The 144,179-nt window shown below is 41.5% G+C and overlaps 1 protein-coding gene across 2 annotated transcripts; it reads left to right on the forward strand.

Annotated features, from left to right (window-relative positions):
* The first annotated feature begins 7,319 nt into the window (after positions 1-7,319).
* Positions 7,320-108,778, forward strand: LOC111159929 (ubiquitin specific peptidase 12). 2 transcript variants are annotated; one of them, XM_022522615.1, is made up of 9 exons: positions 7,320-7,516; positions 60,575-60,655; positions 73,236-73,449; positions 81,988-82,217; positions 87,676-87,752; positions 87,870-87,953; positions 101,409-101,606; positions 104,139-104,217; positions 105,579-108,778. In XM_022522615.1, the coding sequence occupies exons 1-9, from the start codon at positions 7,469-7,471 to the stop codon at positions 105,678-105,680; spliced, it is 1,113 nt and encodes a 370-aa protein (XP_022378323.1). In that variant the 5' UTR covers positions 7,320-7,468; the 3' UTR covers positions 105,681-108,778. The 2 variants fall into 2 exon arrangements, with proteins under 2 accessions (XP_022378323.1, XP_022378324.1); XM_022522616.1 differs by lacking the exons at positions 7,320-7,516; positions 73,236-73,449 and having other exon boundaries at positions 60,597-60,655.
* The last annotated feature ends 35,401 nt before the right edge of the window (positions 108,779-144,179 follow it).

A 144,179-nucleotide genomic window follows, 5' to 3' on the forward strand; every position in this document is an offset into this window, starting at 1 on the left:
AAAGGGGTGGCTGGTCAAAGCCTTTGAAACAGTATCCTCTTTTCAAGTTAAGCTCAGCAACTTCTGACTTTTTCCAAACAACTGAGATAATTGCTTCATCCTTCCCAGCCTCTGGGCAGTCAGGCCCTGCTTAATGAGGAGCTAAGTATATGAAGAAAATATTCTGTCTTACCTCTGTGCTCACCAGAACTCAAGGTTTTTTCCGCCAGTTGTAAACCTGGGAGCTTGATGTCTCCTTGACATTCTCCACCACGTTTGGTGTCAACAAACTGCAGGACTGGGAATCCAAATTGATAGGATGACAAACCAGGAACAAGGAACCTTTTAAGGTTCGCTGATTCTACCACTTAGTATTGACGGATTCGACAGCAGAGACAGTAGACTCTAACCTTTGCTGATGTCACTACGGGTCAGATCGTCCCCTTGGCGTTCCTCACTCATTTTCGCAAATTCCCTGCAACACGCCTCATGCTGAAGCCTCAGACACGAGCTGTGCTCTTTCAAGTTTGGTGCATGAGACGCTCCCTCTGCCTGGGAGACCACTGCCTTACCCTCCCCCACTGTTGTTCATCCTATTCTTCTGGATCATGATGCCATCCTCAGCTTGTCTCCCCTGTGCGCAGAGCTCTTCTCACCCACTCTGGGAGCTGCCAGCACTTTGTTCTCTATTTTCTCAGTGCATTTTCCAGAAATGCAGTCATCTCTCTACCCCAATGGCCTCGGTGCTTCCTGAGGGTGCAGAATTCTCTTCTTCATCAGTAGGTGACCAATACATATTCGTGTTAATGGATGCACTCACATTTCAGTTTTAAATAGATTATAACAGGACTGTACCCTTTTAAAACCTAGATTTAAATGGCGAAGTTTTAGCTACATTAGCTATATGCCATCCTGCCCAGCAAATCAACATCTTATATCTTTGGCGCAGATGACTCAGCTTTACTCATCGGAATTAGAAGTCAGCATCGAAAAGTAAGTCACTGATATGTTGATTCGACCAACAAAGAACATCACTGTTTTCATTAACATCTACCTCTGAGTAACGGGAAGATGTTAATGCCGCCAGTAAAGTCGATTCACTGGACTGCCAATGGGCAGAGTAAAGAAGGAGAAGGATGGTGGGATTTCAAGTCCAAGTGTGTAGTGCGGCTCCTGACTTTGACTGGTTAAACAGCGCCATGGTGAAAGTGGTAAAATGAGCACAAAATGATCCCACTCTAAGGGCACTGGGGGGCTTACATTAGAAAATGTACCTGGGGTGCCTGGGTGGCCTCAGTTAGTTAAGCATCTGCCTTCGGCTCAGGTTATGATCCCAGGGTCCTGGGATGGAGCCCCATGTCAGGCTCCTTGCTCAGTTCTCCCTCCACCTGCCGCTCCCCCCTCCCCCCCTTTGTGCTGGCTCTCCTCTGTCTCTCTCTCTCTCTCTGTGTCAAATAAATAAATAAAATCTTAAAACAAAAAACAAACAACAACAACAACAACAACAAAAAACAAGAGAAAATGTACCTAGAGTGCTAATTAGGTGTCTGGCACATAGCAGAGGCTCACTAAATCTGGGGGAGTAAATTGGCAGGCTAAGGGCTGTATGTGCCTGCCCTTATTTTAAAAATACTGACTTTCGAGTGGTCATTCAAAGCTCTTCAGTTCGTTGTTGAGTGCCAGGCACTGTTCTAGACCCGTCCCCACATTTTCTCCTTGCTGCACCCCTCTGAGGTAGACATAATTATTACCCTTATTTTCCAGAGGGGGAAACTGAGAAAAAGAAATACCTTTTTGAATATATTTTGTAACTCAAACCTACGTGTGGGTCCGAAAGGAGTCAAGTGCCTCAACCTACCTCTTCCTCCTCAAATCAAAACAAGGCACTTCTATAAGAGCTGGTATAGCAGAGTACATACAAATGTGGCTCTGCGGTCTGGCTCAAATTCCTGGTTCCACTGCTTACTAGTTGTGCCATCTAGGAAAGTTATCTCTGTGTCTCAGTGGCCCTACCTGGAAAACAGGGATTAATAATCGCACTTACCTCACTGGGTTGGGATGAGGATGTGATAAATTGTTTGGTGTGTAGAAAAGTCCTCAGTAAGCATTACCTGTCACTATGGTTGTCTTATACCCCAGCCCAGCTCTAACTCCCTCTCCCCACATCCTTCCCCACCCCACCACAGGCAACATTTCATTCATTTGTGCTAGTTGGTATAAACGCAAATGCCTTCAGGGAGAAGAGAAACAGCAAGAAGTACTCAAGCCTACCTCATTTTATTACTCTTCGCCTGTACTGTGCCTCACAGACATTGTGGTTTTTTCCATGGAAGAGCTGTGGCAATCGTGTGTCCAGCCATTCTTCCAAAATCACGTGCTCACTTCGTGTGTCTGTGTCCCATTTTGCTCGTTCTTGCAACATTTCAAATTTTTTTCATTATTGTTGTATCTGTTACAGTGATCTGTGATCAGTGATCTTGCAATTACTTTGTAATTGTTTTGGGATGCCATAAACTGCTCCCATATGAGACAACAAGCTTATCCAGTATGTGTGTTCCGACTGTCTCAGGTTGTTCTCCCTCCTCTCTCCCTCTCCTCTGGCCTCCCTGTTCCCTGAGACATAACAACATGGAAATGAGGCCAGTTGGTAACCCTACAGTGGCCTCCAAGTGCTCAAGTGAAAGGAAGGGTCACTGTCTCTCATTTTAAATCAAAACTAGAAGTGATTAAGCTTAGCTTCGACATGTTGAAAGCCGAAACAGGCCCAAAGCTAGGCCTCTTGCATCAAATATTAGCCAAACTGGGAATGCAAAGGAAACAATCTTGAAGGGAATTATGAGTGCTATGCTACAGATGATATGTAAATGAGGCAGGCTTACCGCTGATACAGAGAAAGTTCGAGTGGTCTGGAGAGAAGAGCAAACCAGCCCCAGCATTCCCTTAAGCCAAAGCCTGACCCCGAGCAAGGCCCTAGGTCTCTGTGATTCTGGGAGGGCTGAGAGAGGTGAGGAAGCTGCAGAGGAAAGTCTGAAGCTGCAGAGGCCGGTCCATGAGGTTGAAGGAAAGAACCAGCTCCATAATAGAAAGTACAACGTGAAGCAGCGAGGGCTGGGGGAGAAGCTGCGGCGAGTTCTCCAGAAGGTCCAGCTACCACAGTGATGAAAGTGGCTACACACCACAGCAGGTTTCCAGTGTAGACAAGACAGCCTTCTACTGGAAGAAGATGCCATCGAGGACCCTCAGACCTAGACAAGAGAAGTCAATGCCTGGCTTAGCAGCTTCATAGGACAGGCTGACTCTCATTAGAGACTAAAGCAGCTGGTGACTTGAAGTTGAAGCCAAAGGTCACTGACCATTCTGAAAATCCTAGAGTTTTTAAAAATTATGCTCTATCTACTCTGCCTGTGCTCTATAAATGACACAAGGTATGGATGACAGTCTGTCTGTTTACAACATGGTTTACTGAATATATGAAGTGCACTGTTGAGACCTACTGCTGAGAAAAACGATTCCTATCAGAATGCGACTGCTCACTGACAACGCAGCAGGTCATCCAGGAGCTCTGACAGAGACGTCAAAGATGAACGTCGTTGTCATGCCCGCTGACACAACAGCCATCCTGCAGCCCCTGGATCACGGAGTCATTTTGACTTTCAAGTCTTATTTTTTTCTTTTATTATTGTTAATATTATTTTTAATATTTTTTTCTTGTATTGAGGGCTGACCTGTAATAGATTGTAGTGAGGGAGCTGTTCTGCTACACACAAAACTCGGAAGGTCTTATATTTCAATAAATACAATTTTGTAAGGTTATAGCTGTCATAGATAGCGATTCCTCTGATAGATCTGGGCTAAGCAAATAAAACCCTTCTGGCACGGATTCACCATTCCAGATGCTTTTAAAATATTCATGGGAAGAGGTCAAAATATCCACATTCACCAGAGTTTGGGATAGATTGGTTCCCACCCTCCCGGAGGACTTGGAGGGTTCAGGGCATCCGCGGAGGCAGTCACCGCAGAGGTGGTGGAAACAGCAAGAGAACTGGAGTTAGAAGTGGTGTGAAGATGGGACCGCGCGGCTGCCGTCTCATGATCCAGTCCATGTGGTAAACTGTATTGTATTCTTTTAAGAAATTGCCACAGCCACCCCAGTCTTTAATGGCCACCGTCCTGATGAGTCAGCAGCTCAACATCATCAATATCGAGGCAAGACCCTCTACCAGCAAAAAGATTATGACTTGCTGAAGGTCTGGATGAGAGTTCACATTTTGTAGTAAGAAAGTATTCTTTTTTTTTGTTTTTTAAGATTTTATTCATTTATTTGTCAGAGAGAACGAGCACAGGCAGACAGAGTGGCAGGCAGAGGCAGAGAGAGAAGCAGGCTCCCTAATGAGCAAGGAGCCTGATGTGGGACTGGATCCCAGGACGCTGGGATCATGACCTGAGCCGAAAGCAGCCGCTCAACCAACTGAGCCACCCAGGCATCCCAAGAAAGTATTCTTTAAGTTGAGGTACATACATTGTTTTCTTAGATGTAATGCTATTTGCACACTTAAAAGACTATAGTATAGTATAAATATAACTTTTGCTTGTGCTGGGAAACCCCAACATTGATTTGACTTGCTTTATGGCAATATTTGCTTTATTGTGGTGGTCCAGAACCATACCCACGACATCTCCATGGTATGCCTGTACGAGGTGACACGTGGTTAACTGGAGACAAGACAGGCAACAGAAAACATGAAGGGCTTGCAAGGAACTAGACATGACAGGATTGTGTACAAGTATTCAAATGACAAAAATTAAAATACTGTGTGACCAAGTAGATTATGCTTGGTCCTTGAAGTTATGTGGGTATATTTTGTAGCTCACACACTCAGGCAGGCCCCAAAGAAGTCAGTTGTACACATACCCATCTTTCTCTAGGTACAGTGAAGGTCATGGTAAAGCTGATAAAGCTACAGGTAAAAACTGGGTTCTAAACCTAGATAACCCCTTCTAAGTTCTGGGTACAAAGGGGTTGTGTTTCCGTCAAATCTTTTTTTTTTTTTTTAAAGATTTATGTATGTATGTATGTATGTATGTATGTGTGTGAGAGAGAGAGAGAGAGAACACAGAGGGAGAAGGAGAGGGAGAAGCAGACTCCTCACTGATGCCCCGCTTGATCCCAGGACTCTGGGATCATGACCTGACCTGAAGGCAGACGCTTAACCAACTAAGCCACCCCAGATGCCCCTCAATCAAATCTTAACTGTATGACACATTGTTACAAAATATTCCATTGCAGCACTTTGAAGAATCTCTTTATATCTGTGCCTCTCCAGTGAACTTGAGGCTGGGGAGACAAGGCATCGTGAGGTTCTGCAATTAGGATCTATGACCCCCTTGTGAATTTAGACGGTTATGACATCACCTATACATAACTCTTGATAATTCTACCAGGAATCCATTTTTTAAAAGGCCCGTTCTTATGTAAAATTAAGTGTAAAGCTGGCAGGCTCTGTTCCTGTGACATTTTAGGATTTGTGGATGAAGACGAATGTTGGTGGGCAGTGTAGATGGAGGCAGGGCTCAAATTCTGGCACATTAGATCCGTTTCCTGGAACAGAATAGTAGAAGGGGAGGGCGGGATTACAATAGGAGTTTACCCAAATAGGCAAGACAGGGTCTGGGAGCATGGTGACACTGGTAGGCCCTGGGGTCTAAGCAGAATAGAACACAGAAAGAATTCAGGTGGGTGATATTTCCTAATCTTTGGCAGGGAGAGGGAGGCACTAAGCACTCCAAGTACCTGACTGTGTGGTGGTGAAAAGCAGGGTCCTAGCTGCTGGCTTGGGTATCAGGGCAAAGAGGGAGGGCCCCAGCTTCCATGGAGGTAGGTCCCTGGAGAATCAAGCCAGCAACTATGGGACTTGGCTATATTCTATTTGCAATTTTTTCCCCCTAGCAAGCTTATAATGGAAATCACTATGGAAACAGCATTCATGTACCAGAACTCTGTTTTGCACCTAAATTTTGTTTGCTTTGTTTTGTGTTTCAAATGCTTTGAACCTATTAGGCAAGGCATATCTGATTTTTGGAGGTTTATCTGAATTCACATCCTCAGCCACACTGAAATAGGGGAACCCAAAATCACCCCATCACTGCAGCTCACCAAATGGGAAATGTTACAGGCTTTCCAATATAATAAAGTTGTTCTACTAATTTGAACTACTTTCTCAAATAGGAAGAAATAAAGCTGAGTTTCCTGACATAAAGAACAGGATGCATTGATGTATTTTATAAAAGTAGAAAAGAGGAACCGTACCCTAGCTGACCCAGCTTAAGTATTTCTCACAGGACATGTTTTCTCACTCAGGAGACTTTTTGTCTATGGTAACATCATCATCTGTGTTGGGTTGAGATTTTCCCTGTTTTGCAACTCAACTTTCAGAACAAATATATTTAGGTACTATATTTATAAACATATTCTAAATTTATGGCCAGCAGGGAGGCGGGAAGGCAGCTTGGCCCCCTTTCCCCATTACTTGTCTTTCTTCCTAATTCAAGGAGCTAAATATATAGTTTCATTTTTAATTATCTTTTGTTAAGTTATGGTGTTTTGACCAGGTGATTCACCCACTGTATGTCAAAGAGATAGACCACCTGACATTTTGTTAAGTGCTTGGGATGTTGGACTACCCGGTTGAAATAACCGTACGAAGGTTTCCTCCCACTCCGCCCAGAATTACCCAGATCACCTCCGTTTTCTTTCTGGGGAGTGGGGACCAGCTGTCCCCTCACTCTTAGCGGAGGTTGCGGGTCAGTCCTCTCCCGGACTTACCCAAGTCGCCGCAGCCCGTGCAGCGAAAGGACGAGCCCCCCGCCTCTTCTCCCGCGTTCCCTGTTCCCCCCGCTCTCCTCGCAGCCAAGGATCTGGTGGCGCTCGGGCTCTAGGACCGCGAGGGACGCGGGCGGGAGGCGGGGTCGGGCCGAGCGCGGGGTGGGGCCGCGCCTGAGTTTCCCCGCTCGCGCGCTCCGGGGCCGACGAGCTGTGCGCTGAGGAGTGGGCGGGGCCGCGCGGGGCGGTCGGGGCGCGCGGCGGGTGGGCGGGGCGCGCGGCGGGTGGGCGGGGTGCGCAGCTGGGCCAAGCAGCTGCCGGGCAGGCCGGGCATTAGGGCCTCGGCGGAGCCCGCTCCCCAGCGCGCAGGGCGGGGTGTACCGGCGGGCGGCTTCGCGGGCAGGCGCGGGCCCCGAGGCAGCGGCTGCGCCCTGCGCCGGGGAGGAGCCAGGGGCGGGCGGGCGAGCGGCAGGCGGGGACTGGGGCCCGAGGCGGGGAGTGCCGGAGCGCCGGCGGCGACGACGGCAGCGGCAGCAGAGCAGGCTCGGTGCGTGGGTCCGTGGCGGCTCGGGGTCCGCCCGCGGTCTGCGGTGCGAGCGGGCGTCCTGGCTCCTCTCCTCCCCCGCCCGCCGCCGCCGCTGTGATTGGGTGGAAGATGGCGTTGGGCGGATGGAAATCCTAATGACAGTCTCCAAATTCGCCTCCATCTGTACCATGGTAGGTGCGGCGGGAGGGCGGCGGGGGCGGCCCCGGGACCCCCGCAGGCGGGCGGGCGGGCGGCGGCGGCTCGGCCCTTGTTCCCGCCCCTTACCCTGGCGGCCCGCGGGGCCTAGCGTGGGGCCCCTCGCGGCCCAGGCGGGGGCGGTTGGACGGCGGCGGGCGGGGAGCGCGGGGGCTCCGCTGTCCCCGGAAAGCGGGGAGGTACCCGGCGAGCCCGGGCGGCGCGGGGGCGACCGTGGCGGACGCGGCGGGGCGCGGGCAACGATCGTCAGCGCCCGCGGGCTCAACTGTCCGAGTCTTCCCGCAGCGCCGGGGTGGAGCGGCGAGGCGCACCCTGAGCTGTGGGCGCACGGCCCCCGGCTGGGGTCGGAGGTGGAAGGACGCGGGGCAGCGCCTCTCCATTTCCGTCCGGCGGTGCGCGGAGCGGGGAGGCGGCCCTGGACGGGGGTGGGGGGTCCGCGGGCAGGAAGGCAGGGTCTCATTCCTGCCGGGAGAGGACGGAAGTCAAATGCAGATATCCTCCGCGCGCCTCTGGCGACGCCGAGGCCCCCACCCGGTGCTTAGGGGAAGGGGGTGTGTGTGAAGGTGGAAACTTTAAATAAGTGGTGTTGAAAATTTTCCCATTTTCGGCTCTTCCTGAGCAACGAGCTCTCCGTTTTCCAGCCATGTGTCCAGGTGGCAGTCTCGGCTTTGCGAATGCGCGTTAATCTTGAAAACAGCTTAAGCTTCCCGGTCGATTGTTTACTTTAATACATCAGACACATCTGTGTGTGGCTGGAAGTACTTCTGTACGGGGACGGATTGTAAGGGTTGTTGTTCGCGTTTTCGTTGGGGCATTTAAATAGACTTTGACGGAAAAGTGTTGCTGCCTGTTGCAAAGTCCCGAATTAATTACAGCAAAACGTGGGTGCGTTTAAATCTTGGTGTTTTCGTGATTGGCCAGAAGGGCCCCAGTTTTTCCACACGATGGGGCAAATTCGTTTCATTAGGTACTTCTGAGCTTACAACGAGGAATCTTAGTTGTGAACCCTCACAGAAAAAAAGTTATTCTTTGCAGTGTGGGCCTAGCGATTATGTTATTAAAGACACCTGAAATCTTTCCTTCTGCTCTATCTTACTGGCCCTTTTTGTGCGTCCGATTGCACAAGGAGATCCCCAGCAATCTTCGATTTAAGGGTAGTACATTTTATATGGCTTTCTTTAAGGAGTGATGAATTAGATTGGAAAGGTGCTTTAGAGGCAGATTCTATACTGCACACTGAGGAACAGTACAAAAAAATGGCTGAAGTCAGGTGGAATTAAAATCTACAGTATTAAATCATGTTGAAGAGCGAATCACTGAAGAATCCATTTCCCCAAATGAATGTTTGTTCTTTTTCACAATTTACATTTTAGGAAATCATTGATATTAAAGGGACTATATTAACAACGATTCCCCAGGATCATGTGGATTAATTATTTTTAGATATGCCAATTATTATCGTATTCTGTTTCAGAAGGAATGTGATAATTAATTCTTTGAAAGTGATAATCTTGCCAGATTGCTGAGCTACACGGATTATCTGGTCATAGTTCATTGTCAAAGTCTATTGCTTAGGGAGTGACGTGTTGTTACTCTCTACTCACCATTCATTCATTCATTTATTACTTGCTAAGGGAGAGAGACTGGCCTCAGCCAGTGGGGAAACAGTAGTGATCAGGGCAGTCCCTGCTTTCATGGTGTTTATGATCTAGTTGAGGGACACAAACAGTATTCAGGTAGATATATTAAATATATATGCTCTGATTAGATTAGGAAGATGGGGAGAGATTTGCCAAGTCAAAGGCTGAGTAAAGGATTCTGATCTGAAGAATGTCAGACTCAAGCTCTTTCTAGGGCTTTCACTCAAGTATGTTGATTGGTTGCATGCGGTGTGTGTGTATTGTTGGTGAATATGGAAATGTCAGTGCCTGGTCAAATAAGATGGTTCCAAAACTAGTGTTAGAATTGGGTGTGTCACGGGGCGCCTGGGTGGCTCATCGGGTTAAAACCTCTGCCTTCAGCTCAGGTCATGATCCCAGGGTCATGGGATCGAGCCCCGCATCAGGCTCTCTGCTCAGCGGGGAGCCTGCTTTCCCCTCTCTCTTTCTCTGCCTGCCTCTCTGCCTACTTGTGATCTCTGCCTGTCAAATAAATAAATAAAAAATCTTAAAAAAAAAAAAAAAGAATTGGGTGTGTCTGTAGTTCATATTTGAATAAATTCTGATGCACTCCCAAAATAATGCTGAATGTCTCAAAGTAATCAGTTATCTTACTCTTTAAAGAAGACTGCAACCTGTCTTAGAAAATTGATGGTCAAGAAAAGTAAAGGTATTTACCTTTGTGCCTTTGTAGATGCTCTTTGTGTAGGCTTTGAACACTCCCTCTTTGCTTCTGGTCTGGTGAGTTCTTCCCTCTCAAGCTGATAGCCTTACTTAGATAATCCTACTCCTGTCCGTCCCCACCTCTATCCCCCTCATAATTTCATGGAGTTTTGGTAACCTCAGTAGCATTTATTACACTTGCTGTGTTGTGAATTTTTCTCTTGTCTCCTTATTAGACCGAAGACCTTAAGGGAAGGACTATTGTTTATTTCTGCAGTTTGGTGGATAACTTCTGCAAACTAGAGAACAGTTTCCCAGAGGCCTCCATTTCTCCTACCTGAGTCTGGGGGAAGTGAGTTTGTTTAGCATGGATGAGGTTGGGGGTGGTGGTGGGTGTGTGTGTGTTGGTGGTAAAGAGGAGGTGTTGGACCTAAGAAGAATGATACTTCTACTCAGAGGGTCAACATCTGTGAAAATATGATGAATTGGAATTTTATTTTAGAAATAGTAAAGTTTAGGGGCACCTGGGTGGCTCAGTGGGTTAAAGCCTCTGCCTTTTGTCATGATCTCAGGGTTCTGGAATGGAGCCCTGCGTGGGGCTCTGTGCTCAGCAAGGAGCCTGCTTCCCCCTCCTCCTCTGCCTGCCTCTCTGCCTACTTGTGATCTCTCTCTCTCTGTAAAATCAATAAATAAAAATCTTAAAAAAAAATAGTAAAGTTTACCTGATTTTTTTTTCATTTGTCAGCTTAAGGTATCTGGGCAGATGGATCGAGTAGCTGTTAAGAAAAAATCTCTTCAGATATGTCTTATTCTAGGTCACTGTTGTTCTGCTAATATGGGAAAAATCAGTTTTTCTGAAGTTAGTGTTATAGCCTGACCCAAATGAGTGATTCTTTTTAGATGGGAGTGAATAAACTTGCAAAGCTACGTCTAGAAATGCCTCTTGTTATTTGTCCACGAAATAATATATTTTCAGTGTCACATGGTGGTGTTTGTTTTGCCTCTGAAGTAGCTAGCTTTAGAGTTTACATAGTAGTTACCTGATATTAAATAGTCTCCTTAATAATTATGAAATGATGGGAAAAGTAGCCAGATACATATAAGAGAGGCCTAGGTTTGGAAACCAAAGCTGCAGAGCAGTTTTGGGTGGCCTGGGATTGGAAAGTGGTAATACATGGGTCTTGGGCTGTTCCTCGAAGGCATCAGCTGCGCCAGCTGGGATCATTACGTCCCTTCCTGTGTGGGTTGGAGAAGTCATGTTTGGGAAGAGATTGTTGAGGAGGGGGATTGGGTAAAGGAGAAGTTTTAAAGGGTAGTCAGTGTTAGATCCTGGGATGGCACTGGCCTGGCTGCTTGCCCACTCCCAGTCACAGCACGGGGAGGTAGAGCCATCAGAACGTGGGAGGCCAAGGCCCCAAGTCAGCTCTGTGCAGGTCCGACAGGTTTACTTCTTAAAAGCTTGTCCCTAAAATAGCACCCTACACACGGTGACCTTTGAACTCCTTATTGAAGGAAAGTCACAGGTGAAGGTGGCTATTTGTCTTTTCTCATTGTTTTGAGTCTCACTGGGGTCACTCAGAGTTAAGAGTTAAGTTAAGCCTCTGCCCTGTTGATTGTCAACCCCCCTGGGGGGGGGGTGGGGGGGCGAGTGTGTGTGCGTGCATGCCTGCGCTCGGGCTGCTCTCCTCTTCATGCAGTCCGAATATTGTATTAAATAATAAAATGCTTTGTTCCTTCTCAGGAAATAGGGTAGATGTAATTCTTTTATTAGTAAAATAATTTTTATTTATATTTTATTAGTAGAATAGTACTTCTATAAAAGGAAAATTCAAAGTGAGTTGCCATTGTTTTACTCATTTTTGCTGTTTTTACTATAAACATTAATTTTAGGCAGGAAAATTTCAAAAAGAAGGATTTTTTTCTCATCGTGTAAATGGTTAAGTACTGATAACGAATGTTTGAACATGTGTTTGAGGAGGCTTAGTGGAGAGAGCATTTAGAGTAAGTGTTATAAAAGGTTTATTTAAGTTTGCTAATCTGATTTTGGCTACAATAACTTTTGGTTATTAAAATGATGTGTTCTCATTAGAGAAAATTTGGAAAATATTTTGTAAAAAGCATTTGAAAACTCTTACGCAAAAAGAAAATAACTGCTTTACCTCCCAGAGCATATTTTGTCTTAAAAAAACAACAAAAAAAAAAAAACAAAAAAAAACTTGGGCGCCTGGGTGGCTCAGTCGTTTGGGCGACTGCCTTTGGCTCAGGTCACGATCCTGGAGTCCCGCATCGGGCTCCCAGCTCCACGGGGCGTCTGCTTCTCCTTCTGACCTTCTCGCCTCTCACTGTCTCTCTCTCAAATAAATAAATAAAATCTTTAAAAAACAAATAAACAAACAAAATAACTTAAACTTATAGATAAAATTTTCCGTTTCAGTTTTCCCCATGAATGATTGTCTTGCTAGCTTTTAAATTTGTATAATTGCAGGATAAGCATGGAGAGTTTAATGTTTAAAATGATAATATGGCAAGTTTGTTAATGCAGAAAGGTATAGTGATAGGCTACTACGTTGTATATAGTTAGTAGAAATGGAATTTTGTAAATGATGATGGGTTTATTCTAATCTTAGGTACTTAATAGTTATCACAAAGGTAAGACCATTGGGATTTGAAACTTTTAATATGCTTAAAAAGTATAGTTTTTAAACACCATATTCAAGTGTGTGGAATGTGTCTAAAGACTGATTTTATATCATGTGGTTTTGCTTACCTTCTGCTTCTAGCTAATCTTTTTATACTAGATCTCAGAGCATTTTATTTACCCTATCACGATCCACGTGGCTAGTTTTAGCCAGGCTTGATCACAACACGTCTTGTTTTATTTGATTCCCAGCTTTTGACCAGGTCCCGCAGAGATGGAAAACCTCCATTTTGTTAGTTGGAAGTTTCTTCCTTCCTGCCTTTGAAATAATTTTTATTCTAGTTCTCCTGAAACTTTGCTATCTCAGGAAAGATTATTTAAGCACTTGTTCACTTAGTAGCATTAATCCTTTCCAGAAACCTTCATTTTCCAGATTTAGATGGTCTGATTTAAATCAGATAGTCTAACCTAAAATCTAATTTAGATTTTCTTTTAGTAGCTTAATAAACTGAATGTTTAATATTTTATTATGTATCCTACAGCATGGTATAGTAAAAAGAGCAGTTAACCCAGAAGATAAATTTAAGTTTTCTTGAACGTTTGTTTCCTTCCAGATCTAAAACTGAATACTTTGATTCCTTCAGAGTTTATAAATTATTACTGATATCACCCCCGTATTTTGGAAGCTTTAATCATGTTTTATCTATTAATTTTTTTCTTCTTACTTTTTGACTACCTTCACCCCTTGCACCTCTCTAGCCATCAAACTGTTCTCTGTGTCTATGAGTTTGGTGGGTTTGTTTTGTTTGTTTGTTTGTTTATGATCACATGTGAGTGATCATAGGTATTTGCCTTTCTCTTTCTGATTTACGTCACTTAGCATAATGCTTTCTAGGTCCATCCATGGTGTTGCCTATGGCAAGATTTCATTCTTTTTCTGGCTGAGTATTATTCCACTCTGTGTATATACAATAATTTCTTTTATCCATGCATCCATTGGTAGACACTTGGTTTCTTCTGGGTCTTGGCTATTGTAAATAATGCTGCAGTGAACACAAGGGTGCAGATACCTCTTCAAGTTAGTGTTTTCATTCTCTTCAGATAATTGCAGTGTTACGGTAGTTCTATTTTTAATTTTTTTGAGGAACGTCCTTACTGTTTACCATAGTGGTTATGCCAGCTTACATTCCCACCAAAAGTGCATTCCCACCAATAAAGATTCCCTTTTTTTCATATCCTCACCAATACTTATTTTTTTTTTCTTTTTGATAATACAGTCTAAAAGGTATGAGGTCGGACCTCATTGTAGTTTTGATTTGCATTTCTTTGAGGATTGATGATGTGCATCTTTTCATATATCTGTTGGCTAGCTGGAAAAATGTCTGTTCAGATCTTTTGCCCATTTAAAAAAGTCAGATTTTTTTTTTTTTTGCTATTGAGCTGTTTGAGTGAGTTCTTTATGTATGTATCTTGGATATTAGTCCCTTACCAGATACATGATTTGCAAATATTTCTCCCATTTAGTAGGTTGTATTCAGTCATGTTTTAGATTATATAAGGAGCATGGAATTCGATACAGTTAAATATGAATTATGTCTAGTTCCCCAGTTTTGTTCATGGAAAATTACAGTCCAAAGTAAATACATATTTCTTCCTTTAAAAGCATTTTGTGGAGGTTAGGGATATTGCCATTTTATTCATTAACAGGCTATTACTATGTAACTATTTACTCATGCTTGAACATTTTTTCTTTTCCAGTACCATTAAAACCCAATTTTGAATTGGTGCCCTTTTTTGAGAGTCTACATTTGTTTCCTTAGGTGTGAGTGCAATCTTGGACAACTTAATTTTCTGTGCTGTGGTTTCCTTATCTGTAAAATGGGGGTAAATGATACTTGGGTTCATAGTAATCACTTTGTAATGGTGGTGGTTCTTTATTACCCCTCTAAAGTGATTTGTGCCCTCGGTGTGGAAAGGACTCTTTGATGCTACTGATTCATGTTAGCTCAACAAATATTAGTAAGCAAAATTGAAATTTGTTTCATGAAATGCAATTATTGCAGTTCATTTTCATCACAGGAAACAGCTCATTAGTAATATGTGCCTCTGAAAACACAGATTTATTTTGAAGTGCATTAGATTATGATATCGTAAACTAAGAATGGAGATGATCTTTCTCTGTTTTAAATAGTTTGTAGAAAGATTTTATTCTTTTTGTCTGGGAATAGATGTGGTCTAATTTGTGACATTCTCGAAAATTTTTGAGACGTTTAGGTAAGTTGGGAATACTACTTTTAGAAGAAAAATCTTGCCTTATTTTTTATACTAAAAAAAAGGCACCCCAACTTTTTGTCATTGTTAGAATGACTTGTGTGTATCAAAGTCAGCTTCAGGCCTTATTTCCTTTTGTATTTTCCGATTGTTCCTGCCTCTGTCCTTTCCTGGAATAACATCTCTCGTTGGCCTGCCGTGTAGTTACCCAGTCTGCTTTCCTATCTTGTCGAAAACCTATTATTCTCTCCTTGTCTCATGGGTTGGAAAAGGATTAAATATCTGTAAAGTGCTTTAAGGTGTTGTAAGAAAAGGGTAAATGTTAGTTGTTATGAACAGTTATGTATGGGTTGCTGGGTTGAAAACTCGCAACCAGAGAGACAGTGTTATTGTGAATACCTGAAATTAGAGTTTGATCATTTAAAATCTTATGGTTAGAATTTGTATTAGAAGGAGATGAAGGACACGGTTTATAGACATAATTTGTTTTGGAAGAAAACTATTAAGTCTTCACTTTCACAAAGTTCCCAGAGAAGAATTTTGTGATAGTGTCAAGTACAAGATATTTAATAGGAAACATAATTGTGTGAGGTGTTGAGACTTTGCATAGTCTGCTGTGTTCACTGCCTTATGCTTTTCTGTTGCTTCTTTGTAAGAAAGATCATTAACTTTTTCTAAAAATTGTGTCTACAGAGTGTATAAGCTTTCCTAGACTCCCCATCTGTAGTAATCCACATGTCGAAGGCTGCATGCCAGTAAAAATTTATTTCCAACTTAAAACAAGAAGTGGATGTTTATTTCAGTGATAGCTGACAGATGTTCTTATTGAAATGCTTCATAGGTGCAGGAATCATCCATGCATTTCCTACTTGTGAATACTGGTTTAAATCACAGAATCTTTTAGCTGAGTTATTGACTGTTGCCTTTGATTTTATTTTGGTGTTTTAGTGACCTAATGTCTTCTGCCTGATAGTGTTTTTCATGGGAGGATGGGGAGAATTTATAAGCCAATAGTGACATGCTTTGTTTTTTTTTGTTTTTTTTTTTTTTTGGTAGAGAGTGCCTTTTCTTCAGTAAGTACTTTTAGGAAGTATTATTGGAGAATTACATTACGTTAGTGTTGTGGGGGGGTGGTACTGAGACTACAAAGATGACAATGGTAAGCCCTGGTCTTTACAAAGCTTCCCATTTAGTGTGTCCTGAATGGGTTCTGGTTGTGCTGAGAAAGTAATCGTGGCCTCTGGGCAGCCGAGAGGCATTTGGATTGACCAGATCCCTTGACTAGTCTCATCCAGTTGAGAATAGTCTTATCTGTATATTTTTGGGGGCTCTATAGTTACTACTCTCTATGTATGCCATGATGAGAAAAAGTTTGGGAAAGAGGGTAGATATATAGAAAAAATGAGTGTAAGGAGACAGTTTTTCTGTAAGTAGTGAATGATACATGAGAAAGAGAAAGTGGTTCTCTCTCTCTTAAGAGAGACGAGGACTTCAAGGGAAAGGCTTCACAGAAGAGATTTGAACTTTGTGAAATGAAGTCATTTATTGTGTAGACAAGGAGGGGTAGGATTCCAGATCTGAGCAAAGGTATAGAGTCATGGGATAATGTGCTATTTTTAGAATCTGTAGTTCAGTTTGGCATGGAAGGAGTCCTGGGAGAATTTTAGGCTGGAGAGGAGGAAGGGGCAGATGAAGAAGTACCAAGAGAGTTTACCAATCACTGACTCTCATTAAAATATCATTAAAATATGTATTTAGCCTGAGAAAATATAAGTTCAGAGGAAAGTTGTTGGGATAATGAAACAATGGAATTGATAAAAATGTCAGTACATTGCATGGATTGTTAAAAGTTACTTGTATTATTTTTTTAAAAATGATGGTAACAAGATTGGGTATAATCACCACTATTCAGTGGGTGGTTAAAACTTGGTTTTAGGTTTGCTCCTCTGAAAAACCCCAGTATTAGAAATTTTAAAGTTATATAGGCATGTTAAAAATGAAGGATAAATAAATATACACCCACCCAAAAGATGAATTTTCTTGCGTCCTAACCAACAGGAAATTAAACTGTATCACTCAGACTCTGAGAGCAGGAAAATAGAAAAATCAAGAAGCAAAATTAAAAAAAAAAAATCAACAGAAAACCAAAATAAAGTGGAACAAGCCCTAGTTCATTAATTACAATAAACCTAAATGGATTAAATTTATCTGTATTATAGTGAAAGGACTATAAATTACATAAAAAACCAATATGTTGCTAAAAGAAACCTGCCTAAAACAAAAAGACAACATATATAACCATATATTCATGTTATTATACCTAAGAAAACCAACTATATAGATTGATTTTGAGATATTTCAAAATCATTTCAAAGTTATTTAGTCCTTTTTCTCTTAGCTCCATACTTTCTCATAACTGTTGCCTTTAAGATCCATTTGGGGCTAGGAAAGCTCAAGTAATAACCCCGTTTTCACAGATTGGAGAAACAGGTTTTAGGTCATTCTCACATTCACTAGGGATGAGGTCTGAATTTCTTGACCCCCAAATCCATAATGATATCTATAAACCAATATGCTGAAACTTTAATGGTTGGAACAAAATTGTTTTTCCTTCCTTTTTAAAGAAGAATTTGGAATTTTTGTCTCTTGACTTCCAAGTTTTCTGTGTGTGGGGGAGTACCTTTGAGTCCCACTTCGTTAATTATTGTTACTTGGATTTCAGCTTTGAAATGGAATAGTCATTCTCATTAGATCACATGAGGGGATGCATGTGAAATGAGACAATTCATGTAGACATCCTTTGTGCTATAAAATAGAACCTAAAATCAGTATATGACCATTATTGATAGGACTCCTTGTCCTCCTAAGGAAAGGATGGAAGGCACATTAAGGTGCCATAGTCCTGGAGTTACAACAGGCCTCACAAGTTCGCTTTCACAAAGTGTAGTCATGTCAGAGTTTGAAAATGAGTGTTTTGAAGATCCTGGTCTTAGGATACTCAGGTGATTGATGAAGCAAATTTTTAAGTGGTTGTTGTTCTTCTTCTTCTAAAGATCATTTTAATGGTTCATAAGTTTATGGTTAATAGAGTTTTCATTTGTTTGTTTGTTTGTTTTTCCTGATAAGCTATCTGTGGGTTTGGCTCTCCTATTTGCATACAATTATTTGCTGAATTATTTGTGCTGTGAGGGTGCAGTTAACTTCTGATATCAGCAAACTTCCTGTAATTAACTTCTAGTAGCAGTTTTTTAAAGTTCTAAAATTATGGAGAGTAAATTTGTTAATTTCTACAGTATTGGTCCACCTGGATTTTTCAGGGATCCTTGACAAGAGAATTTTTGTAATTCTTTTAAAGTAGAATCTTACAAAGAACCCATCTCAGCACAAATAAAGCAAGCAGTAAAGGGGCAAGGAGAGACTAAAATAAAAGCCTTCTGTTCTTTGGAATGATAAATATGTTTGTAATATGAGATTCTGTAGACAAAAACATTTATTCTGATTTGTCTGTGATTATCTCAGGCATTATAACTGAAGAAGTTACTATCTTTTTTCCTAGAATGTTGTTCCACAGTTTTTTGCTGATGTCAGACAGATTCCCTGGTGTTTAATTTGCTTTATGAAGATACTCATGCAGGATGATTACAGTGGTACCTTGGGGGTAGCAATTGGTACTTTGAACTTTGCACGAGGAAAATGTGTTTTTGAAAGAGTAAGAGAAGAAGGGTGTTCTTGTTTCTGCCAAACAGGATATAATATTTAGAAGGTTTCCAGCTTACAGCCTTGAATGATGAAGCTTTGGTTCATCTAGGAACAAGTGATGAATAGAAATGGAGTGTTTAATCTTTCATTATTTGATGGATTTAGAGTATAACACTCTGATCGCCTCAGACCGATGGTTGTCAGGGTTCTTTCTTTAAAGGTGAACAAAAGTTGAACAATTTTGAAATGTGAGAGGCTCAAAACTAGATAAAATTGATGAAAAACAAAACCAGAAATACTGTGCTTTGATTCTGCTATGCAAATTTATTATTCTTGTTGTTATTTGTATATGTTTCTTTAAAAGACCTTTCACTCTTTTTTTCTTACTAGTTTCTTTAGTTTACTAGTTAGTTTCATTTGTTTTTACCACAATTTTTGAATTTGAAGAGGTTTACATATCCCTCACAGGGAGCCCAGTTCAACAAAGACCTGACATGTTCCCATGCCTGGTAAAGTAGCTGCCTGGACTTTGACTCTCATCTTTACAAAGAGAAAGTTGAAGGAAGCAATCTTACCTTCTGATTGATTTTTTTTTCCCCCTGTGAAGATCAAGCCTTAGCCTAGTAACCCCACTTGTGTATTGGCAACATTGTCATCTTGTTTGAAGACATGCTAGATCGCCCATTTAAACTAACAAGTAATATCTGTCACCTGTTTTGTTCTGTCTGTAATTTTACTGTTTTCGTTCCTTAAAGACTACACGGCTGCTTGTGCTGAGGTCACTGGCTTTCCCAGTACTCTACGGTCCTGCTGTGCCAGTCTATTTGCTTTAATTCTCTCCTGTCACTTTGGGAGCTGGACCATTTCAGCCCTGACAGTCTGGCTTTGTTGTAATGTTCTTGCCATTTTATATTAGTGATGACTTTGATCATCTTAGCAGACTTTGGAAAGTTGAATGTGACTTCAGTAATTTTCAGCTTTCACAGAGAATTTAGATGTAGATTTCTTGGTGAGAATTTTTTGCATCCATGTTCATCACAGATATTGGTCTGTAATTCTCCTTTTCAGTGGGGTCTTTGTCTGGTTTTGGGATCAAGGTAATACTGGCCTCATAGAGTGAGTTTGGAAATTTTCCTTACGTTTTTATTTTTTTGAAACAGCTTCAGAAGAATAGGTATTAATTCTTTTTAAATGTTTGGTAGAATTCTCCTGGGAAGCCCTCTGGTCCTAGACTCCTTTGTTGGGAGATTTTTTGATAACTGCTTCAATTTCTTTTCTGATTACGCGTCCGTTCCGGTTTTCTATTTCTTCCCGTTTCAGTTTTGGTAGTTTATTTGTTTCTAGGAATACATCCATTTCTTCCAGATTGCCTAATTTGTTGACATATAGTTGTTCATAATATATTCTTATGATTGTTCGTATTTCTTTGGTGTTGGTTGTGATCTCTCCTCTTTCAGTTATGATTTTATGTATTTGGGTCCTTTTCTTTTCCTTTTCATAAGTCTGGCTGAGGGTTTATTGATCTTACTAATTCTTTCAAAGAACCAGCTTCTAGTTTTGTTGGTCTGGTTTACTGTTCTTTTGATTTCTGTTTCACTGCTTTCTGCCCTAATCATTATTTCTCTTCTCTTGCTGGATTTAGGCTTTTTTGCTGTTCTTTCTCTTTCTCCTTTTAGGTGTAAGGTTAGGTTGTATATTTGAGATTCTCTTATTTCTTGAGAAAGGCTTGTATTGCTGTATCCTAGATGTCGCTAAACATTCTAATGTTTATTGAGTGGCTACTTTCTGGTGATATTGCTAAGTAACCTCACAAATTGAGATCGTATAAATAAAGGTGAAAAAAAGGCTTGGATTTAGGTAAATTTATGGATGATAAATCTGGAATGAATTATTCAAGAAAGGATTTTTGGGTATATTTTTGGTTGGCATCAAAGCTAACAAGGCTCTCTTAAAATGCTACTCTAACAGGGAGAAGGCTGGACTGAATAGGTGTGGCACAGTTTAGAAATGAAATTAAATGATGGAACATTTGTAAAACCTCCAGGATTATATGCCTGGTAAACGTGGAGTGGTTGGTAAATGTTGCCTTATTTTCCTTCTGTCATTTTTACAAACAAAGTATATTTAATACTGACTCTGAAATATGATGATGAGGTCAGTTTTAGAAATGGAAGGTAAATATGCCTTTGTAGATTAGTAACTAATGAATTCTTTTGAACTATCAAAATGAGGAATTTAAAAGTGAATAAATCATTCAGGTTTAACCGTGTATATTGTTAAAGAATATGACATGTGATTACCTTGGAAACAATAGTCTGAATTCTATGTTTCTAAAAAGTTAAAGAGTCACTTACTGTTTTAAAAAGTACGAAGCTGTATGAATTTAAAAAAAATCATCTTCTGCAAAGAGAAGGAGATGCAGTCTTTCCCAACAGTTAACTGCTTGTGAGAGTCTGAATGGTTAGACGTTACCTGTTCACATACAAACATGATGTCGTGTGTTTGTGTCACTTCCCCACCCCCAACAAAATCTGCAGATTTGCAGCTTGCTGTTTTTACTTCCATGTATAATGGCTGTTTTTCTTTGTCATTTGGTTACTTCCTTCTAGGTCAAAACTGTGCTCATTTTATTCTCCGTTATTTTCAGTATCTCCCATGTTAGACTTTACACAGTACTATTGCACATTTTCATTTTCTTAAACCCCAACTGTAACAGTTTCTTAGAGCTGCCCGAACAAAACGCCAAAATCTATGTGGCTTAAAAATCACAAAAGTGTATTGTCTCCCAGTTCTGGAGGCCAGAAGTCCAAAATCAAGGAGTCAGCAGAGTTGGTTCCTTCAGAGGGCTGTCAAAAGAGTCCGCTCTGCCTTTCTTGAAGCTTCTGGTGTTTGCAGGCAGTCTTTGGTGTGTAGACGCATCCTGCCTTCATCTTTTTTTTTTTTTCCCCCTAAGATTTTACTTATTTATTTGAAAGAGCACAAGCAGAGGGAGAGGGAGAAGCAGGCTCCCCGCTGAGCCGGGAACTGGATGAGGGGCTTGATCCCAGGACCCTGAGGTCATGACTTGTGTTGAGGGCAGATGTTTAACCTACTGAGCCACCCAGATGACTCCCCCTCCCCCACCTTCAACTTTACTTGCTATTTTCCCTCTTGTCTCTCCCATCGCTTTTCCTCTGCATGTCTGTCTCTGTCCATGTTTCCCCTTTTCATAATGACACCAGGTGTTGGATTAGGGCCCACTCTAATGACCTGTAACTTGATGACCTCTGTAAAGACCCTCTATCCAAATAAGGTCATATTCTGAGGTCCTGGGGGTTAGGACTTCAGATGCTTTTATTGTGGGGTGCCATTCATCCCATAACGGCGGTGGAGCAGTCGGGCCCATTTCTGCAGTCTGAATCTGAATGGTCAGGCTGTGTCCTGGACATTATGGATGCATGGCTGTTTACCTCTTTACCAGTCTGTGTTCTCAGAGGGCTTGCAGTCTAGTTGGGAAGACCAGACCACACATGGCAGGGTAAGCAGTGACACAGACCTCAGACTTGTTGCTTAAAGGGAAGACAGGCCGAGTTGGGAGTGAACAGAGCCTGGACCATCTGGAGGCTTTCCGGGAGTGGTGGAGAGGGGAGCTTGCTGGGATTCCAAAGGTGATAGGAAGGACAATGAGGGTGGGGAAAGGGCTTTGGAGAGGAGGCAAGAATGTATGCATGAATGAGAACAGCTAACAAATAAGCGTTTAGTGATTAAAATGACATAAGTAGTTTAATGTTTCAGTAATTTGTCCTCAGATTTGTTAAATGGATTCCGATGTATTGGTTTAGGCAAAAACCTCCTCTGAAAGTTGTCTGGCAGTTTAAAAAAAAACATGTTTATGTGATTAATAATCACATGTGCAGCCTACAGGACTCATTTTTTGCTCCAGTGAGTTAATGAGAAGAAGTACTTTTGATGAAGTGGGTAAAGGAAAGTGGGAGACATCATAAATAGGATACTCACTCCTTTCCTCCCCAAAGTAGTGACAGAGAAAGAAATCTAAAAACCTTTGATCCTTTTCAGCTGTGGCATTATTCCTGTGGGTTTTTTTTTCTTATTACATGTAAAACTTAAACAAAAAAGAGATCAGAGGAAGTGGTTTCATAGAAAATTTATCTTAAAATGTCAACAAAACCTGGTTACTGTGGGTCAGTCATTAGTAAAAATAACAATGCAGAATATATTTTCATGGCAGATACTTGCTGTGAAGAAGCCTCACCAATATAATTTTCATTTTAGACCACTTTATTATTATTTTTTCTGAAGAGTAACTGTAAAATCTGTGAAATGGGCCAGTAACAGATAGTATTTTGTTTCACAAATGAGAAAATGGATGAATAGCTTACTACAGACTACAGTTACATGATCAGTGATTTGGGATTAGGAATCTGCCTGGGATCTCTCCAAATACCATCTAGTGCTTTTGCCACTGGACCGTACTGCTAGTAATGTAAGTGTGGAGTTCCCCCCATCCCCAGTACAATCACAGAATCATTTACTGCCCATACCCCCATTTCCCAATTTCTTAATATCCTCAATCCAATTGTTGAAATTGCCTGATTATCTCAAATGGTTTTACATAGCTGGGTCTGCACATTGCATTTGGATGTTCTGTCTCTTAAGTATGGATCTCTCACTCTTTTATAAATAATAGCTTATCTATTGAAATTCAGTTTTCCCATAGCTTTTCTCATATTCTGCATTTTGCTGATTATATTCTTTTAGTGGTGTGTAGAATATCCCTCCATCCTCTGTATTTCTGTAAACTGGTAGATCTGTAGGCTTGATCCAGAATCTGTGTTTTCTGTTGTAGTTTTGGGTTTTTTGTTTGTTTTACGTTGTCCCCCCCCCCCCCCCGCCCCGCGCCCCAGCAAGGATGGAATGACTGAGTAGGTGGGTGGTAGTGAGAAGAGTGTATGGTAATTGATGTGTACCTGTAGTTCCGACACAGCAGGAGGTACACGTGTCTTCTCTTTCTGTGATGGTGAAGTTGACGGTGGGTTCAGGTGTTGTCAGCATGATTCCTATTATGCGCTCCCCAGCAGCTTTTCACCTAATGATTTTAGCAACTGTTGGGTAAAAATCACCTAGGTCAGCATTTCATTAGAGCTTAAGAATAACGTTTTAAATGCTTTTATCAGTTTTTGTATTTGTAGGAAATATTATAGAAAACATTTAGAGAGACTGTAGATCTATTTTTCATATATGTAGATGTAAATCTCTTAACATATACAGAATATTTTCATAATTGCACTCCCAAATAGGCTGAGTTTTAAAATAAAATTTAACTTTTTTCATACCTAAACATAATTTTTGATACTACAGGTGGGTAAGTACCTGGGATCCTAATAAAATTCTTGCATCTGAACTATAATAAGACTTGGCTGTGATTGTACACTAATGCTAGACAAAGTAGTTTTTCTTTTATTTCCCCCTTTTTAATATGCACTTGTTAGAATAACTCTTGTTTTTAAAGCAACTTTAAATTTTTAAGCATATGATTGAGATTACTAGATGAACTAACCAGGTACAGTCACTTTTAGGATAGCAGAGTGCATTGATTTCTGTTCGTAAGGTTTGAAATGGACCAGAAATTTTTGTGTATGTAATAAATTACCACCAATTTAGTGGCTGAAAAAAACATAAACTTCTTATTCTGTTGTTCTGGAGGCCAGAAGTTTTAAATGGATCTCCTTGGGCTAAAATAGAGGTGTCAGTAGAGCTTTGGTCCCTTCTGGAGGCTCTAGGGGTGAGACTCTTTCCTTGCCTTTCCCTGCTTCTGGAGGCTGCTCTCTTTCCAGGCCTGGGAAGCCAGTCAGTCTTTCTCACATCATGTCGTCCTGACCCTGACTCTCCTGCCAGCCTCTTTCACTAACGGGAACCCTAGTGATTGCATGGGGCCCACTTGCGGAATGCACGATAACCTCCCGTCTTAAGGTTAGTTGAGTAGCAACCTTAATTCCCCCCCCCCCCCATCATGTAACCTAACATCGTCTCAGGTTCTGAGGATTAATGATGTGGACATCTGTGGGTTGGGGGGTGTGGTGCTGTTATTTTTTTGTGAGCATAGTGTATATACATATTTTAACTTTAAAAAATAAAGCCTGCATTATATTTAATGTCAAAAATTTGTTCCTGGTAATCTTTGTAATGAAGTTTGGGCTGTGGTGAAGTATTAGAGAGGAGTTTGAGTGGATTAGTAAACGTAGGCCTTTTGTGCTAAGTGGGTGTTAAGTCATCAGCTGTTGCAACTATAGGAGTAGAAACTGTTGGCACGTCACCCATCTCAGCAGAAGAAATGGAAAGATCCAACAGGGTGTTTAAAGTGCTCCATTCAGTGGGTTTTGTGTATTGTCAGTTGTACAACTCTGACCAGCATCAGTTTGCAACATTTCCATTGCCTCTACTACAGAGTGAATGTTGCGTCTCCCTAGAATTCATCCGTTGAAAATGGTGGCTGTTTAGGAGGGCTCTTGTTACTATGAGCGCTGGGTGTTGTATGTAAGTGACCAATCACTGAATTCTGCTCTTGAAGCCAGTATTATACTCTATGTTAACCAACTAGGATTTAAAGAAAAATTTGGGAAAAAATGGTGGAGGTGATAGAGTCAAAGGTGTGGCCTGTGCGCGGTAAGGGATGAATTCCTGAGGGTGGAGCCGTCACAAATGGGCTTACTGTCCTTTGAAAAGAGACCCCAGGGTCTGCTCCCTTTCTGCTTCAGAAGTTAGCAGTGTGCCATTTGGAACAGGGCCCTCACCAGGACTTAGCTGTGCTGCCATGATCTGGGTGGGACTTCAGCCTCGCAACTGTGAGAAACAAGGCGAAGTTTAAGCCACCCAGTCTGTGGTGATTTGTTAGAGCAGCCCGAGCAGACTAAGGCACCAACCTTAAAATATCTCTGTTAATCTACTTGAGTCCAGTTAACCAACGTTTTACAAATTTTTTCCCTGACTCATGTCTTTTTTTTCCCTCCTGTATTTCCCTTTACTGCTTTCTTTTGCATAGAGTGAATATTTTCTAAGGTAGCATTTTTATTTTCATTATCAATGTTTTACTCTGTGTGTGTGTGTGTGTGTGTGTATTTAGTGGTTGCTTTAGATTTTACCATATACCTTTTATTTATTTATTTATTTATTTATGATAGATTTATTTATTTATTTATTTATTTGCCAGACAGAGATTACAAGTAGGCAGCGAAGCAGAGAGAGAGAGAGGAGGAGGAAGCAGGTTCCCTGCCGAGCAGAGACCCCGATTCGGGGCTTGATTCCCGGACCCTGGGATCATGACGTGAGCCAAAGACAGAGGCTTTAACCCACTGAGCCACCCTACCATATACATTTTAAATGATCAGAATCAATGTCAGGTTTATTCTGACTTAATTCTAGTGAAATAGAGGAATTACTCCTTTTGTGCCTGTTTTCTTTCTCCCCTTTTGTGGCATCATTCTTGTACATATTTCACCTGTTAATGTTATAAACGCATCAGTACATGGTTATAATTAGTACTTCACCATTTCTGTTTCTTAAGTCCATTGCCCATTATTGATACATATGATACATGTGTATTACATTAATATACATTATAGTTCCAGCAGTATTTTATATACACATTATCTTTTGTAATTGCTTCTTAAGTCAGTTAAGAGAGAAAAGGAAGAAAACAATGTGTTTATAGTGGCCTTTGTAGTGAAACAGTTACCATTACAGGTCCTCTTTTTTTTTTTTTTTTTTTTTTTTGGTTCATGTAGGCTTGAATTCCTGTCTGAGGTCATTTAATTTCAGCCTAAACAACCTCCTTTAGTTTTTCTTATACGTATGGCTGCTCGAAAAAATTGTCAGGTTTTCTTCTTTTCTCTCTTTCTTCTTTTCTTTTCATCTAAGAAGGTCTTTGTTTCACGGTTTGAAAGATTTGTTAGATTTAGTATTTTTTTTTTTTTTTAAAGATTTTATTTATTTACTTGACAGAGAGATCACAAGCAGGCAGAGAGGCAGGCAGAGAGAGAGAGGAGGAAGCAGGCTCCCCTAGAGAGCAGAGAGCCCGATGCGGGGCTCGATCCCAGGACTCCAAGATCATGACCTGAGCCGAAGGCAGCGGCTTAACCCACTGAGCCACCCAGGCGCCCCTAGATTTAGTATTCTTGGTTGATAGTCTTTTAGAGCACTTTGTGTATGTTACCCCACTGCCTTCTCCTTGCCATTATTTCTGCTGAGAAGTCAGCTGTTAATCCTGTTGGTGGGCCAGTGTGACAGCTCCTTTTTCTCTTGCTTCTTTCAAGATTTTCTCCTTGTCTTTGACTTTCAGTGTTTGTTTGTGGGTCTCTTTGTGTTTATGACCTATATATTCTTCAATTCTGGCTTATGTTGAGTGCCTCTGCCTTTCAGTGGAAAGTATTGCTTTTTTTATTTTGACATTTCAGTTATACTGTGTCAACTTTGCAACTCAGAATGATTAGATTAATTCAGGATTGTTTTGTCTCAGCTGAGAATATATTATTATAGTTAAATATTACAAACATTCTAACAGAAGGCATTTAGGAGAAAATTCGATGCAAACTAAAATGAAATGATAATGTGAATTCTTTTCATGAGTTGTATATTGTGCCTGTAGGTTAGTTTCACTGTATTCTGCAAATAAATTTGTTCCATGTTAGCTCTTTAAAAAGGCTGTGGACGTGAGAGTGTCTAGCTGTGTGGAGTTTATAAGATGCGGTATTCGTTGCATAGGTCTTTGTAACAAGTACCAGAGACAGTGCTTGCAACAAGGAAAATGTATTGTCTTACAGTTCTGAGGGCCAGAAGTTGGATCAGGGTGTCAGCAGGGTTATACCTCCACTGAACATGCTAGAGAAGACTCTGCTACAGGTCTCTCTCCTAGCTTCTGACAGCGTCAGATGTTCCTTAGTTTATAGATGGCTCTCTTCTCTGTGTCCCTTCCAATTGTTTTCCCTCTGCATGTGTCCGTGTTTACATTTCTCCTTTTTGAAAGGACACCGGTCATATTGGATTAGGGTTTACCTTAATAACTTCATTTTAACTTGATGACTTCTGCAAAGACTCTATTTCTAAATTAGGTCACAGCCTGGGCTACTGGGAGGTCAGACTTTAATGACTTTTTGGGGAACACAGTTCCACCCATAACAGATGGGTTCAAGGGGTGTTGCCATCTGAAGTCCTTTCAGAAACAAGGTAGGGACTTAAAGAACTGTACTTTTTAAAGGGGAATAGCAATTGCCCTGTTTAGGTATCCTTCAAAGTAACTAGTTTAAGTACCTCTAAGTTTACTTACAAGCAAGCATTGGAGCTCTACAGCTCCAATTTTGCATTAATCTCATAATTGGCAACATCTTCTGGAAGTGGTTAACCAACTGCTTGATATTCCCCCTCTCTTTGCAACTGCTCAGTCCCCTACTTCCCACCCCCTCAGTCTTTCGCAGCTATGCATTATTTTCACTAATTACGTGGAGACTTAATAAGAACTTTTATTGTTTTACTGATTATGAAGGATATGTTTGTGGTGAACAGGAATGTGTAAAGAAACTAAAAGTACCTATAATCCATTAATTAATTACTAGGAATTGATAACGTGTTTTTGTGTGTTCTCCTGGCCTTTTCCATACATAGCGAATACGATTTTTCAAACAAATTTTTATGATTGCATAGCCTTTTAACTGGGTTGTGGATAATTGGATTAATTATTATTGCTAGTGCTTTCAAATTAGACATTTTTAAATTCATTGCTCCTGTATTCTCTTCTGTTACCTCTTGGAGCCCAAGATAGACATATTTTTATTGTTTCTCGTCTTCTCTACTGACAACAGATTTTGTTTTTTTTTTAGAGTTTTGGAGTTAAAAGGGACCTTAGGACAACTACCCCTTTATGGCTACAAGTACTGCAGGGGAACTAAATCTGGGATCCTGATATTCACAGTGATGAGCAGATTCTAAATGAACTCCTTCAACATAGTAATTTAGATTGAAGCTATGTGGGAGCTAGTTTACATTATTATTAATTTGCCCTTCCTTCTGAAAAGCTACCAAACCGGAATAACAAACATGGGTGGGGCGGGGGGGTGGTGGTGGGATGGTTATGCAGGAAGTCTTCAGCTAACAGATTGGTTTCCAAAGATTCTTTTTTGAAGTCATTTGATTGGAGTTCCTTATTCATTTTCTCAGAAACAGTGTGTCAGTTCAGTTCCTTAGCCAAATGGACAGGGTGTGTTTTAGTGCCATTTATTATCATAGTTCACAACATTATGGCATAGAGTTCATTCACAGGGGCTGCTGTTGCTGCATGGAGAAAAGTACGCCTGAGAATTGCATGTCTTTTGCTGCCTTTCATTCTTCAGGAAGGAAAATCATGGGAAGATATCTTATGCTGTTACAGTTATCTGAGGAGAACCTGACAATTGGAGGGGAAGGGAAGTAGGTATAATGAGTGGGATCTCTGCGTTTGACATAGACTTGTGTTCAGGTTTCCCCTCTCCCATTTTGGTTACAGCCATGGGCCCATGATCTTAAACTCTTGAGTTCATCTAGAAAATGGGCCAAAAATAATATGTATAACCATTAGTTACCTCACTTCAAGCTTGACATTATCCTAAGACCTGTACACATATTAACTCATTTAATCCCCACAGCAGCTCTGACGTTGGCACTGTTGCTGTCTTTGTAAGGATCATACTGAGCTGCTTGTCTCCAAACACTGCTTTCAGGGTTATTGGGAGGAGTAAATAAGATCATTTATGTTAGGTGGCCACTTCAGTAAGTGTTAGTTCCTTTCAGCTCTTTAGGTGTGTGCTAGGTACCCTGCATTTTCCTGGCGGTCTCTGCTTATAATCACAAATTATGAGTTCCCTGTATTAGCAAAAGCAAGTTTTAATAATGTGGTACCTCTCTTGACTTGTCTACACATTACCTTCTTACTGCAGGTGAAAATCCCCACTCACAGTTGAGGGCCGTTTCAAGGTGAGTGGAAAGGGGAAGGGAAAACACTGGGGAAAGTCCAATCAGCACAGTGGCAATGTGACTTGATGTCAGGGCTAATAAGTGACTGGGAACCCTTGACACAGCAGAGTACCTTCCCCTCCCTGCAGACTGAGAGCCTTTTCTTTGTAGTCTTGAATTGAACTTACTTTAGTACTTAGATAGACTCTAATGAAAAAATTTAACCTTTAGATTAAAAATTATAGACCTTGGGGCGCCTGGATGGCTCAGTTGGTTAAGCAACTGCTTTCAGTTCAGGTTATGATCCTGGGAGTCCTGGGACTGAGTCCCACATTGGGCTTCCTGCTCAGCAGGGAGTCTGCTTCTCCCTCTGACTCTCTCTCCTCTCATGCTCTCTCTCAAGTAAATAAATAAAATCTTTAAAAAAAAAAGTATAGGCCTTTTTGATGAAGGGATTGAATTCTAAGGAGTGATTCAGTAGGCAGACCCTGATGACATATTTCTACCTGACAACTCCCATTTTCTCACCCAAGAAAAGTAATGGCAATTTTCCAATATTGCCTAATATTTAGACCATGTTCTAGTCATCCCAGTTGTTTAAAAAATGTCTTCTGTGGTCTTTTGTGGGTTTTTTGAACAATAGTCCAGTCAAGGTTCATGCACTGCCTTTGTCTCCACAGTCTTTTTAAACCTAGAACAGTCCCTTAAATTCTTTCTTTTTTTTTTTTTCCCCCTCAGTAACACTGAATTTTCCAACCAACAGGACAGATTGTCTCATTTAATACCCTGTCTGAATTTGTCTGAACATTCCTTTGTGATATCTCTTAATTTATTCTTCTTGTATTTTATTTTTCTTGTAATTTATTCTCTTGTATTTCTATAAAGTTCAAATTAGGTCACAAGGCTTGATTAGACTGAGGTTAAACATTCTTTGACAAGGATGCTTCATGAGTAATGTTATGTACCTCATGTTGCGGCATGTAATGTGGAACAGTATCTGTAAGTGATGCTGAATTTGATACTGTGATTAAAGTAGAAACCGTCAGATCTCTTCATTGTAAGTGAAATATTTCACTTTGCAGTTACCAAGTAATCTGAGGTATTTGTCACTTTGGTGATACCCTGTGCATCCACTGATGATGAGGGCAATTTGAAACATTTCTTTGGGTTTTGCAAAATGGTGTTTTTCTTTATCTCCTTCCATGCTTATTAGCAGGCATTCCTCTATAAAGAATTTTCTTTCGTTATCTGGAGTTGAAGTATACCTCTTCCTATAAAGGCAGAATAAATGTTTATGTCTTCGGTGATCAGTATTTAAGATAAGGAATTAGTTTGTCACTCCCCACCAGTGCTACAAATGAGTTTTCTCATTTCTCATTCTTTTACTCTCTTTCGAGTATCATGATGGATTTTTGCATGTTTTATAATCAGTTACAGTTGGTTTAATGTTTATAGTTATTCTTTCTGATGCTTAAATTATCCTGGATTTGGCCAGAGAGTGAGAGCCCCTCACTCGCTGCTGCCGTGACTTGTTGATATACAGAAGAGTTGCAGGAGTAGTACAAGGAATTCTCAAATAGCCTTTACTCAGGGTCACTGATTGTTTACCTTTTGCTGAATTTGCTTGGCATACATACACGATTTTATCTGAAGCATTTAAGGATAAACTGGAGAATTGTGTCACTTTACTCTTAAGTTCTTCAGCATGCATTTCTGAAGAACAGGGATGTTCTCGTTCATAAACACGGTATAATTTAGAAAATTAATACTTTTATCTATAGTGCATTTTTAAATTTAGACAGTTGACCCAATAATGTTTAATATCAAATTAAAGATTATCATAGTGTATTTACTTAGCTTCTTCTTCTTCTTCTTTTTTTTTTTTAAAGTGTCCTTTAATAACTGTTCCACAGCCGTTTTTGGTCTTAATTGACCTTGACACTTTGAGCAGTATCGGCCAAATAGTTTGTATACTGTTCCTTACTCTGGGTTTGGCTGATGATTCTTTGTGATTAGATTCGGTTTCTGCATTTTTAACAGGAATACCACAGACATGATATGTCCTGTTGAGGAGGCCTATGATCTTGATTTGTTTGAACATTGGTGATGGTAGCTTTAATCATTTGGTTGTGGTTTCCCCTTCATCGTCAAGTTACTCTGTTTATTTTGTAATTAATTTGGGGGGAGATACTTTTGATACTAAGTATGCATACTGCTTCTCATCATCACATTTCACTGGCTAGTTTTAGGATGGTCATTTTTTCTTTAGGTATAATTTGGTATTCTGCCACAAAGAGACTTCCTTCCTTCTCTGTATTTATTCATGTGTTTATTTATAGCACTCTGGACTTTTATTTTGTTCAATACATTGTGATCTGTTGTTAATTTTGATGCATGAATTGCCCCCAACGTGGCCAGTGGACATTAAACCGGCCTTTCTTTCCCTTTGTCATGTTTTTTTATCATTCTTTGAACACTTACTAATTTCCTGGCATAAAATATTCTAGGTTCATCTCGTACTTTCCTTTCTCTAGCCCTGCAAACAGACTTTTCTAAGTGTCTCGATTCCTTTTAATGGAGAATGGTATTTAGAAATGAAGATACAGATTCTAGGCGTGCTCATTGGTATGTCGTGTCATGCTTTTGAGGTTCTTTTGTTTTAGTGGACCTATAGCAAGGAAAGTTTTTTCCAGTTCACATTGATATTTTCAAATCAAATTTAACATTAGAGTGCCCTTTTTCCTTGAATTTTCATTTCTGCAATTTTAATTGGAATAGCTACAGAAGGTTTTAGAGATATTCTTGTATGGTGTTTCTGAAGTTCATTAGTAATCTAGTTTTAGCGTGTTGTTTTGGCTGTATAGTCACTGTCAGTGGATGGAAATAGTTGTGAAACCTGCTGATCTCGTTAGAACAGATAAATGTTTCACAATTAAAAAATTTTTAAATTTCATGTTACGAACTTTTAAGATGAGACCTATTATATCTAGATATTGTTTTCTTTACACATGAAGAAAAAGTATCATTAATCAAATTTCCAGTCTTTTAAGGATTCAAAGTGCTAACTTCAATTTTCTTATCTATAAAATTAGGATAATATCTAAAAGGGTTGTTCTGAAGATAAAACAGATAATATATATAAAGTACCTAGCATAGTCTTTGGCCTTTCACAGATACTTAATAAATGGTATCTATTATTATTATGCTAATGTTTTCATCTCGAATATTGCCTATAGGGGCATAGTGGGCACTACAAATTACTCTGAAAACTACTCATTTGATTAACAACATTCCTTGTTGATGTGGATCTAAGATTTTGCATTCTAAAACTATTGACTTTCTGTGTTTTCATAATTATATGGATTTGTTTAATGTATAAGCCTAAGCCTCAATGAAGTTTCAGACTAGATATACCCACGTAATCAGCACCAGTATTAAGAAACATTTTCAACACTTCTGAAGTCACCCTCCTTCCTGTTCTCTTCCAGTGACTACCTACCATTCTCTTTCTCCAGGGACTTTTTCTACTTTTTCTCCATGACTTTTTCTACTTCTTCTCTCTTGTGCTGTACCCAAAACATAATGGGTATATTAAAGAAACTTTTTAAGATTAGAATTGTATTAGATGAGAACCTTTATTTATATTTTCTTTTCAAAATTAATTTTTTAGATTTTATTTATTTGAGAGAGAGAGAGCATGTGTGCCTGAGAGAGAGAGAGAAAAGAGAGAGAGAAAGAGAGCATGATTGGGGGGATGTGAGGGTGAGGGGCGGAAGAGAGGGAGAAGCAGGCTTCCTGCAGAGCAGGGAGCCTAATGTGGGGCTTTATCCCAGGACCTCAGGGTCATGACCTGAGCCAAAGGCAGATGCTTAGCCAACTGAGGCACGTAGGTGCCCCTCTTTCAAATTTTTATTTAAATTCTGGTTAATATACAGTATATTATATACCAATATACATTTAATATATTGGTTTCAGGAGTAGAATTCAGTGGTTCATCACTTACATAGGATACCCAGTGCTCATCATAACAAGTGTCCTCTTTAATACTCATCCCCCTGTCTAGCCCATCCCCCACCCAGATCCGTCCAGCAATCCTCAGTTTGAAACTCTATCATTAAAAGTCTCTTTTAATGGGGTTGGTTTCACCCTCCCCCCCCCATATGTTCACATCTGTTTCTGTGTATGAGTAAAATCATGGTATTTGTCTTCTCTGACTTACTTTGCTTAGCATTATATACTCTAGCTATATCCATGTCATTGCAAATGACAAGACTTCATTCTTTTCCATGGCTGAGTAATATTCTATTGTGTATATGTATCACTTCTTCTTTATCGATTCATCAGTTGTTGGACATTTGGGCTCTTTCCGTAGTTTGACTGTTGTTGGTAATACTGCTATAAACATTGGGGTGCATGTGCCCCTTCGAATCTGTATTTTTGTATTCTTTGGGTAAATACCTAGTAGTGCAATTGTTACGTCGTAAGGTAGCTCTATTTTTAACTTTTTGAGGAACCTCCATACTGTTTTCCAGAGTGGCTGCTCCAGTTTGCATTCCCACTGACAGTGCAGGAGGGTTCCCCATTCTCTGTATTCTCACTAACCCCTGTTCTTTCTTGTGTTGTTAATTTTAGCCATTCTGCAGGTACGAGGTGATATCTCATCATGGTTTTGATTTGTATTTCTCTGATGACGAGTGATGTTGAGCATCTTCTTATGTGTCTGTTAGCCATGTGGATGTCTTTGGAAAAGACACTTTGGAAAAGTGTCTATTCATGTCTTCTGCCCATTGATGAGTTCTTTATAAGTTTTGGATACTAAGCGTGTATTATATATGTCACTTGCAAATATCTTCTTCCATTCCGTAGGCTGCCTTTTAGTTTTGTTGATTGTTTTCTTCACTGTGCAGAAGCTTTTTCTCTTGAAGTTCCAATAGTTCATTTTTGCTTTAGTTTCTCTTTTCTGTGATGATGTTTCTAGTTAAGAAGTTCCTATGGCCGAGCTCAGAGAATTGCTGCCTGTGTTCTCCTCTAGGATTTTGATGGTTTCCTGTCTCACATTAAGGTCTTTCATCCATTTAGAATTTATTTTTGTGTATGGTGTAAGGAAGTGGTCGAGTTGCATTCTTCTGCATGTGGCTGTCCAGTTTTCCCAGCACCACTTGCTGAAGAAACTGTCTTTTTTCTATTGGATAATCTTTCCTGCTTTGTCAAAGATTAGTTGACCTAGATGAGAGACTTTAAATGGGCTTTGTGAGTAGCTTTTTGCCTAAGTTTCATATTATAATTTTTAATTAATTAATTAATTTTTAATAAACATATAGTGTATTTTTATCCCCGGGGGCACAGGTCTGTGAATTGCCAGGTTTACACATTTCACAGCACTCATCATAGCACATACCCTCCCCAATGTCCATATCCCCACCACCCTCTCACGTCCCCCCTCCCCTTAGCAACCCTCAGTCTGTTTTTTGAGATTGAGTCTTTTATGGTTTGTCTCCCTCCCAATCCCACCTTCTTTCATTTTTTCTTTTCCTACCCTCCAATCCCCCCACATTTCATCTCTACTTCCTCATATCAGGGAGATCCATATTATAATTTTTAATGTTAATACACTAGTGACATATTTTACATGTAGGAAATAAACTTTAATTTGTATTTTACTTTATTTACTTTATTAAAGGATAATAAAAGGAACCTCTTTGAGATTCAGGAAGTTAGAATGTTTTTTCAGTATCACTCATTTATTATTTATTGTCTGTGAACAACAGAAGTGGAACCTCAGTTTGCTTTTCTGTAGGGATAAAGCGACTTCGTATCTCCTGCACATAGTAAGTACCTAGTGCACGTAAGTCGTATAAAAAAATATTTTAACGTAAATATATGAATGAGTATAGGCAGTGCCTTATGTATGACTTCACCTGCATTTATTTATATTCTGCCTATATAAGATCATTTAAGTTGGGACTTGGATGTGTGAACTTGCTGTGGGACAGCTCTGTCTTTCTAAAGAAATTTTAGGTATTACTAATTTATATAAGAGTGACTTTTAGAAGACATTTTATTCAAGTATGTAGCATAAACTATGGGAAACTACCATAGTTTTAGGAATATAGGGTATATCAGCATTATAGAAACTAATCATACTCCATTCAAATATAAAGTAAAGGCTCTGTTAAGTGTGTCTGCATCTTAAGTATTATATTTTGATCTGTATGCTAAACTTCTTCGCTGAAGAAATCATCAATCAGGGAAAAGTCCAGCAACATGTTACTGTAATGATTTAGAAATGTGAAGTATGTGCAGTAAGAGCAAACTGAAAAGAAAAGATTAAGGTAAACCTGCCTGGAATGGTAATGGGTAATATGCAGAATGTGATTATAAGACTAAGTGACCATTTATTGTGTAAACTGGAGCACTTAGGAAGTGAAAAGGTGTGCTCTTAATTATGCTGTGACAGCTGACACACAGTGTCTCAGGCAAACCGGGACATGTGGTCATCCTCTTAGAGGGTTAACACAGATTTCTCAGTCATGTCCTAGAGTTCTAGAATTACTATTTCTTTAAACACAAAAGAAGTGATAGTAGCACAGCTAAAGGGGCAAATGTTACATGAAACATGGCAAATGTGAGGTCTTCAAACTGAAAATGTGAGGGGAAAGTTTATAGGTAAATGGATGATTGTATTTTGCTATACTATGTAATAAATTACCATAAATTTAGCAACGGAAGCCAACACACAAAATAAGAACTTCTGTGGGTTAGCTGTGCCCTCTGGAAGGCTGCATTGAGTGGTTTGGCCAGAACTTAGTTCTCATCTGGAGTCTCACCTGGCAGTGGATCTGTTTTGCAGGCTCACTTAGGACTTAGGCTGTTGTGGAGTTTGTTGTAAGGCCAACTGAGGGCCCTGGCTTTTGCGGGCCACCCTCAGCGCTGAGAGACTGCCTGCAGTTTGTCACCCTCTGGGCCTCTGTACCATGTAGCCCTGTCCACCACGTAGCGCTCTCCACGCGCCCTCTGACACATCGGCAGCTTGGTGCTTCCATGCCATTCATTGAGTCAAAGAGCTGGCCGGGAGCAATGTGGAGTCTTCTGTAGCGTAATCCAGTCACAGGAGCGATGTTCCCTCATCTTGTCGTATTGCGTTCGAGGCAAGTCACAGGTCCTGCCTACATTCAAGGGAACAATTTCTGTCCACCGCAGTGAGGCATTCCCAGTAGCTTGTCCTCAAGGAGTTTCAGTCTGACAGGTTTAATTCTTACCTTGTGTGGTTAATGTCTTCCTTGTGATTGTTTTATGTGAGGTGAGTGGCTGTCTTTTTCTGAACTAATGGAGTCGTCATCTCTCTCACTTGTTGGGCAGTTAATCATGTGTTGCATTTTGTTTTAACCAACCTAATCTTTATTATAGAAAAACTTAACAGATATTAAGGGAAACAAAATAGTATTGTGTGCTGTCCTACTCCTATCAACTAGCTACAGCAAAAAGCATCTCTTGGCCAACCTTGGGTCTTCTTTGTTTCTACCTTCCTTAAACTTTCCCAGATTGTTTTGAGGCAAATCCTGGGTATCATTTCATTATTTAAATATTGTATGATTTAACTTTTTTTTTTTTTTTTTTTTTTTTTAAGATTTTGTTTATTTAGGAGAGAGCATGCATGCGGGCGGGAGTGAGGGGGAGGGACAGAGGGAGAATCAGACTCCCCTGTGAGCAGGGAGCCTGACGCAGGACTTCATCCTAGGACCCTGGGATCATGATCTTCAGGTCATGCTAAACCGACTGAGCCACCCAGGCACCCTTAACTTTCTTTTTTTTTAAAAAGATTTATTCTAGAGAGCGAGTGGGCATGTGAGCAGGGGGAGGGGCAGAGAGAGACAGACAGAACCTCAGGCGACACCATTCTGAGCACGGAGGCTGACAAGGGGCTCAGTTCCACAATCCTGAGAACATGATCTGAGCCGAACCCGAGAGTTAGATGCATAACTGACTGAGGCACTCAGGCATGGTTTAACTTTTTAATGTGTTTGATTTAGACTCTCCTCTTGGATATTGTATATTCCCTGAGGTTCTGGACCATATGTATTCCATACATTGTTTTGTTCTAGTAGTGCCTTATATAAACTTAGAAGTCAGAAAATTCTGTATTCTCTCGTTTGAGTTCGGTCTACAAACCACCTAGGATAAGTTATTTTTCTATTTTATTCCCTCCATTGGAGAATTTCACTTTATTAAATTACCTAAAGGGTTTTTATTAAGGTCTGTTTTGTTCTAGTTATTTGTAAAACTTGGACTTAGGTTATTATAGTCACCCCAACTCTGCCGCCCTCAGCAGTGTAATGGAAACTCAGGTTCTGCTTAAAGTAATCTTTTTCTCTCAGCAGGAATCATCTCAGGGTCCTGTGAGCAGTGGGGCCTGGGAATGGACCCCTATTCCTGACACTGCTTTCTCCTAGCTGGCCTGTGCTGGGGAAACAGTCGTAACTCAGGGACAGTGGGGGCCTCCAGTGGGTAGGATGGTGGTGAAGGGGGAACTGTTGGTTCCCGAAGTCTAGACAGAACGAGCCCTATGAAAACAGTTTCTGTGGTTCAGGGTGGGCTGTTCTTATCCAGTGTGGTGAGTGAAGAAAAGAAAAGCAAGTTTTCCTTCGTGCTCTCCTCCTTCATAAGCCTGCTTCTGGCAATAAATGTTTCTGTGTGTGTTTCTATGTATATGCCTATACATAAAATAGCAGATCTCATAAGATAACATTTAACACTAAGTGTTTGAGTAGAATGTAAATGTTTAGAGATTCAGATGATATAGGAAAGGGTTACTAACAATAAATTTTGTTACATATAGGGATTTGAGATAAAATGTAAATTGTAAATGTTTTCATTTTATGATGTGTTTTTATTCATATTCAAATTGCTCATAGGTATTCCCCCCCCCACCATAGGTATCTTTAACATTAGTGTTGGGTTCATCTCTAGTTAATCTTGTGACCTAGAGCATAGTTTGTCAGAGCATGTCATCTTTACTTCATGTAGGTGTTTCCCTATGTATAGCACTTTAAAATTCATTTTTGATGGCGTCAGTGGGTACTGTGGCTTGGGATAATAACATTTCTATTTTTATAATATTGACAGCTGATTTGTCTGTCTGTTTGCTGATGTGCCCACATAATGTATCACTGATTGTTGACCTTTTCTCTCCCTTATAAAAGTGATTTTTGCAAGTCTTATTTATTACAACATCCATCTTGTAGAATGATGAAATCATATCTCTAGGCATAATTAATAAATGTGTTTAAGTTCTTCTCTAAAGGCATCTAGAACTCTCATTTGTTTCAGGTCCACAAGACTTCCTTGGATAACCCTTTGTTGTTCAAAAGGAAGTAACTCTGAGAGTATTTTTTTTTTTTTTTTTTTTTTTTGTAATAGACGTGAGGGGACCTGGATAAAGGTAACTCTAGGTTTGGGAGAAAGTACCCTGTATGTTGGGCATGTGGATAAATGTGTTGTCACCTTGGATTCATTGACCTCTAATTCCCAAGCTCCCCCAGTTGAATGGGGACACCTGTTCTCCCCTTCTTCTGTGTCAGTTTTTAGAATAGAACAGAAGGCAAGTCTAGATGGCAAACCAAATGTAGAAATTTTAGAAATTGAATTGCTTTGATCAAAACACTTTGCTGTGTGTTGCCTCTCTCCACATTCTATCTTGTGGACCTTTAGTGACCCTGTAAAGAGAGTTTCTTGAGTCCTTTTTCATTTGTAGTGTGGGGACACATACCATAAAAGTATGACTAATAAAAGCATTTTAAAATAAATCAGAATAAAATGAAAAATTTTTCTGAAATTGATAATCTATACGTTTCTTTTCTTTTTTTTTTTTTTTAAAGATTTTATTTATTTATTTGACAGACAGAGATCACAGGTAGGCAGAGAGGCAGGCAGAGAGAGGAAGTGAAGCAGGCTCCCTGCTGAGCAGAGAGCACGATGCGGGGGCTCGATCCCAGGACCCTGGGATCATGACCTGAGCTGAAGGCAGAGGCTTTAACCCACTGAGCCACCCAGGCGCCCCAATCTATACGTTTCTTTTACATTTCTGTATGTAATATTTAGGAAAATATTATGGAGATTTTTGCTTGGAATAGTGGTCTGAATGAAACAGCTTTAATACGGATGGAGAGTTTCTGATGAGGTTGATTTAGCATCAGAGATACTCCTTTTATAATGTTTATTAGCAAAGCTTTTCATAATAATTGTGTAATGAATTATACAATATGTATATTCTGGGGAGACTTGACCACTTTGAAGTAATATACTTGTTAAACTAAAAACTCTTATTTTCTAAGAAATATCTTAGAAGGAGCCAGAGGCCAGTCTAAGCTCCAGCACATCCAATTTCTGTGCAAGTGATGGAGAGATGTGATTGTGGTGTGTGTATTGTGTTCGGTTTATGAAACTGTAACAGATCTGGAGGATATATGATGCTACCAATGGACCAGATATTTTCGAGGAATTCATGGAGGAGTGAAAAGTAGTAGAAAGGGTTCAAGAGACAGCAGTGAGTGGGAAGAGTCAGGGTAGGAAAGAGCAGAACTGATAAAGAACTGTGGGCTGTGTGTTCTCCGGAGAGCCTCATGGAAGGTTGCATTTGGAACCTGTAGCTGCTCTCGGAGTGTGCCTGTGATGCGGTCACCATGGTAATCAGTTCAAGAAGTTGGTTCACAGGAGCAGGCTCAGCAGAGCCTCCTGTCTTCTGTTCAGAGTAGCTGGCATGCCAGGTTTTTACCTTTAGGAGGAAGCCAGAGATGTGGTCCTTGGGGGAAGTGGGTGACCTTTTCTCTGAGGAGAGCTGAGAGGGTCCTGGGCCTCGACACTGGAGAGCGCAGAGAGGGCCTATGGTAGTTTGGGTTTCCACAGGAGTGGGGGGCAGGGAGCGGGGCCGGCCTGCTGCTCACACTCAGCTGCCTCTCTAGAACTTGCAGCCACTGCTCCCTGGACAGGTGCACGGGAAGCCTGTGCCAGGTACTTCTGCTAATCATCTTTCATTCACAAATCTGAGCAACTAACCAAGGGATTTCCAGACACTTGACGAACACTGAGAGCTTGAAAGAAAACAAGAAACTTGACCGATTCTCCTTCGAGTGGCAGTAGTGTAATGAGTAGGATCACATTTCTGTTCCTTTCCTTTTTTTCTCCTTCCTTCCTTTTTTTCCTCCTCCTTTCCTCCCTCCCTCCCTCCTCTTCTTTTTTTTTTTTTTTTAAATTCTGCTCTCCTGAGCTGCTTTTTGTTGGAGTGATGGCATTTTCTTTATTTTTTGCTAGTTACCTATAAAATTTTTAGCATGAGTGACTAAAATTTTGTCTTAAGTTATTCAGTATCTCCCCCTCTCTACAAGGCAAGCTCCTTTGCATGCATTAGCTATTCTTTGAGTAATCTCTCTTTCTAGTTATTGTTTTTTGAATAAATCATGACAGATTTAGTTGTAATTATAGAAATGAATATTTAAGTGTTACAGTCCCTGAGTACATAAAGAATTAATTGAGAGGTAGAAGAAATGAGAGGTAGAAGGAAAGGTACACGTGTTAATTTTCTTTTGCTTCATGTCAGGAATTTCTTAAGTACTATATGAAATTGGCAAACCTAGCTACAATTTAAATGTAGAATTACTAGAAGCCTTAGAGCAATGTTGTATCCAATAATACACAATAAAAATTAAGAGGTGATGGGGAAGTGGAGTTTGGAGGTTGTGTGTGTGCACGCATGTGCATGTGCTCACGCCATTTTTCCCATCCTGAGTAGCAGATTTAAAAGCTTTTCGCTGAGGCGTATATTAAAGTGATAATAATCACCATAAAAACTAAAACCCAGCTTTTAACAGTGGTTGTCCCTGGGGAAAGGAATGTAAAGGGAAGGAGGGGTAAATAATACTTCTGTGTTTTTATTTTATGTGCCCCCTTTACGGTTTGCATTGCTTTCAGATTGCGAGCGTACAATATTTATTAAAGTTTTGTACAAGGCTCACAGAAGGGATTTGATACTTATTCTAATATTTTTTAACAAATGTCTGTAGGGCACTAACTCTAGATTTTTGAGTAGATTGAAGATTGGCATACTTGCCTTCTACCTACACAGTAGCTATCAAAACAAAGTGCACTTAAAGTACTGTCCTCTGTTGGAATTTTCCATCCTGTTGCCCATTTTGGTAAAACGACCACTTAGAAAAACCTCAGTGACTAATGCTTTCATCATACCTTTACATAGTACTTTAATGCTATAGAGAAGTTTCACATTCATTATTTGATTATGTGATTTCCATGACAACCCCATGAGGCAGGCAGAGTAGATGTTTCTCTCTATTAGAAGGCAATGAAATGGAGACTGACAGAGTGACTTGCTAAGGTCGTAGGGCTTGTAAAGTGGCGAAGGAACCTGCTCTCGTGCTCTCCCGATTCACTGCTCGTCCCACACCCCTGTGACAGTTCTGCTCCTGCGCGGCTCCTTGTGTCCCTGGGTGTCTGAAAGGTCTCTCCTACCAGCGCTTATCTTTCCTCTTTGTAACATGACCCATACTCCAGTTGTGACATTAATGGCCTTGTTTTCTTCCTGCATTCTGAAATTTGTATTCTAGCTGTGTTTAAAATATATAAATCTGTGTTAATTGTAATTCAGTTTTTGAGATGCACCACACATAAATGTTGGGTATCATTCAACCTTTTGTTATTTTGGCAGCTGGGCAATCCTTGTTCCTTACCCTGCTGAGCTGATCTTTTCTTAGAGAAATAGATGCCTTCCAGATTTTTCTCATATCCTCCTTTGGTGCTGTTGTAGTTTGCCGAATCAGAGCAGTGGAATTTAAATGTTATTTACTTCAAGAGCTAACTTATTGTCTTGGGCTTGCGATATTGAACAAGCAACACTTGGCCTTACCTGAACCCTACAGTTGTGTTTTTCACCTAAGAAATTTTTATTTCAACTAGTGATTTGCTCTCCAGGAAAACAACGGTGAGGAAGTAAGTGTATTTAGCTCTTGTCTTGGGAGCCCAGTGTAATACTCTTGTCCCTTGATCATGGGTTTTTAAAAAAATTATGGTAAAATATATAGAATGTAAAATTTGTCATTTTAACTGATCTTAAGGATACATTTTGGTGACATTAGTTACGTTCACCATGTTGTGTAACCATCACCACCATCTCATCCCAAAATGTTTTCATTACTCCAAACAGAAACTTCAAGCCATTTGATGATAACTCCCCTTTCCTCCCTCTCTCCAAACCTTACTATTCTATATTCTACTTTCTGTCTTCTATAAATTTGCCTGCTTTAGGTAGGCATGTAATAGTGGAAGCATACAATATTTGTCCTTTTGTGTCTGGCTTCTTTCACTTAGCATACTTTTTTCAAGTTTCATTCATTTGTTGCATGAATCCATACTGCATGTTTTTAAATGGCTACATAATATTCCTTAATATTGCATTGTATCATTCCATATCTTGTTTATCCATTCATCCCTTGATAGGCATTTGGAGTTGTTTCTACCTTCTGGCTATCACAAATAATGCTGCTGTGAACACTGACATATGTGTATCTCTTTGACTTCCTGGTTTCAGATCTTCTGGATATATACCTAGGACTGAAATTATTGAGCCAAATGGTTATCCCATACTTGACTTTTTGAGGAACCACTGAATCTCCCTATATCCTCATCATGACTTGTTATTTTATTTTTTATTTTTATTTTTATTGTCTTGATTCTAGCCATCCTGATGGGTGTTGAAGTGTAGTCCCTTGTGATTTTGATTTGCATTTGCCTGAGGAGTAATGATATTAAGCATCTTTTCATGTACTTATCTGCCAGCTGGGTTGTCTTTTTGTTTTTGTTTTTTTTTAAGAGAGGAGAGGGGGTGGGACAAAAGAAGAGAGAGAATTGTGTTTATCTATTAATTTAGAGAAAGCAGGGGGCAGGGGCAGAGGGGGAGAGAGAGAGAGAGAGAGAGAGGATCTTAAGCAGATTCCATACCCAGTGCGAGCCTGATGGTGCTCAATCTCATGACCCTGAGATTATGACCTGAGCCAAAATCAAGAGTTGGATGCCTGACTGCCTGAGCTACCCAGGCACCGCCCCTAGTTGTCATTTTTTTCTTGAATTGTGGAAGTTCTTTATATAGTCTGGATTTTAATCCCACTTGGTCATGATTAAGAAGGCTTTTAATGTGTTGCTGAATTTGGTTTGCTAATATTTTGTTGAGTATTTTTTCATCTCCATTCATAAGGAATATTGATTGGTATGCCGTTTCCTTACAATGTCTTAGTCTGGCTTCAGTGTCAGGGTAATGCTGGCCTCATAAAATGAATTAGGAAGTGTTCCTTCTTCTTCAGTTTTTTTGAAAGAGTTTAAGAAAGGTGTTAATTCTTGTTTAAATGTTTGATAGAATTCACCAGTGGAGACATCTGGTGCTGGACTTTTCTTTGTCGAGAGGTTTTCAGTTACTGACTCAGTCTCCTAACTTGTTTTAAGTCTTCCAATTTTTAATTTTTTTTCTTGAGTCAGTTGGCAGCTTGTATTTTTAGGAATTTATCCATTTCGTCTGGATTTTGCAGTTGGTTGGCACACGGTTGTTGGTCATGATATTTTCTTACAATCTTTTCATTTCTGTCATGTTGGTAGTAATATTCTGTCTTTTCTGATTTTATTAATTTGAATCTTATCTCTTTTTATCTTCATTAGGTTTGTCAAATGTGTTGATTTTTCCAAAGAATCGTTTGGTTTTGTTGATTTTCTCTATTCTTTTAACTTCTGTTTCACTTATCTACATATGAATATTATTTCCTTCCTTCTGCTAGCTTTGTGGGTCAGATTGCTCTTCTTTTTCTACTTTCTTAAGCTGGACAGTAAGCTCTTTCTTCATTGTTAATGTTGGCTTATCTGGATCTAAATTTTTTACTCTGAGTGTTGCTTTTGCTGTATCTCATTTGTTAACACATGAATTGTGTTTTTGTTTCTTTCATCTTAAGGTATTTTCTAATTCCCTTTGGTTTCTTCTTTACCTCTTGGTTGTTTAAGAATATGTTGTTTAATTTCCACATACTAGTGAGTTTTTCAGTTTTCCTTGTTTTATCAGTTTGTAGTCTTATTACAGTGTGGTCAGAAAAGATACTTTGTATGGTTTCAGCCTTTTAAAATTAATTAAGGCTTGCTTTATGTCTAACGTAATATATTCTGGAGAATCTTCTAACTGGACTTGAGAAGAATGTATATTCTGTGGTTGGGTGGAGTGTTCCATTTATGTCTGTTAGGTTTATTTGGTTAACACTGTTGTTGAAGTCCTGTTTCCTCCTTGAGGTTCTGTCTAGTGGTTTTATCTATTATTGAATGAGAATATTGAGTTATCCATCTATTGTACAACTGCCCCTTTCCCTTCAATTTTGTTAGTTTTTAAAATTTATTTTTTTAATTGAGGTAGGATTGGCCTGTAACGTACAGGTATACAACATAATGATTTGATGTTCATTGTGAAGTAGTCATCACAGTAAGTGTAGTTTCTATTTGTCTTCATAAAGGAGTACAAAAGAATTTTTTTTTGTGTTAAGAACTTTCAAGATCTGTTCTCAGCAACTTTCAGATATGTAGTTTAATATTAGCGACTTAGTCGTCACGAGGTACATTACATTTCCGTAACTTACTTATTTTATTGATCCTCTTCACCCGTTTTCCCACCCGCCCCCACCACTACTGGCAGTCTCCAGTCTGTTATCTGTGTCTGTGAGTTTTGTTTTGTTTTGTTTTGCTTTATTTTTTTCTCAGCTCCACATAAAAGTGAAATCATGTGGTATTTGCCTTACTCTGTTTGACTTATTTCACTTAGCGTAATCATCTCAAGGTCCATCTGTGTGTTACAAATGACAAGATTTCATTCTTTTTTATGGGTGTGTGTGTGTGTGTGTGTGTGTGTGTGTTATTTGGTTCTTATATCGGCAATGTTGGTCTTGAAAGATGGGGTTGGCAGTTTGGGAAGAGTTTGAGAAGGCTAGGTATTGAATATTCTTCGAATGTTTGGTAGAATTTCCCAGTGAAGTACATTGATCCTGGACTTTTGCTTGTTGGGAGGATTTTGATTATTGATTCAGTATCCTTACGAGTAGTCAGTCTTCTCAGACTTCCTGTTTGTTCAGGATACTGTTTTGGAAGATTGTATGTTTCCAGGAATTTATTCATGTCTTCTAGGTTGTCTAATTCGTTGGCATATAATTGTTGATAATAGTCTCTTAGATCCTTGGTATTTCTTTGGTATCATTTGTAACTTCTTTTTCATTTCTAATTTTATTTATATGAGCTCTGTCTCTGTTCTCAGCGAGTCTAAAGCATTGTCAGTTTTTATTTTTTATCTTTTCAAGGAAAAGAGACTCTTCTTTGATATTTTCTAATTTTTTGTCTCTATTTTATTTCTGCTATGATTTATATTATTTTTTTTTTCCTACTATCTTTGGCCTTAGTTTTTCCTTTTCTAGTTACTTTAGGTATAAAGTTAGATTGCGTATTTGAGATTTTTCTTGTTTCTTGAGTTAGACCTGTATTGCTGTCATCTTACCTCTTAGAACTGCTTTTGCTCCATCCCATAGATTTTGGTGTGTTATATTTCCAATTTAATTTGTTTCAAGGTATGTTTTTAAAATTTTTTTCTTTTGATTTCTTCATTGACCCATTGGTTGTTCAGGAACTTGTTGTTTTTATCTCCATGTATTTGTGATATTTTGGTTTTGTTTTCTTATAATTGCTCTCTAGTCACACTGTTACGGTTGGAAAAAAAATACTTGATATGATTTCAGTTTTCTTACATTAATTATTAAGACTTGCATGGTTAACATCTGTTTTGGAGACTGTTTCATGAATACTTGAGAAAAATGTCTATTCTGCTTTTGGATGGAATGTTCTACGTGTGTTTATTAAGTTCATCTAATCTAATGTGTTGATTAAGGCTGTTATTTCCTTACTGTTTTTTTTTTTCTTTTTTCTTTCTTTCTTTTTTTTTTTTGGTCTGGGTTATCTATCCATTGATGTAAATGGAATATTAAAGACCTTCACTATCGTATTGCTGTCAGTTTCTCCCTTTAGGTTTGTTAATATTAGCCTTATATATTTAGGTACTCCTGTGTTGGGTCCATAAATATTTCCAAATGTTGTATTTTCTTGTTGGATTGATTTCTTTATTATTATGTAATATCTGGTCCCTGTGTTAAAAGGCTATTTTGCTTGATACCCCACCTACCTTTTGGTTTTCATTTGTATGGTATATATATTTTCATCCCTTCACTTTCATTGTATGGTCTTATGTCCGAAGTGAATTTCTTTAGGCAGCATATACATAGGTCGTGGTGTGTGTGTGTGTGTGTGTGTGTGTGTGTGTTTAATTTTTTCAGTCACTCTGTCTTTTGGTTGGAGAATTTTGGCCATTTGTATTTAAAGTAACTAGTGGTAGGTATGTACTTATTGCCGTTTTGTAAATTGTTTTTTTGGATGTTTTGTACCTCCTCACTTCTTTCTGTGTTTTTTTACTCTCTTCCCTGTTTTGATGACTTTCTGTAATGTTATGCTTAGAATACTTTCCCATTATCTTTTGTATACCTACTGTAGGTTTTTACTTCACTTTTACCTGAGACTCTCTTGTAAGAGCCCATATATAGAACAGTCTGTTTTAGAACAGACTAGGAAGTTAGTTTTGAATGCATTCTAAAGCTGCAATTTTTACTTCTTCTCCCCTATGTTTTATATTTTTGATGTCACATTTTACATCTTTTTATTTTGTGTATTGTTTAATTACTGAAGTTTTATTTACTTTTTACTACTTCTTTTAATCTTATACTGGCTTTATAAGTGATCATTTTCACTACTTTTATTGTTTATTTACTTTTACCAGTAAGATTTTTACTTTACTATGTTTTCTTGTTACTAATTAGTGCCTTTCCACTCCCCCACCCTCCATCTTGAAGAAGTCCTTTTAACAGTTCTTGTAAGGTTCATTTAGTAATAAATTCCTTTAGCTATTGCTTGTTTGGAAGACTCTTATCTCTCCTTGAGTTCTAGATGGTAACCTTGTTGGATAGAGTTCTTGGTTGAAAGTTTTTTTCCTTTCAGCACTTTGAATGTATCATTCCACTCCCTCTGGCCTGCAAATAAATCTCCTTCACATGGTTTAGGTATTTTTCAATCTGCTGCTTTTGCCCTGGGTCTGAGAATGAATGAGTCTGCACACAACCCCTCTAAGAGCAGAGTCTTTGTTTCCTACAGCCCTATTTTTCTTCGGAATGTAAGCCACACTGGTTTTCCAAACCAGATGTTTTAAGGGTTTGTCTCTCTGGTACAGGTCCCAAGGGCTCAGGTGCTTGAAGGAAAGCTCCCTATTTGTGAGATCCCTCTCAGCTCCTTCTGATTGTGGATCATTACACCAGGGGTGGGGTTTTTGGAAAGATAGTGTCTCTGCCTCTCTTTCCCTTCTTGACGTGGCCTTTTTATCCTCTGTTGTGGAGGATTTGTTCAGCTAATTTTCAGCCTCCCTCCCCCCCAGTTGTTGCATATTAGCTGTAGATTGGTTTTGTCTATGGAAGGAATTGAGTTCAGGATTCTCCCACTAGACCATCTTCAACTGTCTCAGTTTTGTCAATTGTTGGTTGGTGCTTGTTATGTTGTCTTGATGGATTAAACTTTTTTATTAGTATGTAATGTTCTTTGTCTCTTATCCTCCCCTCCCCCGGAGCTTTACTGAGATAACAACATATGACATATGTAAGTTTAAGGTGGTGATATGATACCTGTGTGTATTGCAAAATGATTACCACCTTAAGATTAGTTACCACCTCCCACTCCGCACATATTTGCCATTTGTGTGTGTGTGTGTGTGTGTGTGTGTGTGTGTGTTGATAACATTTAAGATCTACTTTCTTAGATCTTTCAAGTATATAATACAGAATTGTCCTAAGTTTTTTGGGGGTGTATTTCACACACAATGTTACATTGGTTTCAGGTGTACATATAACTTTTTTTGGCTTAAAAATCTATCTTGTCTGATAATAGCTTTCTTCCCTCTGGCCCTTTTTTAGTTACCATTTGCTTAGAATATCTTTTTTCATTCTTTTACTTTCGATCTCTTGGTGTCTGTTTATCTAAAATGAGTCTGTTTCAGACATCCTATAGTTAGATCATTTTTGTTTGTTTGTTTTTGTTAAGACTTTATTTACTTGAGAGAGAGAGAGCATGAGAAGGGAAGGGTCAGAGGGAGAAGCAGACTCCTTGCAGAGCAGGGAGTCTGATGTGGGACTCGATCCCAGGGCTCCAGGATCATGACCTGAACCAAAGGCAGTCGCTTAACCAACCGAGTCACTCAGGCGCTCCTAGATCATGTTTTTATCTGTTCTGCCAGTCTACGAGTTAGAGAGCTGAAGCAGTTTGCATTGAAAAGTAATTGCTGATAAGGAAGGAATTCTGCATTTAGGTATTTGTTTTCTGTGTGGTTTGTTTCATTTTTTTATTGTTCTTTAATCTCTCTGGTAGTGCCTTTTTGGTATTTACTGCATTTCTTTTAATATGCCATTTTGATTCCCTTCTTTTCTGTATATTCTTTAGTTTTTTCTTAGTTTTCTTGAGTGTCAGAATTAGTGTCTTAAATTTATAACAACTTAATATGAATAGCAGTTCAGTTCAGTTTCAGGAGTACACAAACATTCTGTGCCTATACATCCCTGTCCCTCCACCTTTATATAGTTGTCACAGGCTACATCTGTACATTGTGCACATCTTAACACAAATCTATATTTATTGTTTAATGTGTTTTTTAAATCCTATATGAAGAAAAGGGGAGTTAAAAGCAAAAGTACAGTAATACTGGCTATTGTATTTACCAGTGTTCTTTATTTCATTATATGGCTTTGAGTGATTCCCTAGACTTTTTTTTTTTTTCTTTTTTTTTTTCCATCTTTGCCTGAAGGATTCCTTTTAGTATTTTCTTGGAGGTCAGGTCTACTAGTAATGAATCCCCTTTAGGCCTGTCTTGGAATGTCCTAATTCTTCATTCCTGAAAGACAGTCTGCAGTTATAGAATTGTTCAACGCTTTTCCTTTTTTAGCACTTTAAAACCTGTCATCCCTCTGTTGAAAAAGCAGCTCCTAATCTTACCGTGGATCCCTTGTATGTGATGAGTTGTTTCTGTCTTGCTGATTTTAAGGTTTTTCTGTCTTTGTCCTTTGGCAGTTTGATTGTAATGTGTGGATTTCTTTGAGGTTTTCCTGCTTGGAATTTGTTGAATTCCTTGGATATGTGGATTCAGGCCTTTCATCAAATTTGGGAGGTTTGCGGCCATTTTATCTTCAGGGTTTTTTCTTTTTACTGCTCGCTTCTTTTCCCCCACCCCTGTTGTCTTTGGAGATTCTCTTGATGTACATGTTGATATGTTTGATGGTGTCCCATAGGGCCCTCAGTTGATTTTCTGTATCCTTTTTTCATTGGCTCTTCTGCCTGGATAATTTTAATTTCTTTATTCATACAGCATTCTCTTGATATCCTTTATTAGTTCTTTGGGCATAATTAAGACCATTGATTTAACACCTTAGTAATTGCAACATCTAGCATTCCGCAGGGATAGTTTTTGTCAAATTCTTTTTCTCCTCTCAAAGTGCTATGGTTTCCTGTTTCTTTGTATGTTTTGTAACTTTTTAAAAAAGATTTTTATTTATTTATTTGACCGAGAGAGATACAGTGAGAGAGGGAACACAAGAAGGGGGAGTGGGAGAGGGAAAAGCAGGCTTCCTGCTGAGCAGAGAGCAGAGAGCCTGATGTGGGGCTGGATCCCAGGGCTAAAGGCAGACACTTAATGACTGAGCCACCCAGGCATCCTGTTTTATATCTTTTTGTTGAGAACTGGACCATTTGAATAATACGGTGTGAAGACTTGGGAATCAGATTCTCCCCTTTCTCAGTGATTGCTGTTGAGGGTTGCTGTCATCTCTTTGTGTGGTGACTTTTCCAAAATGACTTTGCAAAACCTGTATTCTTTGCTTTGTGTGGTTACTGCAGTTTCTTTTACGTTATCTGTGGTCAGCTTGTGACCTGGCAGAGATTTACTTAAACGTCTAGGTCTTCCCTCCCACCACCCAAAAAATCCAGAAAGGGAAGTTCATGCAGCCCAGGAGGGTGGAAACAAATGCAGGTGTCTCTGTTGTTTCCCTAGGCTGCCTCCAGTATGATAAGATACATAACCCTGATGTTAGGAGGGCAAGGTCCCCATTGCCCACCCTGGCACCAGCCAGTGCTCGAGGCACATGGGCCTTGTGCCTGCCTGGGCTGCGAGGCAGAGGGACAGGGGCTGTTTGTTGGTTCATGCACTCTACTGTCTGACCTGGGTTGAGTATCCTCCGTCTTCAGCAGCCACACCCCTGGTTGGTGTAAATGCTCTGAAATAGTTGATTCTCATGGGTTTTCCAGCTTAATGATTTTGTGGAGGTATTGACCCCTGGAGCTTCAATTTTCTGTGACGTCACTCCACCCATGGTTATATTTTGGACATGCTTTGGTGGCAGCTGCAGTCAGTTCCTGTCTGTGTTTGACAAAACTAAGTTTGATGATATTTTTACTTTTTATTAGGGTGAGCAGGAGTACATTTAGCCTCTAGAATCTGGAGTATGAGCTCTGTTGTAGTAACAGTAATTCAGGAAATAATTTTTATTTCCCTTCAATTTAATAATACCTTGTCTCTATATAGTGATTTTCGTCACAGGAATGTGACGGGCTTTACAAATAGGTCATTATTTGTAAAAATAGAAGTGTTCACGTTTTTATAAGTGGAAGAGAACTGAACATGTGTTTTCTGATTGAGCGTTATCATACAATCATTTATCCTAGTCACATTTCCAAAGTTGGCCTAGTACCGGTCCAGGGCTCCTTATTTTTTATAGAGCAAAATATTCTGTTCTATTATTTGGTAAAATAGAATAGAAAAATGATAAAAAGAATATGGTAGAGCTTAAAGTATTTGTTTGACCAGAGTAGGTGAATCTCCACAGAGAGTCTGTAAAAACCAAATCTTAACCTTTTTTGTCATAAGTAAGGTGCCATTAAGGGAGTTCAGGTATGTTTATGTTTTAAATGTGTACCTGTACGTGAGAGTGTTGTATAATTTTCTCAGGAAAGTTTTTTTGGTATTGATATAAATAGGACTTGTAAAATTCAGTGTACTCACTCAAATTAAGTATGCCATTATATGAAGCTTGTTCATATTTGAGAATTTTCTTTTTGATGTTCTTGATAAGCTGACTGGAGGCTTGGCAGAGTAATTTGTGCTAAGCCCAGTGTCACCACCATAACTTTCTGACAGAGGTGAATTAATTAATGAGAGTGTTTTCAGTAACTCGTTGTCTCGTGAACACTTAGAGATTAAAGACATGGATTTTTGTTGTTGTTGTTGTTGTTGGCACCAAGTCAGTGTTATTACTTTCTCATTCTTTGACTGATTTAAAGATTTAAAAGTGAATCTGAATCTTATTTTATTCTCTACATATAAATATTCTCTACAAATAACACATTTAGTTGTGAATTATATAGCTAATCATTTCACTGAAGATGTTAGATCAAGTAATATAGAGATTATAGCTTTTAACATCTAATAGGAATATTGAGGTTCTGATGGATATGTGAACTTCTGGAGGTGAAAATTACCTGTCTGATGGTTTTGGTTTGGTCATTTATCATTGAATTATAATGATTCAGATATGTTACTTGCTTAGCTTCTGTCTCTTACATGGTGTGTTTGTGTATATATTACTGTTAGGTGGAAAGGATTATATAAGTGCAGGTCTGAGTAAATTGAAATTTGCAGTCATTTGGTCAGTGATTAATCATAGAATTGAATTTTCCTTAGTTGCTTAGATGGAGAATGTTACCTGTGTGACTTATATGTCGCGTATATGCCCCTGTGGTGGCTGCTGACGAAGGGAGTAAGCTGCTTTAATTTCTTCTGAAAAGAACTGTATTCTTGAAAACTTTGAAAACTTGCCAGAAGTCTTCCCTGCTGGGTTGAAGATTTTTGGGGTGCTGTGGAAGATGGAGGGAAGTTGGAGGTACACATCATGTACATATGCACCATTGGGTAAAAAGTTTATATGGCTTCTCCTTCTCCATGGAACTTACAAAGAGGGCTTTCAGAAGACCTGTGATGGTAACAGAGGCCAGAGCCCTTCGGGAGTGTGATTGATTTCCAGAGGTTGATAATTGGTTGTATAGTAGTTCGGAGATATGAAGGTGTTTTGAGTTCTCCATTTGTGTTGGAGACCATCCCACCCTCTCTGTGTGTACCATTTATACCATGTGATGTCTTGCCAGGGTTGGCTTTGCTTTGTGCCGATCTTGGATTCTCAGACAGTACTTGCCACCCTCTGTGACATGCTTCGAGGGTGCCTTGCCACTCTTAGGCCTGGCCCAATCTTAAGAAGCCCATGTACTTTCTGTGGAGCACGTTTTTTCTTCGATGGCCGAGTTAAAACCAGAGGAGGCCTCTGTAGAGGTCCTAGACCAAGATTCTTAGAATGACGGCGCACCAGTGTGGAGCGTCCAAATACTTTCTCAGTTATTTTGGCAATGTCAGTCTCTTGGGGGGTTGATCTGAAGGTGGGACTAAGAAGGAGTAAAGAAACTATTGGTTTAGTGCCTACTGTGCCAGACATTGTTCTAAATATTCTATACAGTTTTTAGAAACAGGCCATAATAAGTAAGGGTTTCGTCCGCCCTGTTTTCCACATTTGGAAATTGGAGCACAGGGGTGTGAACTGTTTTGCCTTAAGTTCACACCGTGATTGTGAATCCATGTTGCTGCTGTCTTAGAATTATAACATTTTAGATTCGCAGTAGATGCCGTAAATCTGGTCTCTCTTACCTTGCTGATGAGAAAAGCAAGGCAGAGTCATTCTGGACGGTGACGCTATGCTTAGCTCCTACTAGGCCAGGAAGGCAGGCCTCCTGCTTACAGGCCATTACTCAGTCCGTGGCACAGCCAGCGTTTGGAATGGTTAAGTGTCTACTCATGTTCTCTGGGCTCTTGTTTCACCAGCCTGTAAAGCTAGAATGGAAGTACCTCTGAAGAAAAATTCAAGGCTTGGCTCTTTTAGTTACATCTGTTTATGAAGCCTTTCCCCAATTCTGCAGCTCCCAGAGTCATTCCTGTCCTGATAGCCTATAGTACATACTGTATACTAACATAATTTGACATTTGTTTTCCTATCTGTAACTTTAAATTTATTTGTAATCATTTTCTACCTGGTATCATGAAAAACCAATTTTTATTCACTGTATACTCCTCAATTGGATCATGACTTCGCGATTCTTTCTTACCCTTTTAAATCTTTGGTAGCACTGTATATATCAAAACTTTTATTTAAACTCACAAGGGAGGGGTGCCTGGGTGGCTCAGTCAGTTAAGTATCTGCCTTCTGCTTGGGTCATGATCCCAGGGTCCTGGGATTGAGCTGCACATCAGGCTCCCTGCTGAGCAGGGAGTCTGCTTCTCCCTCTCTCTTCCTTTCTGCTGTCTTTCTCAAATAAATAAATAAAATCTTAAAAAAGATAAAAAAATTAACTCACAGTGGAAATAGGTTTTACAGTTAGACCTAATATACACGTACTTAATTATTGGAACAAAAGTTTTACACACCATTGTTCACTCATAAAGAGATATAGCATGACCTCTTCTGTTTTACTGAAAAAGCAAATGGTAGATCCAAATGGTAGAGACATTGATCTCATTGTCCACTAAATGTGTATTACAATTTGACAATCATGTTCTACAACTTTTCGCACAGGACTGGGGAGAAAGTAGATACTCAGATACTTGGTGAATTTCACCTTTTATGAAGGACTGTTTTGAGATGATTTTTATGATGCCTGTGAAAAAAATTTTTTTTAATACAGATTTTTGTTGTCCCTGATACGGTTTCAGGGACACAGTATCTTCCAGGAGAGCAGGTGTGGGCTTTCAGCCTTCCGTTCTTTCCCATTCTCTTGGTTAAAATATTTGCTTCTTGTATCTTCTCTATTTTGGATTTATCCTTTCACTGCTTACATTCGCTTAGTCTCTGTTGTGTTCATATCCTCATATGGGCTCTTCCTGTGCCTTTAGAATTTTTCCTAGTTTTACCAAGGTCACTTGATTGTCTCCTCTTTGGGACGCCTTTCCTGCCTGTTTTGGCAGTTCTCCTTTGGGTACTGACCTGGTGTGACCCTCCGGTGTTACACTCGGAATGATAAACACTGGATTCAAAGATACGATTTGAAACATAAGAGTGGGAAAAATGTATTTTATCATATTTGTTTTAAACAGAAAGTTGTCTGGGAACTAATTATTCACTGCAACTGTTTAATATAAAAAAAGGAAGTATTCTTGATAAGTATATTTTCTAGGTAGTAGATACTCACCTTTTTACAATTTACCATTTTTTTATTTCTTGCTCAAATGTATTGTGTTGTCTGTGTCTTTCTCATAATGGCAGAGTGGAGGGTGGTCAGAGAGGATGTGGTTTCTGTGACTGACCATGTAAAAATTATTTAACCAGAAACAGCCTCCCCCCGGGTTCTTTTGTTTTTTCCTTTTTGCAGGTGGTATCTTCAGAATAATAGATCAAAGACAGCCTTATAGAATTTACTCTTCTTTTACTTGGATGGTTATTTTTTTGGCATGAAAAAGAAACATTGCTTAGCTTTCTAAGAATTCATAGTAGGCAGGTTGAAGGAGGCACTTACTCCACGACCTGCAAATTCTTGGATTGGATGACTGAATAAATTCAGAACTTGATGTTTGGTCTTTAATAGACTCTCCAAACTCTTTTCCTTAATGTCTTAATGAGATCAGAAGAACCAATAGATTCACACATTGCTAGACACATGGGCATGGGAGGTAGTGTATATTTTGAGGTCTTACATATGAGATAACCAAAGTCCAGAGAGAGAAGCATTTTGCCTCAAGTTGTTTCAGCTAGTTAGTGACAAGGCCGGGACCAGAGAGACCCAAGTCTGTACCTTTCCTAGGTCAGTGCCATAATAGTGTACCCTGGTCTTGCTGCAGCAGCTCCCCAACTGATCCAACCCATTCTTCCATGAAATATTTTCTGTAAAACAACATTTCCTATTTTTAATAAAAATGTTAGTGTGAATTTCTAGCATTATATTGACAGGAATATTGACTAAAAAATACTACCCAGGGAGCCTGGGTGGCTTACTCAGTTAGGTGTCCAACTCTTAAGTCTCAATTCAGGTCTTGATCTTAGGGTCATGAGTTCAAGCCCCACTTCGGGTTCCATTTAAGAAAAAGAAAAAATATTACTATTAACCTGGACTCTTAGGCCTAGCCATTGAGTTTTTTCTCTTTTCCGATTAATTATTAAGATTTTCTCTTCTTGGGGGGTAGTACAGGGATTTTCCGTAAAGCTCTGCCCCACGTGTGCATAGCCTCCCTCATTATCAGCGTCCCCCGCCAGACTGGTACTTTTTGACATAACTGATGAACTGCACTGAAACATCGTAATCACCTAAAGTCCAAGTTTATGATACTGTTTACTTTTGGTTACAGTCTAAACAAACGTATAATGACCTAGTCATCATTACAGTATTATATGGAATATTGTCAGTGCCCTAAAAATCCTCTGTGCTCTGCCTGTTCATCCGTCCTTCTCCCCAGCTTCCAGTTTTTTTATTGCCTTCTATAGTTACCATTGAGTTTTTAGTTTCAATAATTGTAACCTTTATATTTAAAAGTTTGATTCAGTTCTTTTAAAAAAAACCTGCATCAGCTTTGAGTCTCATCTCTGTTCTTATAATCAAGCAATTGTTATTTCTTGGCACATATTAAGCATTTGTTTTGTATCCTGTCTGAAATAGTTCTGGTATTTAGTATTTTGAGAGTCTAATTCTGCTGTCTGTGTTTCTGCTGGCTTTTATTCATAGCGCTTTATTTTCTTGTTTTGTGTATGTGTATGAGTTTTGATCGTGAACGCAAATCTCTTGGGAGTTTTATTTGTGGGAATTTTTTGTGGGGTGAATTAACTTCAGCTCCCAGAGTGAACTTGTAATTCTCTTGGTTGCCAGGTGAAGAGGGCACTATCAACTCAGGGTCTCTTTGAATTACATTATCTGCTTGAGTGGTTTGGTTTAAGATCATACAGCTTGTATGGATTTGGGTTACAGTCTTTCATGAGGGTCAACTTGGGGTTATGAATTTTTGGGAGCTATCCTCTACCCCCAGTGCCAAGCACGTGTCACGCATGTTTCCTTACCGCCTCTTGTGGTACAGGATTATTTCTTGCTCCCCCTGACATGAAGATCAACACTTTTAGAATCTTAGTGTCATGCTCAGGTCTTTTGTTGGCCTTCCTGTCATCCCAAGTTTTAGGTTTCCCTGCACTCTCTTTCATTCAGCTGTCAGAAAAGAGTATAAAGGTCACTAGTGTTGACACATACCTCACTGTAAAATCTCTCTTTGGCATTGGCCTGTCTCCCAGGGTTCTCCCATCATTTTGTTTTTTGTTTTCTGTGGATTCCTCATTTTCTCACCAGCTCAGTAAATTACTAATTTTTTAATACTAAAATTCATCCACCTCATTGTTCTCATCAGGAGGGTCATGAATACCTCATTGCTTCTTTATGATGAATTCTGTAGTAATAGGTACTGACTCTAAAGTAATCTTTTGTGTAAGTTACAAAAATGGAGACAACAATCAGAAAAGAATGTCTTCTTCCTTTTCTGTGTGTCATGTACTCATACAATAAGAAGAATCCTGATACCTATGAAAGCTTTAGAGCAGAAATTCTAATCTGAGCATGCCAACATTTCTTTCCTTTATTCTGGGAAAGCATCACTGATGCAATAAACCACTGTTAATTGTAGTGAGATCATATTTCGCAAGTGTTGTAAGGATGGAGAATTGTTCAGAGCCATTATTATTGAATATTGACTTGTTCTAGGTTCAGTTTAAACCTTGGGGTTGCTGGTTGACCATTATTTGACACGATAGGGTTTGTCAGCCTTCAACAACATCCTCAAGGGATGACGTTGAGAACTCTTCTGAAGATACTAAAAATTCTACAGCAAACTTTTGGCTTGGTGACTATTTCTCCCCAACTATACCAAACTCTAGTGTTGAAAACCAGTCATCAGAAACCGAATTACTTGGTCTCCTCTTTGCATTTGTAGTTAGCATTCAGCTAGAGGTAGAGATATGTACTCTGATGGTTTCTGCAGAGAAAATCTTGAGTTCATGCCGTAAGACTATCCTGCACATTCACAGAATCTGCATTATACAGCATCATTATCATGGTAAGGAATATGTTACTATGCTGTCCTTTAATTTAGAACTGTCATAAAGTAAATTCAATTCTCTCTTTGAACTTTCCATTTGGATCTGCTCCCCTTATTCCATCTGTCACTCTGATCTTTCTCTTCTGAACTGTGTTGTTTGGCATGTATTATTGGTTGGCTTGGCCCTCCATGGAGTTTTGTGTTGGTATAGTAAATATTCTCAGAAATGTTGGTAAAAGTGATTGGTAATGGTAGAATGTTGCGTTGGAAATTACCTAGTCTTAATTTTCTAAACAGGCTTAGCTGTGAAAACCTTAATTTGGTAAAGGATTACTTGAATACCCAACAGATAAACTGGGGGCTGGGGTTTTTGAAAATCGTGAGGAGATGGACCCTTTTATTTTGCAAATGAGGCTTCATAAATCCAGAAAGTTTCAATGGCTATGGTTTATGGTTGTTTCCATTTTATCACACTTAGCATCCTCTTCCCAGATCTCTGATTGGATTGTGGTTTTGCTTTATTGTCAGCTTTTCGAGAGTACAGTGACTGTACCTCTGGGCCTCTTGGTGGAATTGGCCTGAGTGAGGAAATCCATTTTTTTAATGGTAGCTACCTTATTATTATTATTATTTTTTTAAAGCTATCTCATTTTTCTTCTGATTTGTTTTCTTCTCTGTTGCATGGAGCAGATATTTATTAACATTACTGGCTAATGAGAGTAGCTTTCTTCCCCTCCTTGAATTTGAAGGGAAGGCAAAGAAGGGAACGAATATTTACGGGACAACTGCTGGATGCTTTTATAAAGGTTTAAATTCCTTTCATTGTAGCTATCCTCTGAAGTAGTTGGTGACATTTTCCTTTTGTAGTTAAGGAAACTGAGGTGCAGAGAAGCTAATAACTTGATCCATAGTGAGACTTACCTTGAGGATGCAGGACAGCTGGAAGATTTTCTAAGCAGGCATGAAAATCTGTGATGGAGGGGCGGGAATAAGTGGATCCTCTGGCATGGTTAGAATACACGGTCTGTGGTGTGTGATTGGCATTACACTGGAGAGACAATGTTCATGTGTTACTGTGTTCATCTTAAGGGCCAGAAATGCTTTCCTGAGTTACATGTACTGACATTTTACTGTTCCACATAAAAAGATGTAACAAGGTTGTATTTTGGGTAATAGAACCTTTCTTCTTTTTTCTCCTTCTTCCCCTGCCTTCTTCCCTGCCCTTCTGTTTTGTGGGGAAGGGGTTATACTTATTTGAATAAACTAGTATTAGTTCTTAGAGTAGGTGGTAAACATCTGGGCTTACTGATTTTTTCCAGCATATTTGAGGAAATTTGACCTGATAACTTGTGCTGGCGGGGATGGGGAGAGGGGCTTCCAACATTCGCACCAAGATAGATTTGTTCAGTAGATCTTGTAATTGCTGAAATATTTGAATTTGATGTTGTTCTAAAACAGTGGATGGCCAGATTAGAAATAAATGGTATCTGTAAACTAGCGATTATATGAAGGTTTTGTAGAAAGCCTAAAATAAGTCCTAAATTAAAAAAAAAAAAATAAAGGCACTGTCATGTTTATATACAAGTGCTGGAGGGCTGGAAGATATTAAAGGAAATGTCTTGTTTTGGTAGAATATGACCACCAGTCCACCAGGTCCCTTTAATCAGTACTTGCAATCAGGAAGTTGAGGATGTGTCGTCTAACAGAGGTTGGGCTTCCCAAGTCCAGGAGTGGAGCTCAGTCAGGAAACAACAGGGATGGGCTTCTGGGCACAGAGGTAGCGTTAACCTCGAGTCAGCGCCTTGGAGGAGGCATAGCGTGTGTGTTGTCTTGTGTGTGACTTTGCCAAGTGGTGTTCAGGTATTTTGTGAGTCATACCATATCAGTTTTATGTAGGTAGTGGTATGTTTTCTTGGGAGTTTTCAAGTAATCATATCTAGAGTTGGGTTTTTAGCATTGCTGTCGTTTCCCTTCCAGCTATGTTTGGAGTCCGTTTAGTGGCATGTGCCACTACACAGGGACACCCTGTCCCCGACGTCCCCCCTCCCCCACCTTTCAGGGACCCCAGTGCACAGAGTTGAGTCAGTCATATTCCTGAGACTGTGACACTCAATTGTTGTCTGGGCGCAGGGCCCTTTTTTTTGTTACGTTTCATTTTATTTTTCCCCTTTTTTATCCCTCACCCTCAATGCCATGTCCCAGTCCTCTTTCAGCACCCACTCAAGTATGTTTCATGTATGTTCTTCAGCCCATTTGCCATCTGCTATTTTTTATACATGTGTTAATCTCATTTTTTTCTTTAACGTTATCTTTTTGAAAAATGGTCATGCTTTTGTATGTAAATCTAGTTCCATGATTCTGACTCTGCTACGTAGTAGGATGGTTGGCAGTTGCACAGTCATCAGTGCCATTTTACACATCGTTCTTGTCGTTTGGGATCCGTTTGGGGATTTTCAGGTATATTGCTCCAAAGAATCGTTAGGTTATTGAATATCTGCATATTTGGTTTCAGCTCTCCTGTTAGAGCACATGGTACAGCAGGGGCTTTAATCCATTACCCAGAAAATAGTAACACATTACAAATAGAATTTCTTGATCCATGCTTTGGTTTCCTGAGGAAGTTCTTGTGAACTAGTTTTTAGTCATATTATTAAAATCCTTTACTCTTCACTATCATCCTTTATTTTCCAGTAATGTTAGGGAGTCAAAGGGAACATAGTTTTTAAAGGATTTCTCTGTAATGTCTATATAACTGTGAAAACTTAATGAAAATACTACAGATACTAAGATTTCTGCTTTTGTTTTTGTTTTTTTATAGGGCGCCAATGCCTCGGCATTAGAGAAAGAGATTGGTCCAGAACAGTTTCCAGTCAATGAGCACTATTTTGGATTAGTCAATGTAAGTATCTGTTTATACTTAGTCTTCACCAGTACCTTTGGAAATAGTTTTAAAAATAATGCGTGCATCTCATCATTTATTAAAGGAAAATTGTTTATTTGTATCACTAGGCTTAAGGCCAAGAAACTTGATTTGAAATTCTCTTTTTAATGAAAGGGAAACAAAGTTGCCCAAGGTCATAAGAGTTTTAAAATGGTTTTTAAATTTTTCCTATTTTGTGTCAGAATTTTTCATAACTTAAATTTTGTATGGCTTACACCAAATGATCTCTTGATTCTTTGAGAATCCTTTAAATGCCTAAATATAAGTGGTCCAAATGTACAGGTATAATAAACTTGTGTAAATGCCTCCCTGTGTTTGTAAAGTATTTGTCAACTTCTGGCAGTGTTTAACTAGTATAGATACACAAGGGCAAAATACAAGTAAAGGGTACATTCCCCAGCCTTGTGGAGGTAATTCTAGTAATTATGCATTACTAAAACTTTGGAAGAACTTTTTTTTAGAATTTTTAACTCTTTTCTGAATCATCAGCACACACCACAAATCTGTGTTGTAGGGTACTATTAGGTGGGTCTGTGGTGAGTGTTTTACACTATAGAGAGATAGTAATACGGGTGACAAAGAAAGTTCCATTGAACACATCTGTGTGTTACTGAACACTAGTATGTAATTGTGATGTATGAGGTGGATTTCTTTTGTGATTTGAAGCAAGCAGTTAAAGTGATGTGGGTGTTTCTTTTTGCTTTGGGAGTCCCCTCGTGTGTGTGAAGCTTGTGACAGAATCAGCAGTCCCCACTCCACAGTGCCCCCTCCCCAGAGGAGGCTGGCCATTTTTCTGGAATCTACCCCTGTATTCTAGATCAAGTGCCTATGCTGCTATTAGAAACAGTCCATTGGGGCGCCTGGGTCATTAAGTGTCTGCCTTTGGCTCAGGTTGTGATCTCAGTGTCCTGGGATCGAGCCACGAATCGGGCACCCTGCTTGGCAGGAAGCCTGTTTCTCCTTCTCCCACTCCCCCTGCTTATGTTCCCTTTCTCACTCTCTCTGTGTCAAATAAATAAATCTTTAAAAACAAAAACAAAACAGTTCATTGACTTCCTGTTACGGTAGATAAGAAACTTCTCCCTCTTCTAGCACCATCCCTGCCCATTCTCTGGTATGGAATTCACCACTGCTTTATTTTTCCACATCCTTAATTTTCATTTATTCTTCCCCAAGTCTTCAGCAGCGCTAACAAATGCAAAAAGACTTCCTCAGTACCAGTTTGCACTGCATCAGCCCCAGAACGTTGACATTGCTCTGGAGCCCTGTCATCCCTCTGTGTGGCCTCTGCGTCCTTTTACCTTTACCTCAGACATCCCTTCGCTTCTCTCCTTCCCTAGATCCCCTCTTCTGCTTGGGTTTTTCCCTGCTTTGTGGAACATGTTCTGTAGTAGCTTCTTTAGGGAGTGTGCACAGGAGGTGACTTTGAGATCTTGTGTATTTAAGAATGTTTTGGTTATTGTCAAAACTACATGGAGATATCCTAAGTTACAACCTTCCTTTAGAATTGTAAGGGGTTACTCTGTGGCCTTCTGGCTTCCATTGATATCGGCAGGGCTGATGCCCTTCTGATTCTTCATCTCTTCTGTATGTGGCTTTTGCCCCTTAGAAAGATCTTTTGGGAGGCTTTCCTTTCAGAATGTGAATGGATAGCCAGTGTTCTGAAATTTTATGATGCGTCTTTGTGTCTCCCGCTGTTGTTGTGGACCATTTAGACCCCTAGACCCCATGATGCGGTCCTTCGTGTCTCCCGCTCTTGTTGGCTGTTTATCAACCCATTTAGACATTTTTCATTTTCCTCAGTTCTAGAATATTTCTGATACCAGTATTTGGATAATTGCTTCTAATCAGTGTAATCTTTGTTCTTTTTTCATATACTCTTAGTTGCATATTGAAATGCAGACTGATTTTTTGTTTTTCCTCCTTTTTCTTCCATTTTTTGATCATCTGATATTATTCTACATTTGGACTATTACCCTTTTTGGTCCAGTTCATTGCACTTTTTATTTCATAGAGTGTCACCTTAATTTTTTAATCTTGTTTTATGGAGGCAATATTCTGTTATTTTCCCCAAGATATTATTTATAATTTTTGTTGGTGAGGTTTTCTTACATTTACTGGATTGTTTTGAGGTCCTCTGTCCTCCCCCCACCGTTTTAAACTCTGTCTTTTCTAATGGAAGCTTTCCTTAAATTTCATTCATACATACAAGTGAGATTCTGAAAAGCTGATTGGGACTTGGTGTACTATGGGGGAGCTTGTCTGCTGTGGTTTCCTCTGGGGTGACCCTTGGCAGGCAGGTGTTAGAAATGGCTGCATCTCCCCACCCCCCATTCCAATGGCTGGAGCATTTCCTCTGGGGCTCTTACTTGGTGCTGAGGGACTTTCAGTTTCTGTCAGGGGTAGCTTAGTTCAGGGTTTTGTTGAGCCCTCTGTTTTCTGTTTGGTGCCTCACTGCTGTCCTCTGCTGTCCTTAAGGGCTTTTGAACCAGATTCTTCTGTGCAGCTTCTGTGGAGACTAAACCTGCAGTCGAAAGAAAGGTTAAGTGTCATCTAGGGGTCTAAATGGTCCTTTTAAAAGACTTCTGACCAGACCGTGTTTTTAGGGGAAGCTCGACATCCCCCCCCTTTCCTTGGATTTTTGAGTTTTTGCTTAATATCTTCTTTTACTGTCATCTTATTGGGATTTTGTGGGGAAGGTGGGGAGTTGACTATTTAATTTCCCTGGTTTAACATGATCTGGCCTCTTCTAACGTCTTAAGCATCCGTGCTTACGAGCAGAGGTGTCTGGTGATCGGAAGCCTGGTGTACATTCTGGCAGGGGCAGCAGTACCCTAGCTGCTCCACTCCCATGAACTACTTCCCTGCGGCTCCCACCGCGATTCAGGTCACGCTCTTATGTTGGTGTGTGTCTTGAATTGTAGGGATGTATTGATAGTGTTGACTGTGTTGATAGTGTCTCAGAAGAACCCATTTTCTTCAGCACAGGAATATTTTATATATTGAAGGCTGTTTTACCTTTAATCCTCTCCAGTTTAAATATTTCAGTCTCTCCGTTTTGTGTCTGACTATAACTTTTTCTGTAGATAGACCCAGAACAACTAAAACAACATCCTTGAGAAAATTTATTATAAAATGAGTTCTGAAATTAGTCTATTTTTTTGTTATGCTGTTTTTTCTCTGATACATCGCTTTGTGTCAGTTGTGTAAAAAAAAAAAAAAAAAAGGATTTCTAAGAAGGTTTTATTTTTATTATTATTCTCCGTGGATCAATCAATCCAAATAAAAAGGGTGGTATTTGTGCTTCTCCCTGAAACTGACTAACTGATATTGAGTAACACCTAAGAGAAGCAGGAGGGAGTGAAGTTAGTAAGAGATCTTTAGAGGAAGCTTTGTCTTTTTTCACTTCCAGAGACTCATCTAATGGGTAGAAATGTAGTTTCTGATCTCTGTGCCTAGTTACTATGAAAAATTAGGATCTCTGAGGTAGCCAGCGCTCCAACTATGAAAGATTGATGAACACCTGAATTATATTGAGAAATTAATTGGTGGTCAGAGTAGATGCAGCAGAACTAGTATAGTGTTTAACTCTGTGATTAAAACTTTCAGGCTACTTTGTGACTGTCTTCTATACTGTTAACTTTATTCTATAGGTCCTGTTTTGCAGCTCTTAAAATATCATCACTCTTTCTCTGTTCCCCCCACCCCGCCTTCCTCCTTTTTAAAAAAATTTTTGGAGTTAATCACACTATAGTAGTCCCTTAAAAATGAAGGGTTGCGCTTTGTGGGGGGAGGGTAGGGGAAGGTAGCTTATTTAATTCAGAGGTAACATTGTGACTTTTTTTCCCTCTCTGTGCCTGTCTACCAGGTAGTTAGTGTTGAAACAACACTGGAATGTAACTGCTTTAAGGAACTCTGGTTTGTCTTTTCCAACAATCGAATTTTGTTAAAATGAGGGACACATATATTTTCTTTCTTTTATCAGTATGTTCTTAGCTAAGTATGCATTTCCAAGGTTCATTTTAATTGCTTCTAACAAAAAGCTTACACCGAGAAGGGTTTCTATCAGAACTGCCTGTTTGGAGCCTTTTTGTGACTGGCAAGTGGCACAATCATTCACTACCACTTGCCTTTGGGAAATAGTACATGTATTTGGTCACTTAGAAAATCAGACTTTTTTTTTTTTTTAATGGACAGAAGAAAAATAATCACAGTTTAATTAACTGGCAGAAAATTCAACATAGGGGTTACTTTCAACATTGTTACTATAACTTATTTTCCATTACTTTCAGTTGCAGTTATCTTTTTTTGGAAGAATATTTTCACAGATGATCGCTTTTATGGCAGTTCACTCTTAATATTCTGATGTCTGTCACGGTACTTTGCATAATACATTGAGTGGGGATTTCCTGTTGGTTTAATTCTTGTGACTGCTTTAATATTTCTGATGTTATTAGAAAGCAGGAGGAATACTACTGTGGTGTGGGGGTTCAGAAACTATCTTGAGTAGGCAAGGTAGCCTTTTGAAAGCTTTCTGTTGCAGCGGAATATCCTGCTTAAATGTCACTTTATAGGGTCAGCTAACTTCTTTGAAAATGAATTGTTTTGATCCGATGAACCAGATTGCCTTTTTCCCCTTCTATCTTTTAGCTAGTGAATACTTCTTTTTGTATGTAGATAGAAAAGGGGTGATTTCAGTTAGCAGTATCTCTTTCCTACTTTTGTACAGTCTACCTTTTTAAATAGCCTTTTCTCATTGTTTTATGACATGGTTCTGTATTAATTTTCTAATACAGTAGGAGCCAACAGACATGTCACCTCAGCACATCTGTTTGTGAGGCTACAATGGAATGTGCTTTTCCCTAAGATCTTTGTTATGAAATAACAGTTGAGTTCCTAGACTATCTTACAAAAGGCTTTTTACACCCGAATTGCTAGTGGTCATTGGTTCGAGTTCTGGGTCCAGGGGACAGGAGCATTGTGAAGAACAGTGACAAATAAAAACGAAACTTTCTTTCCATTTGTGGGTTATAAAACGACATCCTCGAGAATAAAGTTGATTACGCAAATGTCTCTTGGTTCTGTTTTTATTTGAATTGATTGTCATTTAGTTTCTCTCCACCTGATGGCCATAGGCTACTTGAGGGTTAGATTATCAGAGATCCCAGAGAATGTTTATATTAGATCTGAGAGAACATCTCTGTCCCAAGTCCTCTGCTGAGATTGGATCAAGTGTCCAGCCCTGTGGCAGGGTCTGTGAATGGTTTGTGATTGACAACCTTACAGAATTTATGTAGAGAAGTTACTTTTTGTAAGGAAGGGTGGGACAGCAGAGTTAAGGGGTATGGGGTGAGGAATGGATGTCCACTAGCATATGGAAGGACACTTTTAGATCTGGTCCACTTGGCTGTGGTGAGACTGGTGAGTAGGGGAATGTTGGGTATAGTGTTAAAAAACAGGGCCACCTAAACAAATTGTAGTAGGGGAAGAGGGTCTTTCCTGAGAAGGGAATGTTCACAGGATAGGCATCGTCATCGCCACCCTCCAGCACGGAGGACAGTGGAGCATTTAAACATTTTAAAACTTTTTTTAGGCGATACTGTTAACATAATGGTGGTAAACACCAGTAGTCTCCAAATGATATATGTAAGATGAACGATTGGGCTGTGGGAAGAAATACAGAATCACTAATGTTTATTTTTATCTAAAAATGAGAGCTAAGTCTTACTAATTCTTGTTTTTAAAGATTCTTTTATTCATTTTATAGAGAGAGAGTGTGTGCACCCAAATGGGGCTAGAGGAGGGTGGGTGGGGCAGAGGGAGAGGGAGAGAGTCTCAAGCAGACTTCCCGCTGAGTGTGGAGCCCGCGGAGGGTGGAGTCCGGAGGGTGGAGTCAGATGTGGGGCTCCATCCCAGGACTCTGAGATCTTGACTTGAGCTGAAATCAAGAGTCAGATGCCCAATTGACTGAGCCACCCAGGGGCCCCAGCCTTATTAATTCTTATTAAATGTTTGATACTAGTATCCATACTCTATCCATGTGTGAAGTGGTCCTATGTTACTTCAGGTTCCATAGCACCAAAGAGTTGACAGTGTAACTGTCTCTTATTTATGTGTTTATAAACTTACAATTTCAAGGTAGATTTAGAGGTGATACGATTTAATTTCTGTTAATCTAATTTTTCAAAATGGTCAAATGACTTAAAAAGATAGTTTCCAAAATAACAATGCAGGGGCGCCTGGGTGGCTCAGTGGTTGAAGCCTCTGCCTTCGGCTCAGGTCATGATCCCGGGGTCCTGGGATCGAGCCTCACGTTGGGCTCTCTGCTCAGCAGGGAGCCTGCCTCCTCCTCCTCTCTCTCTCTGCCTGTCTCTCTGCCTGCTTGTGATCTGTCTGTCAAATAAATAAAAAAAAAATCTTAAAAAAAAAAATAACAGTGCAGTGATGAAGGCCTGGGAACTGTTGTTAGTGCTGCATGTGGATTATTAGTTTAGTTCTTTCCAAGATTTTAGAAGGTGGGCCCCGTGTTACAAACCCCATTTACAGACAAGGACACGGATCAGCAGAGTAGTGTGTCAGTTTCCAGAGGTCAGAGAGCAGAAGCATACTTGGACCTAGACAGTTCTCTTTCAGAGCCTGTTAGCTTCAATGCTGAGCGGTGCTGCTCACAAGGCAGATGATTACTCCAGTGAATGCAAACAAATTTGGTAGCTAGCATGGAGAATTTAATTTAGAAAATACAGTAAGGCCGCAAAGGACACTTTCCCCTTTGGACCTGTCAGTGCATCTGTGTATCTTTGATTGCCATTAAAGCCACATATGGAAATAACTGAACATAAACTCAGACCTGCGATCGAATATTAAAATCTATAACCCACAGTTTATCACAAGGTGTACTCTGTTTCATTGCTCTCACTTAAATATTAATAATTTTTAGTGAAAACAAAATTAATGTAAGTAAGATAAAAATTTTACATATTTACTTTGTCTCAGTCACATTTGTTATACAGTTGACTGTTGAACAACACAGGTTTGAGTTGTCTAGGTCCATCTATGTGCAGTTTGCTTTTTTTTTTTGGTACACAGTATAGTATTGTATTTTCTTTTATGATTTTCTTGATAGCATTTTCTTTTCTGTAGCTTACTTTATTTATATATAATACAGGTAACATACAAAATATGTGTTAATTGTTATAGCTGAGGCTTCTGGTAAGCAGTAGTCTGTTATTAGTGAAGTTTTTGGGAAGTTGAAAGTTACACAGAGATTTTTGGCTATGTGAGGGGTTAGCACCCTTAACTCCCGCACTGTTGAAAGGCTAACTGTATGTAATGCATATTTTTATGTATATAAATTTACATTTTATAAAAGAGTACTTTCATGTATATGATGAACCATATAATTTTTATTTGTATTTATTAGGGATGTGTGCTCAAAATAATCTTAGTGATGGGGCTATGATAAAGATTTGTGGAGGGGGCATTTATCTTAAAACTAGGAGCAAAAGGCAGTAGAGGATGTCATTGTGTACAGTAAACAACTGAAAAAATCAGTGCTCAGACCTTGAGGAGAGTGGCAGCTTTTTAAAATTTGTTTCCCTTTATTTTAAACCTGGTTATACCTTTGATCTTCAAAACAAGCTGAGAAGACATAGGGTAGGTTTCAACCCTTAAAGCAATGTCTTTTGGAAATCGAGCATTCAGAAACAGGAGTGTGGGGGAAATCATCGCAGACAATCTTTTGCATGAAAGCTACACACTAGAGAGATACATTTTTAGGTTTTAGGAACTTGGAAGAAAGTTACTGTCAGGGAAGCTGAAGAAAAATTTTCAGAGTTATGGATAAGATCGAAAGTTACTGCTTGTTCTGGAGAAATTGTAGTAGTTTCAAACTTTGATTTTTCTTTAATGGATTGATGAAGATCAGTGCAAGACCATAAGAGAAGACCTCAGAGAACTGATTGTAACGTTACTCATTGCCTTATGTTCAGAAGATGAGCAGGAGTCTACCTTCCAGCATTCTGTACAAAATAATAGACTCCCTCTGGTTCCTTAGCTTATCATTCCATTTGCTGCTTTTTTTTATAATTTGGTCAACCTTTATTAAAAATTTTTCTAATATACTGTGAGGCACTGTCTTTTGTTTTTACCTGCTCTGTGGAAGTCATTCGAATCCCTATTGCTTATTCTATAACAGAAGTGTCCAGTAATGGAGAGTGACTCTTCTTTCCAATGGCAGAGGCATAGTTTATTGGTCATTAGCTTCATTAGACAGTGATACAAATACTAGTATTTTTCAGACTAATTGATACTGAATAATTGGTAAATTAATCTCAGTAATATTGTAGATTCTACTGCAGGTGTACTTAGCCCCCGGATAGGCTTTATTAAAGTATATCCAGAGTTACATTTATCAGTAGTATCAATGCATCATCTCCTTTTCATCTACTTCTTTTAGCATTTACCTAGAAAGGCCTTTAAAGCACTTGTTTTTATGGAAACCACTTGGCTCTGAAGTGACTCCAATAGGAATGTAAAAATCATATATTCTCACTGGGCCTCATGTTCTATTCTTTTTTTGTGGTATTGTTTAACTCATTTCTCTGTTCCTTAAATATCTTGTAAATTGGTAGATAGACATGTGATTGAAATTTAGTAGTTTAAAAAAATGTAGTAGTTTTGTTTTTTAAGACAAGAATTCTTCATAAGAGTTGCTACATATTTCTGCAAGAGACAAAAGTTTGGCAGTTCATTTTTAATGATGTTGTAGTGCACTGGGGCTTCAGATCATTTTTAAAGTTCTCATCAGCCATTAGTGCTTTTGGTATCCATTGATAATTATTTCGTACTCCATTATTTGTAGTCATTTCTTCTGAATTTATTAGCTGGATTTATTCTGTAAGCTGGAACTTCTTTATCAACTCTTCAGTTCCCTGTGAAATATTGTTCTTACAAGAAAGACAAGATAAGGGAGCACCTGGGTGGCTCATTTGGTTAAGCGACTGCCTTCGGCTCAGGTCATGATTCTGGAGTCCCAGGATCTAGTCCCACATCGGGCTCCCCACTCAGTGGGGAGTCTGCTTCTCCCTCTAACCCTCCCCCTTCTCATGCTCTCTCTCTCTCTCTCTCAAATAAATAAAATCTTAAAAAAAAAAAAAAGACAAGATAAGGGGCACCTGGGTAGCTCAGTCAATTAAGCATTCAACTCTGGATTTTGGCTCGGGTCATGATCTTAGGATCCTGTGATCAAGCCCCTTGCCTGGCTCCATGCTGGGTGTGGAGCCTCCTTGGGATTCTCTCTCTCCCTCTGCCCCTACTCTCTACCCCTGTGCTCATGTGCTAGCTCTTGGTAGGGGGGTGGGAGAAGGGACAAGATAAAACTTTGATGTTCTCCTTTTATATATTAGTTTACAGCATCCATGGAGTCTAATGAAAGGTTTTATAAAATATCATTATTAATTCATAAATATTTATATGATTAATGTGCTTTTTATCAATTGTAGTATTTCTTTTTGATGAAATTTGGCTCTTGAATCTGTGCAAAAAGATATTCCAGCCTGATCTACATTTGTATATTTCCTGTCCCAGACCTAGTGTAGCCATATCTGTAAGACATTCTAGTTCCTTTTTGTGGGAAAAAGGTTTTTAAAGACTACAGTCTGTGTGCCAGGGAAACTTGTTGCTGCTAGGCCTTTCAGTGGATGGAAGTTGAAAACACACACACAGACAGACATGAGTTTATACTAATACTTTAAATTCCAATTTAAGGGGCGCCTGGGTGGCTCAGTGGGTTTAAGCCTCTGCCTTCAGCTCAGGTCATGATCTCAGGGTCCTGGGATCAAGCCCTGCATTGGGCTCTCTGCTCAGTGGGGAGCCTGCTTCCCTCTCCCCTTCTGCCTGCCTCTCTGTCTACTCGTGATCGCTCTTTCTGTCAAATAAATAAATAAAATCTTTAAAAAAGAAAGAAAGAAATTCCAGTTTGTTTATAGGGCTTTTACTCTTATCTTTATTATTGTATCTTTTTTCCTTTGCATTAACAATTTTGGTTCCTAAGGATATTAATGTAATCCTTTGCTTGCTTTGTCCTATAGAAATCCATAGTAGTTTCAAAATAACAATGTTAATAGATTAGTTCTAACAATGTGATTACTGAATGCATTTAAGATTTCTTCTTTTTGGGCACATGAGTGGCTCAGTGGGTTAAGCCTTTGCCTTTTGCTCTGGTCATGATAGCGTCCTGGAATTGAGCCCCACATCAGGCTCTCTGCTCAGCAGGGAGCCTGCTTCCTCCTTTCTCTCTGCCTGCCTCTCTGCCTACTTGTGATCGCTCTGTCAAATAAATAAATAAAAATCTTTAAAAAAAATAATTTCTTTTTTTTAAGATTTTATTTTATTTATTTGACAGAGATCACAAGTAGGCAGAGAGGCAGGTAGAAAGAAACGAGAAAGCAGGCTCCCTGCTGAGCAGAGAGCCCAATGCGGGGCTCGATCCCAGGACTCTAAGATCATGACCTGAGCCGAAGGCAGCGGCTTAACCCACTGAGCCACCGAGGCGCCCCCCAAAAAAAGAAATTATTAAAAAAAAAGATTTCTTCTTTTTATTCTTAGACTATTTCAATACGTATAGTAAAAATTCCATGTTTTAAAGTTGTTCGAACTAATTTTTTGTGTAGTTCTCCCATGGCCTGGATAAACATTTAGGTTTCACTGATCTCTGTTTCCTTTCAGCTTTAGGAATTTCTTTTTTTCCTCTGAGATATTTTCAATTTAATTTAGTTTTAAAAAAATCGGTGCAAAGCAAATATTTTTAAAAAGGTAAGCAAATATTTTTAAAAAGCTACTTTGATTCCTCTCTACTCTTTCCTGTTTCTCTATAACCATTTTTATTAGTTTTTAATTTATCCTTCCTGGTTTTTAAATATAAGCAAATGTACATGTCTGTGGATGTGTTTGACATTACCCTTTAAAAAAAAATACTTATTTTTAGAGAGAAAGTGTGTGTGTAAGTTGGGGGTGGGTAGGGGCAGTGGGAGAGAGAATCTCCAGCAGACTCTGTGCTGGGCACAGAACCTGAATTGGGGCTCGATACCATGATGAGATCGGCTCCTGAGCAGAAACCAAGGGTCTGGTGCTTAACCGTCAGAGCCACACAGGCACCTTGACACTGCCCCTTAAAACAGTCTCCTCTGCCTAGGCTTTTTAGGTTAGTGAGTATGTGACCTCACTGCATGGTAGTGCTGTGAGAATTGTCCTTTTCCCTCTTCTTACACTTTCAAAGTCTCCCCAAGTCCTCATCCAGTCAACTTACAGGTGTTTTGTCAGCTGGCTTTGGGAACCAGTGTCTGTTAATGGGAAGGGAAAAGGAAGACAATGCATGTTGATCAAATTGTGTGTCATTTTCTCATAAGGTAGGATTATTTCCCCCCATTATTAAAGAGGAGGAGGTTAAAGTTCAGCAGGCTGTAGTTACACATGGCCGGTAAGAAGTCGGTTCATGTGGAGGATTTAATGCACCTGAAGTCTGTTTGTAATATATCAAGAGTGATGTGCGGGTATCTCAGCATTTCAGTGGTGGTTGTGCTGGCATACTGAAAAGTTTTTGTTGTTGTTGTTGTTTTTAAAATTTTTATTTATTCATTTACTTGAGAGAGAACACGGTGCGAGGGGACGGATGGTAGGAGCAGAGGGAGAAACAGACTCCCTGCTTGGCAGGGAGCCTAATGTGGAGCTTGATCCCAGGACCCCAGGATCATGTCCTGAGCAGAAGGCAGACACTTAACCTACTGAGCCACCCAGGTGCCCTTGAAAATTTTTAATCTAACATTTCAGAGGATCTCATTTTATTTTGCTTTTTATTATTAAATTTTTTTAGATTTTTTAATTTATTCATTTGAGAGAGAGCAAACATGAGTGGTGGGTGGCGGGGGAGAGTTGCGGGGAGGGTCAGGAGGAGAGGAAGGAGCACACTCCCCACTGAGCAGGGAAGCCTGATGCAGGGCTCAATGCTAGAACCCTGGGATCATGAACAGCTGAAGGCAGACGCTTAACCAACTGAGCCACCCAGGGACCCCTTGTTTTTATTTTTTGATGGCACTTAAGAATCTGATAGAAAACCTCACTTTTGTGTTTTTTCAAAAGAATTTTTGAGAGTTATATTTTAAAATGTATAATATATGAAATGCTTAATATCTAAAATGTAACAATGGGAATTGAAAAAAGAATTATAAAGAAGTCTAAGCCTTTTAAGTACTCTTACTATTTAAACTGTATAGTTTTTTTAAATTAGTTTTCATGAAGGCCAAATTTATTGCATATATTTTCCTTCAATTTTAACCTGAAACCAATGCCTGGAGCATCCGTTTAATGTTCAAATGGCAGATTTGCAGTCAGAATAATTATTTCTACTCTCAGATAACCTTTTAATTTATGAGGACCATAAATTCCCTATCTTCTCTCTGTTTTCTTAACTATACATGGAAATTCTTTCTCTTGAAAATGTGTTGCCCCATATTTAACAAGATTTTTTTTTTTCCTATTCTAGTTTGGGAATACCTGCTACTGTAATTCAGTTCTTCAAGCACTTTATTTTTGTCGTCCATTTCGGGAAAAAGTTCTAGCATACAAGAGCCAACCTAGGAAGAAGGAGAACCTTCTTACCTGCCTAGCAGACCTCTTCCATAGCATAGCCACTCAGAAGAAGAAGGTTGGGGTGATTCCTCCTAAGAAGTTCATAACAAGATTACGGAAGGAAAATGGTAATTCTTCTACTTCTGAATGTATTCTTACGTACCAGAAAGGGTAAATAACAGCACACCACAGTTCAGCAGGCACTGACTGAGCATCTTCTAAGACTGAAAGTATGTTAGCCATGGAAAAACCAAAGCTGACGTTTTTGTCTTGAAGGAAGTGCTAGTTTAGTGAGGGAGGTAATCACACAGTAATTAATATGAGGTATGATTAATGTTGGAAGTATGTTCTACAAAGATTACATTCTGTATGCCAGAAAATGAGAAATGATAAATTTTTTATTTTATTTTATTTTTTTATTTTTATTTATTTTTGCCTGCTTGGTGGTTCTATTGAGAATAAAGTTGGGTCTTCCTCCCATTATTTGTTGTTTTTGTAGTGCTTTCATGTCTGTTAACCCATTCGATCCTGACACTACCCTGATTTAGAGAGCATGTGATCTCTCCCACTTTAGCCATGCGAAGAATAGAGGCTAAAAAGCTTTCCAGAAACTTTTTGGCTTAGGGTAGGTGTAGGTGGTTTTAACTCCACTCACCCCCTTTTTTAAATAGTTACTGATTAAGCCTGTCTTCTCTTTTCACTCTTCAATGTTTTTCTTTTAGATTTGTTTAATGTTCACAGCAGGCCCAGAAGTCAGATGTTATTACCTCATTTTATATGAAATAGTAGATGCTCAGAGGAGTTAAAATGGCATATAAGGGTCCCACACATGTTCCTGACATCTAAGTCCCATATTCTGTCTGCTGTGTTATGTTACCTCAGAAAATTCAAGTAGGATTTATTTATTTATTTATTTATTTATTTAAAACAAAAACAAAAAAACATTTGCATCAGTTTTGTTTTTTTTTTAAGATTTTATTTATTTATTTGACAGACAGAGATCACAGGTAGGCAGGAGAGGCAGGCAGAGAGAGGAGGAAGCAGGCTCCCTGCTGAGCCACCCAGGCGCCCCTCAAGTAGGATTTAAATCACATGCAGAATTCTGGGTTTTGTTTGATGTAGCCAGTTTAATCATTGTGGAAATAAAATTGAGTGGTATTTTTAGTTTGATTTGTTATCAAAAGATGCCCACAGAAATAAGATTTGAGACGTCTTTAAGATTAGTTACCAAACATACCATTGAATAATGCTGTCCTTAACTGCGCTGACACTGTTCATTATCCCATGAATTGAGATAAGCCTGGGTCATATCCAGTTTCCTGAAATGTAAGAAGACACTGAGATAACATGGCAATAGACTATTATTCTTGAATCTGATTCAGCTGTTAAAGATTTTGTTCATTTCCTCTGTATACAGATACAAAGCAGTTGATCATTCATTCACAAAAACAAATCTTTTTGTGTTTTCCCTCTGAAAGCCAAACATCTCTCTTAAATTAGAAATCTGTGTAGTATCTTCTGTTTTTAAGAACACCAAATACAGCTCTGTTAGAGTTTGGCTGAGTGATTCAAGTCCCTTCAGTCGTTTTGTCTGTATTGGTATGAAACTTCAGGGATTTTGTCTTGGTAGAAAATTCGTGTATATGGTAATTGAACGTGCCATCTTTCTCAGTGATTTTCTTAGTATTTTAGAAATGGTCAGCATCAGAATCATGAAACATAGAATACACAGTATTTTCTTTTTCAGTGAATAGTGCATTTTTCTTGACCTTATTATTATTATTTTTTTAAGATTGATTTATTTGAGGGGCGCTTGGGTGGCTCAGTGAGTTAAGCCTCTGCCTTCAGCTTGGGTCATGATCCCAGGGTCCTGGGATCGAGCCCCACATCAGGCTCTCCACTCAGCGGGGAGCCTGCTTCCCCCTCTCTCTGCCTGCCTCTCTGCCTACTTGTGATCTCTCTCTCTCTGTCAAATAAATAAATAAAATCTTTAAAAAAAAAAAAAGATTGATTTATTTGAGGGCAGGGAGGGCAGAGAAAGAGGGAGAGAATTTCAAGTAGACTTCCTGCTGATCGTGGATCTGGGCGCTGGGCTCAGAAGCAGAGCCTGGTCTCACGACCCTGAGATCATGACCTGAGCCAAAATCAAGAGTTGGACGCTTAACCAGCTGAGCCACCCAGGCACCCCTTGACCCTATTCTTTTTTTTTTTTTTAAGATTTTATTTATTTATTTGACAGAGATCACAAGTAGGCAGAGAGGCAGGCAGAGAGAGAGGAAGGGAAGTAGGCTCCCCACTGAGCAGAGAGCCTGGTGCAGGGCTCAATCCCAGGACCCTGGGATCATGACCTGAGCCGAAGGCAGAGGCTTTAACCTACTGAGCCACCCAGGTGCCTGGACCCTATTCTTTAATCTGTTGTATGTACTCATAGTTTGGGCTGCTGTAACCAAAGTACCATAGCCTGAGTGCCTTAAACAAGAGATGCGTGTTTCTTGCAGTTCTGGAGGCTGAGACATTCAGGAGTAGCATGCCGGCAGCTTCAGCGTCTAATGCAGGCTGTCTTCCTGGTTTGCACATGGCTGCCTTCTTGCCGTGCCCCGCATGGTGAAGAGAGAGAAGCAAACTCGCTCATGTCTCTTCTTAAAAGGACACTAATCCCAGTCTTAAAGACCTAAAGGTCCTCCCAAGGCCCCACTTCCAAAGAGCAGCCCATTGGGGGTTAGGGTTTCAGCATGGGACTTTGGGTGGAGGTACATGCCTATGGTCCTGAAGCGAGCAGTGGCTTTTTAAATTTACAGTAAGTCACACTGCACACACAGTTCAAGTTACTGTGTTTTGAAAGTTGCGTCTCTGTGGCTTTATATGTTTGCTTGTCAAAGCTGGGATGTTTTTACAGTGTTTGTTATTTTTTTAATAATTCAGTATTTTCTGAAAATTTTTTAAATGTTTAGGCAGAGTACATTGTACAGTAGACTTCTTTTGTTTGATGAAATTGATTCCAGAGTGAATATTCCAAACTTATCCTCTCATAGTTTTGTTTCATTTTTCTGTACCTCAGAAACAATATTTAATGGAAAAGCATGTTTATTATTTGATGTTGCTGGCATTTGTATGAAGTACAGTTTTGCCTTTTGATTTTTTTTCCTGGTAATTTTGTAGAGGAGAGCATACGAGTTAAAGAGCATTTAATGGGCTATCCATTGCTTAACTCTCCTTCTGACATTACGTTTGCTGGGGTTTTTTGTTTGTTTGTTTGTTTTTAAATCTCTGGCACAAATGGATGTTGCCCATTTCAGAATTTCCACTAACTTTCACTGTTGGACTGTTGTTCTTAAACCAGTTTTCTTCCATAGTATGCTGTAAATAAACGTCATGTTTTGTATTTGCCGTCGATATTAGCTCCATATTATGTTAACCACTGATACTTTATATAGCTAATCATTTCGATATTACTTGGGAAGAAACTTTTAATTTCAGTAATGGATTTTTGCTTTCAAAATTTTAATTCATGTTCCCTAATCAGAGCATATAAGAACTGTAGCATAGTACTTTTACAGTGTGATAAGACTTGCTCCATAAATGTGTTCTCCTTAATAATGGGAAACTAGCTGAATGTTTGAATTGATTAACTATTATATATTTAGCTTCTGCTGATTGCCAGAAACTTGTGGAGAGGACCAATAGTCATGTGATTTAATGTGTTATCTCCATGAAAAAAAAAAAAAAAACGTAGAAAGGGAGTTGATCAGTTATGTTAGTTTAGAGAGCTGAAGTGAGAAGCCATTGGAAAATCCAAGGCAAACTCGTTCCAAGTGGATAGAATTGAAATTGCAGTTGCCCTGAGTGCTTGAAGGACGACACGGATATTAATGTGGCTGGAGTGGAGTAAGAGAAAAAAGGCAAGGGCCTAGAACTTGGGCTTTAATTTGGAAGCCATGGTGAGCTGTTAGGGTTGCTGAGCAAGTGGGTGATGTGTTTTGATCTGGCTGCTGGGTGGTGTGGTAGGCATGGGCATGGGCCGCAAGAGTACAGCCCCGGAGACCAGCCAGGAGGCTGTTGCACTAACCTCGGTAAGAAGTGAAGCCCTCCGTTCTACACTGCTAAGTTCCCATAGCCACTCTACCATTCTAGAAGACTCAGAACACGGACTGACGAGCTACTTGTGTGCTAGCTAGCAGTGACTTGGCTTGGGATCACTTATGGGTAGCTTGAAAGTCCCATCAGCTGGCACGTGTAGCTGTGTGCTCTGACTCACTGGGTCTTAACAGCACACGTAGTTCACGCCATTGTTCAGGCCCAGATTTCTTCCCATGTTGTCGTAGCTGTTTCCGCCCCTGTTGTTCATTTGGTAGCTCGTTCATTTGGTAGTTCGTTCATTCATTCCTACGACGTCAAGCACATCTAAATACGTGGCAGGCATTGTCCTGGGTCTGGAAATACGCAGTGAATGAGACAGAGAAGATACTTATTCTCAAGAAACCTGTATGTACCTAGCGATGCTTCAGGTGGTGCAGAGAGATACTAATATAAATATGTAAGAATATATTTTTAAGGATTGGTCTTCCTTAAGTGAGGAAATAATTACAAATAACACCTATTAAATAGATGTGGGTGAATAATTCCCATGTTCATTTTAATCCTGTTTCTCCAAAAGATCGTAAAAGATTTTTGTATTAATGAAAGCTAACTATTTCTGAATTGTGAAGAGCACATAACATTTTTACGCATTTAGTTTTCCCCCTTTTTTTTTTTGCATTAATGTTGCAGCTATTTGGGACTTTAATAATTTATACCTTTCATATTCATTTATTTAATAATGAAATTGTCCCATTAGACTGTCAGTTCCATGATGAGGGGAACCCATTTGTTTTTGCTCACCATTGTATTCCCAGCATGTAATCTAGTTCCTGGCACGTAGTAGGTGCTTACTAAATATTTGATGAGTGAGTGAGTGAATGAGTGAATTTGTTTAATTTGCCAAAGCAACTTTGAAGCCCACCTTTCCCATCATGCTACATAGCAGAAAAGAAAGCAAACCATAAGGAAACCAAGATTTTAGAAATTAAATGTAATACAGTTTACGGGTCTTGTCTCTGGCCATTTAGTTGATGTTGTTTTGCTGTTTATGTGGTTCTGGTTGAAGTTTTTAAATCTGTATTGGCTACTCAGGCACAGCGAGAGTCTGGCACATTTACTGTACTGTGTTTATAAAAAATGGGCTGTAAATTATTTTAAATATTTCAACAAAATGCTTAAAGAGTATTTTCTGGTTTACTTTATATCTCATTTCCAGAGTGTTCAAGTCAGTTGAGCTATGTCTGTGAATGTGAAGTCCTTGTTCTGTGTTAAAAGAACAACATCTAAAAAAAGATGTTTCAAGTTTTACAAAAACAAAAGTATTTGCACATTTTTACTTTATAAATTATTTGAAAGACATGCATAGATGCTAAAATAACTTCTAACAGGAAAAAAAAGAGACTTCTTTATTGTTTATTGTTTTTTCTTAACCAGAAAATTTTTTATTTATATCTTTTTAGTTATTTTCTAATTTTATAGTTTATTTTAAATATTCACGGCAAAAATATATTCTTTAAAACTTTGGTAGAGGGGCACCTGGGTGGCTCAGTGGATTTTAAAGCCTCTGCCTTCGGCTCAGGTCATAATCCCAGGGTCCTGGGATCGAGCCCTACATCGAGCTCTCTGCTCCTCGGGGAGTCTGCTTCCTTCTCTCTCTCTGCCTGCTTCTCTGCCTACTTGTGATCTCTGTCAAATAAATAAATAAAATATTAAAAAAAAAAAACAACACCAAAAACTTTGGTTAGAAAAAACTTGATTTCGTGGAAAAGAGACTACTTTAGACTGTGGCATTGAGCCAGCATATAGAGATCCAGCATATAGAGTAAATTGTTCATATCTCACTTTAACTAGGCCCTTAGAGTTTTTATAAAATATATAAAAAATATTAAAAAATAGAGTTTTTAAAAAAATTTTTATAAAATATTACTGGTCCTTTCCCATTATCCTTCTTTTTAGATTCCTCGCTGACTTTTCCAATTTGTTCGTATTTTCCTTGAACCCTAATCAACTCTAGTATATTTCCTTCTTAGCAGACGTGGGTGGTTCTTTTGTGACCTGGGGATGGGTGAGTAAGTGAGAGATGAAAAAGGGGACTTTTAAGGGTGGCATGTTCACTTTTGGAAGCTGCCCAGACACTCGAAGGAGTCAGGATGGACAAAGAGACCACAAATCAGGCCTTTAGTAGGTGAGGGGAAGTTGGCAGATGACCACAGAAAGAAGGGGGTTCAGGGTAGTATGGCCAGACCTTAACAGCTTTTCTGGCTGAGGGCGAGATTTTCATATGCAAAGCGAAGTGTAATGATTTAGAAGTGGCTGCAGGGAGCTCAAAAATGCCAGAGGCTGAAGAGATGGGGAGTTTAGAACAGAACGTTGTTCCTGGAGGGAACAGAAAGGGTTGAGGAAGAAGAAAATTCCAAGGATGAGGAAGGAAATAAGGAACAATAAACGACTCCGAGTAATAGAGGATGGGAGAGTGGGGTTGGGAGGTAGACTGGTATTTTCAGGGATGAGGCATCATTGCACTGAGAGGCAAAATGAAAGGTAATTGACTTCAGTTACCCCAGCCTTGCCTAGATCGGTCCAGTGGTGGAACCATCTAAGGGTTCTGACCATGACTTGGTTTGTCTCAAGAAGATATAGTAGACAGCTGGGAGGTTTTGCAGTGAGCTGTGTCAGTGTCAGGAGTGACACACAGACTTCTGCCGGCAACAGGGGATGGGGAATGGTGTCACAGTCTCTTGGATCTGTCCCTCATGGGCAAAAACCACTGGACACAGAATACCAAATTATCATCAGTTAGATGTTAACTCCACATAGGCTAATGCAGTATCTCTCAGGACTCAAGGCTTTCATTGTTCTAAAACATAAAGAAAGGGTTTGTTCAGGGCTAATCAAATCCCTCAGGACAAGTTTACAGAAGAGAAGTGGGGAGTGGCCCTAACTGCATTAGTATTATTGAGTTTGACTTGAACTCCAAGAAAGGTTTAATAAATTGCCTGTGACATACATGTAATTAAAGGCCAAACCATCCTAGGAATCCAGACAGTCTTGCTCGAGCAGCTGCACCTTACATCTGAGGCTCCTTACAGGTCTTTTTGACACCAAGAGTGAAATGAGTCTTTATTTATTTTGACTGTACCTCCCAAATCCACATTTTCACTAGTTCCCATTCTGTTTGTACAGTAACTTTGCAAGAGAAGATGGTATTCCGTTTTACAGACCAGAAAATCAAGGCCTTTTTGATTACCATAAGATTGAACATTTTCTCACATTTTTTAACTTTTTGAATGTTGTTTCTATAAATTGTTGATTTCCACACTTGGTATTTCCTTTTATATAAACTCTTCATGTGTTGAAGCTGTTAATAGTTTTTATGTTTTTTTAAAACTTTTTCAGTGATTTCTAATGCATAGAAACGTAATTTTATTCAGTCATAACTGTAGCTCTTCTAAAATGTAATTTTTTGTTTTTTTTTTAATCTTAGACTTTGCCCAAGTTTTGTTCCTAATTTGTTGTCTTTTATTTAAAAAATGTTAGCTGTGATATCTTTGGAATTTATTAAATGTGCCTTGAGGATCTAAAGGTAAAATATTGCTGGCCAGGTCATCTTCTCAGTGTGTTTGATCGCTGAGCAGCAGGTGCCCTTGTGGGGCTGGGCCTCCCTGGGCAGGCTGCTTTGTGTGCAGCTCAGCTGCTTTGGGACTGCCTGCTTTGTGTCCCGGGCCTGCCACTTCCTGGCTGCGGCATGACTTTCCCTCTCTGATCCCATTCCCTCATTTGGAAGATGACAATAACAGCATCACAGAGTTATTAAAAAGATGAACTGCGATACTGCCTGTGAAGTCCGTACCTTTCAGTTTCAGGTGGTGTAATGTCCAGTGCTGGGTATAAAGCAGTTCATGTTAGTGACTGGTTTTCGGTGATATTTATTCATTTGTATAGTTACAGGGAACATTTCAGAGTTACAAAATCTCACTTTTAGAGATTATCTGGATTGAATAGACGATTTGTGATACCGTTGTTTCCTATACCTGACTGCAGATCAGAGTCCCCTGGAGGAACTCTGGAAAGTTCCAGGTTCCAGGCCTCACCTCTGACTGAATCCCTAGGATGCATGGCCCAGTCATTGTCATTTCCACAGCCTTTCTGTGTAGTTCTTACCCAGCTGGCTTTGCCTTGGCAAGAGGTTGTCCAGCTTCTGTTTTAAAACCTGCTGTGTCAAATAAATAAATATATTAAAAAATAAAACTTGCCATGTTATAATCTTTGTGGAATAATCAGAGGAGCTAACAAAAGGCAGTTGTTTCTGATCTCTTCCATATATTATATAAACGTGTGAGGGTAGTTTGCCCTTTTCTCGCGGATCACTTAATATTGTTGCTTTAAAAAGAATATCCTCATTTGTCTTAACTGTATTTTCTTCAAGTTTAGTCATATGTTTTTGTGAAAGACAATCTGTTTCTTGTACATGACTGACAATACCAGACGTTTGTATTTAGTTCTGATAGAATATTGGATATTTGTTTTAAATCTAGTTTTAATCAGGTTATTAATTTTGAAATAATTCTCTAATATATTTTTATTTTTAGAACTTTTTGACAACTACATGCAGCAAGATGCCCATGAATTCCTAAATTACCTACTAAATACAATTGCTGATATTTTACAAGAAGAAAGAAAGCAGGAAAAACAAAATGGCCGTTTACCTAACGGTAATATTGACAATGAGAACAACAACAGCACACCAGACCCTACGTGGGTTCACGAGATTTTTCAGGGAACACTGACAAATGAAACCAGATGTCTTACTTGTGAAACTGTAAGTATGTCATAAAATTTTGTATAGAGCAGATTTAATTCATTTTTATTAAAACTTCTTAGAGGATGAGTGTGAGAGATGAACATGAAGGTTGTAATTTCTTAGGTGTAGCATAAATGAATTATCAAAGCTGTACTTGCTCTCGTACTCGGTATGCTGTGTAGTAATGCTGCTTATTAACAGTGAGTACCTGAGCTGACAGAAAAATACTTACTGTGGTTTGGACCGTAGTTGACCCTTGAACAACAGGGGCTTGAACTGCATGGGTCCACTTATTTGTAGATTTTTTTTTTTTTTTTTGGGTATACGTATAGTACTGTAAATGTGAGGTTTTTAAAAATGATTTTCTGTAGCTAACTTTATTATAAATACATACTATGATACATACACAAAGCATGTGTTAATCAAGTTTTATGTTATCAATAAGGCTTCTAGTCAACCGAAGGCTCCTATAGTTAGCTTTTTGGAGACTCAGAAGTTACACGTGATTTTCAACAGTGGCAGCATGGGTAGGAGGTTTCGGTGCCCGTCACCCCCCCTGCGTTGCTCAGGGGTCAACTGTATTTGTTTTTATTCCAGTGTAAGAGGCCATAGAGTCATGTTCTGGAAATTATATGTCTGTGTCTTACTTAAGTCCATAAGAAACTTACAGGTTAGGGAGGTACATTAATTTGATTTCCCTTTTCCTGCAGTTGTGTTTATTGTTGATTGTTGGAATAAAAACTAAAGCATACTGTGTACACTCAAGCAGGGGAAAGTACCCGCTTGCTGGATACTTCGTAAAGATGAGCAGTAGGGAAGAAGCCTGAAAATGGATTTTATGTGGGGTCAGATAGCCCAGTCCTTTCGTAGTATCATTACCTTCTTAAGACATTTACATTTTTAAAGAATATGTCCTTTTAAAAAAAAAATCTAACATTTCTCATAATGAGTTTATCTGATGTTTCCTTCTAACTGAGACGCAGGTATGCATTCTTGGCTGGAGTGATTCAGTTAATATGTCTTTCTCAGGGTCTCACGTGTGGGCACACATCCTTCTGCCTCTCGTTGGTAAAATTCTGACCTCTCATTGGAGGTGTTGTTCACTTTCTCTGGTTGATTATGTCTTGTTTTTATGCCTTGGTAAAGGCAGTCTGTGGGGAGACATAAATATCTTGTTCATCAGAATCTCCCGCAACATTTAGCATCCACTCAGGTCCAGTCCTGCTATGATGGTTCTATGACTAGTCTTTAATAGCACGGAAGAGTAGCATCGTCCATTGGAAAAGAGAATTCACAAGCAAGAAAAATAAGACAGATGTTTTATGGATGTTTGGAAGAATAGCATGGTCACTTGTTTGACTAAATCAGATAAATATACCCTAGTATGTTGAATGAAGCTAATAGGAAATTGTATTTTTTAATTAATGGACTTTAGAAAAATTTAGTAGAAAGTACAGAAAGTTCCCAAACTCTCTCTCTCCTTTCTTCCACTTTCCCCTATGATTCATGTCTTGCATTAATGAGGTACATTTGTTGCAGTTGATGGACCAATAATGATACATTATTATTATTATTATTTTAGGATTTTATTTATTTATTTGACAGAGAGCACAAGTAGGGGAAGCAGCAGGCAGAGGGAGAGGGAGAAGCAGGCTTTCCGCTGAGCAAGGGGCCAGATGTGGGGCTCGATCCCTCCTGGGATCGTGACCTGAGCCGAAGGCAGATGCTTAACTGCTTAACTGACTGAGCCACCCAGGTGCCCCATGACACATTAACTAAAATCTGTAGTTCATATTTTGAGTTCATTCTTGGTATTGTCTGTTCTGGGGTTCCATTTGTTTTGACAAATGTATAATGACACATGTCTGTCATTACAGTATCATACAGAGTAGTTTCGCTGTGTTTCACAAATTCATCCCTCCTTCCTCTCCAAATCCCTGGCAACCACTGATCATTTTACTGCCTCCATAGTTTTGACTTTTCCAGAATGTCGTACATTTGGAATCATAGAGTAAGTAGCTTTGTAGCTCATTTCTTTTTATCACTTAATTATATTTCATTATGTGGATATTCTGCAGTTTATCCATTCACTTACTCACTTATCTTATTCACCTGCCTCCCAAGTTTTGATGATTATTACTTTGTCTGCTCTGGGCCTCTTGCCTCTCCATATAAACTATAGAATCACATAAAATATATCCACAAGATAGTGTGCTGTGATTTCAAAGGGGATTGCCTTGACTCTGTAGATGAAGTTGGGAAAAACTGACGTCTTGACAGTCTTGAGTCTAACTGTCCGTTTACATGGACTGTACATTTATCTACATCTTCTTTGATTTAGAAAGAAATCATCTTGTAGTTTTCATGTCGATCTTGTACATACTTTATTTTGTTATGTTTGTATAGATGAGTGTGGGGTTTTTTTGTTGTTTGTTTTTGGCTCTAATGTAAGTAATACTGTAGTTTCTTTCTTTCTCTCTCTCTCTCACTCTCTCTCAAAGCAAATGGTGACTGTTTTGGTTCCACCATGAATTAAAAGATAGGGTCTTTAAATAGAACCATGACCTATACTGATGAGTGATCTATTGACTGTTGATTATGCATTGATCTGTTTAACTATAATCAGGCATTTGGAAAATGATAGTTGTCAGTAGTATAATTTTAGTTAATGAAGGACACAGTAGTAATAAATAAATAAAATTCTTTTGTGGAAATACATTTTTATTGGTGACCCTCTCTCACATCAAGTGAAAGAGGTATAATTGAGTGTTTGAATATATTAACATGCTGTGAAGATGTTTTTGGGTTAGAGTAAGGATTATTGCTCATTGCTGCAGCCATTAGTTAATTATAGTAAGAGTTTGGGCAATGTTTGATGGCAGGAATTGGTCTCAATACTCATATTTATTCAATCTAACCAACTCCATCTATTTTTTAACACAAGTTTTGTAGATCTTATAAAGAAGAATTTTATTGAAGCTGAGTTCTAAGCTTTAGGAAGTAAATATATTGTCCAATTATTAGAGCAGTGTTTTGGTTGGAATAATAGGTACAATCAGAGAATTTGGCAGTTGCTTTTGATGTTTGATATGATGGAGTTTGGTCTGTGTTAGAAGATATGTATAATTCATCCTCTTCGATAAAACAGAAAATAGTTAAATTTGCTTAGCATGTTGAGAAATGCAGTAATAGGTGAAGCTGGCAAAGTAGATTTGGGAGGGTTTTGGGATACTGTGATGTAAGGTCTTTGAAGTTTATATTACAGACTGAGGATGATGGGAGTGAGGATTAGATGGAGAAAGTGATATCACCCATCCTTGTTTTGCTCAAATATTTATTAATTTTACTTATAATGGATGGATAGTGATCCTTCCACCCATTCCTTGCTAGCTAGGTCCTCCTGTGGTCTGCAATATGTATTTGCAGATAGTCTCCCAAGAATTAAGGGTGTGAATTGAGAATATTTCCTCAAAATCTCAATCGTCATCTTGCAGACTCAGTAAATGATCATTAGTACCATGCCTTTATCAAATTCAGCTAGAGAAATGAAATTGAGAATTTCTCAGAGTGAATATATAGCATTTCTTCATTTAGTTTTGTACAACTATTTGAGTACCAACTATGCCAGGTAGAAGATGGGTAGAGGTTGGCGGAAGATGAGTAAGACCTCGATTCTGATCTCAAGATGCTCATAGGTGAGCATGCAGGCTTTCCAACAGATAGGTAATTCCAGTACAGTACGTTGTCGTTCACGTAAGCACGACCGTGGGAGTCGGACAACAGTGGAGCTGACCTATCCAGGTGGGAGTGGGACGGAGTTGTGAAGGTTCAGAGTGGGCTTCCTGGAGACAGTGTTCGTATGGCAGATTTTAGTAACACAGTTGTTAATGCCCCAGTTGGTAGAAGGTTGGGTTTCTGTAATGGCACCCTCTTCTTGTGTTCTTCTGTTCTTTGATGCTTTCTTCTGGTCCCATTCTTTTTCTGCTGTTAATCCTTCAAATGCGGGCTTCCTCCAGGCTTTTGTTTTGGGCTGCTTGTCACTCTGCCTTGGGAGGGTCATGTTCCATTTTGTTACCGCCTGTGCTAATGACTCCCTACCCACATCTCCAGCCTACAGGGCTTTACTGAGTCTTCCACATCCTGGGTGTGACCTGACATTAGGACCAGGGGAGTCCAACCAGACGTGTTTACAAACACTTTGAAGAGTTAAATACTGCCCCACTTGGTAGTTTCCCGGTACCAACAGAACTGTAAACCCAAACATAGTAACTCAGATATATCCAGGTGATCCAGAACAATCATTATGTCAAATTTTGTATGCTGTAATAAAGATGAAAATCTAAAATGAAGACCACTGAGGCAGTGCCTGAGAACCACAGACCTCATTTTGAGAAACACCAGACTCTCTAATCTTTATTTCTCTTTAGCCTACACATAAGGCCCTGCTCAGTCTGGCTTTCGCCTGTCTGTCCCATGCTATCCCTCGACATCCTACCCTCCTTCCTCCCAAGATGGGCTGATTCTTTTTCCTTAGCACTTCACGTTCCCTTTCCTCTCTCTGTGTGTCTTTCTTATTCTCTTTTTCACTGAATCTTTTGAGACCCAGATCATTTCCCTCCTGGTGTCCCTAGACTGTGCATACATGGTACTCATAGCTACTCCTATTTGCGTATGTACATAGTATGTACAACCACGTAATCTGTCACAAGTTAATGATGCCGATCTTATAAAATTGATGCGCCATTGAAGCAGGAAGGCATTTATTGCAGTGGGCTTATAGCCCTTGTGTGTGAGAGGTATAGTCCGAGATCTCCTGTTGTGTGCTAACCTTAAGCATAGAGTCTTTGAAGGGAAGAGCTAGGAAAATTGATGTCTGAAGTTCTGTCCTAATCCAATTCAAATGAATAAGTAATAACTTGAATTTTTTTTAATCAGATGAGTTACCCATAATTCAAACAGAACTTTATGTTAGATTTTTTTTTTTGAAGAAGAAGGATTAAAGGAGGTCATCAATGAAGACTGTAATTTGGTCGTCAATGAAGATTGTAATTTGGCATTTTAGGCAAAATTATTTCCTTGAATGATAAAACAGCACAGGTGTGATGCCCTTTGCCAAGTGTCCCCATTCAGTCTTAGCCTGTGTTTTTTTAAGAATTAGTATATATGGGCAGTTTGTTTTATGTTTCACCATAATACCAAGGTTTTGGAAAATAATGGGATTTCACATCCTCATCTTTGCCAGAAAGGGAATCAGTCACAGGTGGACTTCGCTGTTTAACCTGTACGTGTGTTGAGAGTCCTTTACTCAGTGTCCGTTTGGATAATCCAGATCCAGTAGATTTCTTTTGAACTCGTGGAAGATGAATTCTTCATGTACTTACTACTACTAATAGAATGAATGCATTTAATTCTGTCACTTCAGAACAATGATTTACTGACAGTTAAAGAAATCAAAGGTAATTCCCTATTTTTACAGATAAGCAGCAAAGATGAAGATTTTTTAGACCTTTCTGTTGACGTGGAACAAAACACATCGATCACTCACTGCTTAAGGTAACTGGAGAGTTACTTATCTTGAAGTTTAATAAATATCTTCGGTTTAGAGTACTTTTAAATGAATACACAGTTTTCTGATATAGACAAAATAAATTTATCTTGAATTTTACACAGGGGTTTCAGCAACACAGAAACTCTGTGCAGTGAATACAAATATTACTGTGAAGAATGTCGCAGCAAACAGGAAGCACACAAACGGTAATGTAACGTTTTTAAAATTTGGTAGTAGTTCTCTGGCAGTGGGTCAAGTAGATGGGCTTTTCTAGCTGAAAGTTATGCCTGAAAATCTACAGAGTAAAAGTGCCTAGTTTTATGATTAAGTAATTAAGACTCACTAAGTTATTACTGGGTAAGCAACAGTCAGCTCTGCAACCTCCAGTGATTTTCTCCACTTAATGAAAGTTGTTTAAGAATCATCAACCAGTACAGTTAAAATACTTGACTTTGAAGCTCGCCTGCTTTATGTAAACTTGATCTTGGTGAGGAGGAAGAGTGGGGAAGATCCTTTTCCTCTTCTCTACTGTTGCTTCTACTAGCCCCACATAGGATCTTGTACTCTCTCTCATTTGGTATTTGGTGTCGAGAAATGGAATTGCGTCATCACCATTCTTGTTATTTTACTTTTTATTTTGGAACAATCTCAAGCTCAAAGAAAAGTTGTATGAACAGTACCAAGAATGCTTTTTTACCCAAAACCACTCAAAAGTAAGGTATGATGTCCCATGATCATGGACACGTGAGTGGCTGTTTCCTACCAACAGGGAAGTTTCCCTATTGCCATAGTCACCCCCCTGGGGCGAGTCATGCTGACATGTTAACTGTTCTAGTGGAAGGTATTTCACTAGCACAGATGTCCCAGTACTGTCCTTTCTGGAACAAAAAGATCCAGTTCAGAAACACACGTTATCTTTAGTATTCATGTCTCTTTTGTCTTTTTACATTTGGAACAGTCTTTTCTTGGCTTTAAAAATCTCGACGCTTTTGAAAATTATAGATTATTTTATAGATTGTCCCTCTTTGGGTTCATCTCAAAGATCGCCCCCCTTTGTGTTCTTATGATGAGGTTTAGGTTATGTATTCTGGTGGGCATCTCACAGAGGTGATGCTCTATTCTCATTGTATCCTCTTATCCGTGATTCTGATTTGTCTCATGTGTGGGGTCCCTCAGACTGCTTCTGAGACACACTGGAAGGACTCGCGAGACTCTGCATGTATGGTCAGGCCCACAGCCAAGACTTGTTACAGGGAAAGATGGCAAAGCATCTCCGCAAAGCAGAAAGCCAGGGGAGCTTCCAAGAGATCAGTGCCATGGAGTCCCGCAAGACACACTGACCTCCTTCAGTGCTGAATAGGACATGGGGGAGGTGTTGTCTCCCCCAGAGGCTCATTACAGACCCAGTGTCCAAGGTTTTAAACTGAGGGCCAGGCATGTAGGTACCCCTCTGTCTAGCAATGTTCCAGAATTCCAGACTCTCAGAAGGAAAGGAGGTGTTGAGAGTAAACCATATTGTTTGTCCAGACAATTTAGGCCTGTTGAGACACTCTCATCATTTAGGGAATGGTGGGAATACTCCTCAAATCCAAATTCTCATATGTTAACCAAGGACCATCCTTGCCAGCAGGCCTTTCCAGAAAGATAGTCTGAGGCCTGCGAGGTTAACGCTTTCCTGCCCATCCAGTTACTGGTGCTGTTCTCTTTGAGCACTTGACTGTGGTGATGTCTCCCAGAGGTCTTCACTGTTAAGCAATGGTTTTATCCATTTATATAATTCATAAGTATTTTGAGGTTGTAAATATACCCATTCCTCATCAGACTTCTAATTATTTTCATTTTCTAAATCTCAGCATGGACTCAAGGATTTTTTTTTTTTATTCAGTGGGTTATGCTCCATTACCATTTGGCCAGTGGGGGCCCCTTCAAGCTGTCACCTGTGTCTTTTTGGCATGTCCCATATTCTTGAATGACCCTTCACTTCGCAGCATAACAAGATGTTCCGTGCTCATCTTGTACTCTCCTTGCCCCGACTCTGATATCAGCCATTTATCCCAGGAGGCCTGCTTTCTTACAGGAGGACGATGATGTTTAGGAAACAGGACTTTGGTATATAGGTATGCTCACTGATACCAGGATGTCTGTGTTCCTGAGCCCCCTAGTGAAGAGAGCTGGATGGTGTGTGTGCGTATGTATGTACTCCACACATGCTTACGTCTGCCTGTCTGTATTATCATGGATCTGTCTATATTGAGAAACCATGAAGTCACAATTATATCCACAGTTTCAGCCAACACCATAGGGATCATTCTAGTTTTGTCCTTTTTAATATTCATAATTTCCTTCTGACAGTACAAATTGGTTCCCATTATCCTTCTATATTTACTTACTTGGTTAGTGACCCTGTCCATAACTGATCTTATCTCCTCAACCGCCATGCGTGCACACAACTCCCTGTTGCACAGACATGCTCTCTGCTCTGCTCAGTCTTCTCCTCTCCCCTGTCTGCCCAGATGTCTACCCTAAAGGGCCCTACTTACCTAAATGGTTACACTGAAACGTTCATGAAAGGAAGAAGAACTCAGATTTTTAAATGACTGTACTTTTGTCTGTATTTTGGACACATGTATCTCTTAGGAAGGGAGATGTTTTAGGTGATGGGCCCAAGTAATCAAAACAGAGTACTCATTGTCCCCTTCTATTAGTGAAGATGATTAGAGTACCTCCCCTAAATTTGGTTATGTCATGGGAGTTGATAAATTAGATTAACCCTGAAAATGTTGTAGAAAGTGCCTAAGACTGTTGGTTGAGGAAGGTAGAATTGAGGACTAAACGTAGCTAAGAGGAGTGCAGTGACAAACTTTTTTGGCTCCATGGAGGTAAGTGCATCTGTGAGCATAAGCTGGTCTTCATCCAGAATGACAAATAGCCAGACATGAGTAATTAGAAATTGTCCAGCAACTCCAGCTGTTCGTTTTGAAGACATCCATGTGATTTTAATGTAGTATTTAATAGTAGGTCTTTTATTAAAATGCATGGGAAATATATATACCCTGTCAAGAAATTAGAAAACACAGATTAAGTATAAATCAGTTAAGAATCATTATTTATAAAAGCACTGTTAACATTTTTGTGTGTATCCTAGATTTTTAAAGAGTGTGTGTGTGTACACATGTAATTCTTGAAATGGAATTGAATTCTATGTACAGTTTTTATAATTTTTTTCCCTTAATAAATTACAGACGTGGCAGTGAAAGTATACTTTTACATCATTCCTCAGAGGTGCTGCATAGTACTTTTTAAATGGGCATGCCATAATCTACTGAGCTTCTAAATCTAATAGTTTAGATTGTTCCCTTTTTTCACTACTATAAGGCTTTGACAAACATATTTTGTATGTATACCTCTACGCATGCACACATTTTCACACAGGTTTTAGGCTGTTTCTATAGAATAAATTGTGTGGGGGTTTATGGAAAGATAGCAGTACAGAAATTATTTTCTACTAGGATCTGGTGTCAGCCCTTCTGATAACTTCCATTGTGATATTGGGCAAGTCATTTAACCTTTTGGGTCTCACTTGATTAGTTGCTATCTAAGATCCCTACCAGCTGTAAAAGTCTGTAGTTTCTAGTCTCAGAATAACAGAATAAGATAGTGGATATACAGATCATCATTCTTATTAAACAAAAGTCATTTTGACATTAAAATGTTTCATTCTGGGGGTGCCTGGGTGGCTCAGTTGGTTAGGAGTCTGACTCTTGATTTCAGTTCAGGTCTTGATAGCAGGGTTGTGAGACTGAGCCCCCACGTGCAGTCTGCTTGGGATTCCTCTCTCCCTCTCCTATCCCCCCTTCCTGCTTGCACACATTCTCTCTTTCAAATAAACAAATAAATAAGTAAACAAAAGGTTTCAGTCTGTTTGAGGACGAAAACCACACGATCACCTCAGTGGATAAAGAAAAGGCATTTGACAGAATTCAACACCTGTCTATGATAAAAAACACTCAACAGGCTAGGGATAGAAAGAACATACCTCAACATAATGAAGGCCCTCTGTGACAAGCCCACAGCTAACATACTCAGCGGTGAAAAACTGAAGAGCTTGTCTTCTGGGATCAGGAATAAGACAAGGATGCCTACTCTTGCCACTTTTCTTCTACATAGTGTTGGAAGTCCTAGAGCAATTAGGCAAGAAAAAGAAAAGAAAGACATCCAGATGGGAAAAGAAGTTAAATTTTCTCCGTTCACAGATAATATGATCTTGTACACGGAAAACCCTAAAGAATAAACAACAACAACAACAAAAAAGCCTTGTTAGAACTAGTAAATTCAGCAGAGGTGCAGATACAAAATCAGCACGTGAAAGTCTGTTGCATTTCTGTACACTAACTTGGTTAGTGTACAATCTGAACAATCTGAAAAGAAAATTAACAAAATAATCCCATTTACAGTAGTATCAAAAAAGAATAAAATAGAAATTGATTTAACGAAGGAGGCCAAAGACTTAGGCACTAAAAAACTATAAGATATTGCTAAAAGAAATTAAAGAAGATAACAAATAAATGGAAAGATACTCTGTGTTTGTGAATTGCAAGACTTAATGTTAAAATGGTCATACTACCCAAAGCAGTCCGCAGATTCAGTTTAATGCCTACCAAAGTCTCAATTGAGTTTTCTGATGACATAGGAAAAAAAAACATCCAAAATTCATATGGGAAATCTTAAAGGACTCTTAAAGCCAAAACAATCTCAAAAGAAAAGGCTGGAGACCTTCTACTTTTTAACTTCAAAACATATTATAGAGCTACAGTAATCGAAGCAGTGTGGTAGTAGCAATAAAGACAGACATGTAGGCCAGTGGTATAGAATAGAGAGCCCAGCAGTAAATCCTCATTTATATAGTCAGATGATCTCCAAGAGTGCCAGTGCTACAAATAGATAAAGTACAGCCTCTTCAACACATATTTTGGGAACACTGGATATCCATATGCAAAAGAATGAAGTTGGACCCTTATACCATATACAGAACTTAATTCAAAATGGATTAAAGACCTAAATGTAAGGCCACAACCATAAAACTCCTTAAAAAAGAAACACATGAGAAAATCTTCATGACATTGAATTTGGTAATCGTTTCTTAAATAGGACACCGAAAGCATAAGCAACAAAGGCAAAAATAGGCGGGACCGTAAAAAACTCAAAAACTTCTGCATAACAAAAGAAACAATAAATGGAGTGAAACTGCATGAATGGGAGAAAATACTTGAAAACCACTATGTGATAAGAGGTTAATATCTAGAACACATGAAGATCTCCTATAGCTCAACAACGTAAACCAATGACCCAATTTAAAAATGGACAAGGGGGGGCGCCTGGGTGGCTCAGTGGGTTAAGCCTCTGCCTTCGGCTCAAGTCATGATCCCAGAGTCCTGGGATCAAGCCCCGCATCTGGCTCTCTGCTCAGCAGGGAGCCTGCTGCCCCACCCCTTTCTTCCTGCCTCTCTGCCTACTTGTGATTTCTTTCAAATAAATAAATAAAATCTTAAAAAAAAAATGGACAAGGAACTTGAATATTCTCCAAAGAAGATAAATGGCCAACAAGCATATGAAGAGACACTTAACGTCACAGATCATCAGGGAACTGCAAATCAGAATCACAGTGAGGTATCCCCTCACACTTGTTAGGATGGTCACATCGGAAAAAGAAAATAAGTGTTGGTAACGGGGAGAAATTGGAACCTTGTACACTGTTGGTAGGAAGTAAAGTGGTGCAGCTGCTTTGGAAAACAGTATGGAGGTTCCTCAGAATACTAAAAACAGAATTACCATATGACCCAGCATTCTTGCTTCTAGATACACACCCAAAAGAATTTGAAAACAGTGTATCGAAGAGATTATATGTACTCCTTTGTTTATTGCTGTAGTGTTCACATTAACAAAGAGGTGGAAACAACTTAAATGTCCATCAACAGATGAATGGATAAAGAACATGTGGGATGGACATATAGTGGATATTATTCTGCCTTAAAGCAGGAGGACATTTGGTTATACCACAATGTGGATCTTGAGTGTATTATGCTAAGTGAAATAAGCTAATCACAAAAGCCAAAAAGACACATTGTAATCACAAAAAGACAATTTCTGGATGACTTCAGTTATATGAGGACTCATTTTTAGCAACAAGTAAAATGTTGGTTGCCAGCGTCTTGGGGGAGGGGCAAAGGAGAGTTGTTCAGTGGGTGTAGAGTTTCAGTGTGCAAGATGAGAAAGTTCTAGAGATCTGTTGCACAACAATGGTGCTAATTGGAAACACTGCTATACTATATATTTAGAAAGGGTTAAGATGGTAAAGTTTATGTGTTTTTTAACCACAGTAGAAAAAAGCATGTGGTGTGGCCTTCATTCAGACTATATGTTCATATATGCAGACAACGTCTTCTTCAAAACCAAAGGTTTCAGTCTTGGAATCCTGAAGAATGATTTTGGGAGATGTTACCATAAAAGAAATATTCCATGATCAAATGAATTCGCTCTATAATAAAATTTCCTCTTCATTATTTATTCATGCTTCATATTACAGACTCTGAGAAGACTCACAGAATAGGAGAAATTTACCTTTTTATCTGGCTTTATGCAGCATTTATCTGCACAGGGACTCCTTTTACATGGCCCACCTGTTGAACTGTATACGGCTGTATACACCGGCTTGGCAGACGTAGGTGAACAGCCAGAAGCTGGTACCCAGTGGGAGGATAAAGCCGCTGGGGAAAAGCAAAGTGCTTTCCCCCCAGGGAACTGGAGGGTGTTTTCCTGTCCTCTGGGCGTGGGAGTGGTGGGGGATGTTTTTGAAGCTGCTCTGCTGTCACTCCTCTCCGCCTTAGAGCAGGGTTCAGTGAGTGGCTGCACGGGGGGCTGAGCCGGCCTACTGGTTCTCTGCTACGCGTCCTTCCTCTCTTCACTCCTCACTTCCAGGCCCGGGGCCGGCCGTGTGAGGCATCGGGGAAGACCTGTGCGGTGCCCAGGTCAGCAGCATCGAGGTATCATGGCCTCTCTCTCCCGTCTACTCTGGTCTAGTCATTGAGGTCCTTCCTGTTTCTGAGGGCAAATTCTTCCGTTTTGCTCCATTTTCACAACCAGCTCCGTATCCGATTCTTCCATGTGCAGGTCCTAGTCACGGCTAGTGTCATGTTGTCAGCCTGTCGTGGCCACGTGCCCATCACTCCTGGCACGTACCCTGCTGTGACAGGATACCATAGACTGGGTGCGTTATAAGCAGCAGGGTGTCCTTAGAGTTCTGGGGGCTAGCAGTCCCAAATCAAGGCGCCAGCATGCCCTGTGCCCGTGAGGGCCCTCTTCCTGCTTCCTCGAAGGTGCCTTCTCATACTGCATCCTCACGTGGTGGAACGATGCTGGCAGACTGTCTAGGGTCTCTGTTATAAGGATACCAGTTCCATTCCATAGGGCTCCAACCTCATGACCTAAGCATCTCCCGAGGCCCTACCTCCTAGTACCATCACATTAGGTCTTGAACATGGGACGTTCTTGGGACTTTCGGGGGCTGACTTTCCTCTCAGTGCTGACAACTCAGTCATCTGGTGTCTTCCTCACCTGTAGTCTAGCCTCTGTTCCCCTCTCACTCCTTAGCCTGCCTACCCCAGGTAGGCCTTCTGGATGGGACAGTATGTGAGAATAATGGGATTTCATGTGTGTACAACTACTAAACTCTTCTGTGTGGTCAGAACTTCTCTGCTGGGGCGCCTGGGTGGCTCAGGCAGTTAAGTGTCTGCCTTTGGCTCAGGTCATGATCCCAGGGTCCTGTGATTGCCCCCCCACCCCCGCTCAGCGGGGAGCCTGCTTTTCCCTCTCTCTTTGCTGCTCCCCTCCCTCTTCTCTCTCTTTCTCTCTGCCAAATAAATAAAAATCTTCAAAAAAAAAGAAAGACTTCTCTCCCAACAGAATTTTATTAAGTTCTTAGGTGCTTGTGCTAGGATATTAAATTTCTCTCTAGCAGAGTTTGCCTATTAGTGCCCTTTGGCCCACATTCACAGTACAGCCCTCTTTGCTGGGCTCACAGGGCTTATACAGATGGGAAAATGTACTTTAAAAGAGTGGTTTCTGGCTTTTCTTGACCGGGGGGGAGGGGTGAAAAATCAAAACAGCAGACAGCTTTGGAACCTGGTACCTGTGTTCCTGGGGCCGTCTGTTGCCTCAGTGGAGTAGCTGGAATTCCGGTCCAGGAATGGTGGCAAACAGTGCCCATTCTCCAGCGCCCCCACTCCTGGAGGATGCTCTCACTCTGGCTCCTCTCCGGGGGACTCTCATTGGTCTGCTGCTGAAGGCAGCTCCCGAGAGTTTCTTTCCCCTAGTGGCCTTTGACCAGTGGATGGAGATGAGAGTGCGAAAACCCATTTACTTTGCTGTCTGTGCAGAGTAGTGAAATTCAGAGCTTCAGAGCTGAAGCTGCCCTCTGTGCGACTTTTCCAGAGACTGATTCCTTAGCTGGCTTCTTCTCTTTCCTTCTTGGCTCCCTCCGGTCAGGGTCTGCTTCTAGCTAATAAAACCCTGAATAGGAAGGATGTGGCTGCTGCCTCTTCTTACAGTGGTTTGATTTGTGACCTGGTGTATAACGTGGGCAGTGCATTTTTGCCAAGAAAATAAGTCTGCCCATCCCTGATTTTCTAGAAAAATATTTGGATTAGGTTGGAAGAGGACATGCTTGTTTTTAAAAAATCACATTGCTGATAAGCATACGTTTTCTGCCAAGATGTAAAATTTCTGTAAAATTTAAGTGGGGGCAAGGTTTCTTTTCTTCAGGAGGAGAAGGATGGATCTATTACTTTAAGATGCCCCTTACGTATTTATTATTATTACTTTGCTAATTTAGGAATATAAAGAATCTTTCCATTTTTACAGTTATTGGTCTTTAGAAAGAACCTGAGGAAAAAACATCATTGCATTTAGAACTATTGTATCATCACCGACTGAGGTTTATATGTTGCTGGGTTCAGTTCGATAATGTTCTCTTGATTTTCTTATCTTTGAAATATCATGAGGGGTATCATTTGTCTGTAATTTTCTTAAACCTCTGTCAGGTTTTGGTGTCAGGTTCATGCTGGCCTCAAAAATGAGTTGGTGATATGAACATTGGGGTACAGATGGCCCTTCTTTTCACGACATCTGTATCTTTGGGGTAAACAGCCAGTAGTGCAATTGCAGGGTCATAGGGAAGCTCTATTTTTAATTTCTTTCTTTCTTTCTTTTTTTTGTGTGTATGATGGAACTGTATTTTATTAAAATTTTTATTAGTTTTTTAATTTTTTATAAGCATATAATATATTTTTATCCCCAGGGGTGCAGGTCTGTGAATTGCCAGGTTTACACATTTCACAGCACTCACCATAGCACATAACCTCCCCAATGCCCATAACTCCACCACACTCACAGTCACCAAACTGTGGAAAGAACCAAGATGCCCTTCAACAGATGAATGGATAAAGAAGATGTGGTCCATATATACTATGGAGTATTATGCCTCCATCAGAAAAGATGAATACCCAACTTTTATATCAACATGGACGGGACTGGAAGAGATTATGCTGAGTGAAATAAGTCAAGCAGAGAGAGTCAAGTGTCATATGGTTTCACTTACTTGTGGAGCATAAGGAATAACATGGAGGAGACTGGGAGATGGGGAGGAGAAGTGAGTGGGGGGAAATCGGAGTTGGGGGAGACAAACCATGAGAGACTGTGGACTCTGAGAAACAAACTGAGGGTTTTGGAGGGGAGGAGGGTCGGGGGTTGGATGAGTCTGGTGGTGGGTATTATGGAAGGCACATACTGCATGGAGCACTGGGTGTAGTTCATAAGCATTGAATGCTGGAACACTGAAAAGAAATAAAATAAAAATGAGTTGGTGACGGTTCCCTTTTGCATAAAGGGGCTTGTGTAAGGTGGGTGTAGGTACAGGCATATCTTGCTCTATTGTGCTTCACAGATACTGCATTTTTTTTTTTTTAATAAGTTGAAGGTTTATGGCATCCCTGAGATAAGCAAGTCTAGTAATGCCCCTTTTCCGATGGCATTTGCTGACTTCACGTCTCTGTGTCATATTTTGGTCATTCCCATGGTATTTCTGACTTTTTCATTATTACATTTGTTACAGTGATCTGTGATCAGTGATCTTTGATGTCACTCTTGTAATTGTTGGGGGTACCATAGACCATACCATATAAGATGATGAGCTTACCTGATACATGTGTGTGTCCTGACTGCTCTGTCCGCTGGCCATTCCCCCACCTCTTCTCCTCTCCTCTGGCCCTTCTGTTCCCTGAGACACAATGAAGTTGAAATGAGGCCAGTTAGTAGCCCTACAGTGATCTCTAAGTGCTCAAGTGAAAGGAAAAGTCACATGTCTCTCACTTTGAATCAAAAGCTAGAAATGGTTAAGATTAGGGAGGAAGGCATATTGAAAGCCAACGTAGACTAAAAGCTAGGTTTTTTGTGCCAAACATCAGCCAGGTTGGATGTGCAAAGGAAACAGTCTTGAAGGACATTAAAGGTGCTACTCCTGTGAGCATATGAATGATAAGAAAGTAAAAACAGTTCTGTTGCTGATACGGAGAAAGTTCGAGTGGTCTGGAGAGAAGAGCAAACCAGCTCCAGCATTCCCTAAGCCAAAGCCTGACCCCGAGCAAGGCCCTAGGTCTCTATGATTCTGGGAGGGCCGAGAGAGGTGAGGAAGCTGCAGAGGAAAGTCTGAAGCTGCAGAGGCTAGTCCATGAGGTTGAAGGAAAGAACCAGCTCCGTAACAGAAAGTACAACATGAAGCAGCAAGGGCTGGGGGAGAAGCTGCGGCGAGTTCTTCAGAAGGTCCAGCTACCACAGCGATGAAAGCGGCTGCACACCACAGCAGGTTTCCAGTGTAGACAAGACAGCCTTCTACTGGAAGAAAATGCCGTTGAGGACTTTCAGAGCTAGAGAGGAGAAGTCAGTGCTGGCTCCACAGCTTCAGAGGACAGGCTGACTCTCACGTTAGGAGCTAATGCAGCTGATGACTTCACCTGAAGCCAGGGCTCACTGACCATTCTGAAAACCCTTCAGAATTACTCTAAACCTACTCTGCCTGTGCTGTAGAAATAGAACAATGAAGCCTGGGTGACAGCACATCTGTTTATAACATTACTAAATATTTGAAGCCCACTGTTTAAGACCTGCTGCTCAGAAAAAAAATTCTTTCAAATACTGCTGCTCACTCACTGATACTGCGCCTGGTCTCCCAAGATCTCTGATGGAGATGTGCAATGACATGAGTGTTTTCATGGCTGTTGACACGGCATCCATTGCTTAGCCCACGGATCAAGGAGTCAATTTGACTTTCCAGTCTTATTCTTTAAGAAATACATTTCATAAGGCTCTAGCTGTCTAGAAAGTGATTCCTCTGATGGATCCGGGCAAAGTCCATTGAATCCTTCCTGGAATAGGATACTATTAAGAACAATCGGAAGAGGTCAAAATATCCACATTTGTTTGGAGTTTGGAAGAAGTTAGTTCCCATCATCCCTGAGGACTTGGAGGGGTTCAGGGCGTCCACGGAGACAGTCACCGCAGAGGTGGTGGAAACAGCAAGAGAACTGGAGTTAGAAGTGGGGCGGGAAGATGGGACCGCACTATTGCTGTCTCATGATCAGACTTGAGCGGATGAGGAGCTGCTTCTCGTGGATGAGCCAAGAAAGTGGATTCTTGAGCTGGAATTTGCTCCTGGTGGAGATGCCATGAAGACTGTTTTAGTGACCACAAAGGATTTAGAATCTTACATCAACTTAGCTGAGAAAGCAGCAGCAGGGTTTAAGAGGACTGACTCTAATTCTGAAAGAAATTCTGTGGGTGAAACACTCGAACAGCGTCCCATGCTTCAAAGAAATCCTCCATGAAAGGAAGAGCCAGTTGACGTGGCAGACTTTCTTGTCTTCTTTTAAGAAATTGCCACAGCCCCACCAGCCTGCAGTGGCACTGCCTTCCTCAGTCAGCCACCATCAGCAGGGAGCCGGGACCATCGTCCCCAGCAGAGAGATTATGACTTGTTAAAGTTTTAGATGATGGTTTGCCTTTTTTAGCAATTTAATTAACGTATCTGCATTGTTTTTCTAGATATAATGCTGTTGTGCATTTAATAGATAACAGTATAGTGTAAATCTAACTTTAGTATGCACTGGGAAACCAAAAATTTCATTTCACTGGCTGTATTGCGATGTTTACTTAACTGTGGTGGTCTGAAACTGAACTCACAGTATCTCTGTGATATGCCTGTCTCCTGGATTTTTCCAGTTTTTCACAATATAAGATAACTCTAGAAATTTTTTTTTGAGAAGTCTTGTATTTGAGATGATATAATTCCCTTCTAGAAGTGGGATTACTGAGGCAAAGACCATAAAGACTCTTACACTGCTGGATTTCTTTCCAGGAATGATTATCTGTTTATGTTTATTCTTACTCATCTTTTTCAGAGGTCAGGGTAGAATAGCAAATGTTTCTGGAATAATAAGCTGCCCACCACATTTAAGATTTGTAGGATGCAGATTTACTAAATGCTACAAAATGATTTTTGTTTTCATTTCATTAGAGACACTGGCTTACTAAATTTCGTTTTTTAATTATGAAAAGCGTTTTGCTTCATTGAACACATAGAAAATTCGGTTCCACTACATTTGTCAAGTATCTGTCATGTGCCAGGCGTGTTGTTCGATAGAGAAATAAAATGGGGGGGGGAAGGTTTCTACCTGTTAAGATTTCAGATCCTAGAAGAAGAGAAAGACCCACAGTCATCTAAATATTTTATGGTGTAATAAACCGTACACGCCCACAGTGACTCCGCGAAGTGCCGATGGGGGATTGAAGGGAGGAGGTACTGATGCCAGGGGTTACAATGTGAGTTGAGCCTTCAGAAGAATAAACTTCTGTTAGATGAAGTAGAAGTGCAGAGGTCGTGCCAGGGAGAAATGGCACTGAAGGGCATACTAAAGATTGTTTAGAATGTGGAAGATGGCCAGTTGTTTTACAGTTAAAAACTTATCTCCTAAATTTGCAGGTCATTTAACTCCCATTCTAGAATACATGTAGTCCTCATTCTTCATCTGGAGCTATTTACCTCTGGCAAACACCTTTCACAGAATGGTCTTTAGTAATGCTTTTCTCACTGCGCCTGTCCTCCACCCGTTAGTGAGTTATACAGACCGATGGAGCAAGCAGCTCTCGGTCCCCACGCACATCCAGAGGAGTCAGCAGCTGTGAGGAACTGCTTTTCCTCCACCCATTGTATCGGCTCCTGTGCAGTTAGCCCCATCCTGGGGGCCTGTATTTCAGAATACAGATTTCTGAACAAAAGACTGAGGCCAGTCCATCTGTTTTGAAGCTGTATGGAGTACAAAGTCCTATTACGTCGTTTGGTGATGGTGGGGTGGGGTGGGATCGTTGCAAGACATTCAGAATGTTGCTTCGCTGATGTAAAAATAACGGGTAGGAATACGCAAAAGTGGCCAGTGCTAGGCAACTCACACTTTCCGTGACCTGTTTGTTAATGGAATCAGAAAGTTTGAGCGTTCTTTTAAAGACATGGTCCGAATGCCTTTCCTGAAATTTTGTTTCCGTTTTTATTTGAATAGGATGAAAGTTAAAAAACTGCCCATGATTCTGGCTCTGCACCTGAAGAGGTTTAAATACATGGATCAGCTGCATCGATACACAAAACTGTCTTACCGGGTAGTGTTTCCTTTAGAACTTCGTCTGTTTAACACCTCTGGTGATGCGACCAATCCTGACAGAATGTACGACCTTGTCGCCGTGGTGGTTCACTGTGGAAGGTAACCGCAGCCGTGGGCCGCGCGGGCCAGGGTCTCTCTCTGTGGGGCAGGCGTGCAGGATGTTCTGTGCCTGCCCTTTGTGGCTGGCGTGGCTTCGTACGGTACCCCCTGATTTCTCTTATGCAAAATGCAGTCCTATTAACAGCCTGCCGCGGTGTTACGGTTAAAGGGGGAATGCAAATCACTTAGCTGCTGCTACTGTATTCTTAACAATAACGACACCCTTATAGTACTTTTTCACATCCTAACTTAACTGTGCCGTAGCCTCTTCAAATTCGAGGACAGTTCTTAGGTTTCCCTCTGCTTAAATGAAGCTGGGATTCCTGGAACTGCTCTGCTCACAAGACCGTGAGCTCTGAGATTCCTGGTCACAGCTGGGCTCCCTCCCCGACTCCTTATTCTTCTTCTCTCACTGCAATTCCCTCTGCCTTCTTCCCCTCCTGGCCTCCTCAGACCTCTCTGAAAGCCGTCCTGGGTGCCCTTCTCATCCAGCCCTGCTCCGTTTGGTGCCACGCCTCTGTGTTCACCCAGCTGCTGGAAGCGTCCTGCCCGCAGTAACTCCCTGCTCCATACTGGCGTGTGTTTGGGCCGTCTCCGTTAGCAGAACAGGCACTTCTTAAAACAGGAAGTGATCTGCCCATTAACAAAAGATTAAAAACATTTTCAAATCTTATTTTCTACTTACCAGATTTACTCGTAGTTACGTTTCATATGAGAGTGTAAAGGGTTTACTTTGCCCGCATCCTTGCCACGGATGATGCTCATTGCTAGCAAGCCTGTGCTGTCCAGCTCCTGTGGTCCTGCTCCTGCGTGTCTGGCATCTAGTAGATTTCCGACAGGTGCTTGCGGACTTGGTGCGTGTGATCCTTTCAGCCCGTCTCAGGGCCCAGCTCCACTGTAACCAACTTCCTCAGCCCACCTCCTCCCAGCTGCCCCCTCTCCTGGGTGAAGCCTGTAGGTTGCGCTACCCCTGCAACTCCGCTTTTATATCGTATGGGGCCCCGTATGGTGTTCTTGGAGGGTTCTCTCCTGTACTCAACGTTGTCCTCAGGCCAGGAGGCTGTAGGTGCCTTTCTGACCCCCACAGCAAGCAGCAGTTATTAGCACACGTGATGCATTCATACCATACTGCACGGAGCATGTCTTATGTTCAGGATGCACATCCCCAAGCCACGGCTCGTAGGGCGAAGTTTATCAGCCTTTCTTCTCTTACTAGTTTCTGTAGTGAACATTTGTCTTTTGTCCTTCAGACTGCCTCTCTGCCAGAGGAAAAGGCTGCTACCCTTTTCAGTCTCACACCCAAGGGTTTTCAGCCCACCCGCCTCCTTTCCTCTCTGGCTCTGTTCCTCAGCCTTTCTGAGATTTTTTCTTTATGTTCCCCACCTTAAAATTTAAAAAAAAATTCTTACCCTCTCACCATAAAACACAAGACTCTAGATGAATCCTATAGGAATGGGGAATTTTTTTTTTTTTTTAAGTTTTTTCTAGTATTAAAAGCCTTTAAAAAAAAAAAGAAGGTTCTGAGGTATTTTCTTCTGTGGAGAAAGAGCAGTACTCTTGTTTTTGTCGTTTGTCACCTGAGGTACTCGTCTCACCTAATAATCAGAGGAGCCAAGGCAGGGACACATGAGAGGGTTCTTATTCTATTATCTGATGTTGGTGATCACCATAAACGGCACTTTGTGTTGAAAATTATCTCAAATTCTATAATATAATAATTGTAATAGAATTATAACTTAAAGAATTATATAGAAGCTTTTATAATGAGTCATACTTAATCTGCAAGAGGTTAAAATCCTTGCCATGTCCTTTATAAAGCAAAGGATTTTTTTTGAAAAAAAAAAACAAACACGAAAACCTACCTGCATTTTAATGCATTTCTAGATTTCTTAATTCCAGATTTGTTTAAAATGAGCTGCAGAGGCAATTCCAAGAATTATAATGACTAAGATCCAGGTACTTAAAAATAGCACTAATAATACTAGCAAAATGTCATTTGTTTTTAAAGAAGTTTCTGATGGTCAAGCTTGATTTCAGAACTATAGATGTGATACGTGTTTTTTTAGGCATCACATGGTATTTTTCCTCAAGAAAAAAACTATGGCTAAGGGAATAAAACTTAGAAAAAATTCTACATATGTTCTGTAGTTTAACTCAGGGGGCTCTGACCCTCGATCCTCTCTCTCTCCCAAATGCTAAAAAAAATATTTAAATTTTTTCAGAGAAGCAAATTTGAAAATTGTTTTAAACATTATAATTAAAAAATTATTACAAAGACAACAAAAATTTTAATAGTATAGCTTTATGTAAATAGAATGCTGGTTATAGCTCTCAAAGTAGAGTACTAATGATTTGATTATAAAATTGAATGCCAATTCACATCATTGTAGCTTGATATTTTGGGGAGGAATAGATAAGGAGTATTTTCATCGGTTTTAGTTATTCTCCTTTATAGAACATGACATCAAGGGCATAGAAGAGTGGTATTAATAAACATTGTATATAATTAACTTCTCTTTCTCTTTGTTTTAGTGGTCCCAATCGAGGACATTATATTGCAATAGTTAAGAGTCATGATTTTTGGTTATTGTTTGATGACGACATTGTAGAAGTAAGTAGTTCTTGAATTTCTTATTTTTCTTCAAAGTTGTGTGTGTATTTTACTCTCCTGTTTTTTTCTCCCAGCCTCTCATTCATATGACAGGTGATGAATATTGGATAATTGTTGAGGTTTTCAGATTGTAGTCGGATTCCTACTTCTTACTCCCTGACAGCCAACCCCAATGCTTGAATGGTCAGGTGACCTTCAAAATGCATAGAGTAAAACAAAGAAAAGCTTTCCACAAGAGAACTAGTTTTAAAAATCCTTTCATTGTCTTAAAAAAAAAAATGATTGAGCTATAATACACATACAGAAAGTATATGGATCTAAAGCAGCACTTGAATTTTTTTCTTTTAAAGATTTTATTTATTTATTTGACAGAGCTCACAAGTAGGCAGAGAGGCAGGCAGAGAGAGAGATTGGAGGAAGCAGGCTCCCCACCCACCGAGCAGAGAGCCCGATGTAGGGCTCGATCCCAGGACCCTAGGATCATGACCTGAGCCGAAGGCAGAGGCTTTAACCCACTGAGCCACCCAGGTGCCCCAGCACTTGAATTTTTTATGTGTGGGTTTGCACACACACGTATGTATGTGCACATACACACTCTGTAACCACTCTCCAGATCAAGGGAGAGTACATTTGTAACACCCGTCGATAAGCCCCCTTATCCTCTTCCCGGTCAGTCTTCACAGTTTTCCCTCCCATTCCCCAGCGTCCTCTGAACCCACTATTGATGACTTATCATTATGATTAGTTTTGCCTCTGTTTGACTATAAATGGACTCCTCCAGTGTGACTTCTTTTGTATCTAGCAGTTCATTCTTGCTGCCTATAGTAGTGGTTCTTTTTTATTGCTCTATAATTTCTCATTGTAAGAATATAACAAGTTAGAAATTTGCCTTTTTATCCCTTCCTGACTATTATCAATAAAACTGCCTCGATCACCCCTATTTAATGCTGGACGTATGCACTCATTTTTCTTGGGTAAAAGGTAGGACCATAAGAAATTGCCATTTTCATAGGTCACAAATGGTTGGGAATTGGTGGTTTCATATGGGTCAGGTAATTCTATTCTCTAGGAATAGACTTGCTGGATCGAAGGGTAGTTGTGTGTTCAGCCTTACAGGATAGTGCTAAACATTTCCCCAAGGTCTCCGTTCCATTCTGCCTTCCTGCCAGCTACGTGTGGGAGCCCTGTTTGCTGCATATTCTCACCAATACTGGGCATGACCAGTTTTTTTAACTTAAGCCATTCTCGTGCAGAGCTGTTTTATAAACAGGAAAATGAGAGGCACGATTCTAAGAAATGTGGAAGACTTTACTGGACTGTAGAGCTCATTTCTGTACTAATATTTCCATTTTGCCTCACAGAAAATAGATGCACAAGCTATTGAAGAATTCTACGGGTTGACATCAGATATCTCAAAGAACTCAGAGTCTGGTTACATCCTTTTCTATCAGTCTCGGGACTGAGCGAGACCGTGATGAAGAGATACTTTCTGCCTCATTTCTTCTCTGGTTATTTTGGAAAGGATCAAGCACTGATTTTTCAAGACAAGAGAAATGCAGGAAGCTCAGGGGGCAGTCGCACACTTTGCACACAATAAAGCAAAGACTATGGATTAACACGCTCTTCCTATCATGGTAGTTGATTTATTTGCTCAGGTATCATGCTGTCTGTGCAGTTCCACACAACAAGGAAGTGAAATCAGAGATAGCAGCTCCTCTTGTAAAACAGCCTTCCAGTAATTGATATGCATTTCTCTTTATTAATTGCACCAGTAATGATTTGAACTCCTTGGGGGTGCAGTAGAAAGACAAGGAATCTGTGCTAGGTTGTATTGATCATTTAAGGAGATCACACTGAACACACTGCGTAAATTTGCCCGTGTTGAAGCCACACAGAAGGAATATTCGGTGGTCTTTTCAAGTGTAAACCAGAACTGCATTTGGGCCCAACACTTGCGGTTGCCTTCCTGATGTCAGAACTCAGATCACTAGAATCCAGTGTCAGGAAGGCAAATATGTTTTGCTTCTCTGAAGAAGCTTATAATAATATACAGTATATGTATATGTAGGGAACAATTGGTCAAAAGTGGCTTTTTGTTTCCCCAAGGGGAAAGACTGGCTTTGTAATTATAATTTTTTTTCTTATTTATTTTACTTAAAACTGGTAGAGTCTTAAGTATTTTGTGAAGTGCCCATGATTCTGTCAGTAAATTTGAGCATATTTTTATTAGTTTTTGTCAGTTTAACTAGTCCTTTCGTTTGTTTCTATTTTGAAGGTGAATTTTAAACTCTATTTTAAAGTCGTAGGATACCTTAAGAAAAATTTGCGACGAGAGGAGGTAAATAATCTTTTTCAGGAGGAACTGATATCTCTGGCTAATATTTGTCCTTTTGTTAGAGTTTATAAATCAGTTGTTCAGCTTTAATCTCAGTACCATATAAAACTATCAGAAACTCCCTGTCACAATTGGAACAATGAAGGAAGGTATGGCCCCATAGGGCCTCCCCAGTCCTGAGAGCACTCTCAAGTTCTCTGACGTTTCAAGATGAGGCCGTGCTTGGAAAATTGGTGTCGTAGCAGTTATGTTCTTTTCAAATGTCATTCTTTACCCGGGAAAGAAGTAATCTGTCAGAACCCCAGCAGCCCCCGAGGCTCGCTGCACACACCTGACGAAGATGAAGTGTTTGTGGCGCAGGCCGGGAACACACGGAGCAAGTCCTTTTCTCTTCCCCCCACCCCCTCCCTCCATCTTCACAAACCTTACTGGAAGAGTGTTCAGAGATTACACTTTGCATTTGTTAAGACTTTCTTCTGTTGGGAGTTTGAAGACGTAATATATGTCATGTCACATGCACGTGAACCATGGCGGTCGACACTTTTCCATGCATCAGTAAGTTGTCTGATGGTGGCCAAATGTAATATGCAGGAGATAATTGAATACAGAGTCCAAATCACAGCGATCAGGCCTTGGATGTTCTTTAAGTCCCTTTAGGAAGTAATTTTTCTTTAATTGCTGTAATTTTCTAAACTTCTTTGACTAATACTGTTGAATATGAAAAAAAAAAAAAACAAAAAACTTTTTTGTCTGCTGCTATTTATTAACATTTATTATCTGTATCTTTTAGCTCAGGAAATGACTTCACCTACTCGTTCCATGAACTGAACTTTAACAGGGTCACTTGGCTAATCGGGCTGTTTCAACAGATGTGCTGGGAGAAAATGATGTATTTTGACAACTTGCTTTTTAAGATTATAGTTGCTAAAACCTTACGCTGGCTGGAGTGGGTTTGTACAAATTATGTAGCCTGCCCGATGACTACATTGCACAGAGAATCATGACCGAGAATGTGGGGAAGGTCACAGATGCGGAAGTGGATACATTTTTTTATTTTGAGGGCTTAAACCAAATTGTCTTGGAACTCGAGGCTGTGTTTCTGCAGCGTTCAGCACAGAGAGACGTAAAGAGTCTGAGGCAGTCTTCACTTGAGTCAGGCCACAGCATGGATAAGAGAGATAGATGAAGTCATTTGCATAGAGGTACAGCATTGGAATACTACGCTGTGTTTGTTTCTACATTTTGCATTTAAAAAAAAAATACAGTAAAAGCAAGGTTAAATCTCCTATTAAAGCAAGTTCTAGCATTTTTATTGAGTTCTTTGGTAGTCACACACTGTTCACATCTACACCGTGTTTAATAGTATGATTTGTCCGGGGAAGGACTGTGGGGTGATGGTTCTCAGTTTCTTTTTTACTCTTAGTACAGCTGCATCTACATAAAACGTTTTGAAGCTTATCAGAAATTCAGTATACTTTGAAAACAAAGGGTTAGGGTTGGGGGGGAAGAATGCAGGTATTTAGTAAGAAAAATGACCCATCTAGAAAGCATTGTGAGGTTGTGTGTTGGTTGACTGTGATTGAAATGAAGGGCGGGGGTAGGTTGTAAAGGGTGGCTGACTGCTCTCTAACCATGTACATGTTTGTTGGGATGGCTGTCCCATATTTTTTGTATATTGGAATAAAAATTTCTATAAATTATCGTAACTGAAAGTAAATATTCTAAATTAAGTCTCACTGCTAAGTCCTATGGCTTCTGTCTTGGAAACTTTACCTTTAGAAGATTGCTTAAGACAGGAACCGTGAGACTTCAGGAAAAGGGAAAGAAGGACATGTGTAATATATGGGTCTTGTTGCCTCTAACCATCAGTATCGGGTTCTTTTCTTTTTGGTGATGGCAGTAGAAAGACCTCACTTTCATAACATACTACTCTTGATACTTTCTTTAAGGACATTTTCATTAAAGATTCTCTCATGAGGTATTTAACTGGGAGCCGGGAGGCTAAGGCGCTCAGGTCCTGGCTCTTCAGTTTAACTGTGTGACCTTGGGCAAGTCACTTAACCTCTCTGTGCTTCAGTCTCCCTATCTTGTAAAATGGGAGTAATACCTACCTCACAGGGTTGTTGTGGGGATTAATTAGATATAATGTCTGTAAAGCATCTAAGGTTCTTGAAGAAGGCGCTATATAAATACAAAATAATATCTATTAAAGTTGGTTTATTTGTGCTTGTGGGCTTTTGAGTGTTTTTTTTTCCTTTCTGCCTAAAATGTCTTTGCGAATTAAACAAGAGTTGACCCATGAACAACATGGAAGTTTGGGCTGTGTGGGTCTACTTGTAAGTGGATTTTTTTCGATGAACGTACTGTGAACATGGTTTCTCTTAGGATTTTTCTTAACATCTTCTCTAGCTCTATTGTCAGAACACAGTATATAAAACATATACAAACTGTGTGTCAGTGGCCTGCGGATGTTATCGGTAACAGGACAACAGTAGACTCAGAATAGTTAAGTTTTTGGAGAGTCAAAAGTTAGGGTTTCTTCGACTGCCTAGACACGGTGCCCCTTACCCCTGGGTGGTTCCAGTTCAACTGGATACACTTGGAGAACGGCCTTACTGCTTTGGCTGTGAACTTACTCCCTCTGTTACCCAAAGAGATTGTCCCAGAACAGCCTTTTCTGCACGTGTAAAACAGCACGCGCAGTCACGTGCCTGCGTGTGATCCTCGCATACCTCGCATCTGTCTTTCCATAGTAGCACTGTCTGTCCCCAAATCCCAAGCTTAAAAATGTAAATTTAGGATCACAGAACCTGAGAGGGGCAAATAGGTTAAAAGGCAGCATTTTTAGCACTCCTTGTCCCTCCCGTAGCAAAATCGGTATGTTGGGGGTATTCCCCCTGTGCTGGAGTACTCAAAGCCCCGCTTCCCCGATCAGTGACTCAGTAAGTAGGCGCTAATCCTGCCTTTCTGTGTAATCCACCTCCCTCGCTCTTGGGTGACCATCCCAGAAACACTCTGGTGTATTCATCTCTCTGAAGGAGTGCAGTAATGGGTGAACTAGATTGTCATTGGGGACCTTAGGTGGCATTCTCTCTTCTAAACATCTGTACCACACACCTTGTGTGGAAACTTTAATAAATGAAATTGTCTGTACTCCCGAGAGCTTCTCGGGAACTGTTGCAAAGCCAAGACTGCCCCTCCCTTTATTCAAGTTCCTTCAATACCCAGTACCTGTTTCTCTTCTTTTGAAGCTCTTTTTTTTTTTTAACCTTTGTGCATTTGTGTTTTCTTTTTAAGTTTTTAAAAAAGATTTTATTTATTTTTATTTGAGAAAGAGGGAGAGACTGAAAGAGACATGAGAGGGGTGGAGATCAGAGGCAGAAGCAGACTCCCCGCTGAGCAAGGAGCTTAATGTGGGGCTCGATCCCCCGACCCTGGGATCATGACCTGAACCAAAGGCGGTCACTTAACAAGCTGATCCACCCAGGCGCCCCTCGTTTGTTTTCTGTGATAACATACTACTTTTTTTTATTTCCAGAGTTGCTGCAATAACAACCCATCATTTGTTGGTTGATGGCGTGATAGGCTGTTGGTATACTCAGCATTTTACTTTAGATCTTGACAGTGACCTCCATGGATATGTGAAACCCTCATTTTAAAAGAAGAAACCAAAACTCTCCAAGGTGGAGGCATTTTCCCACAGTCACTCAGCTGGAACGTAGTAGATCCAGGTTTCAAGTAGGTAGAACTTCGTGGCCTGGCCCTTCACTGTGGCTGTCATTATCAGAGTGTTTTATTGTGGGAAAACACACGACATAACAGTTTGGCATTTAACCATTTTTTTTTTTAAGATTTTATTTATTTGACAGCACAAGGAGGGAAGGCAGCAGCCACAGGAGAGGGAGAAGCAGGCTCTCTGCTAAGCAGGGAGATTGATGCGGGGCTCGATCCCAGGGCCCTGAGATCATGACCTGAGCCGAAGGCAGCGGCTCAACCCACTGAGCCACCCAGCGCCCCTGTTCTAGCTTTTTAAGGAACTGTTTTCCATGCTTTTTTATACACACCTTTACATTCCCCACCGGTGATGCCGTAGCACAGCAGTTTCTGTGTATCCCCGCCAACAACTGTCTCCATTTCCCTGGAATGTTTTTGGTAGTGGCCGTCCCAACTGGTGTGAGAGGATCTCACTGTGGTTTTTTTTTTTTTTTTTAAGATTTTATTTATTTATTTGACAGACTGAGATCACAAGTAGGCAGAGAGGCAGGCAGAGAGAGAGAGGAGGAAGCAGGCTCCCCGCTGAGCAGAGAGCCCGATGTGGGGCTCGATCCCAGGACCCTGAGATCACGACCTGAGCAGAAGGCAGAGGCTTTAACCCACTGAGCCACCCAGGCGTCCATTTTGATTTGCCTTTCCTGACAAGTGATGTTGAGCATATTTTCATGGGCTCCCTGGCCACTTGTATAACTTCTTCGGAGAACTGTCTATTCAAGCTCTTTGTTTTTAAAATTGGGTTCAGTATTTTTAAAAATTGAATTCTTTGTAGGGGTTCTTTTTAAGTGCTGAATATTAATCCCTTTCCAGGGAGATATTTTCTCCCTTTTCTTTTCACTGTCTTACAGATCATGTCCTTTGATGCACAGGTTTTTAATTTTGATGTAGTCCAGTGGATCCGTTTTTTTTCTTTTGCCTTTGGTGTCGCATCCTAGAAATCACTACCAAATCCACTGTCACAAAAATTCCTCTCTGTTTTCTAGTAAAAGTTTTATTAGAGTTTTAGCTCTTATATTTAAGTCTTTGATCTATTTTCAGTTAATTTTTAAACATGGCATTAGGTAAGGGTCCCACTTCGTTGTCTTACATGTGGATATCCAGTTTATCCAGCACTACTTGTTGAAAAGACTGTTCTTTCCCCATTGAATGATCTTGGCATTTTTATCAGAAGTCGATTGGCCATATATGTGAGGGTTTATTTTCTTCCACTGGTCAATATGTCTGTTCTTATGCCACTGTGACACTTTTTATTCCTGTAGTAAGTTTTAAAATCAGGAAGTATGAGGCCCTACCTTTGTTGTTCATTTTCAAGATTATTTTAGCTATTCAGCGACCCGTGAAATTTCATATGAATTTTAGGACTTAAAAAAAAAAAAAAGATGCAAAAAAAGATGCTGTTGAGATTTTTTTTTTTTTTTAAAGATTTTATTTATCCACCTGACAGAGATCACAAGTAGGCAGAGAGGCAGGCAGAGAGAGAGGGGGAAATAGGCTCCCTGCCGAGCAGAGAACCCCATGCGGGGCTCGATCCCAGGACCCCGAGATCATGACCTGAGCTGAAGGCAGAGGCTTTAAACCACCGAGCCACCCAGGCGCTCCTGCTGTTGAGATTTTGAGCAGGATTGCATTGAATCTGTCTTCCTTGAAGATGTCTGTTTATTTGTGTTGCTTTCATTTCTTTTGGCAATATTTATTTATAGTTTTCAATGTAACAATCTTTCACCTCCTTGGTTAAGTTTATTCCTAAGTATTTTGTTGTTTTGATGGTATTCTAAATGGATTGTTAATTTTCTTTTTCGGATTGTTTATCATTAGTGTATAGAAAAGCAACTGATTTTTGTGTGTTGATTTTATGTCATGCAACGTTGCTGAGTTTGTTTATTCTGACAGTTTGTGGGGCAATCTTTGGGGTTTTCTACATCCAAGATCACATTATTCACAAATAGAAAAATTTACTTCATTTTTTTCAAATTTGTATGTCTTTCATTTCTTATATAATAAGGCAATAGCCTTATTGCTCCAGCTAGAACTTTCAGTACTGCATTGAATCAAAGTGGTGAAATCAGGCATCCTTGCCTTGTTCCTGATCTCAGAGAAAAAGCTTTCAACCTTGCACCACTGAGTGTGATGTTAGCTGGACGTTTTTCATGTATGGCTTTCACGTTGAAGAAGTTTCTTATCTGTAGTTTGAGTGTTTGTATCAAGAAAAGGTACTGAGTTTTGTGAAAAGACTTTTTTTTTTTTTTTTTTGGCTTTGCTTTGTTAATGTATTATGGTGAGTTTCGTATGTTGAACAATCCTTGCATTTTGGGAGTAAGTTCCATGTGGTCTTAGTATACAGTCCCTGTAATATGCTGCTGAATTTGCTTTGTCAGTACTTTGTACATGACTTTTGCATGAATATTTTAAGGGATACTGGTCTGTAGTTTTTGGAATTATCTTTGGCTTGGGTGTCAGGGTAATGCTGGCCTTGTAGAATGAGTTAGAAAGTATTCCCTCCTTTTCAGCGTTTTGGGAGACTTGGAGAAGATCAAAGATTTTTACAAATAACCAACACTTACATGCTCACCGTGGGTCATTAAGAAAGTCAAAAAGGCATAGTCTTTGACCTTGAGGAATCTACCACCTAGGAAGAAGTCAAACGGCTTGCTTGGAAAGTCAGCTGTACGCTTCAACATACACAAAGCTTTACAGAACAGGTAGAGAAAGATGGAGTAGAAAGATATGGACATCCACAGAGATGCAGTCAGACTACTAGGCCTACAGAGAGAGCCCCACAGAGAGATCAGGAAATCGAAAACAGTCAAAGGGATTGGAGATATGAAGTGTAATAAGAAATTAAGAATACTAACTCCTAATACTCTTCAGTAATAGAATTTCTAAGCTTGATTCAAATACTTACTCCCCTCCCTCCCTGCCCCGAGTTCTCTAAGGAGAGTCTCTTAACTTAACTCTCGGGAACTCACCCAGGCAGCTACTATGGACCTGATTCCCAGAGAAACCAGCGTATGCCATTCTGCAGCATGTTGCTTATTAGAATTCACCTAAAAAATTGGTTCCTTTCTTGAATTTCCTCACCTGTTGTCAATGATTTGCCCTTGACATGAAGACTTAATTAAAAGTTCCTACCTCCTAATTGTTTTCGAATAAGCAAAATTCTGTTTGAAGATCAGGAAAAACGGCCCCACTACCCGGATTTGATGCGTCATTCCCAAACCTGGGTGATGAGCAGAATCACTGGGGAGTTGTACAGATGTTCAGATGCCAGGCATCCCTGGCGATTTTGATGCTCTAGAAGGTTCACAGGTGATTCTAATTACCCGGGTTCGGGTCTCCCTGGGGTAGAACTCCTCTCAAGTTCAGTATCATTTTCTGTAAGGTCACTGCCAATCTGGAGTTGACCTGGAGCATTCTCAATAAAACAAATTACTTCAGGAACCATCATGGGAAATTGAAGGGGAGAGGATGGGCACTTGTCTTTACAGCATTTGAAAGGTTGCCATCCGGAGGATGTTTTGCTGTTGTGGTTCAACGGGGACAGAGAGGCGGAGAGGGCAGAGACCATATTAAGTACAAGGAAAAGCCTTCTGGTTTTTCAGCAGTGAGACCAGCCGGTGAGCTAAGAAATGAAGAGCGAAGCTTCTAATGCCATTGACTGTTTGTAGGTGGGGCTCTTCGCTGGCTAGGAGGCTGTGCCAGAGAACCTCGTGCTTCTTCCCAGATGAGGCAGGGAGCCAGAGGACGAGCAGCGGGCTGGATTTCGTATTCCAGGGCTCATACTTAGCTCTCTGTATCCACACATAATTGGACGTAGAGGGCCGTCATTTACTGGGGGCAGGATTTAGGTTGCTCTCGTGGTTAGGATGGAAAGCAGCCTGTTCCCCAGTCACTGGCTTGAAAGGAGGGAGGTGGGTTGAATAAAACATAGCAGTCTCGAGTTTTCAAATGTGGCAGTCGTAGAATTCATTTTTCCTTCCGTTGGAGCAGAGAGATGCCCTGGGGGAGTCAAACATCATAAATCCAGCACTTCCCACTGTCTCCCCAAATACTTTCTTTTGAGGAACCTTCAGGTCCTTCGGATTTAGGGACCTCTGAATTGTGGCTAATAACAAGACACATTCAAAATGGACTAAGGTGTGACCCGCTCCCCTTCTATGAGGGACACACCCTGCTCACCCAACAAATTTGGGAAATCACATGTTAGGTCATTAATAAGGAAAATTGCAGAAGAATAAAGTACAATCTTGATTTTACTATACTCAGCCGTGTCATTCCAAAGTCTTTCTCCATTCCCTGCAGGGCCCAGAAAGAAAACAGTGAAATCATGCCTCCTGTGCACATTTTGGAACAAATGTAATGATTATGTTGTTTTTAACTGAAACTTCCGTTTGCCGGGAGCCTTTTCCCTTCAGGTAGAAACCATTTTCCAAACTGTGTTGATTTTCGGCTGCAGAAATGAACATTTTCTTGGTTGGAGTTCTGTGGCCAGTTTTGTTTAACTTGCTAGAGTTTTTGCATGGATTTTAAGGAAAAAAAAACAGAGATGATAGAATGATGAAGAAGGTAAACTTGCAAAATTACATGTCAGTGGATTAGATTATCAGATGTAACAATGGAAGCTTGAGAAAATAACTACAGGTAAGCTCCCCATTTTCCCAGTGTTCCATAGATTTATCATCCTAAAAATCTTATCAGTTGTTGCACTGTGTTCAACAGATGTATTTTTAAATTCCTGTCGTGAACACAGTAGGGGCCGTGTAGTCTCTGATTTCTGTACATCATAAATGCTCTGTATACTCCATATACAGCTACTGATTAGAACTGGTGTGAAATTACATTAATTGACTAAATGCTAAGTTAGTTACAAACTGAGATCAGGTTTATGAACTTCTGCCAAAGCAGGGAGGGGTGGGGAGATTTGTACTCCCAGAAAGTGCTCCTGGCTGTGGTGTGGAAGGAGTCAGAGTGGGTGTGATGAGGCCTCAGGGGGACAGGACTTGGCACCAAGTCAGCTGGCTGGGGACAAAGGAAGAGGAGTGTCAGGGAGGACTTAGCTCGCACAACCGGGAGGAGAGGAGCATTTTGCTCGGAGCCTACGAAGAGGACCAGGCTTGGGGGTCAGATCACAGTGCTCCGTGGTATGGAGGTACCACAATTTTACAAACATTTGCTCTTAATAGGCCGACACTGCCAGGCAGTGTGGACAGGCCCGGCTGAGGAAGCGAAATTCCTGTGCTCAGACTGTACCCCACGTGCCCCACGTCCAAAGCGGTGACTTCAGACATGAAGATTTGGTAGAAAGCTGAAACGACCATTGTACTTCTGGGGTAATTACTCTGGGTGAACTCGCCGAATGTCTCCCAGAGTCTGCAGTGATTTTGAGGCATTTAATAACTGAGGACAGACAGAGAAAATGTACACCTCATGCTGAAGAACGCTGGGGCCTTTTGAAAGCTTTTACTGGAAAAAATGTTCATTTGTTCTGGCATTCAAAAAGCTTCCTTTCCTTTATGGAAAGTTGATCCGTTTTAAGGATCCTGGAGACACCTGAGGCTAAGAAAAAAAAAAAAAATGCCGGTCCTCCTGAAAACTTGTGGAAAGAAGTTTCATGAAGTGAATGTAATGCAGGCATATAGATGAAATCCTGGACTAGAGAGATATGAAGAACCCCCCGTGGCTGGCTGTGGGATGCAGGGGGTGCCGTCTCGTCCGCGGTTGGGAGGGCTCCCAACCCTCAGTCCCACGTGGTGCATCTGTCCAGGAAAATCCCCTTAAGTGTCTCTGGCCGAGGTCTCGGTGTCTTTCCCAGCCCCTGTTGGTCCCTCGGTGACCATACTGCTTCCCGCCTCCTAGCCTCCTGAGCCCACATTCCTCATTCACAAAATGGCAGGAGTAACAGTATCACGTAGGAATGTTGTGAAACGGACTTGAGATACATTTGGTACACTTCAGGGTCACAGTTGCTCTAATAGCGTTTTTCTAGAAACTTGGTATGAAACCGCACACTGATTTCTTAAGTAGTTCATGACTGAGGGGAAGGAGGCATTATGGGAAAAGCGTCGTATCCATTGTTGCAAGGGACATAAAGATGACGAAGGCACGACTCCTGTGCTCATGGAGCTTCCAATGTAGAATGTAAAGTTCTTTGAAAAACACAAAAAACAAGACGAAATGTAAGTAAAATGTCCAGAAGGAGGCCAGAGGTCGTGTGGCGTGGTCAAGAGCACGGGTTCTAGAGGCAGACCCCCCTTCACAGCCCAGTTTGAGCAGACTCCTGTCAGAATAGAGAAATTCTGTGGGTGTCCACTTCACACATAGTGCGACGAGGATTCAGGGAGCAAGGATGACTTTGAAGGCGCTCAATAAATGTTAGCAATGATGTCCTAATTCGGTGCGTAGTTACATGTCTACTGCTATGCTCCAGCTGCCTAGAACACAAAGTTGAATGAGACTTTGTATATTCAGGTCAGCGAAGGAAACAGACCCATCAATAATGAATTGCAATGATACGGAGTGTTGAGAGCCATAATGGGTACATAAATAAAATAATGTGGAAACACAGGAAGAGCATCTAAATCAGATTTCTGGGCAGGGAAGGCCTCCCAGAGGAAATGCTATGGAGCTTTCAAGAAGTAAGGTTATTCGGATCTAGGAAAGGAGAGAGGAGGAAGCATCAGGTTTAAAGAAAGGAGATGGGGGAGGGCACCTGCAGAAGAACCTGCATACTGGAGCACTGTGGGTTTTGTGTGGCTACAGCAGACTATGTTGGGTGACATGGAGCAAGAAAGGTCGAGTTCTAAATCCCAAAGCCCTGATTTATTAAGCTATTAAGTTTGGATTTTATGAAAATGACATAGAGGACTTCTGAAAGATTTCAAGTAGATGACTAATTTCTCAGAATGACGTTTAGCTGCAGTGTGGACGTCAGTCCATCCTGATTGGAAGGGGAAGACCAATGAGAAACTTGTAATAATCCAATCAAGAAGTCACCAGAGCCTAGACAAGGTGGTGTCAGAAATGGAGGTGGGGTGGGGGCTAGAATCTAAAGGACCTGATTGAAGAATTAGCTGTGGAAGTCGGCATGGGGGAAGGATTCCGCTTGGGCCCTGGGTGTTCTCCAGGGTTCTCTTCTAGGTCATTCGCTCCCTTCTCTTCACAATTCTGGACAGCGTTCGTCAGCACCTGACACCAGTGGCTACCAGAGTTTCACCTCTAGCCCGGGTACCTGGAACTCACATGCTTCCAGTGATGTCCACAGACACCTCAAACTCAACTCAGAAAATGGCAGCTGGGATCCGTGAAGAAGCATCCCCAAAGAGTAAGGCAAAAGTATATGGTGTTTTAGTGATCTCTCCTCAGAAGTCACCCAGCATCTCTTCGGCCTTACAGTATCACCCAGATGGAAGGGAAGTGGACATAAATCCCATCATGTGGCAGGAAGAATGTCAGCGTCACACCCCAGGAAGAGCAGGTGAGATGGGAGATAGTGTGGCCATCTTTGGGAAATCTGGTCAGCCACAGTCGCTCTCCTGTTTCTTCTCTGTGTGACTTTGCTGAGGAGAACTATCATCTAGAGTGCATATTTACTCAGGAAAAGCATTTTAGTCAGGCAGATGTTCAAGGTCCAGAGGGAAGAGTGAAAAGAGAAGAAAGGAATTCTAGGCCTGGAGATGCCAATAGGGAAAGGTGTTGGGAGCAGGTCACATCATGTAAGGGGGGTTCACAGCCACAGGAGGTTAGTCTTCTCACGGGTACGTGTCTGGGTCTGATGCTGCTGTGAGCACACAACATAGAAGCAGGGAGAGGGCGTGTTGTCTGACACATAGAGAGCAGCACACTCAGGCATGTCCCTTCTGCAGTCTGTGTAGACAGAACGCTGACCAATGGAGCCCCTTTCCCCATGACAATCCACCATGAACCCCTGAATGTGGGGCCAGCAGGCTAAGCATGCATCAGAAAGTGAACAAAGAATGGTTTGGAGGCAATATCTGTCATCTTTTGGTGTCAAAGTATTAAATAAAATCAGCTAACTCATTAGTTGCCAAAGTTATGAGCCCACGCCTTTTCAAAGACTTAGTTTTACAATAAGTAGAATTTCTTCAACTCAAGAGATACGAGAGAAAAACCAAGCACAGGTGGGCAGGCATTTAAAAATAAAACAGAAGATTGAAAACAGATGTATTGATAAGGATTCTATTATGGTTAAGAGAAAAACATGTTAGCTTTCTTGAAAGAGACTGTCGCTCAGACACTGGACAGACACTTAAACCGAGGAAGGGGTCATTCATTCATTGCTTCATTCGAGAAATACGGTTAAGCAGGTAGTTTGTCCTTGGCACTAGTTCAAGCAATAAAGAAGTGAATGAGACTGGCTGCCTTCAAGGAGTGTGCGCTCTAACGGGGGCAAACAAGACAGAGCATTAGACACCGCAATGTGTGGGGAGGGAATGAACGGGGCCGTGTGTTACAGTGACTGAATTGGGTGAGGCCTGCCACAGATGGGGTGGTGACAGGCAAGGCCTCTCTGAGGAGGCGACATTGGAGCTGAACTTGAAGGGTGAGAAAGAGTCAGCCATGCCGGGGCTGGATGGAGAGCATCCCGGCCACTGGGGCGGCCGGCAAACACACAAGCCCCGAAACGGGAACAAGTTTGCTGGGCAGGAGGAGGTCGTGCGGCTGATTCTTCGGGAACCCTAAACACTCATTGCTTTACTGCTGTGTTTAAACAGTGAGTTTTTTTTTGCTGAGCGTGGAAGTTTGAATGGTCCCTAGATGGGGATTTCAAAAATGACTTAAAAATCATTACATCTGGGGGTGCCTGGGTGGCTCAGTGGATTAAGCCTCTGCCTCCAGCTCAGGTCATGATCTCAGGGTCCCGGGATCGAGCCCCACATCGGGCTCTCCGCTCAGTGGGGAGCCTGCTTCCCCCTTTCTCTCTGCCTGCTGCTCTGCCTAGTCGTGATCTCTCTCTCTCTGCATCAAATAAATAAAATCTTTAAAAAAAAATCATTACATCTGTTTTCCGTGTACATCGTAGAATCTTTGATGTGTGGAATGAAAGGCGGAAATGAAACAGCTAGCTAGTTTTTTCAGTGCCGTTCGCTGAGTAAAATGTCTTTTCCCCATCGAGTTGATAAAACGCCGTCTCTGTGTACGTCTTTGTGTACGGAAATCCCACATGAACCTGTGGCTCCTTGGGACCCTCTCTTCGGTTTCGTCCATCTGTCTCTCTGCTCCTGATCCTGGGGCTGTACTGATTGAATCTCTATGCTCCTGTCTCAGCGGCGCCTTCCTGAAAACCAGTATAGACAACTACACAGCAATGCTTAGGGTTTGAGTTTCTGATAGGTCGTCCTAGAACACTATTAGCATCCCACGGAATGCCTGTGTTCCCTGGATCTCAGTTTGGGAAATACTAAGCTTATACTGCCTTGCTTCGGAAAGGACCAGCAGGCCTGGAGTTGCCTCTGGAAGAAGCCAGATTCGTACAACATTTACACATGTCAGGCATTGTACAGCGCGCTTTCGGCTGTTCCATCTCCTTTAATCCTTACCTATTACATTCTCCGTTTTACCGGGAAGGGTCCACGAGGTTAAGGGGCTGTGTTCTAATGGATGTCTAATTGATACCAAGCAGTGCCAAGTGCTCTGGACAGAGAGATGCTTCTGCCCGTATCCTACCTGCAGTCAAATCGGACTGCTTGATGGGCCCCCCAATGCTAAAAATAAGAGCCAGTATTTGTGGAGCATCGGGCCTTGCCCTCCACGTGCATTGTCTCATCCTACCCTCCTGCCACAGGACGGTTTTCTCCTCTGGGAAGCTCCAGCTTGTTCGTAAGATTGTGCCAAGATTGAAGGGAGGCAGATGGCTTCTCATTGTGCAGGTGAGGAAATGAAGGTGTGGACAGTTAATGCTCTCGCTGGCAGAGTCACACCACTGACAACGTGGCAAAGCTGAGATCTGGACCCAGAAGCAGCAGGTTTGGAGTCGGTCCGTGGCACGGTGGACCACCCCTCCTCCCCCCCAGGACCTGAGCTTTTCCTCTTTGGGGCCTTTGAGCATGCCGCTGCCTCTGCCTGGGTTTCTCTTTCGAGGCCAAACCAGAGACCTTGTATAGGGAGGACGGCTGGGCGAAAGCTGGAACCCATCATGCCAGACAGACGACATGTCGTCTCTCGTGATACTCTTGTAAGTGATACAGAGAAGAGTATGAGGCCCAAAGGCTGACAGAACTGATTTGGAAATTGCTTCCCCCATGTATTAGCTCTGTGCTCCCTGCAGCTCAGTTTCCTCACTTGGGAATCGTTGTGAGATTTATACAACGCAATAATGCCATTAATACAAAAAATCCTGGGCAGATGTCGTCTCTGTCCCCAACTCCCTAATTTATTCAGCAAATATCTGTGGACCTCCCATGAAGCTCCAGGCACTGTGCTAACCATTATACTTACCAGTTGTTTCTATAGAATAGTATTTCAGGGTTCAGGCTGGGAGGACCCCAAGAGTGGGCTAATATCGCCAACACCGTGCTCCTCCTTGACCCTGCCTGTGGAAGCCTCCTTGTCCAGTTTACAAGGGGATGTTACCTTTGTAAGGACCTATTTTACTGTCCCTGCTCCCCTTCCCCCAGGGGACTTAAAAACAAGTCCTGGAAACCAGCTCCAGGTGTGGAGGCCAAGAAAAACAAGGCTGTACTCACCTCAAGTCTAGCCCTGACATAAGTACAGCCATCTTGGCAAAGCAAAAGCTGGCACCTTGCACTGTAAGAGTGGGTGAGCGTAAGAATGGCCATCCTGAAGGCCGGGAAGCCATTTTACTGAGCGTCCCTAACCAGCCCACAGGGCGCACGTAACTTGAGATAAGAGAAAGTAGCTAAAACCTAAGAAATCATATACCACCAGGGTGGTTAGGCGATGGCGCCACAGGGACCAAATGTTAAAGAAAAACAAATAGTTAACTTGCAGAGATCACAATCCTGCAAGACAGGAGTCTTCCTTGGTTTGCAAAGGTCCTGGTGATTTACAACAAAAAGGCCGTCCCTTCTATGGCCCAATTTCTAGAGACAAATGGCTCAGTTCCTCAAGGCCTAAGGTCGTCCTCCCCACCATAAAACTGAGGGAGGCTGAGGCAGAAGGAAACGTAAATAAAGTTAAATTTCTTGTAAACCTAAATCTCACTTAACCGGCAGGATGGGGCCAGGGTGACGCCGGGGTGGCAAAAGGTTAAACAAAGTTAAACTGTCAAAGTGGGGCGCAAGATATGTATGTAGCTATGGGAAAGTGCCTTGAAAATGCTATATAAACCCTCGGCTTTGAGTGCTCGGGTTCCTTGTTGAAACCCGCTGCGCCGGGCGGATACTTGGACCCCAGCGAGCTGGAAATAAACCTTGCTGTGTGACTTGCGTTATCGAGATTGTTCTCTGTCTAATTGAGGGGTGGTCGGCTCCGTACCCTAATACCTTCATAAGCTCTGTGTGATTTTTTTCAAAGTTCTACATGAGCTGGTGTTGGCGTAACTCAACTCGGCCCTTTGGTCTTGTCACAATTGCTATAGAACCTGGAGCTGGTGTGGCCAACCCTGGGGTGACCCCAAACAGGGCTGTCAGTCCGGGGGTGTGGAGAGTGAAGGGAGGCCTCTCCCCACAAGTTCTTCGAGGGTCATTCTATGGATTCTTTATCCCTGGGGAGTTACTTCTGCAATTAGAAGGGCTCTCTGTTTTGATAGTTTATGACCTAATTCCATTGTCCCGTGCCTGAGGTGGTCAGATCCAGGCCTTGCAATAAGTCTCCAAAGTCAGGGCCAGAAGGAGTTAAATGGGTAAGGTTACTGTTTTCTCAAGGATTAAAATAAGCAAAGAGGATGGGTTATTACGTAATCAATAACATTGACCCCTTGATTGAAAACACAAATGTAATTTATCTCAAAATCATCTTCTAGCTTGTTGTTCTCCAAAATTAGATGACGCTAGCAAATGTGTTGAGCCTCTTGAACAGACAGTTATTCTCAGGTCAATAGCCTCTGGAAGAATAGTCTTCCCAGGCCCAGATTCTCTATGTATGGAATTTGGGGAAAAAAAGCACTTCAAATCCAAACATTCGAACCATAGTTCTTATAGTCATTGAAGGCTGAGAGACAACATGGCCTAATGGGGAAAGTTTGAACTTCAGAATCAGATAAACCTAGATGGCTTCTTTACTGACCCATCTGTGTGAATTTTGTTCAAGTTCACCTTTCAGAATCTGTCTTCTTAGCTAAAAAAATAAAACACTTAAAAATGAGAATAACAATTATCTACCTTACAGGATTATTTATAGGTTTCCGATACTGTATATGGACGTCCATGACAGAGTATCTGGCACACATTAAGGCCTCCTTCTATGGTAACTAGTAAGTCTACAAGTGCTTAGTAGAATACAGATCAAAAGGCTGAATTGGTTCCAGAACCTGAGGGCTCTGTCTTAATCTTGGAAAGAGAGATACGCATAGCCAGTGATTCTCAGCTTCAGCAGCTCAGAATCTCCTGGGGGTCTTCTAGGAAAGGCTACTGTCCCGGTCTTGCCTCCAAAGATTCTGCTTCTAATTGATTTGAGCTGAGGCTGGGTGTTGGGATGTCTTGCAGTGCCAGTCTGAGAACCTCGCCCGCATCTTCATCACTGGGGCTGGCGAACCACACGTGGGGAAGCCTCACAGAGATGTTTATCGGGGGTCTGGCCTTCAGCCCCACAAGTTCAGAAACACTTTTTTTAGACCTTCAAGGTGATGGGACTCAGACACATGCTGAAAAGGAAATGGAGAGGCTCCTAATTTATCATTGAAAATATACCTACCAAACAGACCAAGTACGTGCATTCGACTGAAGAGCGTGTTCTCCCTTTAAGCAAACTCCAAAGAAAGCCAAATGATGGAGAAATGACTCAGAGCCCAGGAAGTGGTTACACAGATTAAATGTTGCCTGGCATCTAGTGTGAGGGCCCAGCAAGGGCTTGTGCCCTCTGGGCAGGCTGGAGGCGCTATCTTCCCATGTAGCAGCACTTTCTCACCTGTGAACGGGGCTTACGGGGCACATCCAGGTTTTGGCACATCCAGGTTTGCCAACCCTTTCCGTGGGGTTCAGAGGTTCCCCTGCCTGCCACCATTCTCAGGTCATCCCGAAGTGGGCCCTGTAATGTCAGTCAGAGCAGCAGAACTGGCTCACATCTGCATCCAACAAACTGACTTGCCAATGCCCCAGAGAGGGCAGGGTGTGAACCTCAGCTACGGTCTGATGAAAGCAAGGGTCATACACATGCGTGGGAGTGCCCCAGAGGAAAGGATTTTGGCTTTGACCTTCATCCTTCACATTCCACAGGAGGATTTGAAAGCTATAGCTGAAACGCCTGCAGGATCATAAACATGGGATGTTGCTTTTAGAGCCCATTACTGATCCCGCGGTTTCTCACCAGTAGGGAGAGGATCTCAGTGAATGATGGGATGGTGAATGTGCTTGGGGAGGAGGTCCATAGCCAAGGCCAACATCTGCATCAGCACAGGGGAGATGGATGGGCACAACAATAGGGTAGTTGAGACATCTGGGTTTGCTATAAAATGTTACCCGGTGAAGAAAGCAAGAGTCCAATGTTAGGGTCATTCTGGGTTCAGAAGTCTACATACCTGGAGGGAATAATTTATTCAGGATTGAGAATCACTGTTCTGTCCTTCTTCCCAGAGAGTGAGAACTATGTTCTGTTTATTAACTGATGATACGAGATAATTACACCTATCAAAACCAAACTTTCATCATGGCTATAAGCGAACTCCAGTTCCTTTGCACGTTGGGTATTTCCTTGGCCAGGAGAAGCAGAAGGAAATTTCTTGTCTGGTTCTGTTTGGATCCCTGTTGCACTGAGCTGACCTAATTTTGCTTTGCCCATTCTCTTGGGTGGGGTCCACACTACTTTCCATTAGAGCACAAGTCATGTGCTTGTGCCAAGATTTTTATACGGCAGAACCCGTTTTATTTTCCACCCTCCTCTGAGTTGATGTGCCAGGCCCAGTGAACGTGGCAGCCCTCCAGCTCACTCACACCCCTTTGAGTTGTGTGGTTTCTGTTCCTAAAGCAGTTTATGCTCACAGTACATGTTATGGTAATTAAGTGATTTAGTTACCTACTATGTCAACCAACTTAATATTATGTAAACTGATACAATGAGTATGAAAAGAAAGGGCTATTTCTTTGATAACTAAGTGAAATTATTTGGAAAGACTCCATAAAGGAAAATCGATTTAAAGATTTCCTTTAAGTGTGGGGAGGTTGAGGGAAAATAAGAAGAATATGGAAGAATTCTGTCCCAGAAGTCTTTTTCAGGACTCTAAGATTTCATGCCAACTCTTAAGAAGTTGAAATTTAAAACAGTGGATAACACTTTATAGGTGTGATCTATGCAAAAAAAGAGACAGCAAGGATCCCAAGTGAGAGCACCAGGCTCAAAGAAAAGGCTTTGGTCCTATGTCAAAATGTTGGCAAATAGGGGCGCCTGGCTGGCGTAGTTGGTAGAACATGTGATTCTTGATCTTGGCGTTGAGTTCAAGCCCTATGTGGATGTAAGTTTATTTTAAAGAAATATATGTTTTTTGGGTTTTTTTGTTTTGTTTTTTAAAAGATTTTATTTATTTATTTGACAGAGAGAGAGATCACAAATAGGCAGAGAGGCAGGCAGAGGGAGAGGGGGAAGCAGGCTCCCTACTAAGCAGAGAGCCCGATGCGGGGCTCGATCCCAGGACCCTGAGATCATGACCTGAGCTGAAGGCAGAGGCTTTAATCCACTGAGCCACCCACGTGCCCCAGAAATAATATGTTTTAAGTTAAAATGTTTTAAGTATATATTTTCATCCTTGATTCATCATTTAGCATATATTATTGAGTGCCTACTGTGTATCAGAATTCTAGGTTCTGGAACTGCAGAAATGAATAAGGCCAACAAAGTCCCTGCCCACAAATGAACATTTTGGTGAAGGAGACAGTGGCCAAGTGCGACTAATAGGCTATAGGTAATGTATGCCGCGATGCACATGTGTGAACTCAGCGTAAGCAGATTCATGATGGGGTACACAGGCAGTCACAGAACAAGCCTTGCCAATGAGGAACCAGAGTGGAGATGCAACTCCGTGGGCAGAGGGGAGCCATGTGGAAATCTAGGGAAGAGTCCTGGGGTAGAGAGGCCAATGAGGCTGAGACCCGGAGCTGGGCCTGAGCTCGTATTTAAGGAACAGCAAGAAGGCCAGTCTGCCTGGAGGAGCAGGTTGGAAGGTGAGAGCCCAAGGGTGAGGGGAGCCCTAGGCTTATCCAGGGTGTGGGGACCCTGGGGAGGACTTTGGATCTGACTCGAAAATGAGAAGAAGCCACTGGAGGCTCCTGAGAAGGGGACCGGCCAGGTGTGATTGCTCTGTTTAAAAGGCCACCCTGCTGCTGTGTGAAGAGAACTGGCGATGAGGGGCAAGAGTGGACACTAAAAGCTGCAAATGAGACAGACAGGAAGAGTTGGCGATGTGGAGGGCCCCGTGGGGACCGGCTCCCAGAAAGCCAAGCTGGGGCAGCGTCCCGGGCTCAGTGGGACTGGAAGGTGCTCTGGAGGCCCAGTGAGGCCAGGGGAGAAGCCTCGGAGGAACCAGGGGCCAGAAGCCACTGCAAGGTGCGCTGGGGTCTGAGCCCTTTAGAGTGGCTTGAAGGGAAAGGGCAGGAGAGACAAGGGCTGGAAAGAAAAGGACCTGTTTTGGTGTCCCGGAGAGGGGCAGGTAAGAAGCTGTCGGGAAGGAACCCGGAAGTGGCCCCGCAGGCCTCCCAGAGTCCTCTGCGGGGAGGCGGAGCTTCCAGGGAATTAGCAGAGATGGCTTTGTTTATGACTGGGAGATAACTGGGCGGAACTTGGCTTGCTTCACCATTAGAAGCAGTTTGCCTGACTTAGGAGCTATTTCCTTATTGTCTTCTGCTCTTCCGGTTTTCTTCTCCCTCCAATGGGGAGGACTGACTCAGGAAGCCCACAGAAGCCTGCTTTCGTTTGTCTTTGCAACAGACTTGACTGGAGGGGAGAGGGAGGGGTCTGGGTGTCTGCGGTGGGGCCTGCAGAGTATCAGGGAGACGGCCTGCTGCCCGAGGGGTCTGATCCTGCCCATTTTCGGCAGTCACTGTTGGGGAATGCTACTGGGCAGGGTTCCCATGTCAGAGAGAAAATAAGCTCAAGGCTTACATTTCTCAGGCTTTAGGTAGATTCTCCGTGGTTTTCAAGCTTTTGGAAAATGTCTGTTTATGGGAATCTATTTTATATATAGGTGTCAGCAATCTGACTGGAGAGAAAGAAGTTCCTGGCAGCCTCAGGACCTGGCTGGGCCCCCAGTATGGACTGGAAACGTCCAGCTACTGGGTCACTTTTGAGGATCGGATCTTTCTGGCTGGGGAATGGAAGGAGCCTGGTTCTAAAATTTTACCCTAAAGGCCTGGTCTGGCCTTAATTTTTCGCCATTTTTGCCTCTACCCCTAGGTACTGACTGGCCTTTGGGAACAGATGAAGGAAGGGGTTGATCTTCAGGCTTGAATTCTGCCCCAACACAGCCCTTCCTCCTTTTGAGGTGCCCAAGAAAGGGAGGTAAAGGCAAACATGTGCTTTTGATGACGACAAAGCCCAATGAAGACCCTTATAACCTAGTGCTGGCCCCTGAGGAGTGTGCCTCCTTTCTGGGCTGGAGGCAGGCCTAAGGCCCAGAGTCAAAACGGGCTAAGTGGACATTCCCTCCAAGTCCACACCAGAATCTTTCAAGTAGGCATCCCAGGAAAGGCCTGCACACTGGGGAGAAGCCAGAGCCTGAAGCCTTCCCAACCAGACCTGTAGTCTGCTACTGTGCCCTAGGCCACCTGGGTGTAGGGGGAGGACTCATGTGGGAGTCATGGTGCACATGTGCCCAGGTTTCTCTGCAGTGTGCATGTAGAATTGGAAGTTCTGGGTTCACATATCCATAATCTTAGAGATAGTGCCGAACTGTTTTCCAGAAAGATGACTTGGGCTGTCCAAGTCTCTGTCCTTGCTGTTTCTTCTCTGTTAATTCCTGAGAGAAACATGTCAAACCTCCCACTATGTTTGTGGATTTGTCTGTTTATCATGTGTGTTTTGTTGGGGTTCTTTTGCTTTTAGATTTGAAGCTATGTTATTAGATACATAAAATTGTTCTATCTTCTTGGTGAATTGATCATATTCAAAACAGTTTGGCAGAGAGAAGCGGAGTGAAACAGGCTGAAGACAGTGTTGCAACTCTGTCCCCACTTGTTTTTATACCACAGACTTCTTCAAGGATCTGGTCTTTCAATAGGAAGGTAAATAGCTTTTTAGAAGAAAAAAATATATCCTCAAAAAATAGGGGGACTAATTCTGATGACTCCAAACCAGTCATCTTCTTAAGGTAGAGCAGCCCACAGACTCACCAAGTCTATCAAACGGAGGTGAGGGGCCCCTGGAGGAAAGGCCTGTTAGGGGCAGGAGTCCTTGGGGCCTGTGCTGGAGGGCGAGGAGGGGGGCAGCGGTGGAGGAGCTGGCGGCCGGTCAGAGGGCCGGCCATCTGTCCTCCAAAACAAAAGCTGCCAAGTTGGGGTGTCTTGGTTTAAAAATTCCTGGTCGGGACAGGGAATCCTTGCAGGGAAACATCAAAAAAAAAAAAAAATTGTTGAGATGGAGAAGGAGAATGAGAGCTGTTGTCCAAGAGCTTCCATGTGAAGATCAAGTTTTAGAAAAAAAGAGGGGGAAAAAAGTCTCTTAAATGATGGGAGGATTCTAGGGAGGAGCTGACAGGTGGCTGGGAGCACGGAGGAGATGGTCCTTAGCTGGAGCTTAGCTGTCTCCATCTGCAGCTCCTCCCTGCTCTGGGGCTCCGCATCCCCCTCCCCAAACCAGAGTCAGAGCCTCGGGCAAAGACAGAGATGGCACCGCCCTTGGCGTTGGGGTAGAAGCTGTTGTCTGAGGAGGGGTAGTTGGCCAAGTTGGGCACAGCACCTCACCGTCTCCAGTGCATGGACTTGTTGCTCCAGAGGAACATCCTGCTGCTTGAGGTCATCAATGTCTTGCTGGTATGTGTGGTTTTTCCTTCACATTCCCTGGATGTCCTCTGTGGCTTTGTCTAGGACTTGGGCCTGGGACGCCTTCTGTCCTTGGAGTGACAGGGACTGAGTACCACAAACTGGGAAAGCTTTCTTAATGTGCTCCCTATGTTTTCATTCCGGGAAATTATGACGAGCTGGTTTGTCAGCCGCAGATTGAAACCTCGGTTGCTCTTTGTCACCCTCCATCTCAAGGTCATGTCATCCTTATGGGTCATTTTCTAGGGCTCCCTCCCAAGGATGGGGAAGCACCTCCCTGACAACAAGCCCAGTCCCCCCACACACTCACTCACTTGCACACACACACACACACACACACACACACACACACACACAACATGGACAAGAACCACCTTCTCACTCCAGTCAACAGATACTTAGATACTTATGAAGTGCCTACTGTGTGCAGACGCTGGGGCCCATTCAGGCTCTTCTCTTTGAGTTTCCTGGTCCCTGCTCAAGGGACACTGGACAAAATCTCCCATCCTTGAAAGGCCCAAGCTGCTTTCTGGGGGCCTGAGTTGACCAGGAAGGCCTCGGCCAGTTAGCAGGGGAGAGCAAGATACTAAGGCTTCTTAATCCCTCAGACCCCCCTCTCTCCTCAAAAACTAGAAGCCTCTGATATGGACATTTCTTGCTCTGGAACAGTCCTCTGGTCCTAAGAACTAGAAAGACTGGTGACCGGGAGATGCCATCTGAAAGCGGCTGAGATCTCTCCAGTGTGAGGGTGGTATGAAATGAGGTTTATGCCTCCAAATGTCCCTTATTCTTTCTCCTCAAAGCGACAAGATCTTTATTAGGCTTCAGCCCAGGGGAAAACTCAAGAATAAACTAACTGCTAATGCTCTAGAAGCTCAAAAGTGTCGCAGCCATCACCTAGACCAAGGATAACCATGTAAAGTTGTTGCCAGAGTAGAACATTTGAGAATGGCAAGGAGTGCTGTTAATATGCACACTGAACAACAACCAGAAACCCAGACCATCCTGGGCCAGCTGAGAGGCGTGGTCACTCGCTCTAGAATGGAGTTTCTCAGAAACGATCTGCAATGGAGAAATTTGGTTCCCCGTCAGCCTTCTCAGAATGTGACTCAGAACTCATGCTAACCGAGAGGAATCTTTCCTAGACAGGCCCACTCCCTTTTCCCAGAACACATGGCAGGAGAGCCTCCCCAAATGAGGCTGGGGTGGGCCACTTTAGAGAGCCACCCTGAGGGACCTCGAAGGCAGAGAGGGACACGGAAAAGATGCACGCAGGGCTCCTGTGAGGAAACTGCATCAATGCTGGAAACCTAGGGGCTCTTTGAAGATATGCTGGCCAGAGGGAGGAAATTCTTGTAGTCAGTGAGGTCAGAACACAGGCCTCCGCTCCACACTGACACTTTTCTAGAAGGTCAAAAATGTGGGCTTTGTAGTTGGTGTAGGGGAAGTTTCAGGCTCTGAGATTGAACTTCCCAGGCTCCCGTCTCTTGTTTCCATGTGGTGATGCATTTATGTACTGTATTTTTAGAAGAAGATATTTGAAAATGGGAAGGCATTAATGGCAGTGGAGTGACTCAGCCCTCATTGGCCGTGCCTCTGTTCTGGATGCCTTGGGATGGGATGGCATTCGGGACATGAGTGGGACTCGGAAGGTCCCAGCCTGTTACTATGAAGTGAGTGGAAATTAACATTTTAACCAAGAGGCAGGCTCCCCAGTAGACCGGAGGCAGGGATAGACTAGAATCCGGACTTACCCACGGAGCTGGAATGGAGCCGACCTGACGTGTCTCCGCTCCCATCTGAGCGCGATTGTCAAGCAGATCACATGGGTATGCGCCTTTCTCAAGTGAAAACCTTCCAGATCTGCTCAGCTGTCCACTTAACCAATAAGTGTCCTCTCTTCTTTAAGTACTGCAGTCGTGAGATGCGTCACACTGCTCTCGGCAGAAGAGGGTAGCCCCGCAGTAGAGCTGGTTGCTCTGGACCCGGGTGGGTGTGGGCTGATCCTCTAGGCTGAGGGCATGGCACCAGGGAACAATTGGATCTACCTATTTTCGTCTCTAAAAACTAAAAAGGAAAACCCGGGGACACCAAGAGAATAGACTCGATAATTAATTCTTACAACTAAAGATAGCTATACTAATAATAGCGTTCATGGTAATAATTACTAGGCACAGTAGCCAACATTTACTGAACATGCTTAAATGCAGGGTTTTAATGAATCCTCACGATAACCCTCTGCGGTTGGTATCATTATCCCATATTTCAGATGGGGAAACAGGCAGAGAGAGGCTACGTCACTAACCTGATCTCCGACTGCTGGAAGTGGACCTTGGTAGACCCAGCCTCCTTGGCAGGACACAATGGCCGTGGGTCAAATGGGAGTGTCCTTGGGTTCCCACCACCAAATCCCATGGCTTTCCTTCTGCTTCTTCCCATTCTTCCCCTTTCTGACTGTGAGAAAGGAAGAGGCACAGCTTACCGGTCTGAGGGACTGTCCTCCAGGCCTGGCTCTGTCTTCAGCCTTTCGCTCCCTTACAGGTCCTTCCCATCACAAAGAAATACATGCAAGTCTCTCAGGAAAAAGAACTGGAAACTAAACCCTCTTCTTGGAGCCCATTCCCTTCCACCTCCTCTTCTTTCTACCCCCTACCACTAAACTTCTAGAAAAATTTGCTTGGGTTCTCTGTGTCCACTTCATTTCCTTTTACTCCACAACCTGCTATAACCTCTATTCTGCCCCATCCCCATCCCCTCTCCACCAATAACCTTACACCCTACCCAGAGTCCATCTCTGTCTCTACTGTACTTGCCTTCTTGAATATTCCATCCCTGTTGGCCACTCTTTCCTTATTGAAGGGCTCCCTCCCTGTGACTTCCCTCCTACCACCTTCTTTTAATTTCCTCCTATTCCTCTAGCTTCCCCTTTGTTGGCTTACAGGCTCTATCCTTTCTGCCCACCTGTGATGGTTAATTTTATTTGTCAACTTGACGGGCCCACGGATGCCCACACATTAGATTAAGCATCATTCTGGGCGTTACTGTGAGGGAGTTGACCTTCTAGAAAAGTGTCAGGATCAGATTAACATGTGAATCAGTGGATTGAATAAAGCAAATGGCCCTCCCAATGTGATGGTCCTCGTCCAATCCACCAAAGGCCTAACTAGACAAACAGGCTGAAAAAGGGAATTTGGTCTCTCTGCCTACCTTTGAGTTGGGTCATTAGTCTTCTTCTGCCCTTGGACTTAGACTCAGACTAGAAATTACACTGTCAGCTCTCCTGGGTCTCCAGCTCGCCCACTGTAGATCTTGGTCCTTCTCAGCTTCCAGAATCACGTGAGGCAATGCCTTATAACCAACCTATCTCTCTCTACCCAGTACTCCTATAATATATATGATGTCCCATTGGTTCTGTCTCTCTGGAGCCCTCTGACCAACGGGCTGGAGCCCCTGAGCACTCTTCAAAGTCCTTATCCCCATCACATTATGTCTGTCATAAGAGAATGTGTTTCACATTATCATAGCCTAATGAGCTCCTTAAGGACAGAGATTGTGTCTTATTCATCTACCCAATCCATAATAAGTGCTCGGAAGTGTTTGTTGAATGAATGAACAAACCATGAACTTGGACGCACATAGGACTAAGTACAATGCTTATAACCACAGGTGAGGCTCTTTTAATGTCTACGTGATCTTCACGTTGGCGGTGCGGACCGCCATCTAGGGTAAGTAAGCTTCATGTACCTTAAATCCAATCTAGAGCTTAAAGTCCACCAAATGCATTACTTCAGTCAGGCCTCCTGTGCTTTGGTCTCAACGGCCAGGCATACTTGTTGGCTCAGTAAACAATCTTTGGGAAGGAAAAGAGTAAACATATATTTTCTTTCTGAACCTAAGACACAATTTCAAAATCTCACCTCCACCCAAGGCCCCAGATTCCCTTTCACTGTGTGCTCTGTCACTTTCTCTCTCCACCTGTCCCCTTGCTATCACTCCATCATATTTGCAAGACGGAGTTCTTGGAGAAGAGACTAAGCCTGCATGCCTCTTGTCTATAGCTAGAAATTATTTGGCAGGTTAACAGTCAGCCTTAGGCCTTATTCTCTGTCTTGAATTTATAGGGGAAGTACCTACACTCCTCAGGCTGACATAAAACCACAAGAACCTGTTTTGACTTTTGTTGGGGATGAGCTGGGACCAGTGTGCAAGGGACCTGTACAAACAGGGCAGGGGAAATGTTAGAAGGCATGTCCAGGCCTGAGGGCTGTAAGTGGTGACAGCAGGAGAGAGTTTTGACAGAAGCCTATAAAACGGAAAAGGGCAGAAAAACAGGTTGTGAAGGTTCATAGGCCCATTAAGGAGAACATTCCATGACGTTCCTTCTGTGTTTTTTCCCAGGGACATAGAACTAGTTTCTCCCCTGTAGGTCATGTGCCCTACTTGGGTCCCAAGGTGGGGTGTGAAGTGACAGAAAGGAGCGGTGAGTGCTTGCTTCCAGAATGGGCAGCCTCTGGTATAATCTTGGACGGGGCTGCAGCAACTCCATCTTTGAAGAGAGGTAGGAAGCACCTGCCTCCATCCACTGGCTTCTGACGTACAGTGTATGGAGATCTGTTCCTTTCCCCCAACGTGTTTATGATCCACCATTAAGGTTGCTGCCTCTAGCTAAATGTTCATATTGAATGTTCATTGGTGAATATCAGTGTTAGTCAGACCGACGTAAATCCGTGGAGCTGGTAGAAAACTGAAATCCTTCCTTAATTCTGAAAGGAGCCCTAGGGAGAACAGCAAAAATGCCCACCGTCCTATGGTACCAATGGACTCCACCTTTGTTGGGCCGGATATCTCCTGAGTTGTGATCTGTGTGGGGATGTTGTGATCTCTGTTGGAGATGACTCTGAGGCAGCATTGAAGTCGGTCACTTGCAAATTTGAAGTTGAATTCTTGGAGCGCCCAGCGCCCATACCAAACAGTATAGAAGCAGAGCCTGAGGACCTTCGTGACTCTCCGGTGACACTGAAGCCACCTCCAGTGATGGCCTCTTCAGGGTCAGGCCCTTTGCTCCTTAGGCTTATTCCTAATCAAGACAGATCTTCTCATGGCTGAGACAGTCTGAGCCTGGAGAGTTCTTCCTCTCACTCGTGAGGAGCAGAACGGAAGGTTAAACCCAGTGCCTCTCACCCATTGTGATCTCCCCATTATTTCCACTCAGCCTATTTCCTATGACTCCTTGGGTCTTTTTCATTCTGTTGTTCTTTTTCCTGCTTTCCAGAGAAGCTACGGAGAAGAGCCCCTTGCTTGCCTAAAGTGACACGTTCCTGGCAGTCTTGAAAAGCCCAAACACCTGTCAAAGGCCTTTCTACTCAGAGATCTCCTTTAGGCATATCTGATCCCTTTCTGTCCGCTTCCCTGCACAGGCATTGTGCCCCGGGCTGGGGGGTGCCAGTCAGCAGCACCTGGCTCTTGTTCCTCTTTGCGTTCCAGGGCTGAGCCCCAGCAGAACATGGTGCATGCTGGGTACGGACAGAACTTTCTCCTTCCTCAGTCTCACATGTCCCGCCAGCCTTTCCTCCTATGTCCTAGTGTCCTGACTAGGACACTAGGCTAGAAGTCTGGAATCAAGGTGTTGTTGGTGAGGCCATGCTCCCTCTGAAGGTTCTAGAGGGCAATCTGGTTTTTGTCTCTTTGGTTCCTGGAAAATCCAGGTGTTCTTTGGCTTGGAGTCACATATCTCCAAACTCTGCTGCCCGGGTCCCATGGCCTCCTCTCCTCTCTCTGTGAACTCTCCTCGGCCTTTCTCTTACAAGGACATATGCTGACATTTAGGCCCCACCGGGTACCCGAAAAAAGTCTCCTCACTTCAGAATCCTTCATGGAGTCACTTCTGAAAAGACCTCCTTTCAGCCAGGTCAGATTTACAATTTCTAGGGATCCGGACTTGCCATCTTTGGGAGCTGTTACTCAGAGGACCACAGTCCTTTGAGAATGGGCCAGGAGGGATCCCAGGTGCAAGTGGGGGCATGAGGTGGGCGGCAGCAGGGAGCCTATCACTCGGAGGAGGATGGGGGGTGGCACTGGGATCTGGGAAGTGTGGGAAAGGAGTCATGGGTGAGGAGTAGGGGTGGGTACTGGTAGGAAAGCGCCCACAGGGAGATTAAAGAGAGTGTGAAATCACTTCTGAGAGAATTAGAAAAGGGACTCGAGACCCGGAGAAACACTGCCAGCAGCACCGAGGTCGCTGGGGGCTACAGGCCACAGATTTGTAGTGACACCAAACTCGTGCCTGGGGAACGTTCTCTGATAGTTTAAGCAGCCTGTGTGTGAGAGAGAGAAAGAAAGGGAGAGAACATGGCACAGAGAGCCCACCGTGTCTTTGGCTGGGTAGGTTTGCAAGGAGGACAGGGAGCCTGGCAGTTGATGGCACTGGTTCAAGTCTGGGCTGCCCAGGAACGCCCAGGAAGGAAGGATCACCAGGAAGAGCGCAGAAAGACGGGCTCGTGAGTGCCGTCAAAGAGCAAGTGTGGTGCCTGCTGCTGGAATGAGTGTTTAAAGTTTTGGAAAATTGCCAACTAAGCAGAGTCCAAAGTTTGGGATGACGCGGGTGCAGGATCGCGGGTATATTGAGAGAAGTGGCTGGGATGGGGGGCGGTGGGGAGGGCGATAGTGGGGGAGGGCCAGAGCTCTGGGACCAGCCTGCTGGATGTGACAGCCCTGGGGTAGGACTTACAAGGGAGGAGTTATGGGCTCAGGGGCCAAGGCCTTCCTTGAACACAGGAGGGGTGGATGCAGAGCCTCAGGATCTCTAGGGGGCCCGGTGGGTGGGGCGATCTGCCTCCAGGCTGCAAACAGAACTCCAGTCTCTTCAAGGCAGAGCTGTGCCAAGGCCCTGGGGTGGGGTGGGGGAGTGTGGGGGGGCCGAGTTAGCCCTGGTAGTTTCTGTTCCTTATTCGCTGATGGTGCTATGTTTGAGAGAGGTAGCTAAAGTTGGCGTTCGCTGCTGAAAGGCACTTTCAGAACAAAGGAAGAAGAGATGGTCTACTCTTGGGTCAGGGCCCAACGTCTGTTTTGGTTGCATAGGTTAGTCATTTATTTGCCAATGCTAAGGTCTGTGCTTGAGAAGCCTGTCCAGTCCGCAGAACTGATGGCAAGCTCCTGCCATCAAGGAGAGGAGAACTGCAAGCTGAAAGACTGCCATGGCCCTTTGGGGTTTGCCCACAGGGGACCGAGCAGCCTCCCTGCCAGAAAACCACCCTTGTGGCTGGACAGACCCACTCTGCTCTAACCTCTATTAGGGGCAACAACCCCCCTCGGTGGAGAGGTGAGGCTCCAGGCACCTCCAGGGACCGGAGCTGCAAACGAGGGAAGACTTTGTACTGAGACCTTGTAGTAAAGGGTGGCCTCGGGTTAGGCAGGAAGTGACTTTCGACTCACATAATTTAAGATTGTTGCTGCAGAAATAAATACGAAGCAGGAAGACAGGGGCTTCTTTTTTTTTTAAATTATTTATTTATTTTTAAAGATTTTATTTATTTATTTGACAGACAGAGATCACAAGTAGGCAGAGGCAGGCAGAGAGAGAGAGGAAGGGAAGCAGGCTCCCTGCTGAGCAGAGAGCCTGATGTGGGACTTCATCCCAGGACCCTGGGATCATGATTTGAGCGGAAGGCAGAGCTTTAACCCACTGAGCCACCCAGGTGCCCCTTTTTAAAAATGTTTTATTTTTTTAAAGATTTAAAAAAATTTTCTTAGGGGGGATAGGGAGAGAGTCAATCTCAAGCAGGCTCCCCACTGAGCACTGAGCCTGTCATGGGGGCTCCAACTCAGGACCCTGAAACCATGACCTGAGACAAAATTGAGTCAGACGCTTAATTGACTGAGCCACCCAGGTACCCCTAAAGATTTAATTTATTTATTTATTTGGCTGAGAGTTGCTTTAAGTCTTCTTCATCATTGGCTTTTTAATATTTGCCATGTTCTCTCTCCACAGTTGCCAGGGTGGGGGATTGGCGGAGCACAGTGGGCTTCTCCGCGACATGTTTTGTCACATTTAACTTCTGCTCCAAAGTTAATGAATTTCAGGCAGATTTTTCAGCACCTACACCTAGTGAATACTTGAATGACATTTTAATAGGCACCAAAAATACTTCCAATTACAATGTTAGCGAATGATAAAATAAGAGCACGCCGGTCCTCAAAATCACTCACAGGATTTGTGGGGTTCAAGAACAGCCTGGCTCAGGGGATCCCAAACCCAAACCCAGTCTCCAGCTCAAATGTCAAAAAAACATACATATTGGATCTTTGACCCTGTTCCTGGCACAGAGTTCCTAACGTAATATAATAAATTAGTATTTGGTTTTCCTCCCAGGTTCTTGGCACAGAGTTTCTAGGGCCCTCAGAATTTCCCAAACAATAGTTGTTATTCATAACCAGACCCTTTTGCAACCATTCCTGAGTTTCTGTTACTGCGGTGACTCTAGGAGTATGGGGGCCAGTTGCTGAAGGAACCCACCCAACCTGTGAGTATCCTAGAGTATCCCAGAGTATCACCAACCCAGTGATTAAAGGGCTGGAACATGGGGCACCTGGGTGGCTCAGTGGGTTAAGCCTCTGCCTTCAGCTGGGGTCATTGATCTCAGGGTCCTTAGATCGAGCCCTGCATTGGGCTCTCTGCTCAGTGGGGAGCCTGCTTCCTCCTCTCTCTGCCTGCCTACTTGTGATTGCTCTGTCACATAAATAAATAAATTTTTTTTTTTTTTTTAAAAGGGCTGGAACTTTCAGCCCCACCCCTGGACCTCTGGGGAGGGGAGAGAGGCTGGAGAATGAGTTCAATCACCGGTGGCCAACAACGTGATCTGTGTAAGGAAGTCTTCACAAAGACCGACTGAAGGGGCTGGAGAGCATCCAGGAAGGTGAACTTGGGAGCTACCTGGAGAGTGATGCACCTGGAGAGGGTGTGGAAACTTCGAGCCGTTCCCACCTATCTTGCCCTATGCATCTCTTCCATTGGTTGCTCCGAGCTGAATCCTTTATAATAATTAGTAATAGCAAGTAAACTGTTTACCTGGGTTCTGTGAGATGGTCTAGCAAATTACTGAACCTGAGAGGGCCCGAGGGGGGAGCTGTTGGAATCTTTGATTCTGTAGCCAAGTTGGACAGAAGTTGCCACAATCTGGGGACCCTCTACTTGTGATTGGTGGCCGAGGCTGGGAGGAAGTCTTGTGGGACTGAGCCCTCAGCCTGTGGGGCCTGGGCTAACTGGGCAGTTCGTGCCAGAATTAAATTAGATTGTAGGACACCCAGTAAGTGTCCCCTAAGAATTGGAAGATTACTTGGTGTAGAAAAAAAAACACACTTTCAGTGTCAGAGTGTTAGAAGTACAGAAAGAGAGGTTTTTCTTTTAACCAAGATTAACAGCAGGAACACGGCTTACCATTTCCTGTTCTACCAGCTTCAAAATCCGGTGACTCTTGATGAATTCTTACATTTTGGAAACATTTCAAATTTTGCAAATAAAGTGAGTCTTTATTAATATTTTACCTGGTACCATTTCAGCTTTGCATAATCTTTTTTAAAAAAAAGATTTTATTTATTTTTTGAGAGAGAGAGCCAGCACAAGCAAGGGGAGCTGAGGAGGGAGAGGGAGAATCAGGGTCCCCGCTGAGCAGGGAGCCCGATGCTGGGCTCAATCCTGGGACCCTGAGATCATGACCTGAGCCAAAGGCAGACGCACAAATGACTGAGCCATCCAGGAGCTCCAACTTTGCATAATCTTAATTAGCATGAAATCTGTTCAATCATTCAACAATCTTTTTGGGGGTATCTTCTGTGGACCAGACTCTCTTCTAGGTGTTAGAGATTCAGCAGTAAGCAAAACAAAAGCCCCCCTCCCCCAAGAAAGACTTCTTAGTCTAATGGGAGATTGATAATAAATAAATAATAGATATGTGATAGATACCCTTACCTACGATGTCAGGTAAGGGTAAGTTTATGAACAAAAATAAAGCAGAAATGTGTGAAGGTGGTCAAAAGGTACAAACCTTTAGTTACAAAATAACGAAAGTCCTGGGGATGTAATGTTCAGCCTGGTGACTAAAGTTAATAAAACATTGTATATTTGAAAGTTGCTAAGAGAGTAGATCTTAAAATTTCTCATCACAAGAAAGTAATTTATAAACTACCTATGATGACAGAGGTTAACTGGATTTACTGTGCTGATCATTTTGCAATATATACAGGTATCAAATCATTGTGTGTTACACCTGAAACTGACACAATATTATATGTCAGTTATAGCTTGATAAAAGAAATATCCAAATAAATAAAGAAAGAAATAAAGCAGGGGAAAGGATAGGGAAATACAGAGGAAGAGGCGCCATTCCAGACAGGATGCTGGAAGGAGTTATGTAGATACGGGGACGGGACACCGTAGCAAAGGGAACAGCCAGGAGCAGAAAGGTCCTTGGTGACTATTTAGCTCTTAAAGGACTTAGTCTGGCATTGACCTAGGAGGTGGGTTAAACCCACTAGTTACGGAATCAGACTTGAGTTCAAAACCCAGCTCTACCACCTACTAACTACATGTCTTTGGGCAAGTGAATTAATTTTTCTATGTTTGCTCGTCTGCTGGATTGGGATAATAGTCTACTTGGCTCATAGGGTTGTGGTAAGCATTAAATGTGACAACGAACATAAAACCTTTATCTCTGACCCTCATCCATAGGATGGACTCCAAACACAATGACTGTCACTATTATTATAATTACTGAGAATAATAAGCCCTTTGAAAGCAACATTTGTGCAGTTACTACTGTTGACACATGGAACTCGGGCAGAGCACAGAGGCTGTCTCTGCAGGGAAGAGTAACACATAAAACACGTCTGTGGATATGCAAGCCCATCACCTCTCTGGACAAGGGCTGGTGGGGGCCGAGGGCAAGAGAGCTCAGTTCAGAGCAACGGAAGAGTGAGAATGAGTATGGCCAGGACCCGCTTTTAGAGCCCCTGCCCATCGTTTTGCACCTGCAAGCACCTTGCCAGCCGGGTCTCTGGCTGTCAGGCTGCATGCCTGGTGAGCACTGCCGCTTTGGGAAGAAGAATGTTGACTCATGGCCATATGTGCTGTTTGCAGAACCAACTCGGGCTTTCCTCTTAGCTTCCAGATGCCCAAACCTTTGGCCTACCCAGCCTGGGGTGACCACAGTCAGATGTCAGCCCTGGGAGTGTGAAGTAGAGAATGGAGTTTGGAAAAGGAAGTGCTTGTGTTTTTATAAATCTGAAATCGAAGAACATGTCCTTCTCTTACACCTGTCAGTGGTGTCCCAGCTGTACTATTATAATCACCTGTTACCTTTCCTAGCTCTCCCAAAAGGCTGGGAGCTCCTTGAGGGCTGAGGCGGTTTTCTCGTATCCCTAGAACGTAGTACCTAATAGATACTCAATAATGAATGAATGAATGAATGAATGACTCCAATGTCAAGGGAAAAAAATAATTCACAGTGCTAAGTAGCCTTATGATAACCAGGTGTTTATGTGTAAATGTGTGTGAATATAATACAGTTTTATTTCTTGACCCAAGACTTAATACTCTATTATAACATTTTCCCTGTTGTAAAAACTCAGAGTAGCTTTTCTTAAACCACTGCACAATATTGAAATGTGTGGCTAGGCCACGTTGGACAGTCAGCCATCCTTCACTGGGTGAGCAGTTCCCATCTGCCCCACGCCCTGAGACTTTCCACCTGCCAGCCTCTCCCTGGTTCTTCCTGGCCCATCCTGTGCTCTCTGCTGTCTCACCATCCGGAAGTTCTGTGGGGACCGACAAGTTGCTCTCCTGTGACCTGGCAAGAGGCAGGCAGTCTGTGAATTCTGGGAATGGAGAGGCGGAGCGAACCCACCCTCGTTCCCCTACGTGGGTGTTCTCGGGAAGTCTTGCTCGGGAAGACTTAGACCCCTTTGGCCCCCCCTGAGGTACAGGAATCACCCCGCCCCACCCTGTCCCTGCTCACCTGAGTTTTCCCAGGGCCCCCTAGCCCAGCTGCTGGCTCTTATGAGGGGGATTGGGTCTGCCGGGCTCCCTATTCGATTCCCAGTGCGGACATTCTGCCTGGCCTGCAGTAGGCACTCCGTAGATGTCTGCTCTCCCTCTCTGAGGCTCTCCCCCACGTGTCTACCTCACACACTGTGTCGGGTTATCTCATTACACCAGGGCTCCCCTTTCTCCTCCATGCCCTGTCCCTTGCTGTTGTGACCACCATGGGGCTTCTGGAGACAAATTCACCTGAGCTGCATTTTTTTTTCTTATTTAAGATTTTATTTTTAAATAATCTTGACACCCGGTGCGGGGCCCAAACCCACAACCTTGAGATCAAGGGTTGCAGGTTCCCCTGACTGAGCCAGCCGGGGGCTCCTCTGAGCTGCAGGTTTTCCCTCCATCTCAGGCAGAGTGTGGAACCAATGTAATTAGCATAACAATATAGAGACAGTTTACAGAGTGGGGGGCTGGTGAGGGAAACTGAGACAGCAGAGGGGAAGCATCTGATGGAAATGGACATCTGGAGGTGGGCAGCCTTCCACTCCGGCACCTTCTACTCTGACGGCAGCTGGTGCTGTTCTCTGAGATAGAAAGCAGCCCCAGAAGAGAGTCACTGAGCGCGGCCACATCTGTGCGCCTATCAGCCTGGAAGGCCAGTGTGTGGGTGGGTCACGTGGTTCTGGGCCAAGCATTCCCCTGTGTGTCCTCTGCAGGAAGGAGGTAGCGTTTCCTAAGGGCTGGATTCTGTCCTGGGCGGCTGGTTTTTCTCTGGAGCCACTTAGGTTCTGTCTCTGCTCTCTACTTATTGAGTTGGTAACTTGAGGGCTAAAATCAAATATGACTTTAGAAGAATTCTTAGCCTGATACGAATGAACGTAATCCAGACACCACTGATGCAGTCTTTAATATCTTTAATGTGGGCCCTATTGATATGAAGAACATTTTCCAAGCTTCTAGGGACTCTCTGGAATTAAGCCTAGATATGTTAAGAAAGGTGTATAAGTACACCCTCCCTCCCCCCCCCCCCCCCCGACCCCTGCCAAACGTGTACCAGCTTCCAGAAAGAGATGTAGCTTCTCCTTTGGTGTTTCTCCTCCTTTTCCTCCTCCTCCTCCTCTTCTCGTGCTCTTCTCTACTTTTTAAAGTTGTGGGTTTGTTTTTTTTTTAAGTAAGCTCTATGCCTAACATGGGCCTTGAACTCATGACCCCGAGACCAAGAATCGCATACTTTAGGGGGCATCTGGGTGGCTCAGTCAGTGAAGTGTCCAACTCTTGACTTCAGCTCAGGTCAGGACCTCAAGGTCCTGAGATAGAGCCCCGTCCCTGTTGGGCTACGCGAGGGGTGTGGAGCCTGCTTAAGATTCTCCCACTCAAAAAAAAAAAAAAAGATTCTCCCTCTCCCTCTCTCTCTGCTCCTCCCCCTGCCTTCTCTCTCCAAACAAACAAAGCCAAAAACCACCCCAAACCCCAAAAAAAACAAAAAGAGAATCACATGCTCTACCAACTGAAGCAGCCAGATGTCACTATTTTTAAAAAGATTTTTAATATCTATTTTTTTCTGGTTAATGAAACCCATATTCAGGAGTATTGTAAGTGTTTATGAAATAAAGGAGATCAAAATCAATAAATACTCCAGTGCAGTGACACACCATGGTGTTCAGTAGAAAGGAAAGCTCTGTGGAAACAGTCATTGTTACTTACAGTGGGTTGGGCTATGGCTCTTGTGAATTTGTTTCAAAGCAATTGATAGATTAGGGAACAATGGAAACGTTACACGCATTCTGTGTTTGCCTATGAACAGTGATCTGCACCCAGTTGAACTGAGTTGGGTAGGAACACACAAAACACGTGCGCACGTGCACACACCTCAGCTACTAGCTACCTCGGTTCACCACGTGCGCTCTCTCAAAAGGTGGTGCTTTGCGATGTTTTTGCACATGCACGTTTTTCGATATTACAGCAAACAAATATTCATCCAACATCCCAAACATGTCTAAGCCCGCTGGTTCCAAACCCCAAAGAGTTCCAGTGGCGAGGAAAGCATTATTTATATACGAAGATCTTAGCGGAAATTGCCGAGTCCTGCAGAAGTGACTCCGTCCCAGTGCCAGGAATGGCTCATTTCGTGGTTTCAAGCATTGCTACAATTTCCAAAGCACTGAGTGCAGATGAGAAAAATTAGAAACGGTGATAGAAAATTGTAAAAGAAGTCTATAATGTTGGATTCGATTTTCCATTTTGATGAAACCAGTATTTATCAGAAACACATGCCGCAAGGGACCTGAATCTCAAAGGCAGAAAAACATGTCTCAGGATTTAAGGTTATAGAAGATTGCTTACCTTTGATATTTGGTGCCAAGGGAAACCAAGGGCGATAAACCCCACCCATCATCAAGGGTGCTCCCTCTTTCTGATCAATTTCAAATAATGCTCTTTCCACTGTTCAGGATCACAGACCTGCCGCAACCCTTCCCAGCCTCCTCCACGAGCACACCTCAGCGTCCTTCTCAAGGGAAAGTGCCCTGTTCACTGTCATGTTTTCTGTATTTATGAACCACTTCACATGTTCTAACCATTCCTGTTTTTATTCGGGTCCCATCTTCTTTCTTGGAATGTGTCATTGATGACATTTAAAATTGTGCGGAAACCGCATTGACTCCCCTGGTACTGAGCTGTTTAATTTTGCTTAGTCTAGTGATTTCTAGGAACACCTACGTCAAAAGAAAGCACAACGGACTGTATTTGGAAGTGGTTTGTCAGCTGCATTACTTCATTAGACTTAGTAATCTTGCCACATGGCCGTGAGTGACTCATGAGGTGTGGGGCAAGACGAGGGTGGGGGAGTCTGAGCCAGTGTTAAACTTCTGAGGACCTCACATTTATTTACTTTTTATTATATGGTTTCCAAAACATACACAAATGTTCCTTTTCCTTTTTTTTTTTTTTTAAATGTTGGAAACTATTGACCTGGAGCTTCTAATGTAAAAGATCCTGGAGCTGGCAGAGTCGGAAAAAGACACCAGGGCAGGCACTGCAAACCCTGCGAACCCACAAAACGAACCGAAGATGATTCAAGAAAACACCTCAGAGCAGTGTGTGATCTGGGCAGACTCTCCAGAAGTGCAGCAGGGTCAGAGGTGTGAGCTCAAAATGCGGGCTGGTGCTGGCGGGGGTGTACATGTCTGGTGGCGGGGGGTTATCCTGGGGAAACATGGACGGAGCGGATGGTGTGGTGGAACAGGTGGGAGGTTATAAGCAAGAGAAACAACACATTCGAAGGGCTGGGTGCGAGAAGGAGGGGACCACATACCACATCTGGACAAGACCAGTGACTCCTCTGGGCTCCTGACATCCAGTATTTGGTTCTGTGAATGATGTCCCCCTTGCTTCCAGGTCTCAGTCAGTCAGAGTGTGGAGCCTGGGGCTCTGCAGCTAGAGGGAATGTGCTAAGGTTTGTGAGGAGTACCCTGGGAATAGCCTTACTGAAGGGAGCAGAGAGAGTGCAGAGCTCGTCTCATGGCAGATCATAGCGGCCTCCTTGCTTCCCTAGACACACAGTTTTAAGAATCCGAGAGAAGCTGCACAAGGCAGGAAGGGCAGAAGGAGAGGTGGAGAGTGGGGCAGGATGTTGACGAGTGGCCTCACCACCCAGGCTTATCCCACAGGAGTGACTGGAGGGGCCAGAAAGGGATCCCAGCCAGGAAAGCTCGTCTCAGGTCTCACA

Source organism: Enhydra lutris, unplaced genomic scaffold (assembly GCF_002288905.1).
Source record: "Enhydra lutris kenyoni isolate GAN:26980312 unplaced genomic scaffold, ASM228890v2 scaffoldscaffold71, whole genome shotgun sequence".
Taxonomy (NCBI): domain Eukaryota; kingdom Metazoa; phylum Chordata; class Mammalia; order Carnivora; family Mustelidae; genus Enhydra; species Enhydra lutris.

Excerpts from the sequence above, each read along its gene's own strand:
- LOC111159929 (XM_022522615.1), top strand. The coding sequence starts at position 7,469 with ATGGAAATCCTAATGACAGTCTCCAAATTCGCCTCCATCTGTACCATG. Across the intron at positions 82,218-87,675 it reads GATGTCTTACTTGTGAAACT|ATAAGCAGCAAAGATGAAGA; the intron begins GTAAGTATGTCA and ends CTATTTTTACAG. Across the intron at positions 87,753-87,869 it reads TCGATCACTCACTGCTTAAG|GGGTTTCAGCAACACAGAAA; the intron begins GTAACTGGAGAG and ends AATTTTACACAG.